This window comes from Phyllostomus discolor, chromosome 5, assembly GCF_004126475.2.
Source record: "Phyllostomus discolor isolate MPI-MPIP mPhyDis1 chromosome 5, mPhyDis1.pri.v3, whole genome shotgun sequence".
Classification (NCBI taxonomy): domain Eukaryota; kingdom Metazoa; phylum Chordata; class Mammalia; order Chiroptera; family Phyllostomidae; genus Phyllostomus; species Phyllostomus discolor.
In genome coordinates this window covers 69,901,132-70,045,310 of record NC_040907.2, presented here as the reverse complement: position 1 = coordinate 70,045,310, position 144,179 = coordinate 69,901,132, and the positions used below count along the sequence as shown (strand labels likewise).

At 35.3% G+C, this 144,179-nt stretch overlaps 1 protein-coding gene across 1 annotated transcript; it reads left to right on the top strand.

The window, feature by feature from the left end:
• Positions 1–36,726: 36,726 nt before the first annotated feature.
• On the top strand, positions 36,727–128,675 carry HFM1 (helicase for meiosis 1). Its single transcript, XM_028513628.2, has 38 exons — positions 36,727–36,797; positions 42,437–42,549; positions 43,818–44,130; positions 52,580–52,845; positions 53,151–53,189; positions 56,750–56,820; positions 57,289–57,421; positions 58,072–58,223; positions 59,092–59,169; positions 59,636–59,794; positions 61,383–61,583; positions 61,671–61,759; positions 69,726–69,769; positions 69,874–69,975; positions 70,363–70,508; positions 71,430–71,524; positions 72,987–73,120; positions 73,888–73,935; positions 76,726–76,806; positions 83,672–83,763; positions 85,156–85,262; positions 85,361–85,408; positions 88,471–88,568; positions 88,649–88,780; positions 91,292–91,377; positions 91,601–91,684; positions 91,811–91,968; positions 93,403–93,506; positions 93,984–94,130; positions 106,713–106,793; positions 107,036–107,148; positions 111,420–111,499; positions 114,454–114,557; positions 120,260–120,370; positions 121,762–121,852; positions 124,640–124,751; positions 124,849–125,003; positions 128,452–128,675. Exons 1-38 carry the CDS (start codon positions 36,727–36,729, stop codon positions 128,519–128,521), a joined length of 4,308 nt encoding a protein of 1,435 aa, XP_028369429.1. The 3' UTR covers positions 128,522–128,675.
• Positions 128,676–144,179: the final 15,504 nt, after the last annotated feature.

The window sequence follows — 144,179 nt, the reverse complement described above, 5'->3', positions numbered from 1 at the left end:
ACAGCTTTGTTTTAAGATTATTTGATGCTTATCAGAACCTCAGTGTCCTGAGGGCTTAATGGTTAAGGGAGTGGTCCTGCAAAGGAGAAGGAAACAGGTGAGCCAGGGCACTGGATGAGGCCAGTTTGAATCAAAAGGAAAGAAGGGAAAAAAGGTCATATTAAAGAAGTGAAGTTTCTACATGGTTCCACAAGAAAAAAGAAGATAAGGAAGACAGAGAAAGGGCAGAATGAGTTTGTAGAAGTTCTAAAGGGCCTTTGATGGGGTTTGGAAGCATGTTTGTTTAGCTTATAAAGGACTGCTGGCTGCGTTTAGAGCTGCGGTAGGGGCAAGGACCCTGAAATACTACCAGGTTCTGAGGTACCTTCTAAACTTTCTAATACTGGTTAAATTTGTTAGTAAGTACTCTAATTAAATAACTAAGATTATTATTATTGCTGAATGTATTGTATTATAGTCCAATTTCATGACAATAACAAGAGTTTAATGAGCATATGTTAATGTGCCAAGCATTGTGTTAAGTGCATTATCCATATCTGTAATCTTCTAGTAATAATAATAGCCTCTAATAACTCTGTGAGGCAATTGCTAATATGTCTAATGTATTTGTGGCTCATAGATTGGAACTATTTCAATAAGACTGGACTTTGTTTTGTGAATGCAGCCAGGTTAGTCTTAACTTTCCGTGTCCTTTTTATGAAGTAATGCAAACAAACAAATATATTATAAAATGGAAGTTTTATAGAAACAAATGCATTGCCCATGAACATTTGGTGCCACCTCTCTGGGCTCACAAAATGAAATGATCACGGAAAGCACCAAAGGTCAGGCAGTTTTAACCATGCTCACAAATATGGATGGAGGAAAATTCCAAGAACTCAGACAAGAGAACTTATAGTTCTGTGTTTTATAAAAGCAATACATGTCTCAGCCTTGCTATGCCTGTGAGGCTTGGTATAGAAAACTGTGCCTGACATATCTCATCTTTAATTCTTTCCTATGTACTTCCTTTCTAAATAAAGGACATGAGCTACTGCAGCAACAGTCATTTATATTCCATGAGTGCTTTTCGAAAAGAACAGAGCCTTTGTTTCCCTTGTTCATCCTGTGGTGGAGGTGCTAATGAGCAGGGAAATAACCTAAAGGCAAGTTGCATCTAAGAACCAGGAACAGGGATTTGAGGTCTTCGAATTAGCTACAGAATTAAAGCTCAGGCCTCAAATAATTACAAGTTTTATGAATGTAAAAGAAAAGAATATTATATTAAAAGTATTGATTTAAAAATTTTAATGTTTTATGAAAGTGAAAGGATTTTTATTTTATTTATTTTTATTTCTATGTTTTAATGATTTTTATTGTATTTTTCCATTACCATTTAGTTCCCTTATACCCACCTCCTCTCCACTATCACCACACTGTTGTCCATGTCCATGAGTCCTTCATCCTTTTTGCTTCATCCCTCCACCGCATACCTTCTTCCCCTTCTTAGCTGTCATCTTGTTCTCCATCTATGAGTCTGTCTGTATTTTGCCTGTTAGTTCAGTTTATTCATTAGATTCCACATGAGAGCAAAATCCTATGGTATTTATCTTTCTCTGACTGGCTTATTTCTCTTAGCATAATGTTTTCCAGGTCCATCCATACTATCACAAAGGGTAAAACTTTCTTCTTCTTCTTTTTTTTTTTACAGCTAAGTAGTATTCCATTGTGTCAATGTCCCATAGTTATTTTATCCATTCATCTACTGATTGACACTTGGGCTGCTTCCATATCTTGGCGATTGTAAATAATGCTGCAATGAACCTAGGGGTACATATGTGCTTTCAAATTAGTGTTTTAGGTTTTTTCAGGTATATTCCCTAAATGCAATAGCTGGATCAAGAGGCAGACTCCTTTTTCATTTTTTGAGGTATCTCCATACTACTTTCCACAGTGGCTGCACTAATCTGCATTCCCACCAGCAGTGCAAATGTGTTCCCCTTTCTCCATATCCTCACCAGAATTTGTTGTTTGTTGGTTTATTGATGATAACCATTCTGACAGGTATGAGGGGATATCCCATTGTGGTATGAATTTGCATTTCTCTGATGATTAGTGACGTTGGGCATCTTTTAATATGTCTATTGGCCATCTGTATGTACTCTTTAGAGAAGTATCTATTCAGGTCCTTTGATCATTTTTTTTAAATTTTATTATTTATTTTTTAGAGAGGAAAGGTAGGGAGAAAGAGAGAGAGAGAGACAGAGAGAAACATCAATGTGCGGTTGCCGAGGGTCATGGCCTGCAACCCAGGCATGTGCCCTGACTAGGAATCGAACCTGCAACGCTTTGGTTCGCAGCCCGCGCTCAATCCACTGAGCTACGCCAGCCAGGGCCTTGACCATTTTTTAATTGGATCGTTAGTTTTTTTTTTTTGGTGTTGAGCTCACAAGTTCCTTATAAATTTTGGATATTAACCCCTTCTCAGATGTATTGGCAAATATGTTCTCCCATTCTGTGGGTTGTCTTTTTATTTTGTTGATCTGTTCCTTTGCTGTACAAAACTTTTTAGTTTGATGTAGTACCATTTGTTTATTTTCTCTTTTGTTTCCCTTGCCTGGGGAAATACATTTGATAAAATATTGCTTTAAGCTATGTGAATTTGAGAATTTGCTGCCTATGTTTTCTTCCGTAATTTTTATGTTTTGTGGTCTAACATTTAAGTCTTTAATCTACTTCAAATTCATTCTTGTATGTGGTATAAGAAGGTGGTCTAGTTTCGTTTCGCTACATGTATCTGTTCAATTTTCCCAACACCCTTTATTGAATAGAATATCTTTAGCCCACTGTATGTGCTTGCTTTCTCTGTCAGATATTGATCGACTAAAAAGGTGTGAGTTTATTTCTGGGGTCTTTATTCTGTTCCATTGATCTGCATGTCTGTTTTTATGCCAGTACCATGCTGTTTCGATTACTGTGGCCTTCCAGTATAGTTTGATATTAGGTAGTATGATTCCTCCCACTTTGTTCATCTTTCTCAGGATTGCTATTGCTATGTGGGGCTTTTTGTGGTTCCATATAAATTTTTGAAATATTTGTTCTAGTTCTCTGAAATATATCATTGGAATCTTGATAGGAATTTGCAATGAATCTATAGATTGCTTTGAGTAGTATGGACATTTTAATGATGTTAATTCTTCTTATCCATGAACATTGTATGTGCTTCCATTTATTCATATCTTCTTCAAATTCTCTCTTCAGTGTCTTATAATTTTCTTAGCACAGATCTTTCACATCTTTGGTTAGGTTTATTCTTAGGTATTCTTTTTGAAGCAATTGTGAACGGCATTGTTTTCCTAATTTCCCTTTCTATTAGTTCATTACGAGCATATAAAAATGCAACTGATTTCTGGGAATTAATTTTGCATACTGGTACTTTACTGAATTCATCCATCAGTTCTAGTAGTTTCTTGGTGGCATCTTTGGGGTTCTCCATGTACAGAATCATGTCATCTGCAAATAAAGACAATTTTACTCCTTCCTTTCCAATTTGGATGCTCTTTATTTCTTCTTTTTGTCTGATTGCTATCGCTAGGACTTCCATTACTATGTTGAATAACAGGTAAAAGCAAACATCTCTGTCTTGTTCCCAATCTTAAGGGGAACACTTCTTGTTTTTGCCCATAGAGCCAAATGATGTTGGTAGTGGGTTTGTCATATATGGCCTTTATTATGTTTAAGTATGTTCCCTCTATTCCCACTTTGCTGAGAGTTTTTTTTTATCATAAATTGGTGCTGGATTTTATCAAATGCTTTTTCTGCATCTACTGATGTGATCAGGTGGTTTTTATCCTTCATTTTGTTTACATAGTGAATCATATTTATTGATTTGCAAATGTTAACAACCTTGCATTCCCAGAGTAAATCCCACTTGATCACAATGTATGATCTTTTAGATGCATTGCTATATTTGGTTTCTAATATTTTGTTGAGGATTTCAGCATTTATGTTCATCAGGGATATTGGCCTATAATTTTCATTTTTGTAGTGTCTTTATCTGGTCTTAGAATGAGGATAATGCTGGCTTCATAAAATGAACTTAGGAGCCTTCCTTCCTCTTGAATTTTTTGGAATAGTTTGAGAAAGTGTTAGTTCTTCTTGGAATGCTTGGTAAAATTCACCTGTGAAGCCATCCGGTCCAGAGCTTTTGTTATTTTGGAGTTTTTTGGTTATTGCTTCAATTTTATTAGGTGTAATCTGTCTATTCAGATTCTCTGATTCTTCCTGATTTAGTTTTGGAAGATTGAATGTTTCTAGGAATTTTCCATTTCATTCAAGCTATCCAGTTTGTTGGCATATGGTGGTTCATAATTTTTTTTTACAATCTTTTGTATTTCTTTGGTGTCAGTTATTATTTCTCCTCTTTCATTTCTGATACTATTTATTTGTATTCTCTCTTTTTTTCTTGATGAGTCTGGTTAAAGTTTTGTCAATCTTGTTTATCTTTTCAAAGAATCAGCTGTTGGATTCATTGATCTTTCTTAAAATCATTTTTAAGGCTCTATTTCATTTATTTCTGCTCTAATCTTTATTTCCTTCCTTCTATTCACTTTGGGCTTTGTTTGTTGTTCTTTTTCAAGTTCCTTTAAGTGTAAAGTTAGATTGCTTTTTTGAGCTTTTCTTTTTCCTTTCCTTTTCTTTCTCCCCCCCCCCCCTTTTTTTTTGAGATAAGCCTATATACTATGAATTTCCCTCTTAGGATTGCTTTCTGTGTCCTACAGGTTTTGGATTGTTGTGTTCCCATTTTCATTTGTTTCAAGGTATCATTTGATTTCTTCCTTGATCTCGTTTTTGACCCATTCATTGTTTAATAACATGTTATTTAGCCTGCATGTCTTTGTGTGTTTTCTTTGTTCTTCTTGTGATTTATTTCTAGTTTCATAGCATTGTGGTCAGAGAAGATGCTTGATATGATTACAATCTTCTTAAATTTATTGAGACTTGTCTTGTGTCCTAACATGAGGTCTATCCTAGAAAACATTCCATGTGTACTTGAAAAGTATGTATATTTTGCTGCTTTGGAGTGAAATGCTCTGAAGATATAAATTAAACCCATTTGATCTGTTGTGTTGTTTAAGGTTGCTGTCTCCTTGTTGATTTTCTGTCTGGAAGATCAATTAATTAAAGTCAAAGGGGTGTTAAAATCCCTGACTATGCCTGTATTTCTGTTGATCCTTCCCTTTACGTCCATCAAGATTTCATTTACGTATTTAGGTGCTCTTAGGTTGGCTGCATAAATGTTTACAAGGTTATATCCTCTTGTTGGACTGTTCCCTTTATCATATATATTGTCCTTCTTTATCTCTTATAATAGCCTTGGTTTTAAAATCTATTTTTTCAGATGTTAAGTACTGCTACCCCAGCTTTTTTTCTTTTCCATTTACCCGAAATATCTTTTTTCATCCCTTTACTTTTAGTCTGTGTGTATCTTTGATCAGATACACATGTCAGCCTTGGAAGCAGCATATATATGATCTTGTTTTCTTATCCATTCAGCTACCCTCTGTCTTTTGGTCAGAGCATTTAAGCCATTTACATTTAAGGGAATTATTGATAGGTACATATTTAGTGCCATTTTGTTGTTAGACTATTTTCTTCTGTTTTTTTTTCTTTCTCCTCCTCCTCCTCCTTCTTCTCATCCTTTTTCTTCCTTCTTCTTAAAGCAAGCCCTTTAACATTTGTTGCAGTTTTGGTTTGGTATTAACAAACTCCTTCAGCTGTTTCTTGTCAGGTAAGCTCCTTATTTCTCCTTCAATTTTTAAATGATAGCCTTGCTGGGTAAAGTAGCCCTGGTTGTAGGTCCTAGCTTTTCATCACCTTAAATATTTCATGCCACTCTCTTCTGGCCTGAAATATTTCTGTTGAGAACTCAGATGACAGTCTAATTGGTCCTCCCTTGTATGTAACTACCTGCTTTTTTCTTGTGGCTTTTACAATTCTCTCCTTGTCTGTAAACCTTGTAATTTTGAATATGATGTGTCTTGGAGTAGGCCTCTTTGAGTCCAACTTGTTTGGGACTCTCTGAGATCCTGGACTTATATGTCTTTTTCTGTCAATAGATTAGGGAAGTTTTCAGTCATTATTTCTTTAAATAGACTGTAAATCCTTGCTCACTCTTTTCTTCTTCTGGTATCCCATGATGTGGATATTGTTATGCTTCAGGTTGTCTGAAAGATTTCTTAAGCTCTCCTCATTTTTTAAATTCTTTTTTCTTCTTGCTACTTGCCTGGGTGTTTTTTTCTACCTAGTCTTCCAAATCACTGATTTGATCCTCTGCTTCATCTAACCTATTGTTTATTCCTTCTAGTGTATTATTTATTTCAGATATTGAATTTTTTATTGACTGGGCCTTTTTAATGGTGTCTATGTTTTTTTTTCATGCTGTTGAGTATCCTCATAATCATTACTCCAAACTCTCTATCTGATAAATTGCTTGTCTGCATTTCATCTAGCTCTTCTTTTGCAGAATTCTCTTACTCTTTCATTTGGAGCCTATTTCTTTGTCTTCCCATTTTGGCTCTTTGTGTTTGTTTCTAAGTATTAAGTAGATCTGCAAGACTAAGATGCACACTTAAGTCACACCCTGCCTGTGGCTGGCCCTGGGTAACCTGTTTGGAGCTATCAGTGATCACAGCTTGTGGTTCCCTCTGCTGGATCTGGTCTGTGCAGAAAGAACCAAGCTGTAAAACAAAGGCCTGCTTTTACCAGCACTGGGCCTGGGAGAGGATAAGCTAAAGTCTCAAAGCTCTCAGAGAGTCACCTCTGCCGAAGGATTTCTGGTTGGTTTAAAGGGTAGAATTCTTCCAGTTGTGCTACTCAGCAGCAGGGCTTAAGCACCACTGGATGGGGCAGAGTAATTTCTGTAGGTGGGGCTATTACTTTCCCTCAGGCTTGGATGTCACTTGGAGGGGAGTGGTCTGCCTGAGAAAGATGGCTTCTACAGTATGGGGAATGACTCAGCACAGGGAACTGGTGGATGTTCCTTCAGTTCTCTCCCCAGAGCCACCAGCCCCAAGTTCTCTTCACAAGTCTCTAGTCCACTTGGCCCTCCCTCTGCCAGAGTCCAGGGTGAGTGGTTGCAAATAGATTTTGTGCATTTGCTTTTTACGAGGTTTTCTGAGTTTCCAGCAGTCTCTCCTGATGCTTTTCACAGATGGATGTTATCTGGGTTCCTTTCCTTGTTTTGGTGTTAGGGAACTAAGCTTTGGGTTTATGCCTCATGCTTCTCAGGAGGAACACCCTGGTCACTGAAATATCCCTCCAGGACTTCAGCTGCCTTCTGTGGGAGCCTAGCCAGCCCTCTTGCATCTGCTCTGCACTTCCTACAAGTCTGGTTGTGGTGATGTGGCTTTTCCTATCTGTCCATGGGTTATAAAGCTTTCTTCCAACCAGTGTTCAGTTGGTTATACAGGTTGTATACAGGTTATACAGGTGTATATATATATACAAATATATATATTATATTTGTATATAATTTACTTGTAATTATAGTTTGGTCCTGGAGGGAGGTTAGTGTAGCTTCCAACTACTCCTCTGCCATCTTGAGTCTTGGGTTCACTTCTGATGATGACACTTTGAATTCTTGTCTATTCTTTACTTCATACCCTTTCTCCTGCTCTTCCTTAGTGAGGAGGGGTAAGTGGATACTGTGTGCCCTTCCCCAGTTTTGCCAAAATCCTGCTGTGCAGCTTGGTCCAGGGAAAGGCCCATGTGGCCATGCCCTCCACCAGTGGTGAAGCTGCCAAAGGATTTTTATGAAAGGCAAAGGGTCTTTTTTTTTTTTTTTCCATGAAAACTCCTCACTTCTTTTTTCCTAACGAAAGTCAACAAAGACAATGAGTGTTTTGCTGATGATAAACTACAACCATGTGGCTTGGAATGATGTGTGATAATGGGAATTAGACAGCTTATTTCAAATCATTACCGTTGCAAGATATTCTGAGAATTTTAAATGGGAATAGGAATAAATAGCATGTATGGTGGGAGAAAAAGATAAAATGGAGAGATAATGATTAAAATATATTAGTAGAAGTGAGAATAATCATTTTTAAATATCAAGAAAAGTCAATTTAATATTATTATAATGAAAATATTTCAGCCCTAAACAACACTTATTTGAACTTTGTTCTTTTTATTTATAGGACAATTAATGCCACAATTTCCTGTATTAAATTACTTTTAATAGGACTGGGCCACCTAGTGGTAAGGAGATCTGTCTATCACATGGGTACTGTAATTTACATTTGATGCTAAATGAGGATGGGGATTATTTTGACTTGATCCCTTATCTTTTTACAACAAGAAATGTCACACAAATATCACCTTTACCCCAGACAATAGTTTGTGAAAGCATATTGATTTTTTCTAATGTAGATAAAAGGAAGAAGTTTATCAGAGAGATTGAAAACCACACAAAGGAAATATCTAACTTGATAATAGGAAGAAAATTTTTAAATAATTACTTTTACATTTAAGAATCTGTTTCATGTGATTCAATTTCTTTGATCAAACTAAATGTTGGAGCATCTAATTGACTGCCTAATGGCTAAGAGTTAGTCCTAACAGACTTTTATTTGCATTCTTTACTTAACTAAAAATTACAATGTCAAATAATCAAAGTATATTAATTGTTAATTTAACAAATAGTTCTTAAGTGCTAGGGGTAGAAATATAACAAATTTATCTAGTAGTTCAAACTAACTGGGGAATAAACATGAAGTGGTTTTATTTTTCTCTAATCATTGCTTTTCCAACAGAATCTTAGACAAATGTATAACTTTCCAGTCACCTTCAGTTATTAAACAATTAAAACTCTCATTTTCTCTTAGCCCTGGCTGGATTGTGGCTCAAGAGAAAAGGACAGAGTAACACAAAATGATTTTTCACCATTCTCTCATCCATTCTCTACTCATCATTCTCTAGTCCTTCTTCCTCTTCAAACTCTTACGGATTTGAGGGTAGGAGGAAAGATGGGGGAAAAAAGGAACTCCAGTCTTTTTACTTAGTTGAACCCATTACTGAGCAAATTGCTGTGCATCACTGATTTTTTTTATTAATATTGACTGGGCATTTGTACCCTGTTTTGGCAGTTTCCAACTGCTGGTACTGGTGGGAGCACTCTGGGATTCTTGAAAGAACCACTTCCTTGACACCCTCAAGGATGGTGTTCCCCATTGTCTCTTGTTACTGAGGTCACTTCAACCAGCAGAATTCCCTTCAAAATGCACCAGCAAGATGACTAATACCCTCCTACTCTCCCATTTTTTGACCCATGGGTAAATCTTGTGTTCTTGTTATGTCTATTCTCTCAAACTCTTTCTCTATACCCCTCTCCAATTGTCTGTTTCTTGCTTATATAGTTGCAAGAAAATAAAAAAGACCATTGCCCAGGAAGGTGCTCACCTGGAGAATGAGATGCCAATCTCCCTGTATTATAAGCACCCCAGTGTCTACAAGTTAGAGAGTTTATAAGCTAATAACTCCAAAAGTTTGTCTGTGTGGTGTGTTCTGTTCATGGTTTGGAAGTGGAGCATGTTCTGAGAGAATTTCTAAGTCATAGTACAGGAAAAGAGAACCCAGATGGAATCTTGAGAATCCCTGGCTTGAGGAGATAGAGCTGAGAGCACAGGGAGACCAAAGCAGCTAGAGCTCACAGGAAAGAGTATCACAGAGAAAGGAGATACACAGAGTGAAAACTCCACAGATCTTCAGAAGGTCTTCTCAAGTACTCAGCTGATAAGCACAACCATGAAAGGAAAGAATCTTACCTTTGGCCAGGAAACGTGCCTTTGGCTGGGAAAGAACTACTGAAATTGATTAGAAGTAACAGGGCCAGGAGTAATGCTCATTCCCACCAGGCAGTAAAACCTCAAGGCTTATCGGGCACAAAGTAGAGTATATAAAAGTGACTTGCTTCAATAGTGGGAAATAATTAGCTCTAGGCTGGGCACTGCACTGCTTTCTTCTAAGAATCCTATCAACAAGACACAAAAGGATCAGCTTGTTTCTAAGTACCTTAACAAAGCCCAATAATGTTTGTAGAAATATAAAAATGTCTAGGACCTAACGAGTTAAAATTCACAATGTACCCACCCAATCAAAATACCAGCTATACTGAGAAACAGGAAAATATAACCACCAATGGGGAGAAAATTCATCAATTGAAAATGACTCAGAACTGACAAAGAGTTAAAAGGAGCAGACAAGAAGACTAAAATAACTATTATAATTAAATTCCATATCATCAAGAGAGACATTAAAGATATATAAAAACTCAAATATAACTGCCAGAGATGAAACAATAGCTGAGATAAAAACATACTAGATGGAATTAATAACATTAGATATGCAGAAGAAAAAATAGTGAACTTGAAGATATTAATAGGAACAATATAAAATGAAACAAAGAAAAAAGAATTAAAAAATAGACTGTCAATAAGTCTAATATACAGGTAAATTAAAAGGAAAAAGAGGAATGGATAAAAAATATTTGAAGCAATAATAGACAAAAATTTGATGACCGCCCCCCCCCCCCCCCCCCACTGCCGGAAAGCAAAAAAGCTCAATGAAACCAGAGCACAAGAAACAAAGAAAATTGCACAAAGAAACAACATCATATTCAAACTGTTCAACCTCAAAGAGGAAAATTATAAAAGCAGTCAAAGGGCAGAAAAGGACATCTCATGGACACAGGAACAAAGATAAAGATGACAGTAGATTTCTCACTAGAAATGATGCAAATGAAAAGATAATGGGGCAATATCTATACAGTACTGAAGGGGAAAGACTGTCAAACAGAATTTTATACCCAGTGAAAATATCTTTTAAAAACAAAAACAAACCACTTTTCAGACATACAAAACTGAAAGAATTCATTACCAGCAGAACTTCACTGCAAGAAATGTTAAAGGAAGTCTTTTCAATGGAAGGAAAATGACACCAGATGAGAAATATGAATCTGCACAGAAAAATAAAGGACAGCAGAAATGTTATTTATCCAGGAAAATAATATTTTTCTTCTTGCTATATATCTTTAAAATATATTTGACTGTTGGGCTATGTTTGGCTCCGTGATTCCTTTGAGTCAAGCTAGTTCATTTGTCAACTATTCTTGCAAAATATATACATATTTGACTGTTTACACAAAAATATTGTAGTGTAGTGACTAGAAAATATGTAGAATTAAAATGATGGCAAAAAGACTTTAAAAGGAGAAATGGATATATAATATTGTAATTTTATCATACTATATGTGAAATGGCAAACTATCACTTGAAAGTAGACTATGAGATGTTAAAACTGTATACTATAGACCTTAAAGCAACCTCTAAAATAAGCAGACAAAAGATAAAGCTAATTAGCTAACAAAATAGATAAATTATAATAATATAAAATGTTAAATTAATTCAAAAGAAGGCAGAAAAGGAGAAAAAGGGGACAAAAATAGATGGAAAAATAGAAAGCAATAATAAGATGATAAATTTAAACCTTATCACATAATAATTACATTGTAATATTTACTTGTAATGGCAAAAATCTTAAGTAATATAGATAATAATAGTTTTGTGAGGAAAAATTAAGGAAGTATTGAATTAAGCCAGGCGATTTAAGTGAGGGAAAAAAAAACAGGCAAGATTTTAGGTCAAAATAAACTGGGTTGATTTTAGACAAGGAGCTTTGGAACAAACATGGCAAAAGTTAGGAGTAAGAAAGCATCAAAATGGTGAAAGAAGAGGAAGAAGAAATGAGAGTTAACTTTTTTTCTAAAAAAGATAATTTGGGATAGGTAAGTTTAATTCCAAGTAGGAATAAATGAAGAATTACTACATCTCTAGGTCTTATAACCTACTATAAGGTTAAGTTAGGATAGTGGTTATCATTGATATGTAAGTCTTAGGAAGACATTTTAACTTGTTTTTCACTTTATTCTGGTTTTTATAACCTTGTTAGGCTGATTCATTTTATTTAATTATCAAGTTTATAAAATATTATCAAAATAAAGAGTATTAGAAAGTGTGATGTGACTTTTAGTTGGCTTTTTCCAAAGGATAATTTAATACTGGTGGACATAACTGGCTGGGTAACTTAAAATAAATTGTCACTGGTGGACAGTGAAAATGTATTACAAGGGATACAATTTTAAAAGTCTGAGGAAAAGTTAATTTATTGTTGCTTAACCTGGAAGCTTAGAAGGATTGACTGGATATTACATAATGGTTCAGGATTTTTTTGTCTTTGCATTTTCCTCCTAGTGTTTATCATCATTCTATATACATGTAAATATATATAATAAATAGTTTTTAATAATGTAATGATGAAATATGATGCATCAGTGTATCCTCTAGAAAGTGACAGGTTTCTCAAATACTTCAAAAATTTATGTGGAACCATAAATGACCCCGAGTAGCCTCAGTTATATTGAGAAAGAAGAACAAAGTAGGAGAGATCACAATGCCTGATATTAAACTATATTACAAGGCCACCATAATCAAAACAGCATGGTACTGGCATAAGAACAGACACATACATCAATGGAACAGAATAGAGAGCCCAGAAGTAAACCCATGTCTCTACAGTCAATTAATATTTGACAAAGGGGATAGGAGCATAAAATGGAGTAAAAAAATAGCCTCTTCAACAAATGGTGTTGGAAGATCTGGAAAGCTACATGCAAAAAAAAAAAAATGAAACTCAACCACCAACTTACACCATACACAAAAATAAACTAAAGATGGATAACAGACTTAAATATAAGTTGCAATACCATAAAAGTCCTAGAGGAGAACATAGGCAGGAAAATTTCAGGTAGTCCGTGCAGCAATATTTTCACTGATATATCCCCTAGAGGAAGGGAAATAAAGGAAAGAATAGACAAATGGGACTCTATGAAAATAAAAAGCTTCTGCATGGCTAAAGAAAACATAAGCAAAATGAAAAGGGAACCCCAACTGTATGGGAAAATATATTTGCCAGTGATACCTCAGACAAGGGTTTGATCTCCAAAGTATATAAGGAACTCACACAACTCCACTCCAGGAGGACAGACAACCCAATTAAAAAATGGGCAATGTAACTGAACAGGCACCTCTCCAAGGAGGACATACAGAGGGCCCAGAGGCATATGAAAGGATGCTCAGCATCATTAGCCATCAGAGAGATGCAAATTAAAACCACAATGAGATACCACAGAATGGCCATCATAAATCAACAAATAAGTGCTAGTAAGATTGTGGAGAAAAGGGAACCCCAGTGTATTTTGGGGGGAAATGCAGACTGGTGCAGCCCCCTTTTGACCTGGCAATTCCACTGAAACACCAGTCCAAAAGAACCTATGCACCCCAATGTTCATAGCAGCACAATTCACAATAGCCAAGTGTGGGAAACAGCCTAAGTGCTCATCAGTAAATGAGTGGATCAAAAAACTGTGGTACATTTACCCAGTGGAATACTATGCAGCAGAAAGAAGGAACTCCTACCCTTTGTGACAGCATGGATAGAAACAGAGAGCATTATGCTAAGTGCAATAAGCCAGGCAGTGAAAGACAAATACCATATAATCTCACTTATTAGTGGAACCTAATCAACAAAACAAACTAGCAAGCCAAATATAACCAGAGATATGTAAATAAAGAACAAACTGACAGTAACTGTGGGTGGGGGTTGGGGGGAGGGGATAATAGGGCAAAGAAGGGGAAGGGTCACCAAGGAACATGTATATAGGACCCATGGACAAAGACAACAAGGGGGAGGATTGAATGTGGGAGGTGGTGGTGGATAGGGCAGGGAAGAGTAATGGAGCAAAAATGGGGACAATTGCAACTGAGCAACAACAAAAAATATATAAAAAATAAAAAAGGAAAAAAAGCAAAGTGACAGGTTTCTCTTGTTCTTCATATCACATGTATCAGTAGAAAGTGCTATTTTAAAATACACATACCTTTATAAATATATTAAAACTCACGTTGTTTGTTTTTCACCTTTGATACTTCAGATATTTGATAATAATGACAATAATAATAACAATACTCACTTGCTGAAGCTTTACAATATAAGTTACTGGGCCAGGCACGATGTGCATAATCTCATTTCTTCACCAACACATTTTGAGGTGGGTATTTTTCTTTCATTTTATAGGTAAGGAAACAGAGGCACAGAGCTCTTGGACTCATCCAGGGGTACTCGGCTCCAACGCAGGTCTGAGTAATGCCAAAGTCCATGTACCTTGCCAGACTCTACACAGCTGCCCAGCACCTCTCTCCCAGTAAGAAATACAATGATGACTTTGAAGGTCCTATTTTAGAATTTAGTAAGTAAAAATATCAGACACTCACTAAGCATGATTATTCTGTGAGGGTTTGGGGGATTACTTTAACATGATAATTTTGTGGGTAGGAGGAATAACATTCTGATGTCCTGGAAAGGAAGCAATTACCATGGATATGTTAATCACTTACTGTGTGCAAAGCTTGGAAAACACTATTTTAAGTTACAGTTTCTCAATAGTATAACTTAGTCTGGTTAACCTTAATTTGTAAGAAACCAAAATTTATAAACTTTTAAATCACAAAGATTATGCATTTAAAAATATCTTGTATTGTACTGCTTAGGTGAAAAGTAAGCTGTAGTAAGGTTTCTGCTTGTTTTTCATTCACTTCCAATAAGAAAAAGGTTGAGGACTTATGAGAAAATTATTTAAAATCCCAAGATAGAACAAAGAGCACATCCAGAGAAAAGCTTGCTTTACACCTAAATCCAACAGCTTGTCAGAAGTGTGCGGAAATCTCAGCAGGCAAATGTGAACAGTTTTTGCCATAGCCAGCAGAACATAGGCTGAAACCCTGAGACATAAAACAATTTATCAAAGCAGGAACCATCCAGAGAGAGGAAAATAACCAGTACATCACTTAAGGCATTGGGTTTAAAATATTAAAGATGAAGCAATGCTTTAGAAAGGACTCCATGGCTATTGTTAAAATAGAATTTGCTCAGGGACTGCGGTTTAGTGTTCCAAACTAACTCATTCCCTGAAGCTGTTTTGGTCTATCTTCACTCTGCTGCTGTTCCAGGAGCTCTGATTAAAGGGCTACAGAATTACAGAAAACTATGGACCCTGTTTATTCCTCCTCACCCTTGAAGTTCTCTTTCCAGTGAGCATCATAGAATACTATAACCAGACAAAGATGAAAAAAATCCCCTTTTTCAGCATTAATGATGCCAGTTTTGGTGGTTTTTAATTTGCGTTAAATAAACTAGATAAGTGGTATCACAGAATTCTTAATTTTACTAAGTAATGATAGTAATTTACCAGCACATTATTATAAAACATTTAGTTGAGTTGTATGATCTACCATGTTTTTCTTCTATGTGGTATGGAAATTATGTTTACTCTCTTCCCTTAATAATGGTGTTTCATATTTATTTAGGGTTATAAAAATTATAAAGAAGACATGCATATTTTTCATACTGAAGAAGTTACTGTTTTCCACCAGGAATTAACAAACACATTTTTAGAAAGGCACTGTATTTTTCCCTCCATTGCTAATGAGTCTTGCATTGCAATATATGCTGTGGCTCTGGGTCTGGCCAGAAAATAGCAGACTTTTCAAAACTCAGGGTTCAGTTTCATTTTCAAAATGGTCCTCAGAATGTAAAATAAAAAATGGAGGTTTGGCTGCCTGCTGCCACGAAAACCAAACTTTGTGAGGCAGATGCTTGTGCAAATAGAAAGAGGTGGATTTTTTAAAAAAATATTTTATTTATTTTTGAGAGAGGTGAAGGGAGGGAGAAAGAGGGGGAGAGAAACATCAATTGGTTGTCTTTCATATATGCCCCAATCAGGGGCCGAACCTGCAACTGAGGCATCTGCCAGGACCAGGAATTGAACCAGTGACCTTTTGCTTTGCAGGGTGATGCCCAACCAACTGAGCCACATTGGTCAGGGCTAGAAAGGGGTTTTATTCAGATGCTGTGCAGCCTGAGAGAATGGCAGACTCCCATCTCAAAGACCGTCTCCTCTTTCTTCCATGGGAAAAGTCCAACCATGTCCTCAGCAAGGACTAGACAAAAGCCAGTGTCCAGAGTACCTGCTCCATTTTATAGTGCTGTCCTTTGGAGCCCACAGGGAGCTCCTAAGTAGTCTTAGTCCGTGAGTTCAGGAAGAGGAAATAAATAATTCCTAGCTATAAATTCACCTACCATGGGAGATCAATGCCTAATTTAAATTGATATTTACCAACATGTGCACTAAATATGGGTTAAAAGGGGTTACCATTTCCTTCCACTAGGAAACATTTTTTTCCAGGCAAATATATATGAATAGTATCCCTGAACAGGGTAGCAAATCAGTAATGACATAAATATTGCATTTAAGTGATTCTTCATGGAACTTCTGACTTGGGAGGAATTCCTTTCTCTGAATATTCCTGGGGAGCATGGGAAGGGAGACAGAAAAAAAACCAAAGACCTGGGCGGCTGGATCCCTGAGCCTGGGCAGTAGCTTCCACCTTAGCCTCAGGCAGCACCACTCTGTGTGCTGCTTGCTTCTTACTTTCAGCTTTTACACAGCATTATTTTTGAAAACAGATTAGCGTCATTTAAACAAAAGCTTGGAAACTAACTGTCTTAAAAACTTACTACTGTGTGCTCAACAAGAAGAATAAAATGTGAGAAATCTGGTCACTTTTGCCCTCATTCCCAATGAGGGGCAAAGCTCATTTGAAGTTGAATTTACAACTCAAACACTTACTCACTCCCAGTGCCCCCACATTGTTATCTATATCTGCACCCACTTTCATTTTCTTTCTACATATGAATCATACATGTTGTTTTTAAAAAATCAATATATACTAATTTCTACACAAACATTTTCAATGATATTTCTGTTTTACCAATATGTAGAGTCTGTAGGATTCTGCCACCAATTTCTCTGGAATTTTGAACTTAGTTCCTTTCTGAAAGTCAGTAGTCAAATTTACTACCCTTTCATTTCTCGCTTTGCTCATCTTTTAGAATTTTAAGATTGTTCAGTCATTTTATTTTTTGATCCTTCCCTCATACTTGCCATATACTTTCTTATTGATCAAAAGTGTATTATCTGAGATATAAACATATAGTTCAAATCAGTAATATATTTCCTTTCTACTAGTTTGAACAAAAGGATGTCAAATCATTTTTGCAAATTATTATCAACCCAGCATACCGATTGCTCCATGTTTAAAGCTAAAATTTAACATTTCATCCATGATAAGATTATTTGATTTCTTCTGACATTTTTGCCAAACTTTTTTGAAAAATATTTGATATTTCTTAAACTTTGACAATTTCAGTTATCTGTCATCAATCCTGAAATGACATATCAACCCTCTAAAAGAGTCAAGTGTCTAAGGGCATGGAATCTGGGCATCGAGGTGGCATTGAGGAAACTCAAGGGGCTGTTAGAGCAGAGCCAGATATTCTGTTATTCCCATCTGCTCAAATTTTGATGAGATTGGAAAATGTTTTAATAAGAAAATCCAGTGTTTTCAAGCCTCCTCTAAGGATATCCCTCCCCTGCTACTCTTCTCTTTTCTCCTCCTCTTTCCCCTTTTCCTTCTTCTTCCCACACCAACAGTTATCACTAGAGGTGTTTTGAGTTGTCCTGCCCTGAAGATATTTAATAAAAGCTTAATAGCATTTTGACTGAATTGGCTAAGACATAGTTGATTTAGTAAATGTAAAGAGGGTCAGTATAGAATGAAAATAAAAGACTTCCTACCTAAGCTCTGGAGAGGGTGGAGGCCAGGGAACCACACTCAAAGATGAGTCCAGACTACAGCAAGCAGTTTATCTAATGAAAACAGGATATTATTGGACAACTTTAAGTCAAGATGGCAGTGTAGGCTTACATGGCTCACCTCCTCACACAACCATATCAAAATTACAACTAAAATATAGAACAAGCATCACTCAGAACCATCAGAAATTGAGTTGAATGGAAATCTGACAACTATGGAATTAAAGAAATCACATCCAACCAGACTGAGCTGGCAAGCTGCTGCCACATCTGAGACTCCGTCAGCCTGACTAACACTGTTTGCTGCATCTTGGAGATCCCCAGAGACTCCACCCCGCCCAACTTACAGGCCCACGCAAACTGCTTTTCCATATGAATGGCTGGTCTTGGCTCATGCCTGACAACTTCCTAAATCCTATTGAACAAGCAACAGCTGGCCTCAGTGAGCCCCAGGCCTGGCACTAGCAGCAGCCAGCCTACATTCACAGCTTGGCTTCACCTGGGAACCTCCAAGCCCAGCAAACAGAGCAGCCATCTCAGATTGCTTTACAGCTCAGGCAGGGTGGCCCTGGGCAAAACACAGGTCAGGCTGATCTTGGCCTGCACCACCCAGAAAACCCCAGGACCAGTGTACCCAGTAGACAGCTACAGACCATGTTGGAGAATCATCACCCTGCCACTGCATAGCTGATCCTCCACAGAGGGTGGAGGTTGGTAGTAAGTGGTCACAGCCAATCCTTGCAGCTGACTGGCCTGGGTAAAACTTTCCCACTGATCTGCCAACAGCAATCAAGGCTCAACTACAAGAGGAGGGTCTACTCAGCCCACACAAAGGGCACACCTTGAGTACACAGCTTGGGTGATGGGGGAGGCTGTGCCACTGGACCCTACAGGATACCTACTATATTAGTCCACACTACCAAGACACAGAGTCAAAGAAGCTCTACCTAATATATTGAATAAACACAGGGAGCTGCAAAAATGAGGGGACAAAGAAACATGGCCCCAATGAAAGAAGAGATAAAAACTCCAGAAAAAGAACTAAACGAAATGGAGATAAGCAATTATCATATGCAGAGTTCAAAATACTGGTTATAAGGATGCTCAAGGAACTTAGTAAGAACCTTAACAGCATAAAACAGATCCAGTCAGAAATGAAGAATACACTAATAGAAATAAAGAACAATTTACAGGGAAACAACTTTAGAGTGGATGAAGCTAAAAATCAAATCAATGATTTGGAACATAAAGAAGAAAAAAACAACCAATCAGAACAACAAGAAGAAAAAAGAATCCAAAAACTGAGGATAGTATAAGAAGCCTCTGGGACAACTTTAAGTGTCCAATATTTGTATCATAGAATTGCCAGAAGAAGAGAAAGAGCAAGAAATTAGAAATCTAGTTGAAAAAATAATAAAACTTCCCTAATTTGGTGAAGGAAATAGGCATACAAGTTCAGGATGCACAGAGAGTCCTAAACAAGATGGATGCGAAAAGGCCCATGCCAAGACGTATTGTAATTAAAATGCCAAAGATTAAAGATAAAGAAAGAATCTTAAAATCATTAAGAGAAAAGCAGTTAGTTACCTATGGGGGAGTTTCCATAAGACTGTCAGCTGATTTCTCAAAAGAAACTTTGAAGGCTAGAAGGGATTGGCAAAAAATATTCAAAATCATGAAAAGCAGGGATTTTCAGCCAAGATTATTCTACCTGGCAAAGCTATTATTTAGAATGGAAGGGCAGATAAAGAGCTTCCTAGGCAAGAAAAAAAAAATCTAAGGAGTTCATCATCACCAAAGCATTATCATATGAAATGTTAAAGTAGCTTATTTAAGAAAGAAGATCACAACTATGAACAATAAAATGGCAATAAATACATATTTATTAATACATATCTATCAACAATTGAATCTAAAAAACAAACTAAAATAAGAACAGAGATAGGATCATGGATACAGAGAGTGTTTTGATGGTTGCTGGATGAGAGAGGGTGTGGTGGTATGGGTGAAGAGGTGAGGGTGCAAATAGATAGTCACAGAAAGGCCATGGGATGTGACTACACTATAGGAAATGGAGTATCTAAAGAACTTACAGGCATGACCCATGGACATCATGAACAATGGTGGGGGGATTGCCTGAGAGAGTAAAGGTGCTGGGTGGAGAGGGGCAAAGGGGAAAAATCAGGACAACTGTAATAGCATAATCAATAAAATATAATTAAAAAAGAAATAAGATATTTAAAAAATAGGCCTCCCTCATAGATAAGGGTAAAATTTTCTCCTTAAAATAAAGCAAGGTCAGAGGTCAGAATTCTTTAATCATGAAAGGCTATTTAAAAGAGAACTTTTCATTGAATATAGCATCAAACTATCTTATCTATATTTGGTGATATTGAGAAAAAAATGTTTTCCCAGTAGGAACTTTTGAAACTTGCTATATTGTCATTAAATGTTATTTTTTAAAACATCCATATATACACCTATCAGTATCCAAAATATAAAACAGTATTTTCAACAGAATTAGATCCTGACTTTTAGGAATTTAAATGTCAGAATTGGTATTATTGACTCAAACTAACAAGTAAATGTTAACAATATTTTCCTACACATAATGGGAATAAACAGCAAACTATTTATAGTTTGCATACATACAGTGACCAACTTTGAGTCTCTGTGGTCTGGAAATAAGCCATAATTTTCTGACTCACATTCTGGAGTTAAAACTTCTAGAGTGCCTCTTCACAGAGAATTAGCTGATATTTTTAAGATGAAAAGTTTTGAAAAATAGCTACATTTTCTACAACCTCAATTTCACATTTTTAAAGTATTTAATACTATAATATCCTATAGTAGACAAGAAAAGAAGACCAAGTAGAACATCATTTTTTTTCCTGAGAAACTCTTGAGAGGAACACATGAAAATTTGAACAAGGCATAGTTAGTCATTGGAAGTTGCTCTTGATTTTAGGAAATGCAGTGTCTATTATTTATAAAAATATAACTAACTTGTGAACATTCTTCCAATAGGAAAATAAATACAAAGCAAGTATCTTCATAAGAAGGAAAACACTTTCATAATCAGTGTGAGCTGATTAAATTTATAAGTCAAGCTGATTAAGTTATATGACCATAATCTAATCTTGTTAAACAGAAACAGAAGAGAGTATTCTAAATGAAAAGGAATGAACAACACACACACACAGCATGTTTAAGAACATCCACATAAGCTTTCAATTAATAAAAGTTTAGGGCTTTAGTTCTTTGACTTACTTTAGTGAATCTTAACTTTTAGAAATGGAGACTATTATTCTTATTTAAAACCAACAGAATAATGGAATTAAAAAATGAAGGCTGAAACTACAAATAATATGGTTTTGCTACAGATATCTCTCAGTAGAGAGTTCTATGAAATATATTTTAGAATAAAAGAGACTTGTTTAGATCATAAGTTTTAACAAGGAATGTACTTGCAAAAGGTCAGAAGTTGTAAATATATTGTGGGTGACATTAGTTTTACTGCTGTAATTTAGATTTACCAGTAATTGATTTGATTATGGCTTCCTTATATGAAAATTATATTATTTTTTCTGTTTCTATGAAACTATAGTAAAGAATTGATCAATTAAACATTAATTTACTTCTCTCTGTGCCAGGGACTGTATTGTGAATATGACACAACACATTCAAGAGACAGATATGTGAGTAAATCATAACAGCACAATACAGGGTGCTACAAGCTAGCACTGAAGGATGTTCAAGCATTATGGGAAAGAAAGGGTGGAAAGCCCCCTAATTCAGAGATATAGAGTAGAGGGAGGAATACGAAGGCAAAGTAGTGGAAGGCTTCCCAGAAGCAGTGAAGAATGTTAAAATGAACAGAATATTGAAGAGAAATTATTTACAGTTGAGATAATTTGGGGAGAAAAAGGCATGTAGCCAGAGGGTTCAATACATATAAGAGCTTGAGACCTTAGCTCTCACAGCAAGTATGAAGAGTAACAAGTGTTTAGTATGGCTTGGGTATGGAAGAATTATAGTGAGAAGTTGATGATTAATTTCACTTCATTCCTCATCTTCCACATCTACATTTATCAACAAGTCCCCTTGTTAATACCTCAAAAATATCTCTGGACTATGGCTAATATCTCTAATTTTGTCTTCACTCACCAGCTCAATCCAAGTCACTATCATCTCTGACCTGAACTATTGCAATAGCTTCCTTAACCAGTATTTCTGCTGCCATTTTTACTCCCACTAAGAACAGTCTTTTAAAAAAAAGCTCAGATGGAGTTACTCCTTACTATGGCTGTTTCATGTGGCTTCTGTGTACTGTTCATGCTTTTCTTAGCATTTATCCTGACTGTATTCTCATTAATTAATTTGTTAACTTCATTTTCAGTTTTCCTCTCTAGACTTTTAAGGAAAAGCTGTGTTTGTTTACATTCCCAGAAAACAAACAAACAGACAAATAAGGAATAAAGGAAGAAAAAGGAAAACAAAGGGAAAGAGATAAACAGAAAGCAGTATGATGACTAAATGTAATATGGTAGCCCAGGTGCAACCCTGGGACAGAAAATAAATAAAACAAGAACAAAAACAAAAAACTCTAAGGAAATCTGAACAAAATAATGAACTTTAGTTAATAAATAATGTATCGATACTGGTTTGTTAACTGTGAAGAATATACTAATGTAAAATGTTAATAACTAGGAAGAACTGGGTTCACAGTGTGGTATTTGCCATTATTCAGCAAATCTAAAAGTATTTTAAAATTAAAAATTTTTAAAAAGAGAATAGTGAAAAAGTAGGCAATATATAGCTGGAGAAATAGGTCGGGGTTAGTTAGGAAATTTTTCATTGTGAATACAAATGATGAAAATTCTACTCTCTACAAATTCATGTGACAAACAGCCATGGAGAACTTCAGCATTGCTTAGCTCATTCTGGGAATGGTGTTGATTAAGCTGTTCAATGATTCTTCAGCTTCCTGTTCTTACTTCATCCAGGTTCATCATTTATCAAATCCTTGCTGTTGGTATTAACTAGGTTAAGAGTCATCAGTGCTGGAGCCTCTTTCTTTCCACATCAAGATCTTCAATAGGAAAAAGTATATCCATGGAATTACTTTCTTTACATTCATTTTTATTTCATTTACCTGAAGCAGTAAGTAAAGCTAGAGTTGGCTGTATGATTCCAACTATATGACATTGTAGAAAAGGAGAAGCTATGGAGGCCATCAAAAGATCAGTGGATGTTGAGAGGAAAGTATGGAGAGGCAGAGAGATGTATAGGCAGAGCGCAGAGAATTTTTAGGGCAGTGAAGTTACTCTGTCTGGTACTATAACAATGAATATGTGTGATTTGTCCAAACAACATATACATTTGTCCAAACCCAGAATGCATACCCACCCAGAGTGAACCCTAAGATAAACTATGGCCTTTGGATGCTTAATAAAAAGTCATTGTCATGCTAATAAAGTTTGGAATATTTGTTGAAATAAGGGGCTTAAATAAGTTGTATTTTAGAAGACTCCAACACAAGGGTCTGCAAAATTTATCTTCAAGAATCAGATTGTCAATACAAGTGGTATCTTGGTACTCATAGTTAATTCATTCTGGAACTCATGACAAGTGCTGACACTGACAAGTACTGGATCATGAAGCATCTTCTCTTGCTGGGTGGTGTTGTGATTCATACAATTTCTAGCAAGTGCAATGATCCCTGAGTAAGCACCAAGTGCTGAAATATTTTTTCTTGTCAAAATGTGACAAGCACAGGGTTTGACAAATTCTGAAGCTGATAAGTATTGCGGTATGACTGTATTTTATAATTGTGTGCTCCATTAGTTTTTTAACACTATTGTAAAAAATGATCACAACCTCAGTGGCTTAAAATATCAGAAATTAATTTTCTCATAGTTCTGGAGGCCTGAAGTTCAAAATCAAGATGTCAGTGGGGCTGTGTTCCCCCCAGTGGGCAGATTCTGTTTTTTGTGTCTTTCAGCTTCTGGTGGCTCCACTCATTTCTTGCCTTTCTTGCCCTGTGGCCACATTACTGCAATCTCTTCCTCGATCCTAACATCACTTTCTCCTCTTTGTTTTCTTCTTGGTGTGGCTCTAACAAGAACACTTCTCATTGAATTTAGGGCCCACCTGGATAACCCAGGATGATCTCACCTCAAGATCCTTTATTTAATCACATCTGCAAAGATTCTGTTCTTCAAAAGGTGACGTATACAGGTTTCAAAGATTTGAGGTAGTCATATCTTTGGGAGGCTATCCTTCAACCCACTGCACAGGCCATATGGTCTTTTTCAAAACTATTCAGTTCTGGGGTTTTAGCACCAAAGCAGCCACAGACATACAAATGCATGAGTATGGCTGTGTTCCAATCACTGACCCTGATGGCAGTGTGAATAAAGAATTGGAAGGCATTAAATGAAGGCAGCTGAGTCAGGAGGAAATTATAATGGTTGGCAACAAGAATGAGGAGTTGGAACAAGAAAATGGCAACAGAAGTGAAGGAGAGAGGAAGGAATTGAAAGCTAGTGATTAAAATTAACAGGATTGAATGATAAATTATAGGAGAAGGATCATGAAAGTTCATTACAGAGGTGGAAGTCATTATTTCACCTAATAGGTTAATACTTTAGACTTTTTAAAAGAGCAACTTGAGATATTCATTATTTATTTATTATTTATTTATTTATTTATAGTTATTGATAGGAGTGAAAGAGAAAGAGAGGGAGAAAGGGAGAGAAATATTGATTCATTGTCCCACTTATTTATGTGTTTATTGGTTGCTTCTTGTATGTGCCCTGACTGAAGATTGGACCTGCAACCTAGGCATATCAGACAACACTCTCACCAACTGAGCTCCTCAGCCAGGGCCAACTACTATCATTACTTGGAAAAACATTACTTTTACCCAGGCAAGTTTATGTAACCTATACAGATGAGTAGTGAAAAATAGAAAGACTCAAAAATGTTAAGAGATTTTACTGTGCAGCCATAGCTACAGTGTATGGGACATTTTGAAGTCAGAAGAGACAATAGTTAGTCAGTTGGTTTATTTTTTAGAAGAAACAAAGCAGTGTTAGAGAGGATGTCCTTTCCCATAAAGCACCACAGTGTGTAAATAGTTCCTCCCATCATGAAAAGAGTGGTTGAGGTTATTAATTGTAATTACTATTTACACATCCATTTATAGTTTACAAAGTTCTGACATGATGTTATTTGACCCTCACAACACTTCTGAAATAGGGATGGCAGAAATTATTGTGCCTGGAGTAAACAGTTAAGTGACATTTCCAAGGTCACACAGACAGCAAATTCTGGTTTACTGGTTCAAAATTCCCTAAGTCTTGGGCTATTTCCTTTTCATTGTCTGTGAAGTTGGATCAGAGAGTTTTGACAGTGTGTGGCCCCTGTAGCCTGGGTGGTCGGCATGACCAAAAAGATAAATATGAAATTAATGAAGTTCTTACTAAGCAGCCAGGGTGGCCTTCCAGCTGTCCTTGGAGGGCAGATGGCCAAAGAGAAAGATGCAGCCTTGAGAACAAAAGCAAAACAAAACATGAGCAGGGATGATGAGAGAAACTCAATTTGGGGCTGTGTTATAAAAATTATAGAGCACAAAGAGGTAAAGCAGAGATGTCATGAATGTAATCCAAAGGAGTGCTAAACTCACCACTGTGCCAGTTACAGTTTCTTAGCCTCCTGAGTTCCAGTTAAGGAGAGTCTTCTGATTCAGCCAGTCTGGGTGAGGGTCATGAAGGACCACTTTCTACACCACAATATCTGATAGAGAATGTTCATCAAACAATTCAGAAGATGAAAGCAGCAGAAAACATCTAGAGAGGGTTTTGATGTTGGGATATCAAAACATTGGCCTATAATGACTTCTATTTTTAATAAACAGTAGAGGGAGTCTAGGCCTCATTTAGAAAATAACTTAATTTTTTTGACACTTGCCTGTGCACAGGACCAGGCCAGGCACTGGAAGTATAGCAGTGAAGAAAAAATTCAGACAGACTTAGTCCTTGTACTTACAGAGTTTACATTCTAGATGGGAGACTGATATCAAATAATTTTTATAACATTGTATACTTATTATTATTGTATAGTAGTATGTAGGTAAGTTTTAAGAAGAAGAAGAAGTACATAGAGGGTGTCGTAGCAGGGAGCAGATAACAGGGGAGCCTGGCTCAGGCTGGAGCTCAGGAAAAGATTCCCCTAAGGATGGCATATGATTTGGATTGACCAAGAAGAGGAGAAGAGGATTAAAAAAAAAGGCCTATTAGTATAATGTTAGTTAGCTACTTCAAAAAATATTTATTGAGAACCTACAATGTGCTATGTTCTGGGACAGGTCAGCAAAAACAAAATGGGTAAAACTCCTGCTGTCATGAAACTAATATCCCAATTCATAAAACAAAGAAAATTAAAATATAAATTAATAAATAAGAAATCATCTGATGATAACAGTATTGTATAATTTCAGTCCTCTCCAAGTCAATCTATCACTTTAATTCAATGCTAACCAAAATCCCAGCAGGAGTTTTTTTTTGTAGAATTTCACAAACCAATTCTAAAATTTATATGGAAACACATATAAAAAGAAGATTTTAAAGAAGAATAAAGTTTAAAAACTTTTATTACCAAATACCAAGACTTATTCTAAAGTAATAATTAAGACAGCGTGGTCTTATCATAATGATAAACAAATAGTCCAATGGAACAGAATAGAGTTAAGAAATAAACTCACACTTTGTAAATGGCAAAGGTGCCACTATAGTACAGTGGGGGAAAGGATGATCTTTTCAACAAATAGCCAGGTCATTTGAATATCCATACAGAAAATTAATACACAAAAATCAGTCCTTATGCAAACCAAAGTAATAATATTTCTAAAAGATAACACAGAAGAATATCTTTATGAACTTGGACTAAGCCATGATTTCTTAAACTATGCACTAGCCAACATGGGAAATATTAATATACTGAACATCATTAAAATTAAGAACTTCTGTTTATCAAGAGACACTGTTAAGTGGGTGAAAAGACAAGTCAGAGAATGGGAGAAAATATTTGCAACATATGTAGCTGACAAGAGACTCATGCCTGGAATATGTACAGAATGCCTATAAATCAGTAAAATAAAAGGGAGGAAGGGAGTGAAAAACTGGGCTGTGCATTTCACACATGCAAAAAAGAAGATTATATAAATGGCCGATAAACATGAAAAAATGCTCAGATTTCTTAGTCATAAGAGGAATATAAATTAACACCACAACGGGATGATAGTCACACCTATCAAAATAGTTAACATTAAAGAAATTAACAATATTGGCCCTGGCCATGTTGCTCAGTTGGCTGGAACATTGTTCTGCTATGTCAAGGTTGTGAGTTTGAACTCTGGTTACGGCACATACAAGAAGCAACAAATGAATGCATCAATAAGTGGAACAGCAAATCAGTGTTTTTCTCTCTGTAAATATATATATATATATATATATATATATAAAATTAATTAATTAACAATATCAAGAATTAGCTAGGATGTGGAGCTATTAAAGGGATTATAAACTGGTACAACCACTTCAAAACTGATTGGCAGTATCTGCTAAAACTGAACACGTGCATATTGTATAATCCAGATGTTCCACTCCTGGTTATATACCGAACAGAGATACATTCATAATTATACCAAGAGACATGTATAAAAATGTTCATAGCAACACTATTTGTAATAGCTCCAACATGCGAAAAACATGATGTCTAACTTAAGTCTGTTTGGGATGCTATAACAAAATACCATAGACTGGATGGCTAATAAACAACAATTTATTTCTCACAGATCTGGAGTCTAGGAAATCTAAATCAAGGTGCTGGCAAATTCTGTGTCTGAGCTGCTTCCTGATTCTATGTCCATCAACAAACGAATGCTTAAAGAAATTTGGCATATTCTTAAAATGGAATACTAGACAGTAATAAAACAACATATCTACTACATGCAACAACAAGGTTTAAACTCATAAACATTGAGCAAAAGAAGTGAGTCACATAAGAGTGTGTATTATATGATTTAATTTATATAAGTTTAGGTACAGGCCATACTAATCCATGGAAGTTACATTTACAGGAAGAGAATTATTTCAGTTTTGCATCAAGGAGTTGGTAATACAGGGTGTTCACTTTGATAGGGGCTTAAGACTTGGGAAAATTTAGCTTAAGGTAAATAGTCATAAATCTAGCAAGTAATGTGTATGTTAAGTTTTTGTTTCAGTAACTACAGATAAGGCCCATCCTGGTGCCTGGGATTCAGCAGTTGACCTCCTGGGTCATTGGCTGGAGATTACCTCATCTGGAGACATCTGTACCGGGAAGAAGCAAGCGACTACTCTTCCCCCTTGGAGGCAACTGTTGAATTTCAAAGGCTTTCGCTGATACCTTGTTTGCCCTCCCCCAAGCCCCTTATAAAAGATCTGGCTGGGAAAGAAAGGGCAAGATGGTTTGTTAGGGTGTGAACCCGACATCTTCTTGGACCGCCGGCCATCTGAATAAAGTGCCTATAAAAGATTCAATCACTGTCATTGCTTATTAGATTTGGTAGTGACAGGCAGCCCGAACACTGGTGTCTTTTCCGGTTACAACTTCATTAAAAAAAATGAAGGTGTGTACTTAGGACCTTTACACTTTTATATGTGTATGCATGTACGTATGTACGTATTGGGTTGGCCAAAAGGTTTGTTTCTTTCTTTAAGATAGCTCTAGTAGTGCTTAGTTATTTTTAACTTTATTTGAAACAATTTTGTTAGATTGAATTGTGATAGCTGCCATATCAGCCTGCACTTTAAAAAAAACTTATCAAAATTGGTGAATTTTGTGTAACCATTTTAATATTGAAGAGGAAAAAAAATAAATGACATTTTTGGCATATTCTGCTTCATTATTTCAAGAAAGGTAAAAACGCAACTGAAACAAAAAAAATATTTGTGCAGTGTGTGAAGGTGCTGTGACTGATTGAACATGTCAAAAGTGGTTTGCAAAGTTTTATGCTGAAAGATTTCTTGCTGGACAATGCTCCACAGTCAGACCAGTTGAAGTTGATAGGGATCAAATAGAGACATTAATTGAGAACAATCAGTGTTATACCATGCAGGACATAGCTGATATACTCAAAATACCCAAATCAATAAAGTTATTGTTGAAAATGAAAAATGTGTGTTTTATTTTACGGCAAAAAATGAAACAGATTTTTTAGCCAACCCAATATGTATGTATGTTATAGTTCAATTAAAATATTTACTTAAAGAAGAATTGAAACTGTCCTAATAATTTTCTCTCTTTAGTGAGAAAATATCGGTGATTATAATCTGAATGGCAACTTACTAAGAAAAATTAGTAGTAGAAATTATTAAATGTGGGAGGCTGCTCTGCGTGACATGGGCCCAGCTCCCACTCAGAGATGCACAGGATCTACACCCACGGATAGGTTCTCCTGTGGGGAATCAGGCCTGCAATATACTTAGGCCACTATGAGTCTTGCTTTTTGCTAAAACTCCCTCACTCTGAATTGAAGACATTAACTGCAAAGCAACTTCCTAAAAACCATGCTAAACCTTCCAAGGATGACTGTTACCAGTCCAACTACTTTTGCTTTTTCATTTGCAAATATCCCTCTTCTGTGAGGTAATTACCAGCATTGGCTCCTTTGTTTTCTGTATAAGGTAACCACCTAAAGTGAGCCTGTGCATAGCTAATGAGGACCTTCTTGTATTGTGCCCAGTAAGACAATAAAAGCTCATTGGAGTGAGGGCCAAGGCTTTTGTTCTCCTTGAGAGAAAAGCCATGCTGTCCCTTTTCCTCCACAGAATTTGTCTCACATTTCATCCAGGCTGGGGTCTGCATCAATTGACATTAAAAGTGTTTAAATTTATCTTTTGTGTGGTTTTGCTATTTTCACATAATTATTTTGATTTAGAAACCTCAATTAAAAGATATTTAGGTATAGCTGAGGAAAAATTACTTGGTGTCTTGGGGTAGGCTGTTATAGTGTAGTAATAAAGTTTCCTTGCTTTTCCCCACCCCCAAATCTCAGTGGCTTAAAATAACAAAAATTTACTTCTTGTTTTTATCATTCTAATTTGATGTTTGACCTGTGGCCTTTCACAGGATGTTTCAGGGACCCAGTCTCCTTCTATCTTCCAGCTTCACTTTCTTATGGACCTTGAGTTCTTCCTGGACCCGCTCCCTCTGGCCTGCCAAGGATCAAAAACAAAGAGTGTAAAGAAGGTACATTATCTTTTAACTGCCTTTGTTTAGCCCCAAGATGACACATCCCTTCTAACTGTAGACTAGGACTTATCATCCCTTGGTCTTATAAAGTACAATGGGACTGAGAAGTGTAGTCAGCTTCAGGCTGAAGAAAAGTTATAAAGTATAACAGTTATAAAGTATACTGCATTTAGATACTTACCACTTAAACAAATATATTAATCCCTACTTACACAGGGACTTTATAATAATGTCAGAAGAATTTGATAAGAATGTCTACTCCTAGTATACTTTATAAGGAAAAGTATGTACAATTTGTTACATAAATCTAAATATTGATATAACTACCATAGGGAATATATACTTGTGACCAGTCTCCATTTATTCCTTCTAAAGGAACTGGTATTAATTCTTAATTACAGGAAATAATTCTATTCCAGTGTGGAATACTGCTCTTAGTTCCAATGTTTTCATTCTGGGATATTTGCTTTTTACTTCAGGGTTTGTGTTATTATATCCTAGATTCTACTTATTTAGTTACACAAAGAACAGCCATTGAATATTGAATGTTTATCAACTGATTTCTATGGAAAGCTTATTCTCTTTGTAATTATACACTGTCTAGCTGTGACTGTGGGATGCTTTGGTTCTAGGTCTAATTGGAACATCCTGTCTGGCAGTCCCATTATACTCAACATTCTTGGCTTTGGAGAACCAAAGATACTTTAAATTCATGTTGGCTGGAACAGTTAATTTCTATCTGAAAAACAAACAGATCTCATAGAATACAGATACAAGTCTCTTCTGTATCACCATTAAACATAATCTGTAGCAGCTGGAACTCAAGGAATTACTTTCTAATCAATTTACGTCCTTTATTACCTTGGTTACATAGAAACTTACTAAATATTTCCCTAAAGAAAAATTATCCTTTGATTTTCATTCATTAATCATTTTGTTATTTAAGCATCTACTAAATGGATAAATAATAATGGACTATTGAACCCAGAATTGTGCATAACTCTTTAAATTTTTCTGTCCTAAGAATTCCATCATACCAGATTAGATTTCTTTTTTTTCCCTTTCCTCAAACATTAATTCTACAATTTACAGAATGGATCTTACCTTTTTTAAAAAAAAAATCTTAACTTTCCCCTAAGTCTGACAACAGCACAGCACATTCCTGGCTGTCACCCAGAGAAAAATAGTTTTGAAATGTCAACATTTCTTGGTTTTTGCTTATCTAGAACCATCTAGTACTAATTTTTCCATATCAGCTTTTCCTGATCAGAGGAAAGTTAGAAAGTAGAGAAAATTTTGTTTATGTTGAAGTTATGAGCCAGAACCCATGACATTAGTTGTATTGGCAGAAATCTGTCTTGTTCCTGTGTGGTAAACACCTATTATTTGTCTTTCAAGCTCTTCCATTCTTTCTGGGAACTGAATGTCCACACACACACCATTTCTTTGAAGTTAATGTACCTTATTCGTCCACAAGGTGCCCCAAATGGACCATAGACCTAAACTTAAGAGCTAAAACTGCAAAACTCTTAAAATAAAACATTGAAGAAAATCTTCATGATATTGGATTTGGCAATGACTTTATCAATATGACACCAAAAAGCACAGGTGACAAAAGAAAAATAGGTAAACTGGACTTAATCCCAATTAAGATACTTTGTGCATCAAAGGATACTATCAAGAAAGCAAAACAAACAAATAAACAAGAAAAACCCCTAAAAAACAAAAACCCCACTGAATGGGAGAAAATATTTTCAAATCAGGTGATCAATATCAAGAATATTAAAAAATTACAGTTCAATAATAAATAAGATAAATTAAAAAAATGGCAAAGGACTTGAACAGGCATTTCTCCAAAGAAGATATTCAAATCACCATTAGGAACATGAAAAGATCCTCAACATCATTAGTCATTCACTGTAAATTCCCTTTAGTCAAAAAATGTTCAAATCAAAACCACAAGATACTACTCACTTCACATCAACTAAGATAGCTGTAGTTTGTAAAAAATAGAAGATAACAAGTGTTGCCAAGGATGTAAAGAAATTGGAACCCTCTTGTGCTACCAGTGAGGATATAAAGTCACACAGTAGCTGTGGAAAATAGTTTGGTGGTTTTTCAGAAGATTAAACTTAGAGTTAATCATATGACCCAGCATTTACACTCTTAGGTATATATCTACAAAACTGAAAGCAAGGACTGCAGCAGAATAGGTATTTGTACACCAAAGTTTATAGCAGCATTAGTCACAATAGCCAAAAGACTGGAAACACTAATGTCCATCCACAGATGAATGGGCAAAATGTGGCATATATATTATAGGATATTCAGTCTTAGAAAGAATATTCTGATACTGCTACTAATCAATGAACTTTGAAAATATTACACTAACTGAAATTAGCTAGACACTAAAGGACAAAACAAATGTTGTATGATTCCATTTATGAGGAACCTAGGGTAGGCAAATTTGTAGAGAGGTAAATTAGAATAGAGGCATCACAGAATACAAGGGGCTCATCCCTTGGGGTGTTCCATTCACAAACCAGACATGGTTGTCTACAGCAGCAATTTTCAACTGGTGTGCCACAAGAATTTTTAAAACATGCTGTTTAGTCAGGAGCACTGACCTCTTTTTCCCTTAGATTGTCAAATAAAAAAATAACAGCCAACACAACTATAGCTGTCTGGTGTAAATGAATCAAAACTATACCTATTTTTTAGTCAGATAGGCAAAAACACATTTTTTGGTGTGCTATGGAATTTTAGTAATTAGTTTATGTGTGTCACAAGATGAAAAAGCTTAAAAATCATTGATCTACGGGGGTGGTTGTCTAGGTAGTTTTACTTATTTGCAACAAATTAAAAAGGTGATTCACATACAAAGCTCTATCTCCTGGAAGAGAGGCTTAGCCATCCTTGTTAACACTATTTGGTTAACTACATGCACTTTGCAACCTATTCTTTTGGGTTCAGTCCTTGTCATGTTCACCCTGTTTACAGCTGTGTCTGCAAAATTCTATGCTACATTTCAACATTTAGCAAAAATAGCATTTAGAAAGAACCACCCAGACTTGAGATCCTTGTCCTAACAGAGGTTGCCAGGATTAAGAGATTTATTTAATTTATGTGGTAATTTTATTTAATAGGCTACCCTTATACTGCCAGTGTTGTATTCAAGACTAATTATGAACTTTAGGAGAGCAAAAAAGAGAGACGTGGGGAGGGAGAATTTAGGGGATGCTGATCATGTAATGTTTGCAGCCCGGCTTGGCCAGGCTAGTGGGCCCCAGAGTGGGGAATAGGTGTGCTTCTCTGAACTCCCATGGGAGTGACACCTAGGAGTCTGAGGTTTCCTAGGGAAGGTGGGAACCGGGGCCCGGACCTTCTGCGGGGAGGTCAGAGGGGAGAACCGGACCTGGTGAGGAGATGGGGACAGGGCCAACCTTCCCAGCAGTAGTGGACCTTTAAGCCCACTCTAGACGGGCAGCAGACCGGACCAGTTAGTTGTAGCACCACCAGCTTCCGGCCGCAGGCTGGGTGTCCCCTCAGCACATTCTAGTCAGAAGCCCGGGAGGCTTGGGTTTCCGCTCACGTGGACTGGGCTTCCGGTCGCGTGGCCTGGTTGACAGTGGCCCGCCACAGAGCTAGCTGAGTGGCGCTTTTGGTGGCTCCCGGTGCCCTTGTGTTTATTTTCAGGTGTGTTTCCCAGAGTGTGTTTCACGTGTACTGTGGTCATTTAGTTTGACAGTGGTAGGAACTGAGTTCCTGTGACGGAAAAACTGGCCCTGAGCTCCAGTCTGGGCTACACACAGGGCCCAGAAGATCCTATCCTCGCGGCCATGAGCCTAGAATGGGCTTGCTTGGATGCAGGGTATTCCTCAGGAAATCCACAGGGATATTTTTTTCGTCACGCCCTGATTTCGTTTCCAGCTAGAGACTTCCCACCCCATGGGTGCCCCTGGGGAGGTTGTAGGGACCAGAGGCCCCGACTGTGTGGACCTCTCCCTGCCTGAGACTCAGAGACACGGGCACACAGAGGAGGGAAACTGCGGGGAGTAATTTGTTCCCATGTTTATTCTCTCTGTCCAAGTCCCAACCATCGAGTTCATTTGTGATGGTTGGTTTTTCCAGTGAATGTTGGTCCCGGCTTCTTCAGTGACTTACCGATTTCTGGCAAGTCAATATTTTATGAGGGTATTCATACTCTTGAAATAAGGAGTGTATTTCTGGGAGTAAAAATTGTAAATGATAGCTAACACGTGCACATTTTATATAGTAAGGATTATAAAATGTAAGACAGGTCTGAGTTGTCATTAAAATAATTAGATAAGGTGCTAATCATTATGTATGCACAGAAAGTTTCAGTATTTTATGAGTGATTGGAGCCAAAGCAAATATTTAAACCTAAAATAATTGTTGTAATATCATTTTATACCATGTGCTGAAATGAAAACTTTGTAAGAAAAAATAACCCAACATGGAAACTTAGAAAACCTGACTCTAAACCTAAAATTTCAATGAATTCAAAATCTAGCATCTCCTATGTAGAGAAATGTGCTAAGGTCCTTTCTAGGACCTGTGTTTTCCAAAAGATATGCATTTATATAGTGAAATTTCCCAATTCATAGTGTTTCAGAATCTACATGAATATTGAACTAGAAAAAAATTCGCATTTTAAAATTGAACCTTAAAGGTTTGAGGGTAAATTTTTAAGTTTCAGAGTTGATAGAAATTATTTTTATTTAAACTTATTTTTAGAAACTGGTCATTGCTAATGCATTTATTCCATAGTGAATTCCTATGAACCATTTACAGTGTGACAGGCACTGTTCTGGGTTATTGAAATACATTTGTGAGCAAAAAGTCCCTGCTCGATCTGGAGAAAGATAAGCAATAAAACATGTTCCCTATTTTTCAGACTATAAGATGCACTTTCTCCCCCAAGTTGGGGAGGAAAAGGGGGGTGCGTCTTATAGTCTGAATGTAGCTTACCTGGCTCACTGTTGGGGGGCGGGGTGCAGCAGTGGTGGAGTGGGGTCACAGGTTATTAAATATTTTACCACATTTTTTCTTCAAAAATTTTTCCTGTTTTCCTTCTCTAAAACCTAGGTGTGTCTTATAGTCCTAAAAATACGGTAATTCCAGTTATCAATTAGTGCTATAAAGAAAAATAATGCACACTGTGGGGATGGAGAAATTTAGATCAGGGTTTTTTTTAATGGGTGCATTAGAGCTAAAATAATGCATAATGTTTCCATTCTAGTCTGTTTCTATTTTACTATTTCTTTTTGTTGGTGACTAAGTGGTTAATGCATTGAGAAAAATGAAGAGAGTAATTAAGTTAAACAGGTGGAAGGGGAAAAACAACTAAAACAATGAAAAACCTTTCAACATAAAGTATACAGAAATGTAGCCCTCTTGGTAGCATTTTTTCAAGGACTGCATGTGGAAACATTCCTCCCTCCTCTACATACTCCCACATGTGTCTCATCCCACATCACAGAGGATTGAAACTTGGAGGGACATAATCTGATTTAGTAATATGGATTTCTCCACGAGATGGCGCTCATATAGTTTCTCTGATTTTAATTTCTAGATTAAGGAAAGATTTGCAATGTACTATCACAGAATAAATAGAATTGTGATTTATGTTTTATAATATGTGCATCTGGTTCATATTTTGTTATATAGAATTTTCTTCTGTGTTTCAGAACTTAGAAAAAATTGTGATGGAGTGTTCATGTGCAGGGGTAAGAGTTGCAATGTAAAGGAAGCAATATATGTGTGTAGAAATGTTTCTAATGTCTCCTATCAAATTTGAGGCTTTTTTGTGCCCTACATTTTCATCATATTCCAAGGAGCCAATGCTGAATATTTTTAGACTTTAGATAACGTCACTGAATGTAAAAATTATCTTTTAAAAAAGAACATAAACATTTGTATATGTTATGTAATGTGAATGTAAACATACATCTGTATGTTAAACTTGTAAATTTTTTTTATTTTGGAAAAATTCAAACATACATACATAGGCAGGGCATTATAATGAGCTCCACATACTATTACACAGCTTTATCAATTATCAAATGATTGCAGTCTTGTTTTGTCAATACCTCTGACTTCTCTGTCTATATTTTGAAGCAAGTAACTGCATATGTAAATAGTATATTGTTAGAGACACACACATTCACAATAAAATGCACTAAAAATAATGGTATGAACAAAGTTTATAAAAGCCCAAAAGGAGTGATTAATTCTGTCTTGGGTAAGAGGACAAATTCAGAGAAATTGTTGAAAGATAAATGACACTTGACCTATACTGTGAAGGATGGGTAGAAATTTGCCAGGTGGAGAATGAAATAAAACACATTTTAAGCATTGTGCAATATGAAGAGAGGGGTACAAGTGTGAAATCATGCATGAGTGGAGGACAGAGAATAATGTATTTGAGTATTGAGGTGCTTTGGAGAAAGTTCCAGAAGATATAGCTGAGAAGGTAGTCTGTGTTTATTCTGGGAAATTTATCATCATTTATGTAGAAACATTCTACATTTTTATAAATATAAACTGCTTTTTCTATTTTTTTTTTAGATTTATGAAAAAGTCCAGTTTTTAACATGTCGAAATCAAATGACTCCTTATTTTCTTTGGATAATTTGTTTTTTGAAAAACCAGATGAAGCTGAAAAGTAAGTCTGCCTTAAAGAATGATTACAGAGTATATTATTTTAGGCATTTTTTTAATTTTTAAGGGGTTTTAATTTTCTTCTGGTAAATATATAAGTTAAAAACAAGGGATAAACAGAATGATGTTTTAGGTGTATGTTTGATAAACATGGAACTTAAGTATAAGGAAGTGGCTAAAGTTTAACATCTTATATGTTATAATTTAAAAAATAGAGTCTTACCTATTTGGCTTTTATTTATTTGAATTTCTGTTCAAATTATTTTTGGCTAAGGTAAAGACTAGAAGAAATGGTGACACCTTTTAGAAACAGAAAGGGTAATATAAGAATGGAGAGTGGGGAGTCTGTTAAATTCTGGCTTTTATGGGTTTTCACATGTGTATTGCTCTCAATTCTAACACTTCTTTGTATTTTTTCTTTTGTATTACCCTTTCAAAATGAATTATTGAGTAAATTGCAGGCTTCATTTATTCTTTCATTCACTTAAATATTAATTCAGGTATTGGTTGAATGCTAAAAGGGATATAAAAAGGTTGAAGCAGACTTTTGCTTTAAAATACTCCTTAAAATCTACTTGAGGAAATTCAACACAAATATGTAAATTTCATTAATAAATAATGTGAGCATGTAATTTATCATTTATACCAAGACACTTTTAAGAGTGAAAGAGTTGCATCCAAGTGGGACAACAAGAAGTAATCAGGACTGGTCTGGGAAAATTGGAACATATGTTTGTCATTCTAACAATACAAAGTCAAAAAGACTGCAAGGCAAATGATAAGCATATACATATATGCTTATATATATATATACACACACACACATATACATATACATGCATATACACCTGTATATTCATGTAATGAAATTTCAGATTTGGAAGGAGACTTGGGCCAGAGTGATCAGGTCACACATTATAGTAGTGGTGGGATACTTGATGAGGCTTTGATAAAAAGAAGAAGGGGGCATTTGAAGGCAGAGTGTAACAGCAAAAGAAAAAGAGTGGAGATGGAATGATTCATAGTATTTTTAGGGGATAGTATATTGAGAAGTTTCCTGGAATAGAAGATGCATAGAGGGATAAAAAAGCAGGGGGATGTAAGATTAGAAAAGTAAGCTAAGGATAGAGGTTAAATGCCAGAATGAGGATCTTGGACATAACTCTGTATGTATTAAAAGCCATGGAATTGAGTCAACATTTATTGTATAATATGCCTAATTACACAAAGCACTGTGTTCAGTACTGTTAATATAAATGGAAATAGAAATAAGACCCTTAGTAAACAAGCAGCGTTGTTCCCTCTCGAACCCCTCCCCCTCATACAGCACCATAATGCAGCGATGGGGGTTGTTCCGCCCTAGTGAATACCTAAGGCTCTGCCCCTTACTACATAACAAGTGCACCAAGACAAAAAAAAGGGCCCAAATGAAAGAACAGACCAAAACTCCAGAAAAAATACAACTAAGTGACGAAGAGATAGCCAACCTATTAGATGCACAGTTCCAAACACTGGTAATCAGGATGCTCAGAGAATTGGTTGAGTATGATCACAAAATAGAAGAAAAAATGAAGGCTATGCTAAGTGAAATGGAGGAAAATGCACAGGGAACCAATAGTGATGGGAAGAAAACTGGGACTCAAATCAATGGAGTGGACCAGAAGGAAGAAAGAAATAACCAAACAGAAAACAATGAAGAAATAAGAATTCAAAAAATGAGGAGAGACTTAGGAACCTCCAGGACATCTTTAAACATTCCAACATCCGAATTATAAGGGTACCAGAAGGGGAACAGGAAGATCAAGAAGTTGAAACGTTATTTGAACAAATAATGAAGGAGAACTTCCCCAATCTGTCAAAGGAAATAGACTTCCAGGAAGTCTAGGAAGCTCAGAGAGTCCCAAAGAAGTTGGACCCAAGGAAGAACACACTAAGGCACATCATAATTACATTACCCGAGATTTAAATGAAGGAGAGAATCCTAGAAGCAGCAAGAGATAAGGCGACAATTACCAATGTAGGAGTTCCCATCAGACTGTCAGCTGATTTCTCAAAAGGGACTTTGCAGGCAAGAAGGGGCTGGAAAGAAATATTCCAAATTATGAAAGGCAAGGACCTACATCCAAGATTGCTCTATCCAACAAAGCTTTCATTTAGAATAGAAGGGCAGATCAAGTGCTTCTCAGATAAGATCAAGTTGAAAGAGTTCATCATCACCAAGCCCTTATTTTATGAAATGTTAAAGGGACTTATCTAAGAAAAATAAAATAAAAATATGAACAGTAAAATGACAACAAACTCACAATCAATAACCAATAAACTATCAATAACCAACCCTAAAAAAAACAAAAACAAAAATGAAATAAGCAAACAACTAGGATGGGAACAGAATCACAGAAGTGGGGATTGCAGGGGGAGTTATCAGTGGGGTAGGGGACGGGGGAATGGGGGAAAAGGTACAGGGAATAAGGAGCATAAATGGTAGGTAGAAGTTAGGGGGAGGTTAAGGATAGTATAGGAAATATAGAAGCCAAAGAACTTATATGTACAACCCATGTACATGAACTAAGGGAGGGGGAATGTGGATGTGAGGGGTGTGCAGGGAGGAGGAAGTAGAGGGGGGAAATGGGAAAACTGTAATAGCATAATCAATAAAATATACTTAAAAAAACAAGACTCTTAAGCATTTACAATCTAGAGGAGGTAGCAGATCTATTTATCTGCCTATCTATTATCAGCCATCTTTCTGTTATCACTATGAGGAGGACTGTGATAAATATGATAGGTTCAAATAATAAGGAGAGGGAAGGGAGAAGAAAATCTTCAAGAACCAGGGAGATTTCATGAAGGTAGAATTTGAGCTAGATTTTAAATTAATATATTCTTTAATGCCTAGGAAAGTGTGTGACACATAGTTCTCAGTAAATAATTTTTAAATGGGTTGAATGAATAAAACATTTGAACTTTTATAGGTAGATACGATGGTAGGGTCAGGTACAGGGGCAAGCTGAGTAAAGGAAATATTTTTGAGCAAAAATGAGGAGGGACAAAATGTATTATCTGTATACACATAGTTCACTTTAGTCTGGACTATAAGCTACATGTAGGAGAATTATGGTCTTGGGCTACTTGGAAGTTTGGCATTATTCAGATACCACTGAGGGATTTTGAATGGAATAATATGATGAAAAGCAATTCCAAAATTAATGTGATAGGAGTATGTAAATTATATTAGAGAAAGCCTGGAGGTGGTGAGGACAGTTGTTATCAACCAAATATAAGTTGACTGGAGCCTTGATTATGAGAGTGACAGTAGAAATACAAAAAAAAATGATGAATTCAAGAGAATTTATAAGGTGCAATAAGACCTGGTAGTGTCCATATTGTACTGGGTAAAAGATTATACTATGGTTTAGATTCTGAGTGGCTGGGGGAATGATGGCATCTCTGGAAAATAGGGAAATCATGAGGAAGATATGACTTTATGGGAAAGCTAAACTGTAGAGCTAGATGTGTGTTTTTTTGTATTTGTTAACATCTTTCTTGGATTTTCTGGAGTAGTCACTGTGCAAAAGAGTTAATATATTAGACCTACACTGTGATCCTTGGAAAGGCCTGCTTGCCAGACTGGCTTTTGGCTGGAGTCGAAGTTTCCCACCATTGAATGATAACAGAGTGGCTCACAGTTTATATAATACAGTTTATTCTGAACGTTTGCTTTGTTTCTGGGAATCTAGAATGTGTCAGAGAGGGAATGCCCAAGAGATTAGTCCCCAATTAAAACCCTGGTCATGGAGACTCTAGTGAACTTTCCTCATTGGTATCATTTAATGTGTACTCTCACAACGTGTTTCTGGGGGAATTAAGCACATCCTGGGTTATCACTGAGAGAGAACCTTTGGAAGCTTGTGCCTGGTTTCTCCAGAACTTCACCCCACAGTCAGGAGTTCTCTGTACCCATGAAACTGTGTCCAATTTCTTGGTTTTATTTTGTTCTTCAGATTCCACATATAAATGAAACTGGTATTTGTCTTTGTCTGACTTATTTCATTTAGTATAATACCCTCTAGGTCCATCCATGCTGTAGCAAGAGGTAAGATTTCATTCTTTTCAATGGACAACTGATATTCCATTATTTACATGTACCACAACTTTTTTATCTACTTGTCTCTTGATGGGTACTTCCATATGTTGGCTATTGTAAATGATGCTGCAAAAAACATGGGGGTGCATATATTCTTTAGAATTAGTGTTTTGGGTTTCTTTGGATATACATCCAGAAGTAAAATTACTGGGTCATAAAGCAGTTCCCCCTTTAATTTTTTAGGAAAACTATACTGTTTTCCACAGTGGCTGCACCAATCTGCATTCCACCAACAGTGCACTAGGGTTCCCTTTTCTCTATATTCTCCCCAACACTTGTTGTTTGTTGATTTATTGATGACAGCCATTCTGACAAGTGTGAGGTGGTATCTTATTGTTGTTTTGATTTGCAGCAAATGCTTTGGCCTTTTGTCAGACAATCAGACAAAGTCAGATAATGTGTTGTAGATTTTTGATTTGGAAAATGTAGCCATAGTAGCTATATGTTGGGTGCTATGAGATGCACAAAAGTAGAAGACTAAGCCTCTCATTTTTAAGAGTTTGAAATCCTAGATGAAGAGATACGAAATAAATCATAAAATTCTTGAGTCTTGGCATAGGAATTATATGTGGTACTTTTCTCAACTTCATTTCCTATCACCTAACACTTATCTTTTTGTTGTAATGAAAGTCAAGCCATCTGATTGGAAAGAAAACAGTAAAGCATGATCTGTTAAAAGGGTAACAGGTGAAAGATAAGGAGGTAGTTACCAGTGCCAACTGGATGGCAAAAATCTCATCAATTACTGTAAGTTTACAAAGTAATTGTGAGTTTCAGCTCTTTTCTTGGATTTTTTGTGGTTTTCAGATAGTTCTGGACCAAGAATATTTGAGTTAGAACATTGAATTGTAATAGTGCTTTAGGAATACTCAAGAATATTAGTATTGGTGTCATTGACACTGACGATCTGTGATTAATCATGAGGTATGTCAAAAGTAATTGTCACTTGTTAAGGTGCTAAAGTTTCAGAATGATTTACTACCTTTTTTCAAAATATTTATTTATTTTTTTTATTTTTTTTTTAGAGAGGGAAGGGAAGGAGAGAGAGAGAGACAGAGAGAGAGACAGACATCAATGTGCAGTTGCTGGGGGCCATGGCCTGCAACCCAGGCATGTGCCCTCACTGGGAATCAAACCTGCAATGCTTGGTTCACAGCCCGCGCTCAATCCACTGAGCTACACCAGCCAGGGCGATTTACTACTTTTTAAAAAATATTGGAACATATTTAAGATTCCTGTCAAAAGCATTTGAAGAAAAGGAGATGGAATTAAAGCCATTATTTAGGTAGCATTTTTCACAAAGCAATGTTATTAATCACACAGTAATGTCACAAGGAAAAAAAAATCAAGAACACTGGCATATAGGGATAAATTAAAGTTAATGCAGTAAGTTTATAAGATACTTACGAGTCTGTGATTGAGTGGTGTTTAATTGATAAATATATAGTTCCTGATATATCTTATTAACATGTATATTCAAATTTTTATATTTTATGTAGCTATCCAGAGAATGGAAAATCATTGGATTGGTTTCTCCCACCTGCTCCATTGGTTTCAGAAATTCCAGATACTCAGACATTAGAAGAAGAAATAGAAAATCATAAATCATTAGGTATATTATCACATATTTGTCGTGAAGCCAAATCTATGCAATGTAAAAAAATCTAGTAACACATTAAAATGTTAATTTCTTTTATTTTTAATGGTATAAAATGAAAGTTATGGACTTATTCGGAATAGTGCTCAGCAACTCTGAAATCTAGAACATTTTCCTTCTCTATATGTACATATGCATGCATATGATATGCATATAATACAACATATAACCATTTTATTGTTCTGTGAATTTTGTCTCCTCTTACCATTAAAACTATCACTGCTATTTAGTTTCATCTTGCTCTTTACCAAAGATAGAATTCTCTGGTTTAGGGAACCAGATTTCTGAAATATATTGAGTGAAAAAGACAAGATGCAGATGATCATATGTAGTTTGATACCATCATTTTATAAAGCTAAAAATCAAGCACATTCAAACAGTATATGTGATTTAATGTAATATTGTTGGCAAAATTTGGATTTTTAAATTGGGTGTTGGGTTCATGTATATACATTTTATTATTGAGCTTCATAATTTATATACCTAGAAATGCAGTTATATATTCTCTTTTATGTACCAAATAGTATACAGAATTTACTATGTGTGTGTGTGTGTATATATATATATATCATTGTGTTATGTGTGTGTGTGTGTTTGTATGGTAAAGCAAATTTAAGCCATAATAAGCTTCCTCCTCAGACTCTCAAAGGTGCTTGTATTAATAAAATCTCTTTAAAGAAACTTTTACAAATTTGTCACCTTGATAAAAGCATTTCTTTATCTTGATTTTAGAGGCAATATCAAAGTTAAAAGTATTGTATCATGTATTTTAATACTGAATTATATTCACTGACATTATATATGGCTGGTCATTGTATTTCTGTGTATAAATTATTTATATAAATTTTTAAATCTTTATAGTTACTTCTATAATTATAGAATTTATAGTAGATAAAATAAATATTACATGTATGATTATTTCTGTGGGTCAGAAATTAAGCCTATTTTATAATGTAGGTTTTGTATAATTTTCAAATTTAATTTAAATAATTCTTAATTTCTGAGAGCCTTTCAGTGATATAATAAACCATAAAGTGATAGTCACCTATATTTTAAAACCATGTATGATATTTCAGATTATCTTATTATTGTACTAATACTTTTCTTTTGGCTTTCATATTTATCTAGTAAACCCTTTTGAAAATTTTTATTAAATTTTTCATCGTTTTGAAAATTTGATTCCATGGAGAACATGTAGTAATTAATATATTCCATTTTTGTAGGTATGGAAAAGAGGCAAAAAATGTTAACGTCAAATTTAAAGATAACTAATGAAAGCACAAATTATATTTCAACAACACAAAAATTCCAATTTGCCTTTCCCTCTAATAATTATGGAGAAGGTGGTGTACATTGTGGAGGGACAGATAAAAATGGCTTATCACATGTTTCTGGCAAGCTGACATATGGTTCTTCTCAGAAATTCAAAAATCACTTTGGCACTGAGATAGCATGTGAGAAAAATATTCCAGATGATACAATATTAGTTAATTCTGCAGAAGAAGAAGGAGAGAGCACATCAGCCTTCCAAAAAAGGTAATTATTAAACGAAACAACATTCAGTGATAAAGTTGAATAGTTATATGTGTGTCCAAAAGTATGAAATATGATAAAATCTGAATGAGAAAAACACCAGTAACAAATAGAGTCTATTATATACCAGACATTCTGTTAACTTCGAGATTTTAGTCATAGGTTCTTACCTTAGGAGAGCTTATAATTTAGTGGGGGAAGGACTGATAGTAAATAACTAAAAATAATAGTATGATAATTATTTTTGATGAAGAATATGGTTAGAGCAGAGGTTCTCAAACTTTATGTTGTTATGACCCCTTTACACTTAAAAATTATTAAGCATTTTCAAAGAGTTTTTGTATATATGGGCTATTTTTAATATTTAAATATTAATCCTTAACCATATTAAAAATTAAAGCTGAAAGTTTGAAAAACACTCATTTACTAATTCATTTTAAAATAATAAACATACTTGTTAATCTAAACAATGTATTTTATTAAAAATAATTATTTTCCAAAACAAAAAATAATTTAGTGAGAAGAGTGGTGGTGTTTCATGTTTTTGCAAATGTTTTTAATTTCTAGCTTAATAGAAGATACTTGGATTCTCATATTTGCTTTTGTATTCAATCTGTTGTAATACCACACAACCTGGAGCCTCTGGAAAGCTCCATGTTAACTAGTGAGAGAATGGGTGAGAAAAAGGCAAATAATGCCTTAGTAGTATTATGAAAATAATTTTGATCTTACGAACTCCCTGAAATAGATTCGGCTATCCTTTGAGAACTGCTGTTTGAGCATATAACATGGGTACCTAATCTGCTTTGGACTGTCAGGGGATGCTTTCCTGAAGAAGTGGTATTTAAACTTCACTTTAAGGAGGAATAGAATGAAGTTAAGTGCAAATAAAGGAGAGTGTTCCAGGCAAAAGGAGTAGTGTGTGCAGAAGTCCTAAGGTAGTACAGAGCCTGGCCTATTCTTTAAAAATTTCCTTACTTTAAAGTAAGAGAGAAAGCTGAGAGGTTAGATATGGAGGGGCCAAGTCATTCAGAGTATTGTAGGTCAGGGTAAACATTTTATACTTTTCCTTAAGGCAGTGTTTCTTAAACTGTAACCCATGGATCTACTGCAAAAGAATCACCTGGAGTATTTATTAAAAATTTGAATTCTTGAGTACTACCTTGGCCTTACTGACTCACAGTCTATATGAAAGGTGGATGTCACCAAGGCATCTTAATTTTCAACACATTTTCTAGGGGATTGTTATATACACTAAAGTTTGGGAACCATTGGACAAGGTCTTGGTTTTAGGTAGGGCAGTAAAATTATATTTCTCTTTTTATTTAAAGCCTATCGTGACCCCAGTATGATGAATTGGAAAGGAGCTAGAATACATTCTGAAGGGCCACTTAGAAGGTTATTTTATTAGTCTAGGTAAGAGAATGGTAGCCTGACCTAGGATTGTGGTAGCAGGAATGAGAGAGTCCAGAATTATTTAGAGGACAGAATGCAACAGGACTTAAATGATTATTGGACATGAGATCCAACTTGTAGGTTCTGGTTTGAGCCAGAATGATTAAGAATGGTAGTGTCCATTCATAATACACAGAACTGTGAAGGAAGAACATGTTTGGGAAAGATGAGTATGGACTTGGACATTTGATCTTAGGTGTTAATAAATTATCCAAATAGACAATTGGATATGTGAATTTATGATTCAGAAGAGATCTAGTTGTTAGTTTTTGTTTTCTTTATGACGTAAGAGATGAGATCATCTGTGGAGCTTGAGGGGAAAAGTGGAGGTAATGAGCAAGTATGAAAAGAATGAAAAACAATTAGGGAGAATGGGAAAGCAATCTAATTAGAATAATGGTAGGATTGTTGGACACTGTAAAGGGCTCAATTGAGATTGATGTCTATGAATATTTTGAAACAGCTTTATTAAGATATAATTCACTTATAAAATTTACTGTTTTGAAGTGTACAATTCATGGTTTTTAAAATATTCAGAGTTTTACAGCCATCAGTACTATCTAATTTTAAACCATTGTAATGTCTCCCAATGAAACTCTATACTCATTAACAGTTACTCTCCATTCCTCTCCTCCCCCTATGCCTGGCAGTCACTAATCTTTCTGTTTCTATTGATAAAGCTATTCTATACATTTCATATAAGTAGAATAATAAAAAATATCTGACTTTTTGTGTTTGGCTTCATTCACTTGGCATAACATTTTCAAAATTCATTTTTTGTTGTGTATCATTACTTTATTCCTTTTACAGCCAAATAATATTCCATTGAATGGATATACCACATTTGTTTTTCCATCTATCAGTTGATGGACATTTGGGTTGTTACCACTTTTTGGCTACTATGAATAATGCTGCTATGAACATTCATGTACAAGTTTTTGTGTGAATATATGTTTTAATTGTTTTAGGTTTATACTTAGAAGTGGAATTGCTGGGCCATATGGTAACTCTGTATTTATAACCTTTTTTGAGAAACTGCCAAATTGTTTACCAGAGTATCTGCAGTACTTTAAAATTCCATTAGCAATATATGAAGGTTTCAGTTCCTCCACATCCTGGTTAGCCTTTGTTATTGTCTTTTTTACTATAGTGAATATGAAATGGTATCTTACTGTGGTTTTGATTTGCATTTCCCTAATGACTAATTATGTTGGGCATCTTGGAATGTAATTATTGGCTATTTGTATATGTTCTTTGGAGTGATGTATATTTACATCCTTTGCCTATTTTTTAATTGGGTTATTTGTCCCTTCATTATTGTGTTTCAAGAGTTTTTTATATATTCTGGGTAAAATTCCCTTATCAGGTATATGATTTGCAAATATTTTCTAACATTCTGAGAGTTGTTTTTCACTTTTTTGATGGCATCCTTAGCAGTACAAAAGTTTTAATTTTGGTGAAGCCCAATTTACCTAAATTTTTTGTTGTTTTGCTTAGGCTTTTGAAGTCATATCCAAGAATCCATTACCTAATCCAGGGTTGTGAAGAGTTACTCCTCTATTTTCTTCTAAGAGTTCTATAGTTTTAGCTCTTACATTTAGGTCTCTGATCCATTTTGAGTTAATTTTTTTTGTATATGTGGTACAATGTAAGAGTCCAACTTCATGCTTTTGCATATAGATATCCAGTTGTTCCAGCATCATTTGTTGAAAAAACTATTTTTTCCCCATTGAATGTAATGGCACTGTCATTGGCAGTCAGTTGACCATGAATATAAGGTTTTCTGATGCAACCAATTCTCTGATTCTCCAATACTAGTGGGTGACCAATAATTAAATTTTCACACTAACTCCAGAGTTAGTTAGTGTCAGACCCCACAGATTAAGGTTTTAGTCCCACAAGACTGTGCCACTTTATATCCCAGCCACAGATAGGGTGCCAAGTTACTCACAATTCTGCCTTGCAGATTACAAATTTGGGGATTTCCCAATGACCCCATATTAGGTTCAATAATTTTCTAGAATGACTCACAGAACTCAGGAAAAACACTTTATTTACTTTTTCCAGTTCATTATAAAAGATACAATTTAGGAGCAGCCAAATGGATGCATACGCAAGGTATGGAGAGGGAGGGTACACAGAGCTTCCTTGCCCTTTCTGAGTGTGTTACACTCTCAGGACCTTGATGTGTTCATCAGTCCAGAAACTCTCAGAAACCCCTGTTATTTATGGGTTTTTTATTCATGGAGGTTTCATTACATAGGTATGATTGATTAAATTATTGGCCACTGGTGATTGAACTCCAGCCTCTCCCCCTTCTTAGATGTCAGTGGTGGGGCTGAAAGTCTCAAACCTGTAATCAAGGTTTTGTCTTTGTGGCATCAGCCCCCATCCTGAAACTATCTAGGGGCCCTACAAGAGTAACTTCATTAGCACAAATTCAGGTATGATTGAAAAGGGCTTGTTATGAATAATGAAAGATTCTTCTGTCACTCCTATAACACAGGAAATTCCAAAGGTTTTAGGAACTCTATGCCAAGAACTAGAAACAAAGACCAAATTTATATTCCTTATTATACCACATAAAGGCTTATTTCTGGACTCTTAAATCCATACCATTGATCAATGTCCTTATGCCTGGCATATGATATATCCCACACTGTCATATCCCACAGGTCTTGATTGCTGTAGCTTTGTAGTAAGGTTTCAAATTGGGAAGTGTGAGCCCTCCAGCTTTGTTCCTTTATTCAAGATTGTTTTTGACTAGTCTAGGTTCTTTGCATTTTCATATGAATTTTAGGATAAGTGGATCAATTTCTGCAAAGAAGCTAGCTGGGATTTTGATAGATATTGTATTGAATCTGAAGATAAACTTGAGGAATATTATTATCTTAATAACAGTAAATTTTCAAATCTGTGAATATGGGATATCTTTCCATTTATTTGTTTTCTTTATTTTTTTCAATGATGTTTTATGGTTTAAGTGGACCGCTCTTATACTTATTTTGTTACATTTATTCCTAAGTATTTTATTTTTTGACGCTTTTATAAATGGGATTTAAAAATTATTTTTTAGATCAACCATTGTAAGTATATAGAAATACAACTGATTTTATATATTGATCTTGTATCTGCAATTTTGCTGATGACCCTGCATTTTAATATTATTCATCTACCTAATAGTTGTGCCTTTCCTAGTAGTGTCTCCACTGCTTGGTTGAATTTTTTTTTTAAATGTAGATTCATCTAGGATTGAGATTTTGCAAGATAAGTATTATAAAAAGGACAAAGGGAAGCAGAACTGAGAATATTATTTGAGAGTTGAAAAGATAGGTTATGAATTCTAAGTTGATTAATGGTGGATGAGAAGGAGAAGGGGAAGATGTTTTTGGAGAAAACAAAGAGGTTAATTACAGTAAGTTTTTCTTTAACTTCATTGGTTCCTTGAGCAAACAGGCTAAAAGGATAGAAGATTATAGTCAGAAAAATGATATATCAAAATGATTGATTGGACAGGAGGAGCAATTCTGGATAATAACAGTGTCTAAGGCAGGCATGTCAAACTCATTTTCACAGGGGGCCACATCAGCCTCACGGTTGCCTTCAAAGGGCCAAATGTAATTTTAGGACTGTATAAATGTAATTACCCCTTAACAGTTAAGTGAGAGTTCAGTGCTACCACTAGGTAGAAACAAGGTGCCAGGCTGGATAAAATAAGGTGGAGGGCCAGATTTGGCCTGAGGGACTTGTGTTTGCCTCCGGTGGTCTAAGGTGAGAGAGTAGGTGACTCAGATTGTGGGAGGCAGAAAGCCACTAGAGATGAATGCCTGAGAAACTGATAGGGTAGAATTTTGAGTGGGTTGTCTGTATGAATGTTGAAGTGACCCAGATGATGGCAGAATTTGGAATTGAGAGGAAAAGATTCTAAAGTGACCAGAGGTTGATATATGATATATGCCATGTGTAGAGTTACAAGGTGATGTCGCTAGACAGGACAGATAACTTTTGTGAAAGAATAAAAAAGTAATGATGTAGATTTGGGGAGAAGAAGAAGACACAGATCCACCCCCAAGCACACTGGATGTAGGAAAATTAGTAGTTTCCACTTGAGTTTTTTTTTTTTAAGATTTTCTTTATTTATTTCTAGAGAGGGAAGGGAGGGAGAAAGAGAGAGAGAGAGAGAAACATTAATGTGCGGTTGCTGGGGATCATGGCCTGCAACCTAGGCATGTGCCCTGACTGGGAACCGAACCTGCGACACTTTGGTTCACAGCCCGAGCTCAATCCACTGAGCTACGCCAGCCAGCCACTTGAGTTTTTTAAGGAGCAAAAGTTTTGCATGGCAAAGCAATATTTTATTACAACCAGGGATTAATATAACAATGAATGAAGAAGTCGAGGACATAGGAGAAATTGTGGAGTAGAAATTCCAAAGGAAGAATATGAGATTCAGAGAATTTAGGTACCTAGCATGTGGATAAAATTTTAGTAGTTTGGAAAACTTATTTCAGACTCTAACATCACACATCTAGAAAGTGGAGGAGCTGTTGGTTTATACTCAGGTTTGTCTGATTCCAAAGTCTCTGCTTTTAACATATATCACAACATATGGTGAGGAGTCATCCTATGGCATAAGTGTTTTCTTTTCCCTCAATACCATTTCATGATGGCATTCTACTACTAATATATTATCTAAGACTAACCCTCTGTTTTTGAATGTTATATCTTCAAAGATAAACTGCTGGCATTGGAGGATGCAATCATACAGTTTGTTCTAAAATACATTTATTTCTTTCTGTTTTTTTCAAAGACTGGTTCTTATGTGAGACATGTTATTAAAATTTATAGTAAATCACCTCCACTTCCAGCTCCTCTTCCTCCCTCCCTTCCTAAGGCCCCAGAATCTTCACACATCTGCTGTGCCAAACAAGACTCAAAGTAGACACAGTTGGCTCTGACCAGTGTGGCTCCAATTGATTGGGCATTGTCTTGAAAAGTGAAAGGTCAGCCCAGTTTGATTCTCAGTCAGGGCACATGCCTAGGTTGTGAGTTCCATTCCCAGTCAGGGAATGTATGAGAGGCAACTGATGTATATTTCTGTCTCACATTAATGTTTCCCCCCCGCTCTTTCTCCTCCCTTCCCCTCTCTCTAAAAACAAACAAACAAACAATTTTAAATAAATTATATGTTGTGATGTTCTTTTTTTAAAATAATCTCTCTTTTTTAAGATTTTTTAAATTTATTTTTGGAGAGGGAAGGGAGAGAGAAAAAGAGAAAGAGAAACATCAATGTACGGTTGCTGGGGGACGTAGCCTGCAACCCAGGCATGTGCCCTGACTGGGAATCGAACCTGCGATGCTTTGGGTCGCAGCCCGAGCTTAATCCACTGAGCTATGCCAGCCAGGGCAAATAATTTTTTTAAAAAGTGGACATGGTTGTAAGAAACTGTGAGCAACACTTTAAAATTATATTTACATTATGACCCAGAATCACTACTTTCTAGGGAGGTGTTCTAAAAAAGATTTATGGATGCAGATGTTCCCTTCAGCACAATGATGGGAGTGAAAAATGGAAAATTGTCCATGTTCCACAGCAGGGGTTCTTAAAAAATTCTGATGTGCATCCATAGAAAAATGGGAAGACAGAAGCAGTGTTCACCCCTGGGGAAATCAGGTTCCAGAATCATTCTTGCCAACATCCACAAGTGCATATACATGTATGTGCACACTGGTACTTACACATGCCCAAACAGGTGTATGTGCACACATTTCAACATACACACATGTGCACAGGAACACAAGCAAACACATGTACACAGAGAGAAAAGTGTCTAGAGTAGACACTTTTCCATGAGCAAGGGTGAGGGTAAAGTATGGAATATATTTGGAAACAACAAGCATTCCAGTTTGGTTGAAATGACTAGAAAAGTGAACACTACCTGTTAGGGCACTCCTGAATGGAAGGACTTTGTTGTTTAATTCTTAATTTCTTTAGAATTCACTATTCTACCCTAATCAATCATTATTTCCTTGTAATAGACAACTTTAAAGGTAAAAACTAAATAAAATACTTTTAAAAGATTAATAAAAAATTAATTTAGAAACTATTCTATATTTTAATAGTATTTGTGTGGGTGTCATTCCTTATGGCAAGGATCCGCAACCTTCCTCCTCCTGTCTAAGGACACTGTTCACATTACCACCTGAGCTTGCCTCCTCCCTCCCTACTCCCACCCCCACGTCCATGGAAAAATTGCCTTCCATGAAACCAGCACCTGGTGCCAAAAAGGTTGGGGACCACTGAAATTCTGTAAAACTGATACCTGCAGTCATTCCTATTATAAGGTGTGAATGCTGTATTAAGCACCTTAATGGTTATTTCACCCCTTAGGACTGTTGTGAGCAAATTGTCTTTAGATTAGTTTAATATGATAAATTGTAATTATAAAGATGGCTTTCCTGTATTTTCCAGAACTTTGTAAAGAAGTATTTCTTACACTAAAATGATTACTGAATAGTTTTTGGTAAGTGGGTGCTGGTTACTGACAAGATGTCTCAGTATCTGTCCACATGGGCATCTCTATGGGATTGCTTGAGTGTTCTCATGGTATACTAGTGGCTGGCTCCTCTCAGAGTGAGTGATACAAGAGATCATGTGGAAGAGACAATGTCTTTTATGACCTAGCCTTGGTAATCACACACTTGTACTTCCACAGTACGCTACTAATCACATAGGTTAGTACTGATTTGAGACTAAAGAAAGGTGTGAATACCAGGAGACCAGGATCATTGGGGCTATCTCAGAAGCTGGCTACCACAAATAGATTTATCTGAGTTTTAGGAAAGTGAAAAGTGGTAAATTTAACAAGTCTTATCTTAGGATAATGATTCGTGTTTGTGTTTGAATAAACCATAACCTACAGGTATTTTTAAAGGGACCAATTTTATGCTAGTTTTTCACATGCAAACATGTTTTTTCCTTTTCTTTTTTTTGTAGATTATTTAAAATATCCGACAATATGCATAGGAGTGCTTATTCTAATGACATTGCAAACTTGGATTCTCATGTTGTCCCAGGAGAAATTGTCCAAACAGAAATGAACAAAGGGACATCATGGAAGTGTAGCAATAGTAAGCAGAAACCTCAATATTCAGATATTAACATGTTTACAGCAAGTGATGCTTTTCCTGCTTCTGAAATTAGAGAAGGTGTATTGAAAGTACCATCTTTTTCAGTTGTGTCCCAGCCTCATGAAGTTGAAGGTAATTCTTTGCTTTTTCCCTTGGTTTATAAAAGTGTATAAAAGTATCTAGTCTGTGTTTCTTAGCATAAGGAGTAGTATAAAAATATAGTAAACTTGAATAGGTTATTTATGTGCAATTTCTGCATTTCTAATTATATTGCATTATATTGCATTATACCTTATTATATTGCATTATACCTTAAACTGTGATACAAATATTTAACTGTGCTGTCAATGAAAAGTTATGCAAACTTTATCTAAACAGTTTTTATGGAAAAGTTTTAAAATACCATATAAGTATGTAGGGTTTTGTTTTTTTTTTAGGAGTAACAGAAAATGATTTGAAGGCTATCACAGAAATCCGTATCCTTCAAATTAAATTATTTTACTACAGAAGCTTTTATTTAAAATCATAATTATTAAATACTTTGTTTCATTATCTCTGTTTATTTTGGTTAACAAGAAAAAGAGAGAAAAGTGAATATTTGGGGTCATGTAAGAGACTCAGTGTGTGTGTGATAGTGCTACTCAAATAGTGGTCTGCAGTCTGGTGCGAGTTTATAAGCTGTTTATTTCCAGTCTGTCACAAGATAAATACACAAATGAGTTTATATTACTGGCTGGTCTCTGAGCATATTTACTTATAAGTCGATACAATTTCTTATACTTTGGGAAGAAAAACATATTGGAATAGACATAGGGAAGGGAAATGAATGAGAATGAGGCATACTGTGGACTGGGACATTTTTACAAATCTAGTATTTTTGAAAACCTAATTTGCAGTTTATACCTATAATCTAATTCACATATTTTGAGTATATACATGTGTTCTGGAGGTAATATCCTCTTAGCTTCTTTGATACCCTGTGTTATGTCTATAATAGTGTACTTATTCTATTTTATTAGAATTCATTAGTTGTCTTATGACTATTTCCCTGTGACCTATGGACTCCATGAAGGCAAGAACCATGCCTTATTTATCTTCATATCTCAAAATACACTGAAAACCAGATTAAGGAACAAAAATGTTTTTGGAAAAGTATATCCATGAGCAAGGGTGAGGGTAAAATATGGAATATATTTGGAAACAACAAGCATTCCAGTTTGGTTGAAATGAAAGTTATGATTAAATGGGTAGTAGGAAATAATGTTGGACAGTTATCTGAGGATCAGATCCTTTAACACCATGAATACCACACTCAAGAAGTTTTGTGTTTAGTTTTAATAAATTTATTAAGCAATGAGGAGAAACCATGCACAGAATTTTTTGAGCAGGTCAATATATCATCAAAATTGTGCTTTAGAATGATAGAATTAGTGACTCAAAAGCTAGGGAAAGCCACTTAGAACTGACAAAAAGTTATGATCTAGTTGGCAAAACAAAGTGAATTCCAGATATTGGGCAGTTGAGCTAGAAAAATCCAGGGAAAAGTGATTCCAATCCTGGCTACTCCACAGACTGAGATAATTCTGAATTTTGGTTAGAAAATACTTGCCTGATCCCTCATGAAGAGTTGTGTCCAATGCAGATAACTGAATTGCATTAGAATGGTGGGAGGGGACAATAAAAGTGTTATATGTGACAGTGTAATAACTTCTGACATAGTCATCCTTTAGTGCTCCTGTTCAGCACGTGGTCTTAATCCTGCTGCACTTCCTTCTCTGTGGTGATCAAAGTAGGGTGGAAACAGAGAAAATGTAAACACTTAAAATTAATTTCATTATCTGCATAATGGGAAATCCTTCTTATCCTTTACTGGAACTTGCCATACTATGACAGTAACTTTTGAAGAGTTTTAAAGATCTTTGTTCTGTATTAGCACAGCTGAAGCGATTCTATTGTTTAGGTTTCTTTATGGATTAAGACTGTTGCCTACTTTTGTGTCCATTGTGTTGTCCAAAAAGTTCATTTACTGTCAAACTCACAGAACTGCTACCCTTCATATTTTCTAAGTGTATATTTAAATTAAAATGGAAGGCTGAATGCTATTGATGATAATTTGAGTTTGGGGATATAACTTATTTTCTGCTTCTTTTCTAATGTTTTACTATATTTGAATCTTCAGGACAATAGAAGTTTGGTCAGCTTGATGCTGCCACAGTAATCTTGTCATTTTCAGTTCTGAAGACATCTTCTCACCTGTAATAACATATAATTACAGTGACATTGCTGAGAGTTTGCTAAACGAAAGGAAAAATTTGATATCAAGTGTTGATGGTGATGATAAATGACTTTAGTAGCAGAGTTTGCTCATGAGTAAAAAATTGATTCTGTATCTACTCTGGATTAGAGATTCATTTTTGTGAGTGTAAACTGATGAGGAACTACCTAATGAGAGAAAATCCAGCATGATGGCCCACATGTGGGCTTGTTACAAATAAATATTTTATAGGAAGAGACATATTTTGGAGGAAAAATGAGATTCCTTTCAAAGCTGATGGATTGACACACTGAAAATTACATTTTGTTTTGGCACAAATATTCTGACATTCTGCAGAACTGAAAGTAAAATGAAAATTTGTAAATTGACTTAATAAATGCAAACATATTAATTGGGTGCTTACTGTGCCAGGCACTGTTCAGGTATTTTGGATATGTCAGTTAAAAAAACAGACAGTGAATCATTGTCTTTGAAGAGTTAACATTCTTGGGAGACAGGATAACAACTGTAAGTCTATAAATAAATCATATAGTATTTTAGAAGATAATGAGTAATAGGGAGAAAGAAAAAAGTGGAGCAGAGTAAAGGTGATTAGCATGGGAATGCTGGGATCAGGGACTTAGGATAAGAATTATATAATTAGTGTAGCTCTTTTTGAGAAGGTGAGGTATAAGTAAGCAATTGAAGGAAGTGAAAGACCCAAGGAAATATGAAAGGAAGAACAGTTTGAACAACAATTTGGCTGATGTTTTTGAGGAACAGAAAAGAATTCCATATAGGTAGAGGAGATGGGTTAGTCAGGAGTAGTAGGACATGAGGTCAGAACACAAAGGTGGAGGTGAAGGTGAGGAGGCAACATCTGTAGGGCCTTGTAGCTATATATTTTGAGAGAAATGGGGGATTTGATCAGAGAAGTAATATGTTCTCATTTAACTTTTAATAGGAACATTTATCACAATCCAGCAATTTTTGTATATCTTCACAAAAATATAAATGCTTAAATAAGTGTAGTATTTGTATTCTGATTAGCAGCTAGAACCTCAGGCAGCAGCTGAAAGAGTATGCAGTTATATTCCTCCCAAGGGAGAAACTCGAGATGGGCCTCTCCCCTCTGTGCTGAGCCTGGATGTGTACCTGTGGGGGTGCATGTGGGAAGGGGTGTGTTCCTGTGCCCATGTGAAAACTGATCTTTGCTGTAGTCCTGTGGAACTCATGAATGCAAGCCCTATGGCTTACAGAGCTGGGTGTTTGGGAGGCCTTGTCCTTTAGGTGGGAAGCCTTAAAAGTTTAGTCACTACATGTGTAGTTTAAAACCTTTGCTCTTCAGGAAAAAGGTGGGAGTTGGGGGTTCCTTCCCAATTGTATGGTGGTATGCTGGGGGTGGAATTTATGGTGAGAGTTGTCCTAGCCTTTCCTACCTATTTCGATGTCATTTTCTCATTTGTCCATTGTATAGGAGTCACTCAACTAGAAGTTTCAGGATTTCTCTCAGAGGAAATTGTTCTGTGTGTAGCTGTAATCATACTTATTGCTTGTAAGTGTGTATTTGGTGGATCTGTGAGAGGAGGGAAATTCAGGAGCATCCTATGTTGTCCTCTTGGTCCCTTCCTCTATCTGTTAATTCCTTTCTTATGATATCAAAATTGCAAGTATTAAAACTTCACCATTAAATATTGGCAGTCAATTTTAATTTAATTTTAAAATTAAAAGTAACCAATTTTTAAAATTCCAAAATATTTGACTCCTTAATGTTATACTAAGCGGCAAAATTTAGAGGTATTTTCAAAGAATTCCCATATTTCAACTATATACAGTCCAAAGCCTTTGATGATGTAAGTATTTTATTATGATTATTTACTTTTCTGCTTTTTCTTGCTAGATTGTTTGCTCTTGAAGGGTAGGGACTAGATCACATTCACTTTATATCCCCAGTGCCACACTCAGTGACTGGTACATTATAGCAGCTCAAAAAATGTTTACTGAATGAATGCATGTGATTTTCATAGGTGGGTTGGTTTGTATTTATTAGACTTATAAAAATTTCTCTGGAAGCTAAAGAAGTGATTTTCTTCCAGATCTAGCATATTTACTTTTACAAAACAAGATAGCAAATTTTAATAGTGTTTTTTTTTTTTAAGGAGGTGGATCTAGAGCAAGGTCATAATTTTAATTAGTTTAGAGATAAAAATGTTTAAGCTGTTTATTATTCCAGAGTCTTTATAAGGCATATTTTGTAACAAACTGAAAATGTGAATGAAAAATTCTCTATATTACGCAATTCATTAAATTTTATATTTTAGCTTCTTTACACAGATAGGAATTTTGTGATTTGTGCTCCAACTGGTTCTGGGAAAACGGTATTGTTTGAACTTGCTGTAACAAGATTGTTAATGGAAGTCCCATTGCCATGGTCAAATATTAAAATTGTTTACAGTAAGTATTTATATATTTTAAGAGTAATAATTGTAATAATGAAAAAACATTGAGGCTAAAGTAAGAAATAAATTCAATTCATCAGACTTATTACTTGGTTTTCCATACTTTTTTCATAAAGACAGTCCACATTTGGTCTTACCTGTTACATTAAGTTCAAAACACATTTGCTCAGTTATAAATACAAAGTAATACTTGAATTGAGAATTTGGCCCTAACAGGCCTATTTTTAAAAGGACAGGCAAGATGAACAAATAAAATCAAACATTTTATAGTTCTCGAAATTCCCACAGGAACCCTTCTTTCTTAGGTATATATATTTTTAAATTTTTCATCAAAGTAATTTATGCACATGGTTAAAAAATCAATGGTCACAAAAGGGATTATAATGAAAAATAATCTCTTGCTCTACTTCTGTTCACCCTTAGTTACAATTAGCTGAGCAATCACTTCTTTTTCTGTTTTTAGTTCTGTTTGGTGATTACCTTTATAACTCTGAATAATATGCTTCTACTGTTAATTTTTAATTTATAAATATTAGGCAGTACCTAGATAGGTATTTTTATCTTAACTTTATTAACCAGTGTTTTTATGCAAATAATTTTTACAATTTCACTGGCATTCAAAATAAATATCTTATATTGTTATAGTGGCACCAATAAAAGCCCTGTGTAGTCAGCGTTTTGATGACTGGAAAGAAAAATTTGGACCAATAGGATTGAAGTGTAAAGAACTCACTGGAGATACACTAATGGATGACCTATTTGAGATTCAGCATGCCCATATTATTATGACAACTCCAGTAGGTGTTATTTATACTTTATTATTTTCATGGTTTATTAGAAAATAGCTATTTCTCTTCACCAAGAAAAAATGTTAAAATAAAATACAAAGTAGAAAAATATATTTACAGTGTAATAAAACAAACAAAAGGTAAGTATTCAGGATATATAAGGAATACTACAAATTAATAAGAAAATGACAAACAACCAAATAGGAAAAATAGACAAAAGATATGAATAGGCAATTTGTTATTGTAGATAATTTGTAATCATACTTGTTCCTTGTATTCTTCTATCTAAGTATTATGTGTTGCAGAGGAAGGATCTTGATAGAGCTTAAAAGAGGTAATAAGACTATAATTTTGAACATTTTTGGTTAAAAATAAATGGAAGTTCAATTTTTTTAAACACTTGAAAGGCTGTCAAAACCTAAACAAATTTTTATTTATTTATTATTATTATTTTAAATTTCATTTTAATTGTTCAAGTACAGTTTTCTGTCTTTTACTCCCCTCCCAGGAACCCTATACAAAATTTTAAAATCTTTTTCACAATACTTTTAAGATGTTAATTAAAATATAGCCCATCAGCCCTGGCTGGCGTAGCTCAGTGGATTGAGTGTGGGCTGCAAGCCAAAGCATCACAGGTTCGACTCCCAGTCAGGGCACATTCCTGGGTTGCAGGCCATGGCCCCCAGCAATTGCACATTGATGTTTCTCTCTCTTTCTCTTTCTCCCTCCCTTCCCTCTTTAAAAATAAATAAATAAAATCTTAAAAAATATATATATAGCCCATCATTTGTAACACATAAGTTTAAAAATTTTATTGATATCCTAATAATATTTATTACAATTCCTTATGTTAAACCACTTGTACTTTTTTCCCTAGGAGAAATGGGATAGCATGACTAGGAAATGGAGAGACAACTCTTTGGTCCAACTGGTTCGACTGTTTCTCATTGATGAGGTAGTGAACATATTATTCACTTTCAGAAATAAACATAAAAAGATGAGTAGAATGGATAGAAAGAAAAGCAAGACATTTCAACCAAACTATATGTTTGTTTTATCCCTTCAACTGGAAAATGCTTATTTTTCTAAGGATGAGCATTAATGTTCTTGCAAATTGTAATTGATTAGATAGATTTATTTATTTCTTTTAAAAATTATCTTTTTAAAAAGATTTTATTTATTTATTTTTAGAGAGAGGGAAAGGGAGGGAGAAAGAGAGGGAGAGAAACATGAATGTGTGGTTGCCTCTCACATGCCCCCTACTGGGGACCTGGCCCACAATCTAGGCATGTGCCCTGACTGGGAATCAAATCAGGGACCCTTTGGTTCCCAGGCCAGTGCTCAATCTGCTGAGCCATACCAACCAGGGAAGATTTTTTTATTTTTACAGCTAATGGTGTTTTTCTTGACTTTTTTCTTAGGTACATGTTGTAAAAGATGAAAATCGTGGACCAACTCTTGAGGTTGTAGTTAGCAGAATGAAAACTGTGCAATCTTTATCTCATACTTTAGAAAATACCAGTTCTGTTATTCCAATGAGATTTGTAGCTGTGTCTGCAACAATTCCAAATGCTGAGGATGTAAGTTGAGATTTTAGACTGAAATTTTTTATGACTAGTGAAATATTTAGTCATTTTAGTCTTAGAAAAAACTGAGGGTTTTTGTTGTTGTTGTTAGTCTCCTAACCAATTTAATAGAAAGTATGTTGTAGAAAGTAATGTTTAGATTTTGTAGGGAAGGCAGTATTAAGACCATAAAATTTGAGTGATTATTTCTAATAAAACATTTTTTGGTGCAAGCCTGTTGTTTACTAGTATCTAAAAGTCTTAGTTTCATATACCTTGTAATAACATGACTCTTAATATGTTATGGTAATTGGAACCAACTGACTCTAGTTGTATAGCAGAGTATGGTGGAGAGTAAAAATAATTGTTTAGTTCATTACCATCCACTTTCCCCAATTCTGTGTGCCTAGCATTGTGGTAAGCACTAATGACAGATGCAAAAGTAAAAACATATAGACCCTGTTTTTGAGGATAATCTCATGACTAATGGGGTACATAGACACGAAAATAAATAATTACATGCAGTTTTATACTTTCTGTAATGTATATATGTCCTACATTTTTCTTCATTTGTTTTCAAATTTGAAAATGTTATGTTTCCTCTCTGCTTTCTCACTATTTACTTCTCGACCTACTATATGACTTTTTCTTCCTGCTACTACTTAGTAATTGTTTTCACAAATAGCTGCTATATTGTCTAATCCAATGGAAAACTTGGCTATTATCTTTAATTTGACACAATTTAGTCATTTTTGTTCTTAAAAATGACAACTTTTGTTTATATTCAAGACTGATAGAGAACATTTTAAAGTATATATAAACAATAAAAACCCAAGTTCTCTTTCTCAATTTTTCTCTAAATTAAGGTCTTTATCATTGGCCTGCTGCCACTCTCAAACTGTACATTCTTATCTCTAATCATGATAGCATTGAAAATGTTTCAGTAATTTTTCCTGTGCAACTAGAAACTCATTAATCCACCTTCCAGTCAAAGCAATGGTCAGGTTCATAGAAGGGCATGAAGCCTGATTACTAAGCAGACTATATGAAGATAAGGATTGCTCACCACACAGTTCCAACTAGTGACTCTAGCACTGAGTCTGACATGTGCTTTTGGCACTGCCATCTCTCAAGTATTTATTTGCTTTTCATTTAAAACTTGTCAACCCTTACCAGTCTAAGCCAACCTTTGCTTTGCTACTCTTCAGCCAGCATTTAAGACAACACAGTAGTATCAACCATATCTAGACATAGTTCTGAAAAAGCAAAGAAGTTACAGTGATAGTGAGAAATTCAATTTCTCTGCCAAAATCAATTTAATTTTACTTTGGAGTCTTAATAAGGAAAAGGAAACAAAATAATAATAATTAATTGGAAGTTTACCATGGTAAAAAGTGTATATAATCTTGAAATACTGCTGTTGGTAATACAATGTTTACCAATATATCAATAGAACAGTGTCAATGAACTACCATGTGATATTGCAAAAGACTATATTTAAATATTTTATGCTTCTACTTTACTATGGTCTATAATTGGGTTATTTTTAGTCATAATACTTTATTAGAAAAAAACTCAATGTATACATTTCTATTATTTAAAGATTGCAGAATGGCTTTCAAATGGTGAAAGACCTGCTGTATGTCTGAAAATGGATGAGAGACATAGACCAGTGAAACTTCAGAAAGTGGTCCTTGGATTTCCCTGCTGTAGTAACCAAACTGAATTCAAGTTTGATTTATCCCTCAACTACAAAATCGCCAATGTTATACAAACATATTCTGATCAGAAACCCACACTTGTGGTATGAATTTTGGTTGCTTATTTTTTTAGTGTAATGCCCAGCTTTTAATATGGATTTTTAATACAAAATTTATTCATTCATTTTTAGTTTTGTGCAACAAGGAAAGGTGTGCAACAGGCTGCTTCTGTTCTTGTGAAAAATGCTAAATTTATTATGACTGTGGAACAGAAACAGAGGTATATTTTTTCATTTTTTTTTCTTGGAGGTAGAAAGACTTTTAGGGATCAGCTAGATGAGATGAGAAAACTGGGTTAATTTTATAACCTTTTCAAGTTTCTTGACCCTCTACCTTAGTTTCCTCATCTGTAAAATAAGCATAATAGTAATTTGGAGGATTGAGTGAGATAATAAATCTTAGGGCAACTATGATCCTGTCTTTTTTATTTCACAGCTAGATTTCTTGACAGGGTATTCATATTGAGGTTTTCATCTTTTTTTATCCACATTCAATCCAGCATCTGTTGTAATCTTTCACCAAAGGGGATCTTGCTAATTCATCTCTTAGGAGCCTCTAGCACATTTGACCACTCCCACTTTATTTAAAAACTCTGGACTCTGTGCTCCCATGATCATTATCTACCCACTTTTCCTACATTGCCGGTGGCTGATTCTTAGTTCCTCTTTCACCTCTCTACCCAACTCTCAACATTATAACTTAAAAATTTTTTTTAAATATTTTTATTGATTATGCTATTACAGTTGTCCCATTCCCACCCGTCATTCCCCTCCACCCTGCACACCCTCTCCCACCCACATTCCCCACCTTTAGTTCATGTCCATGTGTCATAAGTTCTTTAGCTTCTATATTTCCCATATTATTTTTGCCCTCCCCCTGTCTATTTTCTACCTACCACCTATGCTATTTATTCTCTTTACCTTTTCCCCCATTCTCCTCCTCCCACTCCCCCACTGATAACCCTACACATGATCTCCATTTCTGTGGTTCTGTTCCTGTTCTAGTTGTTTACTTAGTTTCTTTTTGTTTTTGTTTTAGGTATGGTTGTTAATAATTGTGAGTTTGCTGTCATTTTAATGTACATGGCTTTTATCTTCTTTTTCTTAGATAAGTCCCTTTAACATTTCACATAATAAGGGCTTGGTGATGATGTACTCCTTCAACTTGACCTTATCTGAGAAGCACTTTATCTGCCCTTCTATTCTAAATGAAAGCTTTGCTGGATAGAGAAATCTGGGATGTAGGTCCTTGCCTTTAATGACTTGGAATACTTCTTTCCAGCCCCTTCTTGCCTGCAAGGTCTCTTTTGAGAAATCAGCTGACAGTCTGATGGGAACTCCTTTGTAGGTTACTGTGTCCTTATCTCTTGCTCCTTCTAGGATTCTCTCCTTCATTTTTACCTTGTAATGTAATTTACCTTGCTAATGTAATTATGATGTGCCTTGGTGTGTTCCTCTTTGGGTCCAACTTCTTTGGGACTCTCTGAGCTTCCTGGGATTCCTGGAAGTCTATTTCCTTTGACAGATTGGGGAAGTTCTCCTTTATTATTTGTTCAAATAACTTTTCCACTTGTTCTTTCTCTGCTCTTTCTAGTACCCCTATAATTCAGATGTTGGAATGTTTAAAGATGTCCTGGAGGTTCCTAAGCCTCTCCTCAATGTTTCGAATTCTTGTTTCTTCATTCTTTTCTGATTGTATGTTTTTTTCTTCCTTCTGGTCCACTCCATTGATTTGAGTCCCAGTTTTCTTCCCATCATTATTGGTTCCCTGTGCATTTTTCTTCATTTCACTTAGTGTAGCCTTCATTTTTTCATCTAATTTGTGACAAAATTCAACCAATTCTGTGAGCATCCTGATCACCAGTGCTTTGAACTGTGCATCTGATAAGTTGGCTATGTCTTTGTTGCTTAGTTGCTTTGAGCCGTTCTTCCATTTGGGCCATTGTTTTTTTGTTTTGTTTTGTTTTTGTTTTGTCTTGACACGCCTGTTACCTAGCGAGGCTCAGAGCCTTAGGTGTTCACCAGGGCAGGGCAACCCAGTCTCTGGGTTGTGACGCTGTATGGGGGGGCGGCGTCCAAGAGGGAACAATGGTGCTTGCTCTGCTTTCAGTCAGATTTCAGTCCCTTCAGCTGCTTCCCCCAAGTAAACTGGGTCTTTCTGGTGCTAATTCCCATGTGGGTGGGCTTGTGCATGTTCTAGGACCCTGTGGGTCTCTCCAACGAACTCTCCCCTGAGGCTCTCCCTGTACCTCAACCCCCACAGGTGTTTTCAATCAGTGCCCCAGGCTCTATTTCCCGGTGCTGGGATCCTGTGCTGAGCAGTCTGTCTCACTCCCTAGTTTTGCCCAGTTTATCTGTGCACAAATGTGGGGCTTCCTGGTCAGCCAACCTCCTTGCTCGCAGTGCCTCACTTCACAATTGCCACCTTGCTGGGTGTGCCCATTGCCACCCCGCACCCGGGGTCTGCCAGCCGCCACCTGTGCACCCAGGGTCCACCCGCTGCACTCTTGTGCTCGGGATGCCTTTCAGGCCGGTGCCACCAATTTTTTTGCCACGATCCCTCTCTACCCTGCCACCAACTCCACCCCTCCTACCAATCTAGATGAATGTGTCTGTTTTAACTCCTTTGTTGTCCCACTTCCATATAGTTCAATTTTCTGTCAGTTCTGGTTGTTATTTTGTGTCTAAATTGTTATTGTCCTTATTTTGGTTGCGTGAGGAGGTACAGTGTGTCTACCTACACCTCCATCTTGGCTGGAAGTCAACATTTTAACTTTTAAAATGTTAACATCCTAGCTCTGACCAATGTGGCTCAGTTGGTTGAGTGTCTTCCCACAATGCAAAAGGTCACTGGTTCAATTCCCTGTCAGGGCACATGCCTTGGTTGTAGGTTTGGTTCTCGGTTGGGATGTATATGAGAGGCGACCAATCAATGTTTCTCTCCCCCTCTTTCTTTCACCCTTCCCCTCTCTAAAAAAATAAATAAAATCTTTAAAAAATAAATAAAAATAATATAATTTAAAGATGTTAACATTCTAGGGGTTCTATCCAATGTTTATTCTTCTAATTCCACACAACTAGGTATTTGTATCTATCACATGGGTTCAGAGTATATACGTACACACATTTATGTATACCTGTGAATTCCTAGATTTTTAACTCCAACCCAGACCTCCATCCTGAGCTCCATGTCTACAGTCTACCTGCCTAACTGACATCTCTAATTGTACATCTATAGGCATCTCAAACTCAATATGTCCAAAACAGAACCTTGGTTCTTTCTCTGAAACCAGCCTTTCCTTCAGTGTTCCCCATCTTAATTACCCATCATCTACCTAGTTATTTACAGTAGAAATCTATCATTGACTTCTTCCTCACTTTCCTTCCCATAGGCAGTCAATTACTAAGTCCTATTTATTCTTACTTCTAAATATATGTCAATTATTTTGTCTCCATTAGCACCTGCCACCTCCCTAGTTCAAGTCACTATTAATCTCTTGCCTTTTATCTGTTGGCCACACACACACACTCTTTCTACTTTAGTCTATTATCTACATAGCAGAGTGATTGTTTGAAATGAGAAATCTACGTATATCAGTGTCCTGCTTAAAACTTTCTAATAGTTTCTTATTCTCTTCAGGATAAAATCCTAAATCCTTAATATAGCCTGCATTACCCTGTGTAATGTGGTGTCTGGCTAATAATTCTCCAGACTCCTCATGACCATGCTCCCTCATTACTCACTATACTCAAGCTATATTGGACTCTCTGTTCTATAAATGCACCAAACTGAAAGCCCTATACAGACAGGGCTTTCCTACATTGTTTTCTTTGCCTCAAATGTTTTTTTTGTTGTTGTCGTTGTTGTTGTTGTTTGTTTGCTTTTTACCTAACTCTTACTCATCCTTAAAATTTTACCTTTAATGTCAGTTTCTCAGGAAGTGTTCAATGATTTTCAGTTTCCCTTTATTTACTTTGTATAGATACTTGTACTTTTTATTTTATAGCACTTGCTATAGTTGTTTAATTGTTATTTTAATATCTGTTCTATTCATTGGGTTATAAACTTATTGAGGAAAGGAGGACTTATGATCATCATATGATCATAAGTTCTCACCAGAGTGCCAGCAAATGGTTACTACTTAATTAATATTAGCATATTGCTATAATTAATAACAACTCTTGGGACTCAATAAACATGTTTAGTTGTAGGCCTCAGACTAAAATTGGATTGGATGATTAAATGTATATATGAGCAAATATTGATTTTCTAACTAATTTTGTATAGGGGGGATGTGCTTTACTGCACTTTGGACTAGTCTATCCTGTGGCCCCCACCTCTGGTCACTTTGTCAACCAAAGATATTTATCAAGCCTAGAAGACATCTCTGTACGTTTCTGACATTCTTTGTCCTTCTATTCATTAAAAAGATGGTTCTCTGACTATCTTGTCTAATACAGAATTACCTATGTAGCCATTTATTCATACTCTATATACTGTTTTCATAATTTACTTCCACGTGAAGGGTTTAATTTGATCCCCTTAGTTACTGCCACATGAAAAAAATCTTTAGGATTTGAAGCATGTAGAGTAGTGCTTTTATTACAAATATCAGTCAAGCATGATTAAGCATAAGATACAGTAAAGCACCAGAGAGAGTGAGAGAAACCAACAAATTGCTCACAGCCAAAAAGTAGATGGCATATGAGAGGCAGACAGAAAGGGAAAAAGTGAAATTAGTGCTACCTGCATAATAATACCATAGATTTCTTTCTATCCCCCTCTTTGTTTTATACTCCAAAGAATATTTATCAAATATCACAGCCAGTCTTTACTAGGAACAATAAACAGTTGAAGAGAATCTCATTTATATGTTCTGCTTTTGCTTCATTCCCTGAGAAAAGCATTAGTGAAATGGAATGGAACACCATTTTGAGTTGGGATCAAGTAGGAAGAGAGACTACTGCTTATGTCAGTTCCCATTTAACTAGTCACATTCTAGCAACTCCCACAAGGCTTCTTTTTGTCCATCAAGCCCCACATTTTATTACAAAGGTTTCCAAATCTGTCTAATGTGCCCCACATTTTTGGGCTCTGGCCTCTTTAGGGTTTTATTAAACATTTTTTATCTTGTATTGTGCATTTAAATAATAAAATATTTCTCTGTATTAAAATATGTGGTTAACTTCAGGAAGCTAATTGGTAGTTTATTCATTGTGAGAATGTCTCCTGAGCCTTTAGTTTTAGTCAGAATACTCTTTGGCTATTTGTGGTCACAGATCAAACATATTGGAAGAATGTATGCATCAATTAGGTCATTTTGCTGGTAAAAACCTTATCTGTAATGAAGTCATAATTGATAGTTTTTATACCAGCTACACTTGGTTTTATAACATTCTTGATTATCAATTTTCTCAATGTTTTTAACAAAAATAGAGGCTCAAAAACAAGTTTACCAGTTCATTATAAAACTAGTAATAGAGTAAAGGAAAAACTGTAATTTTTAGAAAAGTATAGGTATAAAGTAAATAGGCTATAAGTAGCTATGAGTTTGGAACCTTCTGTTTGTTGTGTGAGTTAAGCCAGTTGATCAAGTTGGGCTATGTGATGTTTAGTCAGAAACAGATGTAGCTGTTAAATGAGACTTATTTTCTTGCTCATAAATTAACTTTTAAATCAGTTTAAAAAACTTACAGAATTCTTGTGCGATGTTGGCATCATTCACAGAGATAACTATATGGCCCCCCAAGGTAAATATTTAATAAGTAATTAGCATTTTTTAGCTAAACCTATTTATGTGAGGAACTGAAATAGGTAACATATAAGTACCCTTAAAACTAATATCCATCCCTGGCTGGTGTGGCTCTGTGGATTGAGCACAGGCCTGTGAACCAAAGGGTGGCTGGTTCGATTCCCAGTCAGGGCACATGCCTGGATTGCTGACCAGGCCAGGTCCCCAGTGGGGAGCATGCAAGAAGAAACCATATACTGATGTTTCTCTCCCTCTCTCCCTTCCCCTCTGTCTAAAAATAAATAAATAAAATCTTTTAAAAACCACAAAACTAATATCCATTCCATCCTTTCCCTATTATCCTGTTCTCTGCTGCAGACAAATTAGTTAATTTTGTTCCAGATAATGTTTTTTTTCACACAGAAACATGAGTCATAATTCCTTTTCTCATTCTTACTCTTTCCTAGTTGTTTAAGGATAGTTTCTCTCTCCTTCAATTCCCTTCTTCCTTCACTCTTTGCCCTTTTTTCTTTATCCTAATTTTTTAATTCCTGTTTTTTTCAGGAATAAAATGCTGGTATTAGAAACAGCATGAAGTTAAAGACCCAGATTTGAATGGCAGTGCTGCCACTTTACTGGCCATGTACTACTGTAATACACTTTACTAGTGTATTGGGCATATCACTTCACTTCTCTCAGCTTCAGTTGCTTAATCAGGGTTGGATACATGGGAATCACCTGTCTATCTCACCACATTAATGTGAGAATCAGATAAGACAGTATATCTAAGACACCTAACAGTGTGTCACACATAGTTTGTACTTAATACTAACATGCCCTTTTCCTTCTCCTCTGTTTATTACATTATGAATCCTTTTAAAAAGTTGTGAATGTTATATTTAAAAATGCCTGCTAGTATCATATCTGCAACAAGGAAATAGAAAACCACAAATTTGGAAGTTCTTAGACATAATTAAGAACCAACCCTACCAACCTAAAAAGTCTTCAAAAGTACCCAGAATTCCTTTTCAAATTGTCAAGAAAATCTCTTCCTTTTCTAACTTAGTTTAAGTGCCATATCTCAGACCACAATAAACCACTATTTCATATTTCCATCTTTTTTATTTACTTACTAGTTTTACAGTAGAGGTTTAAAAGTTGTTATTCCTGTAAGTATTTTTCAGGCAGATTATAGGAGTAGGCTTATATTTTGACCCATGAACATAATCACCATTTATAATGTTTTCTCCTGTGGAAAGTGGGTGTTTCAAATTCCTTATTTAAAAGTGAACTTTCCTCTGGCTGTAATAGCTCAGTGGATTGAGTGCAGGCTGCGAACCAAAGTGTCGCAGGTTCGATTCCCAGTCAGGGTACATGCCTGGGTTGCAGGCCATGACCTCCAGCAACCACACATTGATGTTTCTCTCTCTCTCTCTTTCTCCCTCCATTCCCTCTCTAAAAATAAATAAATAAAATCTTTTAAAAAAAAAGTGAACTTTCACTGTTACAGCTGATAAATCAGGGACTTCTTTTTTTTTTTTTTAAGTTTGTATCATTTTACCTACCTCTCTGAATTTTCTCCCACTTCCCAGCCCCTGGAAACCACTTTTTTATTCTATTTGTATGAGTTCAACTTTCTTTTTCTTTTTGTAATTCCACATGTAAGTGATACCATGCAGTATTTGTGTCCTCTTTTTGACCAATTTCACTTAGCATAATGCCCTCCAGGTTCATCCATGTTGTTGCAAAAAGCAGAATTTCCTTCTTTTCTAAGGCTGAATAATATTCCATGTCATGTATATGTATCACATGTTCTTTATCCATTCATCTGTCAGTGGACACTTAGGGTTGTTTCCATACTCAGCTATTGTGAAATAATGCTGCAATGAATATAGGGGTACAGATACCTCTGAGATACTGATTGTGCATCATTTGGATATAACCCAGAAGTGGGATTGCTGGGTCTATTTGTAAGTTTTAGAGGAAACTCCATGCTGTATTACATACTGGTTGTACCAGTTTATATTCCCACCAACAATGCACAGGGCTCCCTTTTCTCCACATCTTCGCCAGCACTTATTATCTTACCTATTTGATAATAGCCACTCTAACAGGTATGAGGTGTAATCTAATTATGGTTTTGGTTTGCATTTCCCTGATGATTAGTGATGTTGAGCACCTTTTCATGTATTTTGGCCATTTGTTTGTCTTTTTTTTAAATTTCTATTCAGGTCCTTTGCCCATTTTTAAATTAGGTTATTTTATTTTTTTTGCTAAGTTGGAAAATTAGGGACTTTTGAGTATGAAGATTAGATTTTTCTCTACTTCTTAAAGATGGTTTTCAAATAAAGATAGTATGAAAATATTTTTATATCTTTAAGATTCAAAATAATAAGCTAAGAGGTTTTTGATATTCATGGGAATAACTCAATAATTTTATGGTATTTTTAAATAGGTTACAGAAGTATACGTATTCCTTAAGAGATTCAAAACTGAGAGGTAGGTTTAGAGGTAACTGTTGAATAGTATTTCAGCTATAGTTAAAAAGTGTCAATTGCTGATGAAATATTAACAGTATATAACATGACATATTTCCATTGTAGATTTCTTAATACATGGCGTTGCTTATCATCATGCTGGTATGGAGCTGTCAGATAGAAAAGTAGTTGAAGGAGCTTTTACTGTTGGAGATCTACCAGCTCTTTGTAAGTAAAATATATTTTTGTGGGTATTATAAGATATTTTGGAAAATTATTTTCAAGGGAATAAAAGAAAACACTCAAGCATTGACTTGTTTATGCTTTTTCAAGTCCAATGTTATATAAGTGTTCCTGCATATACATGCTATAGTAAACTTGTTGCCATTTTAGTTCTTTATCATGTTATCGAGCATAGTGCAACTTAAACAAAAAATAAGAATTTAATAATTTCAAAAGATGCATAATTTTATATTGTAATGTTTTCTTCATTTTAAATAAATTCCCTATACAAGATTCTATTTTGTTTATAAAAATATATCTTTTATAAGAAAATGTCTACCTGAAGCATTAAAATTATATGTCTTCAAAGTAACATTCCTTAATCTGATGCAGTTACTACCAGTACTTTAGCTATGGGAGTAAATTTGCCTGCTCACTTAGTAATTATAAAATCTACAATGCATTATGCTGGAGGGATGTTTGAAGAGTACAGTGAAACAGATGTTCTACAAATGATTGGGAGAGCTGGCCGACCTCAAGTAAGTCACAGTATTTTACTTTTTGTAACATTTTAAAGACAAAGTAAAAAGCAAAAATCTTTTGTGTGTGTATTTTTTGTTAAACAAAAGATTAAGTTTTCATGTTTGGATTAGGTTTAAAAATAAATGTCACTGAGAAAATCTGCTTTAATGAAAGAATAGGAGTAAAACAAGTCTCACCAAAAAAGACACTCCCTCCAGTCAGTGGTTGGTTGCTGAATGTTTGGGTTTATGAATATGTATACTGTTAAAGGTTTTCTTGGTTTTGAGGGGGTTTTTTTTGTTTTGTTTTGTTTTTTTATTCTGACTGGAGATACTTTGGCATTTTTGTGTGGGACAGTTTTTCATTGTGTAGGACTGTCATGCACTGCAGAATATGTAGCATCCCTGGATCCTAGCACAAAATGCCATTAGTGGCCCCCAGGTATTGTGACAATAAAAAGTCAACTCATACACATAACAAAACATCCTACTCTGACAAATACTTGAGTAAAGAAGTCATTCATATAGGTTCTAAGGAAACATTTAGGAAGAATATCTTTTCTAAGAATGTCAAAATATTGTTTTAAACAAATCTATAATTTTTGTAGGATAAAGTAGGTTATATGTAAACTACATCAAATATTATAACTTCTATACAGTTACCCAAGATTGTTTTGATTTCACCACTGCCAAAAGTATGTTACAGTGAAACCAAAGTGGTGTTTTTACATCTATACTCTTGGAAGATTTTTAAATTAAATTTTCAATTAACATTCAAATTCAGAAGCATTTTTAAGGCCTTTTTGACCTGTTATTTAAGACAGGGGACTGTTTAATATAAAATCAAAGTCTTGAGCATTGAAGAGGACTGGTATCAGCATGTGCTCATGTTTACTAAATTTCTCTCTTTGTGTGTATGTGTATCTTTTCCCCCCCCAGTTTGACACTACAGCTACTGCAGTTATTATGACTCGGTTAAGTACAAAAGAGAAGTATATTCAGATGTTAGCTTGTAGTGACACTGTAGAAAGCAGGTAATACCAAAAATGTTCCAAAAAACATATTGTTAATGTAGCCTATGATATGTATTAAAAGGAAATTTGGTAGGGGCTTTTCTAAGGCTATGTGTTTAAAACTTGTCTGTAATCTTAATTAGAAAGTTTGTGTCTTTTTAGAAATTTAGAAATTTCTTTTAGAAAGAAATTTAATAGTTAAAAAACAATATGATATTTTTATTCAGCATTGTTTCTTAGCATGCAGTAGCATGTGTCCTTGTTATAAAAGTACAAATTAGTCATAAGAAGAGGAATATAATTTTCACAGCTCTTTATATCTTAACATTTTGTTTAATATATAGAGACAGGCAAGCTGAGACCTTTTAGTTAAGTATTTGATTGTAATAGTCTTGGAGGAAATAGGATATAATTAATTCCCTATCGCTCCACCTTTTTAAAAAGATTTTTATTTATTTTTTAAATTTATTTTTAATTATAGTTGCTATACAATATACCATATTATATTAGTTTCAGGTGTACAACAGTAATTTAGCATTTATGTGCCTTACCAAGTGATTACCACAGTAAGTCTAGTAATCATCTATCACTGTACATAGTTATTACCATGTTATTGACTCCATTCCCTATGCTATACATTATATCCCTATGACTTATTGTATTACTGGAAATTTGTACTTCTTAATTCCCTTCCCCCTTTCTGTCCAACCCCCCACCTCCACCCAGCTGGCAACCATTAATTTGTTCTCTGTATCTGTGAGTTTCTTTTTGTTTCATTTTGTTTGTCTTATCTTTTGATTCTACATATAAGTGAAATAGTAAAATATTTGTTTTTCTCCGTTTGACTTACGTCACTTAGTGTACTGCTCTCTAGATCCATCTATGTTGTTGCAAACAGCAAGGTTTCATTCTATATGGCTGAGTAGTATTCCATTCTATATGTGTTGTACCACATTTTCTTTATCCATTTAATCTATGGACGGACACCTAGGTTGCTTCCATATCTTGGCTATTATAAACATAGAGGTGCACATATATTTTCAAATTAGAGATTTTGTTTACTTCAGATAAATACCCAGAAGTGGAATTTGTGGATCATATGGTAGTGAGGAGTTTTCACATTGTTTTCCATAGTGGCTGCACTAATTTACAATTCCACGAATAGTGTACAAGTGTTCCCTTTTCTCCATATCCCTGTCAACATTTGTTATTTGTTGTCATTCCCCACTTCTTTTTAAAGCAATAATGTTTTCTAGACTCATAGAATGGAGAGAGATCTGTATTATTTTTAAAAGTTGAACTGACATAATGGTTTTCTCTTATATTTTTGAAAATTAGTTTACCTTAATGAATTATTAAAGTAGCAATGAGTATATTATTCAATTATATTATTGAATTATTTTAAATATCATTGAAGTTTAAAACAGTAAGACCTATTGCATTAAAATACCTATTACTAATGCAAAGATTTTTTTCCCATTAGTTTGCACAGACATCTTATTGAGCATTTAAATGCAGAAATAGTATTGCATACCATCACAGATGTAAATATTGCTTTGGAATGGATACGATCAACTTTGCTTTATATCAGAGCCCTGAAAAATCCATCTCATTATGGTTTGTTATTTTATTTAGAAAAGTCATAATTTTTTAAAGCCAGTTGGAACTAAACTTACTTTTATAGGTCACAAAATAGATTATAGAAACTGATAGATAACAGAAACAAAAGCAACAATAATCATAAATACATTTAGAGGCAAGAATAGACAAAAGTGAGACATCTTAATTATTTCACATCTAGTCTGTGAAATCAGCACCACTAAAAATAGGTGTTTTGGGAAAAAATTAACTCAAATTAAAAATAACAAAAATGCCTAAAGTTATTTAAAATAATTTTTAAAAATTCTTGAATTTTATTTGAACTGGTGTTGAAATCAAAGTATATAGTACTACTGTTTCTGCTGGAATTTTCATTCTGCTTCTAAAACTAACACATACCTAGTTTTGTTGCTTCTAGAGGGTTCTTTCATGTGGTACAGATTATAAAATAAACATAATTGAGATTGCTATATATCAAATTAAAACTCGACTTGTTGCAATACCATTCTAATGGACACAGGTTCAAAATATTCAGATTTCTAAGGAAAAATAGTATATAGAGTATTCCTGGTATCTGTTATACAATTAAATAAGGAAAGGATAAGCCATTTGGTATTGGAAAAATTTCAACACAGTGGTTATTTTCTGTAGATGTTTAAGCCTTGCTTTAACCCATAAACTATTTTTTATTTAATATTTAGTTAGACTAACTAGAGTATAAACTGAGCCTATAAAGATGAATTCAGTTCTATTTTATTTTTCATAAATTTTTATAACTTATACAGGTTTTGCATCTGGTTTGAACAAAGATGGAATTGAAGCAAAATTACAAGGTTAGATGTACTTCTTAAAAAAACTATATTCTATTCATTTTAATGAAAAAGGTCAGGTATTATGAAAGTGAGAATGCTCTTTGTAAATTATTTTTACTATTTTTTTCTCATGAATTATTTTTTTAAAGTAACCTGTTGTTCAAAGAAAAAAATACATGAACTACTTTTTTTTCACACCAAAATAAAGCTTGGCGTATACACTTTTTTTCTGAATTAATCTATTTATTAATTCTATCAGAATATTTTCCTTTGTATAATATGTTAACCTTGTTTATTTGTTTTTATTTTAAAAATGACTCTGGTCTTTGAAAATATTACATATAGACACAACTCTTTATTTTTCTTTTCTAGTTTATTTTTTATTGAAATATAAGCCTAGCTTGGTTATGGGCTTCTTATCCTAATTTGTACTAATGATGTGCTCCTATTAAATACCAGCTTTATTTTTCAGTTTGTCACTCAGTATTTCATTAACTATCTTTTAAAATAACAAAAGATTGTTGAGAATTTATTAGTATTAAAAATGGCTACCTCTTCTTTGTATTGTGACTCTCTTCCAGTAAAAGAAAAAAATGCTAGATCTACTAAAACTATTTAGTCAATTTTAATTTATTCTCTACTTGGATACACACATATGGCAAATAAAAATGCAGAAATAAGGATGAAACAGTAAAATTGCATCGCTTTAAGCATAAGTATATTGTTGAAAGATGTGATAAGCAATAGCATAAATTTATAACACTGCTGTTGAGAAACACCTATAAAATAGTTGTATTATCCTCTCTTTAATGGCCAATTTTGTAATTGAGTTTTTAAAGCATATATTGATCATTGTGATAAAATACACACAAGAAACCAGACTGTCCCAAGAGATATCTTGCTATGTTCTGATAACTATAATGATTTAACTTTTGTTAAATTGGCAGAATCACAATTTATATTTGCCTTATCACTAGTCATTATAGGGTAGCTAAGTTTTGCCTCTAAATAATAGACCAATTTATTATATAGTTGAACTGAATATAATATTTTAGTGTCCTTGGAGGCCTGCCTTAAATCTCTTAGAAAGGATCCTTAGTGTAGAACATGCTTCCTTGCTCAATATCCTCCAGTAGCTCCCCATCACTTTTAGAATAAAATCCAAACTTTCACCAGAGCCCACAAAGTCCTAGTTGGTATCTCCCTGCATATTTCATTGACTTCATCTTTTGTCACTTTCCTCTTTTTTATTCTATTCTCTTTCCCAGTCCAGTTGGCTCTCTTGGCTGTTATAGTCATGTATATATAGCCATGTCTTATATACATGAAGCTTGTTTCCGCTTCAGGCTTTTGTACTATCCGTTCCTTATTCTTGGAATTCTTCTCACAAATTTTACATGGCCTGCACCTTCATTTCATTCAGGTCTTTGTTCAAATATCAGCTTCTCACAGAGGCTCTCCTGGACTACTTTATTTAAACCAACCTTTACAGAGAGGAAGGCAAAATGATTTCTATATTGGTAATGGTATTTTCATGTTTCTTGGGAAAGCTGATGTATTTATGTATGTTGAAATTTAGGATGACTGTATCATTTATATCAGAAATTACATAGCTTTATGTCAGAAATACACATAAACTTTAGTTAAAAACTAAAAAACCATCATTCTCTAGGTCCTTTCTCAGCTTTATTTTCCTTCATAGTACTTTTCAGTACCTGAAACTATATTATTTATATTTATGTATTGATTGCTTTATTCAATAGAAAGCTCTGAAGGAAACTTGTCTCTTACTACTATAAACCTAAAGCGTAGAATAATGCTCATCATATAATAGACATTCTTCTTTGGCTGATTAATTTACCGAATGTTAAGTTAATAGTGGGTAATAAAAAATTAGCAAAAACTTCAAAAGCCCTACTTAACAAAACAATTAAAACTATCAAGCTGCCTAAGCAATGTTCTTAAACCAAAGTATTTCCTAAAGGACCTTGCCTTCTCCAGGCTATGTTTTTGTGAGTTGCTACTCTACTTCAGTTTGAACAGGTTGTGGTAATCCCACCCTGCTGTGAACTGTTTCCATAGCATGGGACAGAGAGAGCACTCAAACCAGCAGGCTACACTAATTGCTCTGATCCCCGTCAGTCAGAGAGTGACTTGCATTGCTTCCTTTTCAGAGGTTCCTTCCAAGCAGTAAATAGTGGCATTTCCAGATGTGCTGCTGTAAGAACCAAAAGCATCAGCTAAAATAGTCATAAGTGGTTGCTTCAAAAGAGTGGCAAACCCAGAAAAGGGGAAAGACTGGTGTTTTTTAGAACAATTCTTTTAGAACTATTTGACTCTATACTTTGTGTGTATATATCTTTGATAAAAGTGAAAAAAAAAGGAAATCACTCTTATTGAAAGTCATATAACAAAGTGGTTACTTAGACCTAGAGAAAGTTACTTAGCCTCTAGTGTTTAGTTTCCTGACTTGTACATGAAGTAATATTAATACTGCCTATCTTATTGTGTTATTTTGAGGATTAAATGAGGTAATAAAATATTATTTTAAAAGCTTGAAGTTATAAATGCTATTTTATTGCTTACTGAGTGTTGTTTTTATTATTTGTATTATTGTTACTGTTAGAAAATATTTTTAGCATATCACTCAGCTTTTATTTAAATGAGCTTTTTTCTTACTGCTTAAATAGGAATTACAGTTCTTTCCACTAAAGTACAGAAACATAACTTTAGCATATTTAAAAATAAATTCTATTTTGTGCTGCTTTCTTATTTTACTAAAATAAAAATGTGTTTTCTACAATTGGACAGAATTATGTCTAAAGAATCTGAACGATTTATCATCTCTGGACTTGATAACAATGGATGAAGGTGTTAATTTCAAACCAACTGGTAATTTTTCCATCATTACTACTAAATTTAACAATTGTTTAACTTAATACTAAATAAGAAATTTTGTTGTATTAAATTTAGATGATGGTAAAGTTAAATTGTGATCTCATTCTCAACAGGGAATCATCATTAACATGATAAACTTATATAAGAATCCTATTTATAAAATTATAGAGCTTCTTTTTAAAATACAATATATTTATTTATTTTATTTACCAATTTTTATTATTTTTATTTTTAATTGTTGTTCAAGTACAGTTGTCTCCATTCCCCCCCACAGAATACTGCCCCCCCATCCATCCCCACCTCCCACCCTCAATACTACCCTCCCCTTTGGCTTTGTCCATGTATCCTTTATACATGTTCCTTGATGACCCTTCCCCTTTTCCCCCCTTTATCCCTCTCCCCTCACCTCTGGTTGCAGTCAATTTGTTCTTTATTTACATGTATCTGGTTATATTTTGCTTGCTTATTTATTTTGTTGATTAGGTTCCACTTATAGGTGAGATCATATGGTGTTTGTCTTTCACCACCTGGCTTATTTCACTTAGTACAATGCTCTCCAGATCCATCCATGCTGTTGCAAAGGATAGAAGCTCCTTCTTTCTTTCTTCTGCGTAGTATTCTATTGTGTTTTTGATCCATTCATTTACTAATGGGCACTTAGGTTGCTTCCCATACTTGGCTATTGTAAATAATGCTGCTATGAGCATTGCGGTGTGTGGGTTCTTTTGAACTGGTGTTTCAGGATTCTTAGGGTATAATCCCAGCAGTGGAATTGCCGGGTTAAAAGGCATTTCCATTTTCAGTTTTCTGAAGAAATTCCAAACTGTTTTCCACAGTTGCTGCATCAATCTGCATTCCCACCAACAATGTAGTAGGGTTCCCTTTTCTCTGCCACCTTGCCAGCACTTATTGTTTGTTGATTTGTTTATGGTGGCCATTCTGATCAGTGTGAAGTGGTATCTCATTGTGGTTTTAATTTGCATCTCTCTGATGGTTGCCTCTAGGCCCTCTGTATATCCTCCTTGGAGAAGTGTCTGTTCAGGTTGTTTGCCCATTTTTTAATTGGGTTGTTTGTCTTCCTGGAATGGAATCATGTGAGTTCTTTATATATTTTGGAGATCAAGCCCTTGTCTGAAATATCATTGGCAAATATATTTTCCCATAAAGTAGGTTCCCTTTTCACTTTGCTGATGTTTTCTTTAGCCATGCAGAAGCTTTTTATTTTGATGAAGTCCCATTTGTTTATTTTTTCCTTTATGTCCCTTGCTCTAGAGGACATATCAACTCAAAAATGCTCAAATTCATGGAGTTTGAAAGCATGCTGTTAAACAATGAATGGGTTAATAATGAGATGAAGGAAGAAATTAAAAAGTTCCTGGAAACAAATGAAAATGAACACACAACAGTCCAAAACTTATGGGACACAGCAAAAGCAGTCCTGAGAAGGAATTTCATAGCAATACAGGCCTACCTAAAAAATATAGAAACATTTTAGATAAACAGCCTAATCCTACATCTACAAGAGCTGGAAGAACAACAAAAAAGCCCAGGGTGAGTAGAAGGAAGGAAATAACCAACATCAGAGTAGAATTAAACAATGTAGAATCTAAAAGAACAGTTCAAGGATCAATAAATCTAGGAGCTGGTTCTCTGAAAAGATAAACAAAATCAACAAACCCTTAAGCAGACTCATCAAGATAAAAAAGAGAGGACCCAAATAAACACAGAAATGAAAGAGCAGAGATTACAACTGACACCACAGAAATACAAAGGATTGTAAGAAATTACTACAAACAACTATATGACAAGAAATTTGAAAACCTGGGTGAAATGGACAAATTTCTAGAAAACTATAATCTTCCAAAACTGGATGAAGAAGAAACAGAAAGCCTGAACAGACTAATAACAGCTGGTGAAATTGAAGCAGAAATCAAAAAACTCCCAGCACACAACAGTCTTGGACTGAATGGTTTCACAGGAGAATTTTACAAAACATTTAAGGAAGAGCTAACCCCTGTCCTTCACAGACTATTCCCAAAAAAATCCAAGAAGAGGGAAGACTCTCAAACTCTTTTTATGAAGCCAGCATCATCCTTATCTCAAAACCAGATAGACTCAACATTCTAATAATATTTTAGTTTTCTTAACTAAAGGCCAATATTGCTAATGAAAGCTGATGAACATAGACACTAAAATCCTCAACAAAATATTGGCAAACCAGACCCAGGAATACATTAAAAGGATCATACACCATAATCAAGTGGGATTCATCCCAGATATGCAAGGATGGTACAATATTCACAAATCAATAAATGTAATACATCACATAAAAGGAAAGACAAAAGTCACATGATCATATCAATAGATGTATAAAAAGCACTTGATAAGGTACAGCACCCATTTATGATAAAAAACACTCAGCAAAGTGGGAGTAGAGGGAGCATAGCTTAATGTAGTAAAGGCCATATATGAGAGACCTACAACCAACATCATACTCAATAGGCAAAACTAGAGCTTCTTTTTGACAGGCATAGACTTTGTCTTCACTGATTCTGGTGACTTTTAGCAGATGAGTAAAATGCTCAAATCTTTGGGTTGTTTCAAACCTGTAATAATTTGTAGGTATCCTTTCACCAGTTCTAAATTATTCAAACATTGATTATCTGGATGGTTACTTATGCTCCCTCTTTTATTCTACTTAGAGTATAATAGAAGAGAGAAACAATGTTTTAATAGTTTTTAGCACTCATGATTAGAAGTTTTTTGGAGTATAATATTGACTTCATTATTCTAGAAATTTAACATAAAATACAAATATAGCTGAACATAGCTGAATTCTCAGAGGAATACAATTCTGTATAGATGCCTTTTTACCCAATCCTCCTCTGGGCCTAGGTTGGCCATGTATTTTTGCCTTGAAAGTATCTATTATGCAATGCTGATTCTTTGGACATTTTGTCCTTTGTGTTTATACTCAGCAGTCTCTTATTACACCCTACATACCCTACATGATCCAGCTACTTTAAAAAAAACCCACAACATGTTTTGTTTTAACTATGTATGTGTAGTTTTATGAGGAATTTAACATACCTTTTTAACCATGTTGGTATTTTTATTAGGATTATTATTTAGGTTAGTGTTCTTTTTAGAAGAAGGTTCTATGGATTTTTAGTTTTTTGCTTCAATAATTTTTTTCATAAGCCCTGTTATATTTAGTGTGCAGTTTTACAGAATTCAAGAATTTATAGGAATACACATACCATATATTTACAGGAAATAAATATGTATGTAAAATACAAGAACAGTATATATTTGTTTTAGGCTAAGAATTTTTATTAGGTTTGAGTTGCAGTATTCTTATTATCAATCAGTTTGTTATATTTTCTAATTTCCAGTGTGATTTCTTTTTTTATCTATGGATTTTTTTTGCAACTGTAATTCTTAATTTTGTATGTATGATGATTTTTTAAGTTATCTTTTCTAGCTTTTTGTTTTTCTTATTGTTCTTATTATTTGATATAGTTGCTTTGTGATCAGATAACATTTTCTGTAGGATTGCAGTCTTTTGAAATTTGTTGAGATTTGGTTTATGGTCCACTTTGTGATCAGTTTTTATAAATATTTTGTGTGTGTTTATCCCTTTGGTTTTAAGCCCTCTTCTAGATAAATATCTTATTAGTTCTTTGATGATTTATAAAAGATACTTTCTGCATTTCATTTAGCTATTTTAGTTGCATTTCAGCAGGAGGGTTGATTCATAATTACTTAGCCTGCCATTAATGTAGATGGAAGTCCTTACATAGTATTTCTAATTAACTCTTTTTTATGATTTCTTATCCCTATATATTACTAATAATTTCTTTTATCTTTCAGTATTTACTTTTTGTATTTAAATTCTTAGCCTCTGTGTTTTAATTCTGCTTCATATAGTTTTTGCTTTTTAAATTTGTCATATGTACAAAAAAAGTAGATAAAATTTTTTGTATGTTTATGTTCTTGTTGAGATTTTTAGTTATTCTGCCTGGTAATGTGTACAAGAGAAGGGCTCAAAAGGCCAGGTGTTATTAGTTTGTGTGAATTTAAGAAGGACTAATATTCTGTAAATGGTATGTAACTGTAAGAGGCTTGAAAAGTTAATAAACTGTGTTGCAGATGGAACCTCTGTAGGAGGGAGGGACAGAAGGAAGGAAAGAAAGAGGAATTTGCAGTGCTAAATGCATTTGGCAAAGCTGGTAGGGAATCTTTAAGTTAAAATTGCCCATCAGAGGAGTCCTTTATCTTACAGACCTAGCCTAATGTTCCTTCCATGCTCAGTCCTTGGTTTGGTGTGTCTTTGAGAAGTGCGATCTTGATGTGAACATGGTGATGCATTCAGAACATAGTAGCTATGGCCATCAGTCAGAGATACTTCTTGTAGTAGTAGATGTGAGAAGTGCATTCTCATGGCCTCTACCTTCACCCCAACCCCCAACTAGATAACTTTTACTTTGAAATATCCTGAATTTGCTACTATAAGTATATTCATCATTCAATAGCTATATTGATAAGTTGCCTCATTATTTCTTCCCTTCATTTGCATATCTTTTAAAATTCTTTTCATTCCTTCTCTCTTGACTAAAAAGCAGCAAGTATCAAGTTCTTTACCAAAACCTTTCATTTTGTCTAGCAGGGAGATAGCTTATATTAATCTATAAACACTTAAGATAAGAATAACATCTTTAAATATACCCTAAAGTTTAATGTATTAGTTCCCTTGATAACCACATTCTTGATATCTCACACACCGCACTCAGAAGCTCCATTTTATGAACCACTGAATTACTCACATTTTGGCTGAATGTATTCACCAGCCTTCTAATTGAGAAAGTGGCTTTTAAGCTAGCCTTGCTAGTTCTTTATTTCTGATTCTTAGTTCTGTCTTCTGTACCATGGAATTATCTAAGTTTGATAGACTGTCAAATTCTTTCCTTCAGCAAAACCTGTAGTACATACATAAATGTTAGCCCTTTCCTTCAGAAGCAAGCAGTATGCCATTTTCTTCTTCCCACCCATTTTCTGCTTCACAAGACCTGAAATTCTTTCTAATGTTTTTGACAACTTGTAATTGAAACCAGTAACCTGTTAAATGAATTTCATTTACTTACCCCCACTTTACTCATACCCCTACCCAACCCAATGTTCTGTTTCTAAAACAATTTGTATTCCAATTCCAATTTACTTAAAATATTGCTAAAGAATTTTAAGTCATTCTCTTATTTTACAAATCAAATCCAAAATGTAAACTCCTTTAATAGCATTTCAAGGCTCTTTCAGGGCCTCTGTAGTCTATCATTCATCATGTTTTGTTAATAGAAGTAGGCAACACTGAATGTTAGACACTGTACTAAATACTTTAGATGTGTTATTGCATTTAATCTTTACAATAAACATATGAGATATGTGTTTCTGTTATTCTCACCTTACATTAAGAAGCTGGTAAAGTAACCTGCATATGGTCAAGCCTATGTTTATCAAGCCATATCTCTCATAATGATAGTCTTTTTAACTTTTATTCTTTTGATAAGCAAGTCTTGATTTTTCCTGAGGTCATAGTGGTTTTATTTTCTTTCTACCAAGACATATCAGTTACTTTTAAATCCTCCTCAAGACCCATTACTAGGCCATCCCACACTGACCATTCTCTTAGGTTTAATTTCCTCTGTATTTAAGTTGGTATATGTAAAAATATTATCATTAACTGGACTTTGTTCTATAGTCCAGTTATTTTGCATCTGGTTATCTCCCTAGCCAACCTATAAGTTCAAAGACTCTGTCTTCTAGATTTTCTGATGTGTCTTTTGTCCCTGATGTCATTGTGAGCACAGAATAGATGTTAAAGAAAAGCTTGTTAATCCCAATTAAAAAGTGGGCAAAAAACTTGAAAAAAGACACTTCTCCAAGGAGGACATACCTTGGCCCAGAGACATATGAAAAGATGCTCAGCATAACTAGCCATCAGAGAAATGCAAATTAAAACCACAATGAGATATCACTTCACACTGGTGAGAACAGTCATCATAAAAAAATCAATAAACAAGTGTTGGAAAGGGTGTGGAGAAAAGGGAACCCTAGTGCACAGTTGGTGGGAACACAGACTAGTTCAGCCACTATAGAAAACAATATGGAATTTTCTCAGAAAACTAAAAATGGAACTGCCTTTTGACCCAGCAGTTCCGCTGCTGGAACTATACCCTAAAAATCCTGAAACACCAATCCAAAAGAATCTATGCACCCCAATGTTCATAGCAGCACAATTTATAATAGCCAAGTGCTGGAAGCAACCTAAGTGCCCATCACTAAATGAATGGATCAAAAAACTGGTACATTTACAAAATGGAATACTACACAGCAGAAAGAAGGAGCTCCTTCCCTTTGTGACAGCATGGATGGAACTGGAGACCATTATGCTAAATGAAATTAGCCAGGCAGTGAGGGACAAATACCATATAATCTCACCTTTAAGTGGAACCTAATCAACAAAACAAACAAGTATGCAAAATATAACCAGAGACATTGAGATTAAGAACAATCTGGCAGTAGCCAGAGGGGAGGTGGGAGGGGATAATAGGGTGCAGGAGGGAGGAAAGGTTTTCAGGAACAACTATAAAGGACACATGGACAAAACCAAGGGGAGATGGAAGCTGGGGAGGGGGGGAGGTGGGGATGGCTGGGGTGGGGAAAAGGGGGGGGTAAATGCAGACAACTGTACTTGAATAATAATAAAGTAATTTTTTTAAAAAAGAAAACTATGTTAAACTCATGAAGAAGCAAGTTGTTTCAGCGGATGAGATGAATGTTTATTTTCCATCTTTTCCCACAGAGACAGGAAGGTTGATGGCTTGGTATTATATTACATTTGAAACAGTGAAGAAATTTTGTACAATCAGCGGAAAAGAAACTTTATTGGATTTGGTAAATTAATCTTCACCAGAAAATAATTACATAATGATATAGTATAGAATAATATTGGGGAAACAACTAATTTGTATATCTCATGTAATTTAAGAATGAATGAGCAGAAAAGAAGGCATTTCTTATAGTGCTTATGTCTTCTTCCTCCTTATATACATCTGATCATGCAATATGCAATAGTATTACTCCTTAGAATATATTTTCAGTTGTATCTCTCTATGAGGTTATATAGATATGCAAAGTAGGACTGGCAACTACCTTTCAACTTACAAGAAAATGCCAATTACCTTGGTAGTGGCTACCAAGTATAATATGTTGAGAAATGATGTGGCACGATATATTAGGAAAGTGCCATGAGTGACGGACAATGAGGGACACATGTGCCACATACTTGCAATTCTTCCCTAAGCCTTTTGCAACAGAATAATAATAACAGAAATAGAATGGCATTGGTGACACACCAGAAAAAAATAACTGACTGTGAAGAAAATGAAAGTTAAAACAAAAACAGGTTATACTAAGATAATGAACGATGGTGGTAACTTTGCAGCTACAGCAGTGAATAGAACCATAGTCATGTTATTGGTACCTGGTAACTGTATTGGTGCTTTTTCCCTTTACTGGGGACATAACTGTGAGACAAGGTATTTATATTTATTCTTAAATTTAAGCCATTCATTTTTATTTAAAATATCTAAGTAGACTATTTTGGTAAGATTATTATACCAAAAATTGCACAAAATTGGTGAAAAGTAGGCTTTTTTACCTATTAAATTGTATTTAACTAAGAAGAAACCAAGAGTAGAAAAATCCCTAATGTTAACAGTAATGCATCTGATTCTGAGTTCAGTACACGTGTAAGAGAATTAGAATAGGTATTAGCTTCATTTTACAGAGAAATTAGAGCAGAGAGTGCTTTGCTCAAAGTCATCTGGCAGAACTGTAATATTTAAAGCACTCTTTCCCTTACAAAGTTAGCCTCAATAGAGATAATGATTTGCAAACCATAGAGAGGTGAATAATAACGTAATAGTATTAATAGTGATGGTATCAGGAGCTAGATTTACTGAGGGCTTACTATGTAGTAGATACTAGGATGAATATTTTAAATTTTATCTAGTTAATCTTTGCAGTCTTGGTTCCAGTGTCTAGCATAATGTCTGGCATATAACAAGTGTTTGTAAATATTTGTTAGTAAATGAATGAGTGAGTAAATGAATGAATCCTCAAAGAAGCAAAATGTATAAAGCAAATTTTTGACTCTAAATGTCAAATGATAAAATTGCGTTGTTCTAAGGAAACATGAAAAATAAATAAATGCAGAGGAAGTGAATGAGAGGAAAGGAGTAAAGAATGGACATAATTAAATGGACAAATGCTGAAATTTTATAGGTCACAATGATAGCCAGCTGCAAGGAATTTCTAGATGTACAATTAAGGATAAATGAAAAGAAAACTCTGAATAATTTGAACAAAAATCCAAGTCAAACAACTATCAGGTACAGAAATTAAATATATTTTAAATAATTTTAAAAGGTTTTATTTAGTTAAAGTAACTAATAATAATAAAAGTTTTCTCTTGTGGTTTTATTTACAGATTTCCTATGGAAGGAAGAATTAAAACAAGAGAAATGAAAGTAAATTGGTAAAGATAATTCAGTTTGTAATGTCTTAAAATACTGACTACCTATTCATGATTCATATTTACGAAGGTTTTTTAATAGTTTTAAAACTCATTCAAAATTTTTTCTTCATATAAAAAAATAACATAATTGTATAAAAGTGAGTCTGAATGTAGATGTGAAATTAATTTCTGAAAGTTCAGACTTTAATTCAAATAGATGATTTGTGAATTTTTTTAAACCAACAAACAATAAGAGAGTGTTCTGTTGAGTCAATGTAAATGGTAGAAAGAAGATATGTTTTTCATCAGGAGATTTCAAGTTAGCTTGAATGAGAACCATGCATATAAAAATAATTGACAGTCTGAAAACACATGTACTAAATATCTGTTGAATGATAGTGGCATTCTGAGAGACAAAAAATAGTAAAAGCAAAAGCATGGGTTATAGAATGCGTATATGACAGTGGGATGAATATTGGGCCACGAATGGGAAGTTTATATAAAGGCACAGTAATTGGAAGAGTAAACAGGTTACATTGTAACTTGTAGTGACTTTGACCAGGTTTGCAATCACAAACGCAACGATAAGTTGTGCCAAGTTCTCAGTGTTCTCAGTATCTAGATCTTAGTGTTAAACCTTTTGATTTAGATAATGCAATTTCAGGTAAAATGATTGTTTTATGTTTTCAATTAAACCAGTTAGCCAAAGAATTTTTTTCCCTCCCTAGATAGAGGAGGTCACTTCATCTCTGGGATACTTCCTGACATCTCATTGACTTTTATCTCCCAAGTGCCTTGATGTCTCAGAAACAAACTTCTTACTGTTGTATATAACTCATCAGGCCAACCTATAGGTTGGACAGCAGAAGTTAATGTTCTGCTTCTTAGCTATATTTCTCTAGAAATTCCAGCTCCTTAAAGATCATTATAAGCCTAATCATTTTGTTTTACAAGTGAAGTAAGTGATTCCAGAGGAGTTGCGACTTGCGCAACATTATGCTGCTATATTGGGGACTGAGCTAGAACTAGAACCTAGATCTATTGGATTCAATGTGTGTTTGTTTGTTTGTTTTTCTGATATGTTCTGTTGAATCAACTATTGAGTCAAATCAGTGTTTTCCCACATGCATTTTCTTGAGAACTCCCCTCCCCATTTGCAATTTTAATACTTTCATTTATTTTGCCTTAAATTGGGTCATACATCCTTCTGGATTTATACATGTCATAATTTTGTTTTCCATTATTATTTCCCACCTTTATGCATATATTTGGCTAGGGAGGGAGAATGTGTGTGGAGTCTTTGTTAATCCAGAATGTAGTCTTTTGGTGGGTGATGTTAGCTGATATTTACCACCTTTATGTCTCCCTCATATCCCTGTTACTTTGCTGGATTTCAGATGTTAATCCTTTTAACCTAACATTTTTAGCCTTGAAGTTCCTGCCCCTTAGTTTAAGGCTTTTTTTTTCATAACTTTAATTCCAGGTCTTTTGCCTTCAGCACTAGCTGGTTTTCTTTGACTTGTAGGATATATTTCCGAATCAGTGACTTCTTTTTTTATTCATTAGTTTCTTGTTTTATATTATATAAGTAAGGCATGGATTCATTTTTAAAAAATCAAAAGTAAAATTTATAGAGCAAAAACTAAGGTTACTCTTGATCCTCTGTATTTCTTCCCTGGAAATAATAATATCAGTAGTTTGATGTGAATTTTTTCTATTTATTTCCTTTTAGTTTATGTTAGTACATACAGGTATGCTAATAAACATATGTAATGTCTACTACGTAAGCAAGTTCATACTGTAATTATTGCTCTGAGGATATATCATGATTTTTCTGCATTATTACATACACATATCAACCTCATTTAATTCTAATAGCAATATATTTTAATAGCAATGCTTTCTACAGTATGAATATATTGTAATTTGTATTGATGAAGAATTAGATGGTTTATAATTTTTTGCTAGTTAAATGGTGCTGAAATGATCCTTCTTGTATTTATACCACATTTTTCAAGGATTTCTGGGTGAAAGGGTAAAAACATGAAAAGATTTAATGTATAATGCCAAATTGCCTTTGAAAAAGTTTGTCTAATAGTTTCTATCCACAATGCAAAAAGTGACTATTTTCATACATCCTCCCAGTACTTGTTTTGTATTTTTGAACTTTTGCTAATCTAAAGAGTAAAGAGTTATATTTTAAAACTAGAGGGGAATATACATAATTGGGTTTATACAGAATGGAATATAACTTTTATCCAGTTTTAACTATGCTTATTACTCACAGGCACTTAATAAATATTTGTTGATTATACAGATTATATGGTCTTTCTATAATACTTACATATAATGAAACCCAAGGACAGAACTGTATTACAAGAGAATATGACAAAAATTTTAGATGTGCTGAGGTTTTAAGAATAGTCTAGTAGGCTCTTTCTGGAGCACACCTACTGCTTTACTGGATGTGAAATTTCTTTTAAATTCTAAGGGTCCCCATAAGACTTGCAACCAGGGGAGCAGCAGGTAGCAGCAGCTTGTTCTGGACTAGTGCCCTGAATGTGTCCTCAAGGCTCCCTTTTCTCTGACATTTCAGTGAGCTAACTGCAGCCCTGCCTTAACTCACATCTTTCCTATAATGTTTTTAGAGAGTGAAAGCAGTCCTGCCTAGGCTCTCTCCTGTTGCTTATCCTATCCTTAGCCTTTCTTTTGTTTCACTATTTCCTGCTTTAATAAACATACTCTCAAAGTTTTTAAAAAAAGTCTGAGAGTGCCCTGTAAGCACAGGAAATGTATCAATCTAGAGATTATAATGAAAGTCTTGAAAAGAAATAAAATTTATGAGCGAAAGAGAGGTGAATAAAGAAGAGTAGAGAAATGAGAACTGGACTTCTGGAGATTGGGAAAAGGAAGTAAAAAATGACTTGCAACAATAATGATATAAGATACAGAATCATGTAGTTAGTGTCAAAGAAATCGAGGCAGAGAGGAATTTTAAGAAGAGAAACTTCAATCAGTGATGTCAAATAATATTTAGATAATAATTTTTAAAAGAAAATAATGAAATTTCTTTTTTCCACCAGTCTTATTCAGGCTCAGTTAGGATGCATTCCCATACAAGACTTTGCTTTGACACAAGATACTGCGAAGATCTTCAGAAGTGGCTCACGGATTACAAGATGTATGTTACAGGATTAATGTATTTTGGTATTTTTTTAGTAAACCTAGTATACTAGATTTAATATTGGATACTTTTTTTAGGGCTGTCAGAGTTTGTGGCTCTTCAAGAAAAGAAGTTTGCTGTACTATTGAACAGTTTGATTTTAACGAAATGTTTTAGATGTAAACTTTGGGAAAATTCTCTGCACGTGTCCAAACAGCTGGAAAAAATTGGTAGGTACTGAACATGGGCAGGCAATTTGTCAATGTCTGCAATTTATTTTGTATTTTACTGTTAGGAAACATAATTCTGTGATGATTATAGACCTGTAAGGAAGCACCATCTTAGCAGGACTAAATGAGGTGCTGTACTTAACTGATTTCAAATGATTCCATTTGAAATTAATTGGGAATTAATTTCAATAAGAATTAATGCTCTTATTTTAATTTGTTTTCAAACCAAGAGTGAAATTTTGTTTTAGTACCTAGGTAACTGAGTGTTGCTCTCCCACTTTTATGACTATTTTGTTTTGATCTCAATGACAAGGTACAGAGCTAATAGTCCTAGTCATTTTTAATTTATTACAGAAAATCATGCCACTTATTTATATCTTAACTTTGTTTTTTTAATAACAGGATGATATTAGTACTGATCTTCGCAGAGATTCTGCAGGAAAAAAATTATGCCTGCTTCCTGCCTATTGGGGTCTAGTTCAGGTTATGAACTGAAAATCTCTAGAGTGTGCCATTTATAAAGACTGAGAAATGACTAAAGCACTCTGGAGTTTTCCAGTTTGGTGTCTTTGGCTTTATGACCCTCCTCCTCTTTAGATAGAACTTGAGAGTTGTTATCCCATGACTGACAGTCTTGTTAATTTTACAATTTTATATGCATCTTGGAGATATTAAAAAATCACTTAAGGGGTCATTAGAGATTGTTTTCTTATTCCTTAGTTTCTAAGGAATACTAAACCTTTATTCTAAGGCTTAGAACAAAGATCTACTTTTTATTTTCTTGAAGTTTGAAATTAGTTGGTGGAAGAATGCTGACCAGTCCTGGGAGCTGGAGTGAAGGTGGGGTCTGGCTGGTGAAAGTAAGGTCAGGTTGGAGGAGAGATTCCTGATGTAAAGGGTCATCTTCCTACCGAAGTCCTGGCAAACCACATGCCATACACATCCCACAAAGACAAGAGTTCTGAATTGTGAAGGAGCTTCCATACAACATTAGGAAATAGCAATTTACAGAAAAAATTAAAATTAGATTAAATGGTCACTAATAAAAGTTTCATTTTACTTGAAAAAGCCAGTTTTTCTGACTGACGTTAGAGTATTGACAATCTAGGTATCTGTACCTTCCAAATTATTGAACACTGTTTCCCACATTTAGTCATAGAAAACTGAGATAATCCAAACAAAAAGGCAAATCTAGGTTCTCATAGAGCATCAAGAAAGAAATAAAGAATATATGTTGATTTTTAACCATGATTATAAACTAAAAAAATTCAGGAGACGTTTTGAGAGAAAATGGAAATGAACATTAAAGAAGTATGAATGCTAGGAGTTGTGTTTTAAGAAACAACAAAACAAAAAAAACCTAGCAAAATATAACCAAAGACACTGAAATAGGGGATAGTCTAACAGTGACCAGAGGGGAGAGAAGAGGGAATTTCAGGGGGGAATGGGTAGGGTTTACAGGAACAAATTTGGAGGACACATGGACAAAAACTAGGGGTGGGGGGTAATGGGGGGGAAGGGTGGAGGGTTGGGTGGGTAGGCTGGAATGGGAGTAGGGGGAAGAAAACTGTACTTGAACAATGATTAAAATAAAAAAAAACTGAGAAAAAAAATTATGTTGGATGTATACCAGGGGCTACTTATCCACTCATTAAAAGGAATAAAGTATATTGACTTAAAAAAAAAAAGAATTAGTAAGAGAAATTCCCAAGAAAGAATAAGGATATGAATTAGGAAATAGGAGTGCCATACCATCACCAGCAATATATGTGCCTTAGACAGAGTGTTAATATTTTGGTATTTTATGACAATATCTTCTCTTTGAGGATTTTTTAAATTTCATTCACGAGTGTAAGAATTTTAAATTTTAGTTTTTTAAAATATAAAAAAGGTCAAAAGATAGATGTGAACTTGAGATATTTAAGTAACAAAATTAAAGTAGTATGACTGGACAATATTCAGCAAAAGGAGAATGGTAGGAAATTAGATGGGAGAGGTAGGTTGTGGTCAAATCGTGTAGGTAAGGGAGTTTGGCCATAGTAAGGAAATTGTCTAAATTCAGTCCTTTCAGTGGAAAAGCATTGGAAATTTTAGGCTGAAGAGAAAAATTATCTGATTTAGGCACAGACAGAGAACTCCAAGAAGTGCTCAGAATGCCATACCTTCATAAAGCAACATTCTCATTCCTGAATCATGTTGCCTTTTTCAAATATGAGTATAATAATAGATGTCTCTTGGTACTTGTTCTATGGATAACATATGATAAAACTAAGGACCGAGTTGCCATGTAAACCAAAGAGTTCCTCTTTCTTTTGTAAAGCAAGCAAATACAAATAACTGCATAATGTCACAGCCCAACTAACCTAACTGAAAACATTTAAAAAAAAATCTTAAAAAAATTAGTTATTAGCCTGGGTCGGTAATTTTTTTACTAATACAGTTAAATACTTAAGTGTAGTTTTAGTTTAAAATGCGTTGTTTAAAAACTGCTATTTGATTAATTTTCCACAGGTATAACATTGTCAAATGCAATGGTTAACGCAGGTTTGACTTCCTTTAAAAAAATAGAAGAAACAGATGCAAGAGAACTTGAACTGGTATTTAATGTTCACTTATTCCTAATGTTACTTGTATTTTATGTGAATTCTAAAGCTTAACTTTTATAACTTTATTTCAGTGAAAATTTATTTTCCTTCTCATAGTCATATTAACCTAAGGCTTTAAGTAATAAGCCTTATTAAAAATATTGACTATAAAAAGTATTTTATTAAAAGAATTTTTAGTGTTGTGGTAAGAATATAATGATATAAATGTTTTTAGATTTTAAATAGACATCCTCCCTTTGGAACTCAGATAAAAGAAACAGTGATGTATCTTCCAAAATATGAACTTGAAGTAGAGCAGGTAAATAATTTGTTTTTAGATACTTTGATTGTCTTTTCAGGAATAATGTTACCCATAGCTGATTTGGAGCTGAGTATGAGCAGTAAAGTTATTTTTAACACTCTTTATGCCTATCCTCTTTTAAAGATTGCAAGATATAGTGATACTGTGGCGGAAATACTAGTGACCATTATATTAAGAAACTTTGAACAGCTACAAACTAAAAGAACAGCACCAGACTCTCACTATGTTACCTTAATCATAGGTGATGCAGATAATCAACTGGTTTTTAAGCACAAAATTATGTAAGTGTAACAATTTCTATTTGATTTTATTTCTAAACATATATAATAAAAGAAAATTTCCACTGAGGTGAAAAAGCAATACAATCACAGTGATCAATTAAATTACATTATCCTTACACTGCAGTGGGGTAATTTCTCTGTCTAGTAAAGAAGATATTACCATTGGGTCTGTTGTTTTAGATTATTATATTTAGTAATATAATGAATAAACTATAAAATCTATTACCATGGTTTGAAACAAGTGAATAGATGGCCTTTAGGAATAGTTATATAGTCCACTGTTGCTGAACTTGTTACTTCTCTCCTGTCATCCCTGACCTTACCACTCACCACAAAATATATCTTCTATTTCCAAATTTAAATCTAACAAACTACTATAGTTCCATTGTAGGAGCCAGCCAACCAGATCTAATATATAAAGGAGGTACTTCCCATATACCTAATTCTCTAGCATGCCATTATATAATTTTTACCTGAGATTTTTTTTTCTAATGCTATTGTTTTCTCCAAGATGTCAGAAAACTCTAATAAGGATATCAGTTATAGCAAATATTTTTTGAACACTTAATAGGTTTCAGGTATTTAATTGTTTAATCTTATGGAAGACAAGTGCTATTATTATTATTACATTTTGTAGAGGAAGAAATAGGGACCAAGAGAGTTTAAACAGTTCGTGCACGGTCAAATGGGTAGTTTAAACTCTAGATTTGAACCCAAGCATTCTGACTCCACAGCTTATGCTTCTCCAATCATATTACTGTATATAGTTGTAAATTCAGAAATGGCAGTGACTCTGAAATGGGAGTCTCCTAATTGTTGCCAGTATACTGGAAGATACCTTCCTTAAAATGTCCCATGCAAGGTCCCTAAAGGGACTTCAGTGACTGATAGGATATCCCTTTCACTGATAATTACTCTCCTGCAACTAGTCATGGCTCACTTACAGAGAATATGTCATTGTACAAATCTTTATTTTCTGTGACAATGAAATCTAATGGCAGCCTCAATTATATGAGACTAAAATAAGCTCAATTGCAAAACTGGTTTTTGTTTGTGATGTTATTAGATACAAATTATTTTATGTGAATTTTAAACATAAAGATATTGATGCTGCTCTCACAAAGTCATGTAATTTATGTATAGCTATTTTAAAGTGATAATGATTTAGAGGGAAGTTCATGGGCTATTGATAGCAAATATATATTCAAGCAGGCCTGATTCCAAATGCAACTTGGAATCATCTGTACTTAAGAAAATTAAGGTCATGGTAGTTCTAATGACACTCCATTTCCTCTTCTAAGAATCTGGGGAAAGTAACTTTCAAGACTTCAGTTTACTACCAGACTGGATGTACCTTAGGATCAATTAGCTCTTGAAAATCAATATATTATTTAATTTAGTGTTTAGATCATTAATTAAATTACTTTTTTTCAGAGATTCTGTTTTGCTAAAAGCTGGAAGTTGGGCTAAAAAGATTGATGTTAAGAGAGCTCTTAAATCTGAAGAACTTAGCATAAATCTAATTAGTTCTGAATATGGTAAGTTCATTGAAGTAATGAAGATATGAATGTTAAGAATATGATATCATTTAAATTATTATGATATCATTAAAATTATTTACTTTATGCTGAAACAAAACAATATATGCAAATGATGTATAAAATAATTGATTTAAATAATATGTATCATTTTAAAGGAAATTTCATGTAAATTTATATATGTAAAAGATAGCATGGACTAAGATAGCAAAATTAAAATTTTATCTGTTTATTTACACATATTTTATTTTCCAAGATAAATATCAATTATCGTGGGAACATTGATTTTTATTTTTATTCTGATACATAAACTTCTATTTTTAAACTTTTTCCTGTGCATTTTTATTTCCTAGGCTTATCAGTTCTTTTAGTTTAAAAGCTACAAAAATACAAGAGATATAAAAACAAATAGATGGTCTCATATATGGATTTCTATTATTTAAATAAGCACTTATATGCTTTTTTTCCTTTTTCCAGTTGGACTTGATATTCAGAAGAAATTCACAGTCTTTTACTTAGGACCCAAGAGGTTCGGAAATGAAATAATTATGCAAAAAAAATCAGAAACAGAGATTTCCCATTCTAAACATTCAGATAGATCTACTGTAGCAGAACCCAATAAAGGTAAGTAGCTATTATATTCCTGTTTTGCATTAAAGCAAAGATATGGCTGCAGAAGAGTGTGTGTGTAGATTAGTGATTGCCAGGGAGCAGGGATAGGAAAAAATAAGGGGCCACTACTAATAGGTTATGTGATTTCTTTTTGTGGTGATGACAATGTTCTAGAATTAAAGTGTGGTGATAGTTGCACAGCCTTGAGAATATACTAAAACACACTGAATTCTATACTTTAAAGGGATGGATTTTATGGTATGAATTGTGTTTCAATTTAAAAATCAATTATATTATTATATACCTGCCTAAAAGAAGAAAGATATAAATCATAATTTTAAAACTACCATTTAAAATTGTGTCAGAAATCTCAAATATCTAGTAATACAGCAGTAAAAAGATATTCAAAACCACTACATGAAAACTAAAAATCATTATAGCAGAGAAACTAAGGAAAATATAATAAATTGAGTGATATGCCATTGGGTCTTCTTTAATAAGAAGATAAAAAATATGAACAATAAAGTGGCAATAAATATGAACAATAAAGTGGAAATACATTATTTATAATAAATAAATATAAATAGATTTGATTCTAAAATCAAAACAAAACAAAATAAACCAGCAGAACAGAAACAGAATCATAGATATAGAGAATGTTTTGATAGTTGCCAGATGAGAGGGGGTTTGGGGGGGATGGGTGAAAAAGGTGAAGTGATTAAGAAGTACGAATTGATAGTTACAGAACAGTCATGGGGTGTAAAGTACAGCATAGGGAATAGGGTAGACAAAGAATATTATATGCATGACCCATGGATGTGAACAACAGCGTGGGATTGCCTGAGGGAGTAGGTGGGACTGGGTAGAGGGGGACAAAGGGGAAAAAAATGGGACAAATGTTAATACCATAAACAATAAAGTATAATATAAAAAATTTAAAAATTCTTATGATGTTCAAAAGAAGATTCACTATTATAAAGATGTTAATTCTCCCCAAATTAATCTTCAGCTTTAACCCAATACCAGCAGGGTTGTTTTTTTTTTTTGAAACAATATACCGATTATAAAATTTACATAAAAATTCAAAAGAACAAGAATAGTAAAGATAGACTTGAAGAAGAAAACATAACTGGGCAACTTACTTAACTAGATAGCAGGACTTGTTATTAAATAATAGATATTGAGAGAGTGTGATATGGGCAAAGAATAGATATGTTAACCAGTAGAATAGGTTAGAATCTAGAAGTAGATTCCATAATGAAAATTGTGTCTTGACCCTGACCTCAGACTCTACACAAAAGTTATTTACAAATATATGGCTGATTTAAATGTGGAAGGAAAACAAAACCTTTAGAAATGAAAATGGATCTTCAAGATTTTGGAGTATGTTGATTTTGTAAACTGACCACAAAAAGTGCTGATTATAAAACCATTTGATGCATTTGACCATGTTAAAAGTAAGAACATCTGTTTATTGAAAGATACCATTAAGAGAGAGAAAGGCAACCACAGAATGTGAGAAAAAAATTGCACTACATATACCTGGCTGTTATGGGCTGAATTGTGTCCTCCCAAAATCTGTATGGTGAAGTCCTAACCTCCACTACCTCAGAATTTGACCTTATTTGAATTTAGAGTCTTTAAAGAGATAATTAAGTTAAAATGAAGAATTAGGGTAGGCCCTAATCCAATATGAAATTAAGACACAAACACAGAAGGAAGACCATGTGAAGACACAGGGGAGGTAACTATCTGTAAACCAAGGAAAGAGGCCTCAGGAGAAACCAACTCTGTTGACACCTGGATCTTGGAATTGTAGCTCACAGACTTCGAAGAAATTTCTGTTATTTGAGCCACTTTATCTGTGGTACTTTGTTATGGCAGCCTTAGCAAACTAATACACTAGCAAAGAACTATTATATATAACATATAAAAAACTCCTATGTATGTTTGAAAAAGAGAAGTTATTAGGAAAATGGGCACCAAGATTAAATAGACCCTTCAAAATGGAGGCTATCCAAATAATCAAGAACATATGAATGGGTATTTACTAAAAATTAATATATAGGAAGAAGGTTTGATTTTGGGTGTGGGCACACAATGCAATATACAGATGATGAATCATAGAACTGTACATTTGAAACCTATACACTTTTATTAACCAATGTCATCCCATTATGTTTAATTAAAAAGAAAAACATTAATGAGATATCATTTTATAAACACCAAAAGAACTTAAATGGAAAAGAAAATACCAGACCTGACTGGTGTGGCTCAGTGGGTTGAGCATTGTCCTTCAAACCAAAAGGTTGCAGGTTCTATTTCCAGTCAGGGCATGTGCCTAGGTTGTGGGCCAGGTACCCCATTGGGGGCATGAGATAAGCAACTGATTAGTGATTCTCTTGCACATCGATGTTTCTATCCCTCTTTCTCCCTCCCTTCTCCTCTCTCTAACAAAAATAAAGAAAATAAAACCAAATATTGATGAGGCTGTGCTTCAGCCATTACTCTCAAGCATTAATCTGAGTGGAAATTGTTGCAACTACTTTGGAAAGCCAGCAATATTCACTAAAGCTTAACATAAACATATTCTGTGAGCCACAAATTCCCCTTCTAGGTATATGCCCAACAGAAGTGTATATGTGTGCTCACTAAAAGACATATATTGGAATTTTCATACTACAGCTATCATATTAGCCCTAAACTAGAAACCAGCCAAGTGCTTATCAGTAGTTCAGTGGACAAATAAGTTGTGTTATACGGACCTGACAGAATTCTATAGGGTTGGCAAACTTTGCCTTAAAGGCCAGATAGTAAGTATTTTAGGCTTGTAGGCCATATGGTCTCCTTTGCAAGTACACACAGCTCTATCTCTGTAATTCGAATGCAACCATAGACAATGTATAGATGACTGGGCTTAGCTGTGTTCCAATAAGACTTTATTTACAAAAAGGTGGCTGGTCTATGGACCACAGTTTGCAAACTCCTGCTATAGAGTAGTGAGAATAAATGACCTGCGACTGTACACAACTTTATGAATGTATTTCTCTAACATAATGCTCAGCAAAAGAAGCCAGACACAGAAAGGATAATACTGTATTATTCCATTTATATAAGTTGTAAAAATAGGTAATAATCATGAATGGGTTGAATTGTGTCCCCCCCAAAAACATGCATTGACCTTCAAATTCTTGGTTCCTGTGAATGTGAATTTATTTGCGAATAGGATCTTTGCAGATATAATCAGGTTAAAATGCAGATCCACTTTAATCCCATATGACTGGTGGTATTAGAAGAAGAGAAAAGATTCATAGTAACAGAGAGAAAAATTCCATATGAAGATACAGACACAGAGAGAAGTAGCATGCAAAGAGAGAGGCAGAGTTTGGAGCTGCCACAAGCTAAGGAACTTCTGGAGCTATCAGAAGCTGGAAGAAACAAGGCAGGATCCTCTTTGAGAGGGTAGCAAGTGAGTGTGTTGTGCCAACAGCTTAATTTCAGACTTCTAGTATCCAGAACCATAACAGAATAAATTTATACATTTTTTAAATCACCCAGTTTATGGTACTTTGTTATTGGCAGTCCTGGAAAAACAATATACTAATCTATGCTATTAGAAGTTAGGATAAGGGATATTCTTGGCAGAGGTGACAGAAAGAGGGCATAAGATTGGCTTTTAGGGGTACTAATAATTCTCTGTTGCACAATCTAGGTGTTGGTTACATGGGCATGTTCAGTATGTAAGAATTCACTGTTCTGTGCATTTACTACGTATGTACTTTATTTATATATACTTAAATAAAAAGTTGCACAAAAGGGAAACATTAGCTTTTTATATATAGTTAAATTAAAAGTTATGCAAAAAGAATTTGAGTTAGAAATGTAGGTTCTGATCTTGGCTCTGATATGTACTGTCTGCTGTGATCTATGCAAATTACAATTTCTCTGATCTTTAGTTTCCAAATCTGTAAAATGAGGAAAACAGTGTCTCTTAGCAACATTGAACACCAATGATCAGTTTTTAAAAAGTGTCATTAAAGTACCTGCTTAAATGTTTGTGTTTAATAAGCAAATGAAGAAATGTTTCCATGACACTATTCTTCCCTGACTTGCCGCCTTTTTCAAAGGCTACTTTTTTCATATTTTCCTTACTCTTCTTTCTTTCTCTGATTTCTAAATGTTGGAGTTACCTAAGAGAGTCTTAGGCCTCCCTTTTTTCTGTGTACATTATTTTCCTAGGTGATGTTATCTGTATTTAAGACTTTAAATGCCACTGATACATAAAGAGGTCTACTGAACATCTCTATTTGGGCATTTCTTAGGCAGTACAATTTTTCAGTCTGATCTTGTGATCTTCTCTCCCTTTCTCCATTCTGCATCTTCTGTACCTATTTCTCTCCCAGTCTTTAGTTCATTTAGTGGTCCTACCACCTGTCCATCCACCAAGTTGCTCAAGACTGTAACCTGAGAATCATTCTTGATTATTTCCTTTCTCTTATTCCATTTCCGATATGTCAGCATGTCCTGTCATTGTCCCCTAAATATATCTTGAAAGTGGTACCTTGTAGGTTTTCAGTAAGTATCTATGAATGATATTGGAGGAATACCTACTTAGATGGGATTAAAAAGCAAATGAAAAAGGTATATGTGAAAATGTTTTGTAAATTAATGAATTGTTTTCTAAATGTTACCATTATTGATAGTATACCATCTTTTAGAAGGAATTACTTTCCTTTTTCCTTTTTTTATCAAAAAAGGGGGAAAGCTCATGGTGTATATGTTTAGAAATAAAAAAGAAAGTAGGGTTTCTTCCTAGCTTTCAGTGATCCCCCTTTTCTTAGAACTTACTACAACATCACAGAAGTAACTTATGTTTGCCTTATTTATACTACATTTTCCTCAGATCTCCATTCTGGTCACTATTTTCCCAACAACAAAAATATCAGGAACCAAAATGACCTTTTAATCAGCCTCAAAATCAAATTCCCAGAAGGATGGAAATACCTCAGTTTAAGAAGACAACTTAGAGCCCTGGCTGGTGTAGCTCAGTGGATTGAGCACGGGCCTGAGAACCAAAGGGTTGTCTGTTTGATCCCCAGTCAGGGCACATACCTGGGTTGCAGGCCAGGTCCCCAGTAGGAATTGCATGAGAGGCAACCACACATTGATGTTTCTCTCCTTCTCTCCTTCCCTTCTCCTCTCTCTAAAAATAAATAAAATCTTTTTTTAAAAATTGAAAGACATAATTAAAAAAAAAGAAGACAACGTAGAATTATGACTGCACTAAGATAATATAAACTCAGAACTATAAGATAGCCATATTTTTCCAGGTATGGAAAGGATCCTAGATAGGTGGATGGTGGACAAGAAGAGTAAAGCAGACATACAGAAAGAAGCAAAGGGGAGAATGCTACAGCCAGAGTTCTGATGACTTTCCACTTCTTGCTTTCAGTCCCTCCTGATGCTTAGCTGCATTACTACCTTTGGATTCTGTGAGATATCTCTGTTCATGTAATGCATTTCAAAACCCTGCTTACCACTTGTTCTTAAAAATACCTTGAATAGTTTCTGTTACTTGCAACTATAGAAAAAAGTTGGGACGTTTATTATACTTCCTACTAGCATGAGCCTTTTATAAAGGTCAAAATTCCCCACATATTTAGCACAACACTGTGGAAAACAGATAAAAGATACTTCTTCTCAGACAACTGTTTTATTACATATGTGCACAGACACTTAAAATACACAATCATTGCAAATCTTATGAACATCCTGATGGTACAGTTCGGTTCTTATCTGCCAGTTAATATATCCGGAAATAAAGATACACAGTTATGCCTCTAAGTATAACATACGTACACAATCTGCATTACCTTTCTCAGTAACTGACACAATGAAGGGGTCAGATTTACTCTCCTAAGGCTGTGAAAACAAAATTTAGGCTTTCTCAAAACCAAATTTTAGTTTTTCTGACTTCTTGTTAGACCATGCTATTAAGTGATACAAACTGATATTTAGTTCAGAGAATATAGTTGCTAGATGGTTATTTCCAAATGTGTTTGCAAGTTCAATAAATATTTTAATATAATATATTGTCAAATTATAGGACTATCTATAAAACAAAAGCATGTACCTAAGTGTACATAATATAATTGTTATTTGTATGTTTTCTATAACTCTTTGAAAATGTTCTGTCAGCAGTAGTTTCTCATATATAGTAATAGTACAAGAGATAAGTTGTTTTTAGACTTTAGAAAAAATATTTCTGCTTTTTTAAAGATATGGCAACGCAAAAAATACTTTTTAGTTGCAAAAAAATTTAATATTTTTTCAGGCCAGTTCTTAATATGGAACAGTAGACATTTAACCTTCTTATCCTTTAAATGCATTCTCAATAAGAAGTATGGGCTTTGTTTAATTTGAAGAAAATTGATTTGACATTAATAGATTCATTTGCACTTTCTGTGCCAGCCAGAGTATGAAAATTTAATGTACTCAAAGAATGCAAGGATAAAACCAGTGCTCAAGCACTTTGGAAGTGTGCATATTTAAATGCTAGTCAAAAGGAAGTCTGCTTTTCTTTATATTCTTTAGTGTATATGTGCATTAAATTGAAAAATCAAGAACTCCAATTCATCAGTGTGATCCTTTTTTGATAAATAAAAAACAAAATTTTTGTATATTTCACAAAAAAATAAAAGAAGATGCTCTCATTTAAAAAGTAAAATCGTAATGTGCATAAATTTATGATTAACATAAATCAGGAACTGCAAAAATCTAAGTAAAACTCTTTTAGCAATATTAACTCCAGTAGCTTGTGCACAGAGCAAATTATTTAAATTTAAAATTAGGATGTGAGGCTAACTGTGTCTGGCTAGTTTCAGTTTTTTTCCTGAATTTTTTTAAGCAACTGACCCTTGCTCCAGCAGCAATTAATTGACACCCGTAAAGTAATTTTAAATATTTCTTTTAAGTATATTCCTAGGTGACAATGTGAATTTATTTTACTTTAAGTGTTTGGAACTGGGGGCTTTAAAAACATACTTTAATTATATGTAAATTAATATAATATGTGATAAACCATGAAAATGTATGAATTTCAGATTATGATAGTGATGGAATATGGAATCCCTTTACAATACACCTGAGAGTACAGCTTAGGTCAATTATTTCTGAGAAACTTATTTTTCCAATTATAAACTTCTGTAAGCTTATATTTGTTAATAAGACAAATTCAGACAATTCGAGGAACTTAGGGAGTAGGGTCAGAGCAGAGAGTTCATATTTCCTAAGTGCCATTTCTAACAAAATTATAGTAAAAAGATTTTTTCATTTAGGTAATATCCATATACTAGTATTTTATTACAATACTTGTATACAGCCTTAATTCCTGATAAGACTTGTTCATTTTTCCTTGAAGTTTTGGGGAGTTCCCAGAATCTATAAAATTAGAACCCCAGATCCTACTTAGTTTTCACCCTTGGGAACAAACGCGTGTAATCATTGTATGCCATCTTGTGGTAAAGTTTAGAGATGCAGCTGTTAGAAGTCTTTGGATTAAGGAACAAAGCAATTCCTTATCCCTGTAAAACAACAAGCAAGGCATTTCCTCCTTGTCTTCCCAACCCCAAAACAGTAGGTTCTTTTCCTAAATAAATGAAATATATTACCTGTGGAGAACTAAGGCAGCAGTATAACTAGGGAGACAGGATGGTTGAAAGATCAGGCTCTGGAATTAGACCTCTTGAATTAGAATTTCAAATTTGCTATTTATTATCTGCATAGTTTTGTGTGTATTACTAACCTCCATATGAATTAATTTTCTCCTATGTGAAATAGGGCTAGAATAGGACTGACTTAAACAACCACAGATGAAGAGACATTTGAAGAAAATCTGGATCATATGAAAGAAAGCCCCAAATAAGCAAACAGAAATTGAATGAAAGAGCAACAGGGTATTTCAGGAATGTAATAAAATGTAACATAAACTAATTAGTAATGTCAGAGAAATTAAAGATTAAATTGCAACCATAAAACAGAATAGGATGCCATGAAAACAAGCAATAACTAGACCAAGTAAAAGGAAATAAAAGCTATGATTGAAAAAAATAGCTTAGCTAGAGGGCCAGAACATAAAGTCATTACAATCTAAATGAAATCAAAGCAACAAGGAGACATAAAATAAAAGACAAAGGGGGGCAGTCTAGGAGTCTGATAGCTAACTAAGAAGTTTTCCATAAAAGGAGAAAAAACAAACCAGAAGACATAATTTGTAAAATTTTGTACACTTGAAACATAAGTCTGCACATCAAAAAGACAGTGCCAGTTAGGATAAATGACAGAAGATATACAAAGGAGGCATAATTACAATATTTCAGAACTCATGGCTAAAGAAAAAAATCATAAATGTTTCCAAGAAACAAAAACTAAAGTTGTGTTAGTTTTTGTATGAGCAACACTGGATGCTAGAAGACAATGGACTTAAAAAACCAGGGGAAATGATTCTGAACCCCATGTTCTGTACCCAGCCAAACTTTTAAGTCTGAAAGTGACGTAAAGATATCTTAATACATTCAAGGATTCAGAAAGTTTAACTGTCACACATTCTTTCTTAGGCAGTTTAGGGATGAACACAATAAAACAAAACAGTCAACCAGGAAAGGAAAAGTCAAAGAATCCAGGAATAGTGGGTTCAGTCCAGGAGTTGAATGAAAGGAAATTCCAGGGAGACACCTATAAAACAGGCCTAGATTGTGTTAGAAGGAGGACAGGGAACTCAAGGAAGGTGATATCTATGAAGGGAGAATAAATGGGTGAAGTGTTTCCATATATTTGTCCTTTTGAAATAGTGAATGAATTTAAGGTAGGTATTGCTGGACTAAAAGGACGGCAATGCAACTTAAGGGACAACAGTATGCTGCTCAAGAAAGAAAAGCACTCCCCTTGATTGTCCGTAAAATATATTTTTTACCTTCTATATATCTCTCAAATCAGTCTATTCCTTTTGACTCTACTTCTCCCTCCACCTAGACTGAGTTACTTTCACTTTCTTGTATAAACAACTGCAGTAGCTTCTAACTAGTTTTCTCCTATTTATTTATCTTTCAATTACAGTTTACATTCAATATTATTCTGTATTAGTTTCAGATGTACAGTAGAGTGGTTAAACAATTACATACTTTACAGAGTGGTCCTTCCAATACTTCCACTACCCACCTGGCCCCCACGCAGTTATTACAATATTAGTGACTGTATTCTCTATGTTGTAATTCACATTTCTGTGACTATTCTGTAACTACCAATTTGTACTTCTTAATCTCTTCACCCTTTTCAACTAGCCCACCAACCTATCTCCCATCTGTCAGCTGTCAGTCTGTTCTTTGTACTATCAATCTGTTTCTATTTTATTTGTTTATTTTGTTCTTTAGATTTCACATATAAGTTAACTAGTTTTCTTGCATCCACTCTGACCCCTTTCAAATCCATTTTCCTTAGTATACTCCATAGATTGATTTTTTAAAATGCAAATTCATTCAATTATGTCCCTTCTTTTGTTAAAACACTTCAGTGGCTCCCCATAGCTTTTACAATAAAAGATCCAAACCATTAGCAGGTTCCATACTGTCACGTGGTCAGTCAGTCTGTATGTAGCAGTGGGGTAGCTAACCTCCACAGAACTGGCTATTTAAGAACACAAGAGACCCAAATGGATTTAGATAGTTTATTACTTGCACAGACAGCAAAACAAGACCAGTGTGGTATCCACTGCTTGCTGGAGGGGCCAGATGATGCGAATGGTGGGTTACTTTGTTTTTGAGGAATCAACTCCAGGTTGTAGCTAGCTGTTTCATAGCCTGCAGCCCTACCTGGAAGGGGCAAGGTGAAAAGTCCTATACCTTACTGGAACCAGGGGGCAAATGAGAAACTTGTGGCAGCCACATGCAAGATAGGGAGCCTCCTGGAGGATAAAGAGGCAGATGAGAAATTGCCTTTAACTTCTCACAAGACTGCCTATCCTGACATGTCCCAAGGAGAATCACAAGGCATTCTGTAAGTAGTTGAGGCTTCCCTACATGGCTTGTGTGGAGACATGCAATGGCCAGAGTGCCCTACAAACATAGGCCAGCCTTTCTACCACTACCGCCTCATCTTGTACACTCAGTTGTTGAACATCAACCACACTGACGTTTCAGTTTCTCAGTGCTTTCTCTTGTCATAGAGCCCTTGGGTATGCTACTCCCTCTGCCTGGAACACTTTTCTACCTCTTTTCCTTGTTAACCCCAACTCTTACTCCTCAGCCCAGTTGTCACTTCCTAGGGAACTGTGTTATCAAATAGCAGTGTACCTCTCTTTTATAGCACTCAAAACAAGTTTAATTTTATAATTACAGTAGAATCTTTAATTCATGTAATAGTAGAGATTAATTTATCACTTAATTTTAAAGTGCTTACACATACTTAATTGTATCTTTTTATCTCTGTGAGGTAAACAAAACAGGTATTATTTTTAATCTCTGTTTTTCACAGACAAGAGCCCATGTTAAGAACTTGTGTTTTCTTACTCTAGTTTAGGGTGCTCTATACTTTTCCACTGTGGTATTCCTGTAAATACATTAAATATAAGACAGCATACAGGAAGCAGAGAGGGACAAAGAATATGCCATAGCAGCTCAAAGGATAGAGAAGTCGCTTCCAGATGGGGTGATTAGGATAGATCTCCATAAATTCTGATAGACAAGGAAGTGCAAGTCTTTGAAGACAAGAGGTAATATCAAGGGTACGATCATAGAAAGGCTTGAGACTGAATAATGGCAAGTGAATGTGTTTTGGTGGATGTAAGGTTAGTACAGGTGCTGGAAAGGAAGGCTAGAATTATATTATGGAGGACCTTCAATAAAGAATTAATTTCGTTGGCAGCAGGAAGTAGCTAATGTTTCTAAGTGGACAAATGATCTGATCAGAGTTGAACTTGATGTAGATTAATGAAATAACAGAACATAGAATAAATTGTAGCATTGTGGGACTAGATTAAAGGAAATAGGGTAACTAAATGAGAGATGAGATTATGATCTGGGCAAAACTTTGCAAGCCATGGCCCACCTTGTAAAGTGTTAATGTCAAAACTTTTCATCCAGGGATGCTGGAAGCACACCTGGATCTGAGGAAAGTTAGGTATTGGAAAGCACAGCACTGGCAGAACTGTGAGTCATCTCAGGGAGTTGAGAGGAGCTTATCTGAGGATTTCAGCTTGAGCTGGGTTATTCATAGGAGCATTTAGAGAAAGCAGAGGTGAGTTCTGGATTGGGTGCTCTCAGAAAATGGAGTATTGGATATTTTGGTATATTTTATCTTGGAGATGGGAAGATGAAATAGTAGTCATTTGTGTTAGCCAGAAGAGGGAGACGTTTAGTTACTTTTCTGGTTCTTGAGTGTCCTTATCTCTAGTTTCGGAATTGTACAGTAGTCTTATCTCTGTCTTCTATAGTCACAGTGGCCTTATCTGTCTATTGTTTATATTATTCCAAACTTGTTTATGTTCAGCTGGGAACACTGTTGTTCAGCTGTTAGCTTCCATTTGCCAGGAAAATTACTTAATCAGTACCAAATACATTGATCTGCTTAGCCCTCAAGGTGTCTAGCCAGTTGCCTCATATGGTGAGCAGGTCATCCATTTAACCCAGGGTGCTATACATACACAGTATTATCCTTGTCTAGATGTGCCATGCTTTAAGAAAGGTTGATGGAGCAGAGATACTGAAAATGAAGAGTAAAAGACCAAGAAAGGTTAAAGGTTTCAAAGCTTTTCACTGTCTACATTTCTAGTCATTTAAAATCCATGCTTCAGCAAAAATAAACTAATTTCCGTTTCTACCATCTGTCATGTGCTGCCTTTGGATATTATGCCCTTAGCCTGGAACATTATCCCCTGATCCCCTTCTCACGTATACATCCTGTCTGTCCTTCCAGGACCAGTTCATATGTTTCTCCTTCCTCCTTGATACTAGTGAGAGCTAAGATCAAAGAGCCTATTTAAAATATAATTAATGAATAAATTACATATTCAGATATTTTAATTCTAGCTTTGGGGATCAAGTTGGAAGCAATCTCTCCTTTCTATGAATTTATACAGCAAATGCATTATACCCCTAAGATACTAATTTCTAACATTTATTAAATATGTAGTACTCTGTCTCCTAGCAGCTATCAATGACACCATCAAAATGCCATGAAGTTTGCATCTTTCCTAGCTCTTGTGGCTTAAGTATAAAGCAGCAAAAAACTTTCAAAACTCCACCCTTATTCTTACCTCATTCGGGACAAGAAGTACAAGTTACTGTGTCAGGGGTGCTAACAAAAGCTTATAGGTGGCTCAGTGTTCCTTGTGGAAACCTGAGTTGGGGCCAACAATGGGACAGGGACTAACTTATCAGAACTATCTTTTAAAAAATTACATATTAAGTGGGTTAATATTGGAGGAAATGTGAAAATCATAATCTTCTTTTACTGGCTGAAAGAAAAAAGATGATATAAATTAATTATATTTAAGTATAATAATAAATGTGGTAAAAATAGATCTATCTTATATTAATTTAGGAATGACTACTCGCAAAAAACCTGGAAACCGAGACTGCAACCATCACTGTAAAAATAAACAGACGTGTGGACATGACTGCTGTAAGTTATATAAAACAAGTGTATCTCAGGTTTTAAAAATTGGAAGGTCTTTGATAAATAATAATTATATTCTAAATATCTATGTGTGATATTTATATTATGTAGCTTATAACAAATAATTTTCTTTCTTTTGTGAGAAACATGAAAAAAGTAAATATTAGATTAGAAATTTTAAAGAAATTTGGTTTTGTATGAACAATAGCTAAAGTATAACCTAAAGAATCTAGAATTTCTTTTCATAGGTAAAACTGGAGTGGCACAGAAATCAGAAATGAAAGGGCCAACAATTTCTTCATATTTATCGGATTTAAGAAACAGAAATGCTTCATCTCTTCCTCCAGTTAAACGTCTCAAGGTTAGTTTTAATAATATTTATCCCTTGTTCTGTAATTAAATGTATGTGAATATTCCTTTGTTGGGTCTCAATTAGGTAGACATCAACAGTGTACTTTAGGTCTTGACTAGGAATATGACCATTAGGTATGATAGTGTTTCTAAAGGAAAAGGTGTTATAGTTCTTTTTTTAAAATATATTTTATTGATATGCTATTACAGTTGTCCCATTTCCCCGTCTTCATTCCCCTTCACATCCTCTCCCACCCACATTCCCCCTGCTTTAGCTCATGTCCATGTGTCATAAGTTCTTTAGCTTCTACATTTCCCATACTATTCTTACCCTCCCCCTGTCTATCTTCTACCTACCATCTATGCTACTTACTCTCTGTACCTTTTCTCCCTCTCTCCTCCTCCCACTCCCCTGTTGCTAACCCTTCATGTGATCTCAATTTCTGTGGTTCTGTTCCTGTTCTACTTGTTTGCTTAGTTTGTCTTGGTTTTGTTTTAGGTGTGGTTGTTAATAATTGTGAGTTTGTTGTCATTTTACTATACATTTTTTTATCTTCTTTTCTTAGATATGTCTCTTTAACATTTCATAAAATAAGGGCTTGGTGATGATGAACTCCTTTAACTTGACCTTATCTGAGAAGCACTTTATCTGCTCTTCCATTCCAAATGAAAGCTTTGCTGGATAGAGCAATCTGGGTTGCAGGTCCTTGCCTTTCATGACTTGGAATACTTCTTTCCAGCCCCTTCTTGCCTGTAAGGTCTGTTTTGAGAAATCAGCTGACAGTCTGATGGGAACTCCTTTGTAGGTTACTGTCTCCTTATCTCTTGCTGCCTCTAGGATTCTCTCCTTCATTTTTACCTCGGCTAATGTAATTATGATGTGCCTTGGTGTGTTCCTCCTTGGGTCCAACTTCTTTGGGACTCTCTGAGCTTCCTGGGATTCCTGGAAGTCTATTTCCTTTGACAGATTGGGGAAGTTCTCCTTCATTATTTGTTCAAATAACTTTTCAACTTCTTGCTCTTCCTCTTCTCCTCCGGGTACCCCTATAATTCAGATGTTGGAACATTTAAAGATGTCCTGGAGGTTCCTAAGTCTCTCCTCATTTTTTTGAATTCTTATTTCTTCATTCTGTTCTGGTTGAATATTTCTTTCTTCCTTCTGGTCCACACTGTTGATTTGAGTCCCAGTTTCCTTCCTTTCACTGTTGGTTCCCTGTACCTTTTTTTTTTATTTCACTTAGTGTAGCCTTCATTTTTTCATCTAACTTGTGACCAAATTCAGCCAATTCTGTGATCATCCTGATTACCGGTGTTTTGAACTGTACATCTGATAGGTTGGCTATCTCTTGGTTGCTTAATTATATTTGCTGTGGAGCTTTGATATGTTCTTTTGTTTGGGCCATTTTGTGTGTGTGTGTTGTCGTGACTGTTTTGTAGTGAGGGGCAGAGCCTTAGGTGTTCACCAGGGTGGGCAACCCAGTCTCTGGGTTGTGATGCTGTATGTGGGGGTGGGGTCCAAGAGGAAACAGTGGCACTTGCTCTGCTCTCTGTAGGATTTCAGTCCCTTCCACCACTTCCCCCAAGCAATCTGGGCCCTTCTGGTGCTGATTCCTAGGTGAGTGGGCTTATGTATATTCTAGGACCCTGTGGGTCTTTCCAACGAACTCTCCTGTGAGGATGGGAGTCTCTCCCACTGCCTCAACCTCCTCGGGTGTTTTGAATCAGTGATTGAGGATTTATTTTCCCACGCTTGGACCCTGGGTTGCCTGGTCTGTCTCGCTCCCCAGTTTTGCCTGGTTTATCTGTGTATGAATGTGGGACCACCCGGTCAGCCAGCCACCTTGCATGCAGTGCCTCACTTCACAGTTGCCACTTCACTGGGTCTGCCCATTGCCACCCGCACCCAGGGTCTGCCCATTGCCGTCTTGTGCTCCTGGAGTGCCTTGCATACCTGTTGCCACCGCTTTTTATGCTGAGACCCCTCTCCCTTCTCTGCTCGCCATTCGTACTGGTCTGGATGAATGTGTCTATTTTAACTCCTTGGTTGTCTGACTTCTATACAGTTTCATTTGCTGTCAGTTCTGGTTGTTATTTTGTTTCTAAATTGTTGTTGTCCTTATTTTGGTTGTGGGAGGAGGCACAGTGTGTCTACCTATGCCTCCATCTTGGCCGGAAGAAAAAATGTTATAGTTCTTAATAATCAATCTGTAAATCCACTTTTGGGACATTTTTACAGCCACTTCCCTCATTTGCTTCCCCCTCCCCCCGCCCCAGAAAAGGGAAATAAAGAGGGATATGTAGCTTGACTTGGTTCAGCAACTGAAACTAGACACTCTTGCCCTTCCCTGGCTCCATCTGTGCTGTCCTGGGCTGGGAAGTCTGAAGTTGATTTTGATTCATGTACCTAGATAAGTACTGAGCAAGAGCCTCCCTTCCAAGTAATAAAGAAATGGGAGTTCCTAGTCTTTGATAAGGCTAGTCATGACAGACTTAGCCTAAGCCTAATTCATCGTATCCAGGGCAAAATAGTGGATCAGGCCACAGAACAAAGCCAAAAAAATGGCAGAATGGCAATTTCTTTTCTAGGGCTTATATAAGAATGAAGAGTCTAAGTCATGAGGCTAAAATAAGGGGAATATTGGAAAACGAAGAAATGTGCAGTTTAAAATGACTACCATCTGAGATAATTTTTAGCAATTCAAGCTTTTGCTTTTTTCCTTTCTTCCATATTTATCTTATATTAGTTTTTTTCTTTTTGTACTCATTGAGCACCAAGAATATGCCAAGCACTATAATAGGTGCTAAGATACAGTGATGAATAAGACAGTTTTAGTCCCAGTTCTCATAGAGCTTATAATTGAGTGAAAGATACAAAAAAGTAAATAAGCTTTTTCAGTATAGTGTGATAAGTGATTCTGTGGCAGAAGTGTAAGATAACTTGAACTTGGATAGAAAGTATACTCACTCCACATTTGGTAGGCCAGGAAAGGACTCCTAATAAACATGACCAAGACCTAAAGGATATATAGGCATAAGCCAAGTATGAAGAACTGGGCAGAGGTGGGTTGAATGGTGGTAGAGAGGGATAGAGAAGTATTTCATAATAGAGAATATACAGTATTCCAGAGCTGAGAAAGAGATAGATATCTCTTTCATTAAAAAACTGAAGCAATACAGTATGTCTGGACTTTGATTACAAGTAGGGGGTATGGTGGTGGAGAGAGATGAAGCTAGAAAAGTAAGTGGAAGCTAGATCATGAACATCTATGTGATATTTTAAGGATTTTGACTTTATTCTGGAAGTATTGGGAAGTCACTGAAGGGCTTTAATCAGTGACATAATCACAGTTGCATTAATAAAGTTCATTATGTATGTAATGTAGAGAATGGATACAGGGCTGTCCAACCCATGGCCTGTGGGCCACATGCGGCCCAGGATGGCTATGAATGTGGTCCAACACAAAATTGTAAATTTACTTAAAATTTTTCTTTTTGCTCATCAGTTTTTGTTAGTGTTTGTGCATTTAATGTGTGGCCCAAGACAATTCCTTCTTCCAGTGTGGCCCAGAGACACCAAAAGGTTGGACACCCTTGGCAGAGGATGATACAAAAGGAACACAATGAAACATTAGAAGGGGTTTTGCAATAATGCAGGCAAGTTGATGGCCTAGTCTAGTGTAGCAGTAGAGAGAAGTTTAAAAATATTTTCCATAGATAGAATCAACTAGCTTAGTATTTATGAGGGGTGACTTAGAAGGAGTAGTTAAAGACCATGCCTAGCTTTTGGGCTTAAGCATCTGGGGAAAAAGTAGGGCCTCACTCAGGTAGGAACTCTAAAGGAAAAGCAAGCTTGGTGGTGTTGAGACAAGCTAAGTTCTATTTGGGAAATACTGAACTAGAGGCCTGGTTCTGTATGAGGTGTCTGACTAAAGTTGTTTCACAGACAGCTATATGTAACTTTGAAAATCAGGAGAGATAGCTATTCTAGAAATACAGATTTGAGAGTCATTCCCATGTGGATGATCATTGAAGCTATGGGAGGAGATGAAATCTTTGATTAAGAATGTATAGAGTGAGAAGAAGACCTGTTAAAGAACCTTGAAGAATATCTACATTTAAGAAGCGCCTAAGAAGGAAACTTGAGTTGAGAACTATCTTGAGTTTCTCATAATTCTTTGGCTTTTGGACTTTATATACCAGCAGGAATTTTGCTGTTTGACATATTTATTAAAAGGTATTGATGTAAAATTGGTAGCTGAACTTGTATTTTTTCATTAATAGATGCAAATGAGTAAATCTCAAAGTATGGACCTCAAGGATTTCTGTTTTACTCCAAAAGCTTCTCCTTCTAATATATCAAGGTACAGTTATAATGTTAATATCTGTGGTAAAATATTCATCATAAACTCTCTGTTCCTCCAAATAGTCATTTATTCAGAGAAAGATGGTTACTAGCTACCTTCAAATCACAGTAATCATTTAGTTCCATAATGAAGTAATGACATCATAATAGTGTTGTTATCTTTTATACCCTAAACTTACTTAGAACTCTATGGTTATAGAATACTTTGAATAATACTTTATTGAATAATCTCTGCCTTGGGAAACTACCCATCCTATATGTCATTCCATCAGGCTCCCTCTGCCTTCTAAACTTAACAGGTGACAAGAATATACTTTAAAAAGAGAATTCATGTTGGTGTACAAAGTCTAGTCCTTTCCATTTAGGGGCCTACTCTATTTTAATAATATCTCAGATTTATAAAATATGTTATAATGAAAACTTTTTACATTTATATATTATATCTTTGCCCTTAACAATAAAGGGCTCATAAAATGGGGTATTTTATCCCATTTTATAGATAAAATAACTGAAGCTCATATTCATAGTGAATAAGCAAAAGGTCATATATGATAAATCAGTTCTTTACCTATAATATGATGGCTAGAAGACAATCATATGTGTCATTTCCTTTCCAGATAAGGGCATTTTATATGCAGGGATGACATTTAACTACCTAATTCATTCAGAAAAGCCACTGACAAATCAGAACATATGCCAGCACTACTTCAAGAGATCCTAGCTTTTGTTTATCTAATAGCAAGTAGCATTGGCAATAGATTTTTGAAGCTATACACAGATAGCAGGTATCTATGTGTTGGGGATATATAAAGATGACTAAGTGTTGCTTTCAATAAACACCTGTATTTTTACCCTTCACTATTCAGGCTTGTATAATTTATCATAAAAGTATTGAGTGAATGAACCATACTTCTTTTCATTTATATGAATAAGTAATTTTCAGGACTTCCGGCCAAGATGGAGGTGTAGGTAGACACACTGCATCCTCACACAACCAAAAGAAGGACAACAAATTTAAAAACAGAAAACAACCAGAACTGACAGAAAATCAAACTGTATGGAAGTCCGACAACCAAGGAGTTAAAGAAGAAACATTCATCCAGACCTGTAGGAGGGGCAGAGATAGGCAGCCAGGTGGAGAAGACTCATAGCAAAGCAGCAGCTGGTGGACCTGGAGAGGTGGCAGAAATGCAAACTAGGCAGTCCCACAGTCGCACGCAGATAAATTGGGAGGAACATCTGGGGAGCAAGACAGACCACACAACCCAGGGTTTCAGTTCAGGGAAATAAAGCCTCAAACCTCTGATTAAAAATGCCCATGGGGGTTGAGGCAGCAGCAGGAGAAACTCCCAGCCCCACAGGAGTTGTTGCAGAGACCCACAGGGCCCTAGAATGTACCCAAACCCACCCACCTGGGAATCAGCACCAGAAGGGCTCAATTTGCTTGTGGATAGTGGGGAAGTGACTGAAAACCATCAGAGAGCGAAGCAAGTGCCATTGTTCCTTCTTAAACCCCTTCCCGACAAAGAGCGTCACAACAAAGCAACATGGGTTACCCCACCCTCATGAACACCTAAGGCTCTACCCCTCACTACATAATAGGCACATCAAGACAAAAAAAGAAAAATGACCCAAATGGAAGAACAGATCAAAGCTCCAGAAAAAATATGACTAAGCAACAAAGATAGCCAACCTATCAGATGCACAGTTCAAAACACCGGTAATAGGATGATCACAGAATTGGCTGAATTTGGTCGCAAATTAGATGAAAAAATGAAGGCTATGCTAAGTGAAATTAAAAAAAATGTACAGGGAACCAACAGTGAAAGGAAGGAAACTGGGACTCAAATCAACAGTGTGGACCAGAAGGAAGAAAGAAATATTCAACCAGAACAGAATGAAGAAATAAGAATTCAAAAAAATGAGGAGAGACTTAGGAACCTCCAGGACATCTTTAAACTTTCCAACATCGGAATCATAAGGGTACCCGGAGGAGAAGAGGAAGAGCAAGAAGTTGAAAAGTTATTTGAACAAATAATGAAGGAGAACTTCCCCAATCTGTCAAAGGAAATAGACTTCCAGGAATCCCAGGAAGCTCAGAGAGTCCCAAAGAAGTTGGACCCAAGGAGGAACACTCCAAGGCACATCATAATTACATTACCCAAGATTAAAGATAAGGAGAGAACCTTAAGAGCAGCAAGAGAAAAAAAGAGAGTTACCTACAAAAGAGTTCCTATCAGACTGTCAGCTGATTTCTCAAAAGAGATCTTACAGGCAAGAAGGGGCTGGAAAGAAGTATTCCATGTTATGAAAGGCAAGGACCTACATCCAAGATTGCTTTATCCAGCAAAGCTTTCATTTAGAATGGAAGGGCAGATAAAGTACTTCTCAGATAAGGTCAAGTTAAAGGAGTTCATCATCACCAAGCCCTTATTATGTGAAATGTTAAAGGGATTTATCTAAGAAAAAGATCAACACTATGAACAGTAAAATGACCACAATAGTCACAGTTATTAACAACCAAACCTAAAACAAAAACAAAAACTAAGCAAACAAGTAGAATAGGAACAGAATCACAGAAATGGAGATCACATGGAGGTTTATCAGTGGGGGAGTGAGTGGGGAGAGGGGGGGAAAAGGTAGAGAATAAGTAGCATAAATGGTAGGTAGAAGATAGACAGGGGGAGGTTAAGAATAGTATAGGAGCCAAAGAACTTATGTAGGAGCCAAAGAACTTATATGTACAACCCATGGACATGAACTAAAGCAAGGGGAATGTGTGGGAGGGGGTATGCAGGGTAGAGGGGAATAAACGGGGGAAATGGGACAACTGTAATAGCAGAATTGATAAAACATTAAAAAATAAAAAATACATGAATAAGTAATTTTCAAAGTCAAATTAATTTTATTATTTTCTTTAAAATTTTCATGGTTCTGTTTATCTTTTCAAAGGTCAGAATACTTAAACATACCTCAATTATCTATCATGGAGGAGAGGAATCAGCATGAAATCTGTGCGAATGCTCACCCAGAAATATCTGAATATCAAGACCAAGGTAAATTATCATTAATATTGACGTGAGAGAAAACATGGTATATCAGTATTTTAGATTGACAAAGAATGTGTTTGAAAAATCAACATCTGAAATCATGTTTAAAATTTGGCAAGATTTTTCTCTTGAGTTATTGAACCAATTTCAAATTCTTTGGATCTGTTATTTCAGATGGTCTTACCATGTCTGTCAGATTTTTAAAAAACAATACATAGTGTTGACTTTTAATTTAAAGATAAATTAAAGGCAAAGTTGAGGAAAAGTTGAGATAAGGCATCTCTGGGTACAAAAGGCATTAAAATGATGAACTATTATTTTTACATATCTTTAGAATTATTTAAAATAATTTTATGTTTATAAGATTAGTCCAATTTTACAAAATAGTTGTGTGACCTTGGGAAAATTATTTAAGTTCTTTGGGCCATATCTTAAAATTAAGAGATTAAGTAGGGTGACCTTTAATATCTCTAAAGCCTATGATTCTTGTAATTTCTATGACATCAAATAAGAATATAACCTAGTTTGTAGGATATAGCTGTTATGTAATCTAGGTTTGTTTTTTATCTGTATCTGTAATTAAATTAATGAAATAATAGTACATATAAGTTTTTGAACCTTGTGCCTCATTCATCATAGTCTGGATCCTGCCATTAACAACATCATTTCTAAGGGCCACATTATTAACCAGTCTGTTAAAATGTGTGAGAAATAATCTGGGCCATAGAGCTGTTTGTTCAAGTTCCTATATGTAGAAATGGCAAGCTTGGGGTTTTCTGAAAATAATTTCATGTGTGTAGACTTGACATCTATTGCTATGATTTCCTTCAAGCTATTTATGCTTCTTCTAGCCATAATTCAGGATCTTAGGTAGGCAAGGGCTAGAGTACCCACCACTTCTTATGACACTGTGGTAGCCATTAGGCCCAATATAAGATCAAGAAAAGTCCTGTAATCTCCCTTAGAGTATCAGAGCATTTATCCAACTTGTCCAAAGCCTGAATGTCATTACAACATGCATAGAAGACACAAGATTGTCAACCTTCATTTTTTATCTCCCTTCAACCCACAGCCCTCTGACTGTCTTCTTGTACTGCTGGCTCCACCCTGCCCCTCTCCATACCAGAGTTTATCCTTCCCTCTACTTATTTCATATTGTTTTTACAGAGTATTTCTACTTGTATTTCTTTTCTACCCACTACTGCAAATCCAATTTACATTATGATACAAAAGTCTCATCATGATACTTTAACCCCCAGTGATACCCGTTTCCCTGCTTTGCTTAATGAGCCCCCTTTTTTTTGAAAGAAGGATCTGTATAGTATATTCTAGCTCTGCCATTTAGTAGTTGGGTAACATTTCATAGTATACTTACCAAATTTGTCTGGATACCCTCATCTGGTTATATTTTAGGAATCTTGGGATTAAATTAGATAATGTATATAAAACTCTTAGCATAGTATTTGGTACTATTAGTAGTAGTAATTTAGTAATTGTGTATATCATACTTTTCACAATTATTAGTTTTTGGTGACAAAACACACTATAAATGTATACAAATACTGCTCTTAAGAATGTTTTTGAAAAAAAAATAGCAAGTTTTATTATCTGTGTTCCAATCTCAAGAAGGGATGAGAAAATATCAGAAATTAAGAAAAAGCATGTTGAATCATAAAATTTTAGTTGTAAGTTACCTTTGTGCAATTTCTCATTTTACAGTGAAAGAATCCAAAACTTGGAGAGATTAAATGACCTGCCCAAAATCATATATCTTCAATAGCAGAGCCAGAATAGAGTCCATATCTCTTGATTCCCAGGCCAATGCCATTTCAATAAAATGAAATTGACTTTTGGTTACCAGTTGAGAATTGAAAGTTAACCAATAGTATATGACCTCTCAACTTTTCACCCCACAGCTATATATTTCTGTCTCTGTGCTCATCCTAAACTTTCTATTTGTCTCAAAAGAAGAATGATCTTCTTTTCAAGGTTTATCTCTCCATCTGTGATCTTAATCTTTCTAACTCTGTCTCCCCTGGGTCTTTGGAGACCATTTATCCCTCTCCTTTTTCCCACTTTTTTTCAAGCTCTCTCCACTGTTGTCTGTTTTTCTTCAGCATATAAATATGCTCAAGTCTCTTTCTTCTTCAGCTCCATGTTCCCATCTTACTAGGTATGGCCTTTTTGATTGTAAGGGACAGAAATTCTACTCAAAGTGACTTAGCACAAAAAAGGAAACTGTCTCATGTAAACTGAAAAGTTCAGACAGGTATCTCACTTTGATCTTGCTAGATTCAGGTGGCATTCAAATGATCTCATCATTCCTCTGGTTTTCTCTCATTTTTTAAAAAAGATATCCTGGTTACTAATTGGCTTTATTTTTTAAACAGGATTTCTTGCACAGCAGTGATTTCTCAAATCACATTTTTCCAATTTAATAGCTTCAGTAGAAAAATACAGCCTTTCCTGTTAGCTTTGGCAGGCCAAAGTTCATTCTGCTTGGCCTTATTTGAGTCTTGTATTTATTTTTTAAGCAATCTCTGTACCCTGAAGACTGGGTTGTGTGCTTTACCCATGTAGCCCTGGGGAAGCCAGGATACCATGAATGACATCCTCACCAGGATCATCTGGAATGTTGGATACAGTTTCCTCTTAGCACAAGGAAGATACTCTTACTTAAAAAGAAGGGAAAGCATACCAAGCAGACAAAAAACAGAATCACTAGTCTTTATACCCACTATCTTTGTCTTTCCCATCGAAGCAAAAATTCTTGAAAGAGCAATTGATACTGTGCTCCCTTTCTTACCTGCCTATCACTCTTTGTACACATTTAGTGACTTCCTAAGTGCTGAATTCAGTAAACTCTTTTCAACTTTTATTTTCTTTGAGTTTTGTAGTATTTGACACATTTGTTGTTTTTTTTCCATTTGGAAATCACTTCTTTGGTTTCAATTAAGCCACTCAATTGGGTTTCCTACTACTTCAGGAACTGGTTGGGCTCTTCTTCCTGTTGATATTGCAGTAGGACTCTATTTTTGCTTCTTTATTCTTCTCACTTTATAAACTTTTCTTAGGCAATGTCACCTAAGCCCATGTAGTCAATTACTAACTGTATTTGGGTGATTTCTAAATCTGTACTCCCATCTAGATCTTTCTATCACCTGACCCATCTACACACAATCACCTTTCTGGGCATATCCACCTAAGAAATCGTGTGTCAGCATCTGAACTCTTTTTTTCCATTTTTCTTTATCCCTCATGCTCCTTTTCTTTTTTTCTTGGGTGAGTGAAAGAACCCTCTTCTTTTCCAAGCTGCTAAAGGCAGAAAGGAATCAGCCTAAATATCTTACCTCACATGTAATTAATCACCAAGTCCTATGTATTTTACTACCTAAATATCTCTATATCTATTCTTTCCTCTCTATTTCTTCTGTCAATACTCTTATCTTAGGCATTCATTGTCTCTCACTTATTACAGAGGCTTTCTTACTTTTTCCTTTGCTTCCAGTCTCATCCTCTAGTCCGTAAATATTCTGAGTAATCTAACAGGCATACCTGGTCATGGAAGCCCCTTGCTAAAATCTTTTCAATGGTTATTCATTGCCTGTAAGAAAAATAAAGTAAATTCCTTAACATGCCAAACAAACTTCAACACAATTTTGCTCTTAACTGTCTGCACAGTCTCAATAGGCCCTGTCTTTTCCTTCTACTTTGTGTTCCAGAAATCATGAAAATGTGCACCTCTCCGAACATTCTCTCCTCTGTCATACTGCTTTGCCTTTCACATGCTGTTCTTGCTTCATGGAATATCTTGACTTTCCTTCTTGCCCTGCTCCACAATCACACATTTCTATCAAGCTGAAATTCCAATGTTACCATTTCCCCCCATTACATCTGAAAGATATTTATTCTGACTTCCATTGTAGGTTTAGGTCCTGTTCCCTTTGAATTCCCTTTGCACTTTGTACATACTTCTAGCTTTAGTACATATTATTGTATATTGTGGTTGTATATCAATGTGCAAAAGTAGAATTATGTGAACAGAGGTTGTAGGTGCAACTGAAGGATAAAGTAGGATTTGGATGGGTGAAGAAGAGGATAGAAAATATTTGCAGTGGAGGAAATTTAGCAGTGATTGAAGCAAACTTATACTGGCTTGTGAAAGATTTTTATTAAATTTTGGGGAATCTTTCAACTATTATTAAAAGTTTAATTATGTAAACTTTCAATTCAATAAAATATTAAAGCAAAGGCTATAAATATTCAAAATGAATCATTTCCTATTCTACTAAATTTTATTATCTGTGTTCTTGAGATTATTTGCATCTATATTTGTATCCACATAGTAGAAACACTGGACAGTGAGGAACAGTTATGCATTTCTTCTCAACTTTGTACCCAGTGATGTCATATTGATAGTTTAAAATCAACCACAGTGGAAGTATTTATAATGTGGAAATCAGCAAACACTACAAATTAAGGCTTGATTATTGTTTTATTTATTGTTTAGACTTAAGAAGATGATGAAGAAAATGTTAATAGTACAGATTAAGTTTAACAGTGTATTGTGTCTGTAGCCATTATATTGTGAATAGCACACAAAAACTGAAAACTATTACCTAATTCTGCAAAGAAGTTGCCTAAGTGAGTAGATGAATGGGTGAAGTCCCAACATATGCCTTTGTTATTTAACTTTCATCCTACTTGTTAAGGTCAACAAAAATATCAAATAACATTCATGTGAGAACTATATTTATTTGAGGGTTGCAGCCATAGGTTGACTATAGATGTAAGAGTTTGGTAAAATTCAATGAAAACATTCAGTGAGAACCAATTAGATATATAGAATTTACAATAAAGCATGCTATATATTTTATTATTTGTAAATTATGTGCTGCATACCATTTATTTATAATAAATACATAAAATATATATATATTAAACATATGTTTATATATGCATACTTTTTTGGAGAAGCAGTTATTAAATATTTATTAGCACACTGCCATGAAAAACTGCACAAGAGAAGGCAGTCAGTCCTCATAACAATCTTATCTCGTAGGTACTATTGTCATTACATTTCACAGAGGAGAAAACTAGGCTCAGAGAGTTTAAATTTCTTGTCTACGATCATACAACTAGTAGATGAGAGGTAGAATTTTTACCCACATAATCTGGCTCTAAGCCCAAGCTTTAAGCAATGTATAAACAGTAAGGATTTTTTAGCAGGAGAGAAATTAAGATATATTTTGGACAAATATACTTCAGAAAATACCCAAAATTAACTTGTAGGGAAAAGAGCTGAGGGAGGAAGACCATGTTCCAAACTAAGAAAGAAAATGCATTCAGTCTAAAAGAATCCATTGAAAATTATAAATTAGGCCAATTATCAGTATATGTAATTCAGTAAATAGAATTAGTTTAACACAGTATTCAACAATGTTTGACCCAGTACTTTTGAAGACTGCTACTTAAGACCTCTGTTTAGTCATTGAAAGATGTGTTTGATTTTTCAATAGATACTAATGATTATGGTTTATAAAGTACCTATACTCTTTTATACATACACATGACAGATTTTTCTGGATGGACTTATTCTACAACTTTAAACAAGAAAGCCCCTCAAACAATGCTGTTTAACAGAAATCTTAATGCATCTGGAAGCCACAATTTCACAGATGTGGATAAAAACAACTCTACGTTTTCAGAAGTTTTGAATGTGAACTTTGAATTGGGAAATGAAGTTTGGGATGATTTTGATGATGAAAACTTGGTAGAAGCTACTAACTTTTCAGCTGATAATAAGACAAAAACATCAGGTAAAACTGTATGTTGGCATGAAATAATTTCATGAGAAATTCTTTGAATATTTTTCAGTTCAGCTTCTGGGACTAATTTTTCTTGTCCTTTTTTATCTGCTTACTTAATTAGCTTTGTTTTTTTAAGATTATAATTGTTAGCAAAACTGAAAATTGACCATTCCACAGATAGCATTTCCTCCTCTTAAGGACAGAGGTCAAGGTTATGCCATGACTATAGTATAGCAAATGGGCTTTTTCTATTCTATTGCTCCTCTATATTTTTAAAGACTGTATTCAAATTCAGATTTTTTATTCAGTTTTCCCTCATAAAACATTATCCAGCTCTGCGTTCCAAGATCACACATGGCCTGTTAATGTTTGTGAAAGACAAAAGTACTTCCCCTTTAAAAGTATTCATCTGCTAGCAAAAATATAACAGATGACTTTTATTTCTAGTAGAAATATTAACTTTTCAGGTATAAATAAATAGGAAAGGATTAGTTTCTCCTGTATTGGATATTGTACTTAAATCATATGCAATCCAAAAATAATGGGACTTAGTTCTTTGAGTTACTGGCAGATTTACTCTAGTTCACTAAAACAGAGAAGTAAAACTCTTGGTAATGTATGACATGACAATGAGATGGAGATATTCTCTCCCATGACAGCTGCAAGAGGGAAGTCATTCCCTCAGAATTATAGTTGCCTCTGAATGTATCCATGCCAGTCTTCTTTTAAAAAAAAATCTTTGTAAAGGAAGCAATTAGAAGTTGAAATATTATTTCAGGTTCCTAAGAATTACCTAAAGAGCTAATACTCCTTCCAAAAGGAATAGGATTTGACTACCTTCACAAAATAGGCCTGAAAATTTTCCAACATGGGGGTCAAGACTCACAGTTTCCTATATTTCTGGACAACTTTGGTCCCTACCTCAATATTAAAAGTCATTATATACTGCAAGTTAAGAGGCAATTTTTACTGGTCCTTTGAGGTAGCCTAATCCTATTAGGGTATAGCTTTGACATAGGGGAAATCAATCACAGTAAATGGTCCCCCATGGTAGAGAACACTTTTAATGAACTTAATTACATGTAGACCATTGAAAACATTGAATGAACTTTAACTTGATAATTTATATGAATTAAAAATAACTAAATACATAATACTGATTTGGGGACTTTGAATGTAATGACTAATAAGCTAACGTACATGTTTTGTGGTTTTACTCTCTTAGCTTTGCTCCCTTATTTCTCTATGCAAATTAAATTTGACTATTGAGAAGAATTATTCATTCCTTCTATAACCAGGTTATAACTGTTGGAGAGAGTGAGACCTTTTAGAACTTGTGAAAAGCTCCATTTAGCTTTTTTTTCTGGCATTTAATTTCAAAATGTTATCTCTTTATATAGGATTTGGAAACACTTTGAGTTCAAGTACCAGGGGAAGTAATCTATCCTTCCAACAGTCAAAGAGCAAATTCCAAAGAGAAATGTCAAACAGGCAAGTTTTAGAACTTGGGTTTGGAAAACAACTCTATACAAGTTTTTACAACTTTATATTCTCCTGACATGTAATTGGAGGTGGACATCAAGTCTTAAAATGTCGAGGAAGCTGTAAGGTATTAGCCAGACTAAACTCACTTAATCTTAGAGCTGTGTTTTTCAAAGTGCTGTTGTCAGACCACCTGCCTCAGAATCACATAGGAAATTATATTAAAAATACACATTCCCAGCCCCACACTAAACTTACTGAATCATGGTCTCTGGGGCTGGAGCCTAGGAACCTTCATTTTACACAAGACTTGAAAGCTGAATAGAAGTTCAATAAGGTATTCCAAGTAGAAGCCTGTGTAAAGGAGATAAGGCTTTAAAAGGCATCCCATGCTCAAGGGTCAGTAAAGTGTGGTCTGTGTGGCCACAGCAGTAAGGCTGAGATTGCTGAGGTCCAATTGTGAGGAGCATTAAATAACATCTTTAGACACCTATACCGTATCCAGTAGGTCACAGACTCAAACTGACTTCAGGACTTGGTGGGCCAAAGCCAACTATAGAGTATGCCAGGTAAAGAGAGAAACCACCACTCAGCTCTAATAAGTTGTTGCTGTGCAGGAAATGAGTGTCTGATGTTGTCAAATATTCTAATTTAAAAAAATAAAAGCTAGGAATCTAAAATCTTATGTGACATCTCATGACTTTTAAATTTTGATAACTGATTTTTAAAAATGTGACAATCTATAGGACCCTGCCCCAGAAATAGTAGTAGTAGTAGTAGTAATAGTAATAATGTCTGTAGGCTGGATGTAGCCTCAGGACCTCTAGTTTTTACCTCCATAGTAGGTATCGAGGAGTTATCTAAATTGTTAAGCACAGGATAAACGATATGATCAGAAAAAAAACATTCTAGTGATTTGTGGAATGATATGTAGTGATATTTAGAATGAATTACAGAGGGTGGGGCCAGAGGCATGGTGGCCAATTTGAGAAAGGCAACTTATAAGGAGGCCTAAACTGGGGCAGAGGTGATGAAAACCGAGAGACAGAGTTGGATATTTTTAAACATTTCATAGATAACACAGATTGGATTTAGCAATTGATGGGATATGGTAGTTGAGGAAGAGGGAAGAATAAATGGCAAGTGGGTAAATGGAAGTATTATCTGAGAATATAGAATATGTAGACATTTAGAAGAGAAAACAATTTTAGAAATGTTCAACTTGATATATTTTTACAAAAATGCAAAATACATTTGGATATTGGACTTGAGTAGAAATCAAGGGAGAGAAATTATAGCCACAGCCAAAATTTTTCCAAAGAGAGTAATGCTAGCAACTTTTTATTCAAGGTCCAGTTTACTTAAGGATCATTTATTTCTCCTTTGTTAAAAAATATTAAATATGTGGCATGTTTTGGTATGTTTGCTGTTATTTAGTCATTTTACTGATCTTCGACATCAAAGAATTATAGATTTTAGAGAATCCCATCCAACACCATTGGCAGGTAATCATGCCATCTCTGCCCAGACAACTCCAGCGAACAGGAGCACAAGCACTCCCAAGTGCTGGTTCCATATTTGGATCTCTTACGCCATCCAATAGCTTTTTAAAATATGAGTTTGCCTAAAATTTCTTTTTATTATTTCCACTTGTTGGTTCTAACTCTGAGTCATACAGTTAGAAACATCACAGTGGAACAAAGCTGCAGATCTACAGAAGCCAAAATTGGTAGGAAGTAGGACAATAATGAGGCACATGAACAGTTTTGTGCACCACACCTTTAGAAAACTACAGGTAATTTGGGAAGAGTTTAAACATGACCAACAGGAGATTAGTGGATTTAGCAAGGAGTCCTATCTGGAAGTCCCTAAGGAACTACGCCAGAAGTTGTTGCTAGGAAGCAAGCCAGTGCGACCCAAGGATGTAGTTGGAAAGGAGACATGTATTTCCTTGTGCACCCTTTTTACTATTTTAATTCCTTGCCATTAATCAAAGACAAAAAATATTTAATCTTATCAGTATATGTGATTCCCTGTTTTCCTACCACTGCTGTTATTCCTTGTATGTCTGTCACATTTTAACCCATAATGTCAGTTTAAACTGCCAACTCCTCAGAGAGGCAGTGATAACCACCATTTTAAAGTGGGTTTGTACCTCCACAAGTGGGTTATTTCCTGTAATATTCCTCAGTTAATATTCCTACCTGTCACTTTAGGATCTATAATTATGTATATTTGTTGTTTACATATTGCCTGCTCTTCTACTAGAATATAACTCCCTGAGGGTTTATTTACCACTTTATACCCAGATCTTAGTACAATATCTGACACAGAGAAGAGAATAATAAATATTTTTAATGAATGAATTTAATACAGAAGATTAAAGGTGAATCTGGTATAAAGTTATGCATAGGAAAATAACTAGAGATGTCTGTCTACACTGAGATCAGAATAGGGAAAGGAAATTAAAAGTGGGATTTAGAAAAGATTTACAGACTGCTAGATGAAAGACAATTAAGTATAAGATCCATTTTTAAAGAAAACTGTTAAATGATTATTTCTGTAGGCCCTTAAAAATAGTATTGTTATCTAATTTCAAATATGTAAGTTATTGTTTTGTCCAAAGGAAAGGAAGATATAATGAGTTCTCCATGAATCTAACAGACAGAGCATCAGTTTTATGGTAACAAGTATAAACTTTAATCCTATTTCCCAAAGAATCATTGTTGATCTAAATTAGAATGGTATGTTTATCTTATTTGTCACATTTTACAAATAATTGATCTTAATTTTTAGTTTTGTTTCATCACATACGGAGCCACATATTTATTTATCAAATTCTACTATGTCCAAGTTTGGTGCATCCTCCATGATAAAATTGCCTCAACAAGATGAAAATACAAATATTGTAAGAAGCACTTTTTGTTTGTTTGTGAGTTTTTAAAATTCTGCTTGAATAGTTGAACTTTTAATGATGGCTTTTTTTTTTTAACCTCAAAATATAGGTCCATTTACAAAAAGGAAAAGAACAAAGTCTGTCACCAGAGATTGAAAGACTGTGCTTTCCTCACTCTAAAAAAAGTTCAAATTCTTCAAATTTTTTCAGAGAAGTAGATTTCTTTACTAGAAACAGTGAATGTGAAAACCAAATTGATTTCAGGTAAGAATTCTTTAAAGACATTTCAAGAAATATCAATAAAATATTTTTTTCACAGAGAAATTCAGCATTCTTTTCCATTGGTTATTTTAAAGACAGAATCTAAACATTGTATTTACTTAAACATGTTGAAATTTTAGACCTCTGGTGAACTAGCTTCCTTATGATAATTTATAATATCAAATATCTCAATTTTTGAGAATATATATGTTTGATCTTATTAAATAATACATTATATCATGATAAACTCTTTTACTGGTATGAATGCAGTATGTTGATAATACGAAGTATAGTCATTTAAGAAATCCAAATGAGGAAAAAAAATAGTTCCCATCAAGATGGCAGCCTAGGTAAATGCAGTACTTGCATCCTCCCACAACCACTGCAAAATTACAACTAAACCACAGAACAACCATCATTCAGAAATGCCTGAAATTTAGCTGAACAGAAGTCCTACAACTAAGGATATACAAAAGAAGCCACAGAGGGACTGGTAGAAGGGGTGGAGATGCAGTACAGGCCTGTCCCACACCCATGTGTGGCAGACAAAAGTCAGGAGAGATATCTCCACTGCAGAAAGCCCCCCAGAGGAGCAAGGGGTCCCAGCCCCACACCAGGCTCCCCAGACTAGGGTTCCAACACTAGGAAAAGAAGTACGCATAACTTCTGGCTGTGAAAAACAGCAGAGATTGTGGAAGGGACTGCTGGGGTCCCTTCCTCTTAAAGGACCTACATTGAGACTTACTCAGACTCACTCCCTCTGAGTTCCAGGGCTGAGGCAGCAGCTCAAAAGGTAGCAGGGACATATGGGGAGGAACTGCAGTGTCTGACATCAGGGTGAGAGCTGGAGGGGCAGCTTTCTCTCAGACAGAAGTGCTAGCAGAGATCATTGTTCTGTTCCTGAGCCTTTCTCCCACAGAGCTGGCAGGTGGGTACCATATCTGCGTTTCCATCACCCTGGCTCACACTGTTCTCCCAGCCCTGGTATTTCTTGGGACCCTGCCCCATACAACTTGTGGGCTTACCCAAGCCTTTCCCATTCAAATGGCTTGTCTTGGCTCATGCTTCAGACTTTCCTAAAATCTTTCAACTAATTAGCATCTGGCCTCAGCATACCCTCTACATCTTGCTAAGTGGCCCCAGGCCTGGCACTAGTGGCAGCTGGTCTTGGTTTACAGCTTGGCCTCTTCTGAGCACCACCAACCCCAATACAAATAGCAGTCATCTGCAGTTCACTTTATAGCTCATGCCACATGGTCCCGAGCGGAACACAGATGGTGACTGACCTTGTCTTGCACTTCCCAGGAGGCCCCAGAGCCAGCACATCCAGCAGACAGCTCCATACCACATCCAAGAACAAACCCAACAACCTCCACAAGTGACACACTCAAGAGGTAGACTAAGTGGGCACCACAGGCCCACTGAAATAAGTCCTGCCCATGGGGTGGGCCCCTGCGTAGCTGATCCTCTATGGTGGCTGCAGCCAGTCCTTGTAGACAATTAACCTGGGTGGGTCAATTGACTTGCCAACAGCTATCAAGGTCCAACTACAACTGGAGGCTGCACAAGCCCATACAGGGCAGGGGTGTACCTAGAGTAACCAGGGAGGCTATGCCACTCGACCCTACAGAACATTTACTACCTAAATGTTCCACTCTACCAAGCCTGGGAGATGTAGCAGCACTATCTAATACATAGAAACAAATACAGGGAGACTACCAAAATGAGGAGACAAAGAAATATGTTGCAAATGAGAGAACAGATCAAAACTCCAGAAAAAGTGCTAAACAAAATGGAGACAAGCAATCTACTAGATGCAGAGTTCAAAACAATGGTTATAAGAATGCTAAATTAGCTTAGGGAAAGAGTTGAACTTATAATTTTAATAAAGAGATAGGAAACATCAAAGAGCCAGTCAGAAATGAAGAATACATTAACTGATGTGAAGAATACATTACAAGGAATCAGTGATAGAATCATGAAACAGAGAATCAAGTCAGAGATTTGGAAAATAAGGGAGCAGAAAACACCCAGTTGGAATAGTAAAAAGAAAAAGAATTCCCTCAAATGTGGATAATATAAGGAGTCCTGGGAATACTTCAAGTGTACCAACATTCACATCAAGGGGGTGCTGGAAGGAGAAGAGAAAGAGCAGAAAATTGAAAACCTATTTGAAAAAATAATGTCAGAAAACTTCCTTAAGCTGGTGAAGGAAATAGACATACAAGTCCAAGCAGCACAGAGCATCCCAAACAAGATGAACCCAACAAGGCCCACTCCAAGACACATCATAATTAAAATGCCAAAGGTGAAAGACAAAGAATTTTTTTAAAAAAATCATTTCATTGTTGTTCAAGTACAGTTGTCTGCATTTACCACCCCCCCAATTCCCCCCTCCCCAGCCATCCCTACCTCAAGACAAAGAATCTTAAAAGCAGCAAGAGAAAAGCAGTTACCTACAAGGGAGCTCCTTTAAGATTGTCAACTGATTTCTCAACAGCAACTTTGCAGGCCAGAAGGATTGGCAGGAAATATTCAAAATAATGAGAAGCAAGGACCTGCAACCAAGATTACCCAGCAAAGCTGTTTTAGAATCAAAGAACATACAGTTTCCCAGACAAGAAAACAATAGAAAGAGTTCACCACCACCAAACCAGAATTACATGAAATATTGAAGGGCTTCTTTAAGAAGAAAAAAAGGATAAAAATATAAACAATAAAATGGCAATAAATACATATCTTTCAACAATTGAACCTAAAAGTCAAACAAGCAGAACAGAAACAGACTCACAGACACAGAGAACATTTTGATGGTTGCCAGATGGGAGGGGTGTTAGGGGAATGGGTGAAAAAGGTGAAGGAATTAAGAAGTACAAATTGGTAGTTATAGAATAATGATGAGGATGTAAAGTACAACATAGGGAATAAAGTAAATAATACTGTAATAACTAAAACAAAATAAGAAATCTAAATATCAATAATATTGTAAAAACTAAAATACATAAATAAGAAATCCAAATGAGATCATTTAATATTTCAAAAATTCACATTGTATTTTAGCCAAGTAGTTCTTTTATAACTCTACATGTTCAATGAGGGGAAAAAGTTAGATTAAGTCTAATAAATGCCCAAACTATGGGTCATTTTTATGAGTAACTCTGTAGCAGCTCCCCCACCCCCCACCTCTTGAATAGTCAAAGTTTTTAAATGACATTGCTTTCCAATATAATTAGAGAAATACCTAAGAGATTTGGTCCCTACCCTATAGTTTATGAAGTCTAATTTTCTGCAACAGACTTTCCACAAGGTTATATATATTGAAGTTCATTTGCTATATTAATGTCTTAGCACTCTTCAAGTTTACCCACTTCATATATATTACATTCTTTATTGTGTATTTTTAAATAAACTGTGATACAATAATATTTTTACATTTGCTTTTGTCTCCCAGTAGGTATCATCCTGATGATGAAGCTGATGAAATGAAGTCTTTTCTGGGAATATTTGATGGTATTTTCTAAAAACAAAACCAACATGTTCCTAATGTTAATGAAACAAAGTATAAAGACACCTAATTACAAAGCACACTTTTTATTTTTAAAAATAGATAATAATTGTCCAGGTTTATTTCTGTTGTATTTGATCAGTTTTGTTGATATTTTCACAGCAAAATATCTGGACTAATCTAACTTTGTGAAAAGCACTTTTACAACGGCTTTGTTTCAATAAGCAGATAATTAAATTATACATAGAAATTATTATTTTGTTAATTGGATTTTTGGATTTTGATAAGAACTAATTTAAAATTTTATTTTTTCTTAATGAAGGCATTTCTTCTTAGAAAGAAGGATAAAGCAAATTAATGCTACTCAGTGAATCTATGTATTGTATGAATTGTTCTCCAGTATTGTTTTGTCTCACTAAAGATTTTTAAGACTCCAGTGGCCATCTGAACCTGTCGTTTTATAACTTCAAGCAATAAATGAAACATTAGTCAATATAGATTATTGTCTTCTTTTAGTCTGATTTTCAATTAGTGAATTCATAAAACTTTGTTATGTTGGCTCTTACTATAGCAAAAGTTACTCACGTTATTTTCCAATAAATTGTATCTCAACTTTATTTATTGATAGGTAGTAGATAGACACACTAAGCAATATTTATTATCTAATTTATTTATAGCTACAGTGTGAAGTTGAAATCCAATTAAGAAATTTTAGAAATATTAGAAATTTTCTTTAAGCATAAAAACTTTAGAGGCAAGAGAAGAGAAACTTCCAGATGAGATTGTTATTGTTATTATTAGTTAACATTTATGAGGCGTCACATGTACTAAACATAGAGAAAAACTTAGAACTAAGAGACCTTATCTCTGTGTTGAAAAATAAGGGCAACCAGTTCCTTTATTTTAGTCGCCTTTACAATTGTTATGTTTCTGCATCTGAATCAATCATGCTACAACCTTTAAAGGTTATTAAACACCATTAAAATGAAAAATCGGTGTACTACAATCTGCTCATCTTGCATACATAGATTTTGACACTAAAGAAATACCAATTTAATTCAACAAGACTTAGTGTGATCTGCTAAGTGAAAGCACTGTGCGTGGTACTACAAAGGATGCAAATGATGAAAGCACTGTTTTTGCTCTCATAGAGGTTACTTTACATTTGGTAGAAAAAGTAAGACATATAATAAAGCAATAATAAAATATATCATAAACATCAGAAAAGTGGTTCTCAAGCTGCAGGGTGTGCTAGAATCATCTAGAGGGCTTGTTTGAAAATAGATTGCTGGGTACACACCCAGAGTTTCTGACTTAATAGGTCTGGAGAGAGACCTGAGATTTGCATTTCTAACAAGTGTCCGGGTGTGCTGATACTACTGATCCAGGGATCACATTTAGGGAGCGTTGGCAGTAGAGGTTCGAAATGCTGTGGGAGTTCATAGGAGAGAGAATGTAATCCTGCCCATGGGGTCAGGAAAGCCTTTATAGAGAAGCTAAAATTTGGGGTGAGATGAATAAGAAAGATTCTGATGGACAAATATATGAGAGAAGTACATTCTAAATAGAGGGAACAGCTTGAGCAAAGCTCCAGGGGAGAAAAGCTGTCCATTTGGGCAATGATTAATAGGTCATTTTAAACACAGGTTAATGTTGTAGGAGATCTTTGAAATGTACCTTAAGGCCAGGTTGTGAAGGACTTACTAAAAAAAACAAAAAACAAACAAACAGAAAACACTGAGCATTATAGCAGAGTAATGTTTCCCAAACTTGCCTGATCATAAACATACGGATAAAATACTAAATATACAGATTCCCAGACCACACCTCAGAGTTACTGATTCAGAAATTCTAGGTAGAGGGAACTGACAATTCTGTAAGTTTTAGCCAACACTCCAGGTCATTATGATCAGACCAATTTTGGAAACACTTGAGTAGATAACAGGTTCATTTCCTAAGTAATCAAAATAAATGATTTGACAGTGTTTTGTACTAGACATATTTTACTTTGTGCAAGTGTTTACCTGGGAAATTATGTGTATGTTAAATATATGTAACTCAAAACCCTGTTTCATACTGATGAATATCACCTTAAAGTGATATTCTTTTGATGAGGTAAATAATAACCTTGAGGTTTCCTATTTTGTAACTTAAGTTTTAAATATATTGGGTTTATTTATTCATATAAAATGAACTGTACAACAGAGCTTTTTACAAAAATATCAGTTGGGTTAAATTTTTCAAAAGTCTTTTTCAATTAAAAAGGTCCTTAATAGGCTCTATTTTTCTCAAGTGTAATGTTAGCATAATGGGACCTACCTCGTAGGTATGAAGTGAGAATTTAATAAGCCACTGCATAGGAAGCTCTTAATTTAGGGACTGATGCATTCTGTGTGCTCCATAAATGGTAGTACTAAAAAAAGTGTTTTTAAATGCACTTTAAATAAGCCATTAGTGGTGAAATAATACAATATTTATTCATCATATTTGAGTTGCAGTAAGTTTCACAGGACTTGACAAATGAACTCTTGACTTTCCACAGATGTATCATCCCTGGAAAAATGTTTAGTCTAGACCTCCCTCCTACATACACTTCTCATGCTTTCAGGTAGATGCCCTCATCCCTGTCTTCTCCTCCCCAATATTCTTAGTTGGTTTATGGTCAGAACACACAGATCTGTTTTAATATTACCTTAAATAAGTGCAATTAGAAAATGAATCCTCTGCAAATTCTATTATATTCTGAAACCAAATAGAAATGATTGCTCAATTATTCACTCTTAGGTTTTGAAACAATTTGTTCCCTAGTACAGTCAGGCAGAGGGTCCCTTTTCCATGACCCCATCAAGCACAGTAGGGAACACTCTTCTAGGACCCATAGCTTACAAGTTACATGGATAACCTTTACCCAAGGCATCCGAGATAATAATTGGTGTCAGTATGTAAGAACCTTTACTTTTGTGAGAATAAGAAGGCACCAGTGAAGAGGAAGTTAGGGCAAAGAGGAGTAAACTAATCTAAGCTTAGATTTAAACTAAGTAACAATTAGTAACAATTGTTAAGCAAGCGAACAATTTCAGTTTCAGTTTTGGTTAGTGGAACAAACAAAACAAACAGGAAAACCCTGGCACTTCTTGTCCTTTAGCATTTCAACTCCTGGCTGAGAAAAGTCCTTGCTAACCAAAGTCTGATTCAAATACCAGTAGCATGGGAACTCCTGGGAGCCGATTAGGTCCCAGGCCTCGCTCTAGACCTTCTGAGGCAGAATCCACATTTTAATAAGATTCCCAGGTGATTATGTGTACATTGCAGTATGAGTAGCCCTTGTTTACAGTGGAAAGGAAAGGAAAGGAAAGGAAAGGAAAGGGAAAGGGAAAGGAAAGGAAAGGAAAGGAAAGGGGAAAGGGAAAGGGAAAGGAAGCAATATAAGAATTTTAAGAGAATCCATTCCAGAAGACAAGTGTAAGAGTAATGATGATTACATAGTTTTCTGCACATATATTTCCCTTTATAAATGTAGTGTGGTGATACAGCTCTTGTTTAATTGCATTTCTGTAGAGGCTGTTTTTGTCACCAACTGTGTAAATTATCTTTATAATTCTCATGCATCAACTGGTTTTTTAAAAATATAGCTCGAGAGGCACTTATATGCTCTATAGAGTTTTGTTTTAATTAGCATAATAAAAGCAGATGATTCAAAAAAGCAGTCCTTGGGGATGGCTGGGTTTGGGGGGAGTAAAGGGGATTAATGCAGACAACTGTACTTGAACAACAATAACATAATTTGTTTTTTTAAAAAGAGCAGTCTTTGTCTTGCTTATTTTCACATTGCAATTTGGAAACCTTTCCCTGAACTAACATATACCTTAAAAATCCCTACATACTTCAGCAAAAAAAAAAGTCAGATGCCATAGTATTCTGAAAGATTGAGAAAAATGTGCATAAACCAGTACTCACACATATATTGTATAGTTTTTTTTAAATAAAAAAGAATTAAAATTCAGCTGACATTAGTATTTTGCCTGAAGTACTTCCTTATGACAGTAGATGGCTTCAGTCCTTTGGATACTACACAAGCAAAAAAGTCATCTCTTTTTCTTTTTTCTGTATCAATCAGTTTGAAAACTTAAACCTTTTATCACTTAGAAATTTAATGAGTTATTTTAAAGCAAAAAATTCTTCTGCAATATTTTTCTCATTTCAAGTTTATTAAAATTTATCAGTACAAATTATTCAGGCTGCAGATTATCAAAATATTAACTCAGTGGAGGCAACCCCCCAAAACGAAAAGAGAACAGAATAAAGGAGATTCATCTGCAAGTCAGGTAGATGCTCAAATGGTATTCTCTCCTTTAAAAAAAAAAAAAACTTCTGAGCATATACTACCAGTACTATCTAACATTACTGAATACTACTATGTGCTGGATCTTGTCCTAAGTCCTATAGACAGCATATTTAGTTTAATTCTTCTGACAACCCTGTGAGGTAAATTCTCGTATTGTGTATGTACTTTAAACACAAGGAAGCTAAATAAATTGCCAAAGGGCACAAAGCTTGAAATTCGTGTGATTCAAGAATCCTTTGCATAACCACTATACCATTCTGCCTAGAAATGGATGAAATACAGACTACATCTAGTCATTAAAGTCCATGCTTTTTTTATCTTTAGAGTTTTTCTCTTGGAAAACTTAAGGCAGGTTGTAAGAGGGCTCTTAGCTAGAACACAACCTAAAGATTCAGTCTCCAGAGTAATTGCTAGAGAAGCAGGACTGCTGCGACCTTCTGCCTAGATTACCTGCTCAATTACCTGCTCATCGTGCTAGGCCTTTCCCCTTTGCAGATCACCTGTAACCTTAGTTGGTTGCTTGTTTTGGTTTTCATGCATAAGATTCTATATTTTTTTAAATTGATTTTAGAGAAAGAGAAGAAAGGGGAAGAAAGAGAGAGAAATGCCAATTTGTTGTTCCACTCATTTAGGTATTCATTGGTTGACTCTCATTTGTCCCCTGCTGGGGACTGAACCCACAACTTTGTATCAGGATGGTGCTCTAAGCAACTGAGCTGCTCTAACCAGCTGAGCTACAAGTTACCCAGCTAGGTGCTCAAGCTCCAATACTTTAATGTGTTTTTTCTAACTAGCCTCTGAGTCCCTGAAGACTTTATCTTTCCTAGATCAATGACTTCATTCTGAAACTATTTTAGAGAGAGAAAGAGAAAGAGGGAAGAGAGAGAGAGACCTGTTTTCAACAAAATACTCTTTGTTAGGGCAATTGGCTTTGTCTGTGAGCACTGTGTTACAGAGTTTCTCTGCTGCTATCAGTGAAAACTAGTCTGAATGAGAGAGAAGAAACATAGTTATTTCTGACCTTTTCTGGGATCATAATACTTCAGTAATATCTGCTTGTCATATGGCTCTTATCTTTCCTTTTTTTTTTTTTTTTGCCCATAATATATGGTTATATGTGATCTTTTTCATACCTCTCATCTAGGAATATATTGTTTTGGAGAAAAGTTTGAAAGTTAAACACAAATCATTACTGAGAGTACTTGATATCATAAAAATATGACTGAACAAAGTTACTTTTGAAGTTCTATTTTTATCTTAAATTAAATTTAAAGAAAGGAAAGGGATTAGCAGTTATTATTAGATTTTTATGTTAAAAATTATTAACTTTCAATATATAAATTTCAGGTTTTTCCCAATAGGCTTTATTACTTCCTCTGATTGTCTTTTCATTTTCCTGTGCTGTCCATCATCCGTTTCCTATCCTTTTGGGATTTTCTTCAATTTCTGTTTGCATTACAATGCCATATTTCTTTTCTTTTAAATGATTTTAATTTCATTTTTAATATATAGTGAGAACACACTGTAATAAGTTCATTTCACCACTTTTCACTTTTGAAATAACTTTGTCTTTTGAAATGTTTGCCTCCTAAAATAAGCCAAGCATTATTTAGAGTCTTCATAAAAAGAAATATTGTCTTTTCTCTGAATTTTCTTTATCCATAGAAAAGAAATTCTTTTACCCACTTTTTAAAAGTAGAGGTGTTTAGTAAAATAGAATCTCCAATGTAATATTTATTTCTCCATTTGAATAGTATTTCCATTGACAAACTTATGTAAAGTAATTTATGGCTGTATGTCCTTTTGGTGGAAGAAAGATCATTTTTTCTTTTTCTTCACAATAAAAGGGCTTTATTGGATTTTTCTGATAATAGAAGTAGCATGTGCTTATTCACAATTCCTATACTATAAAAATACTTCAGCAGTTATATGCAATAGACTAGTATCCATTGTAACATAGACCTGAAAAACAATACTGCCCTGGTCAGTGTGGCTTGGTTAGAGTGTCACCATACACCAAATGGTTAGGGGTTCAATTCCCAGTGAGGGTACATACCTTTAGGTTGTGGGTTTGATCTCTGGTTGGGGTGCATATGGGAGGCAGACAAGAGATGTTTTCCTCTCTCCCTTCCTCTCTCTCTCTCTAAAAATTTAGTAAATATATTTTTAAAATAAATAAGAAGTGAATAACAAAGTACTAAATGAAAACATATAGAACCAGGATATAATACTAAATGAATTTAAAATACCTGTACAAAAGGAAAAAATACATTTTATAAAAATACATATAAACTAAAAGGTTTATGTTAAGTGAATATTAAAATAGTTCTTGCGAGGGAATTGAAGTGATCTAAGTGGGAAATGGAGTTAAAAGAGAAGAAAAGAACTTTCAGATAACACAGAATTGTATGGAGAAGTTAAAGTCACCCTGAGTCTTGTTATTTGGTGATAATCATAGCAAATTATGGAACATAGCCATTCAGATAAACACACACACATACATACATGCACCCCTTTACAGCAGTATTATCATCTGTTTTTTATATTTACTTTAACAATACAATATAAACATTGATACACATCATTTTTATGTAGCACATGTTGATATCATAACATATTTAATGACCCCCATAATGGTGCATATTTAAATTATTTCCAGTTTATAACTAATGTTGCAATGAGCATTCTTATACATGCATCTTTATATGCTTTTAGCTACAAATGTACATTTAAATTATTAAAACAAATTGTCCATTTGCCCTCCATAAATACCATTTCTACGTTCTCATATGAAACTTTCTGATTCCTACAAGGTTCTAAAATTTAAAACACTTGTAAAACACATCAGCCAACAACAAAAAATTAGCTTTAATTCCAGGCATCCGAGTGTCCAGCTCTCAGCAATAGAGTGAATTTACTTACAGAATGTGCCATATTCGGGGAGAGATTGAAGACTACCAAACATGGTGCAACAATCACGCACAACAGTTTAGCACTGTCTTCACCTGATCTAAACAGCAGGGACTGAGGGAAGTACAGTGGAAAAAGCAGAAAAAGATGCATCTAACACTTCTCCTTCCAGTTACACATATTCACTTTAATACATCAACTTTTTGTGGCTATATATGCATTAGAATCCTGAAATTTAAAAAAAAAGTGCCTTTAATTCCTAAGAGTGGGGCCTGTGTCCTAAGTAATTAAGTTTTCTGTTTTTTTACTTCATTTCTAAACTGCCTTTTAAAAAAAGATATTATTTATTTATTTTTAGAGAGAGGAGAAGGGAGACAGAAAGAGAAAAGAGAAACATCAATGTGTGGTTGCCCCTCACATGTCCCCTACTGGGGACCTGGCCTGCAACCCAGGCATGTGCCCTGACTGGGAATTGAACTGGCTACCCTTTGGTTCTCAGGTTGGTGCTCAATTCACCAAGCCACATCAGCCAGAGCCTAAAGTGCCCTTTAATTTTCATAGAAGTTTCTGACTTCACTGGCAACTTTATGCCCCAAATAGCTAAATGAGTTCCCAAACATAGCTGCCAAATCAGACAGCAGGTCCAATGCTGCAGCTCCAGCCTGGTGGGCGGTGGAGCTGAGCTGCACAGCCAGTCAGAACTTGGGCTCTGTCTAAACCCAGGCCCTTGGGCTAGTCATTGAGCTCCTCTGTCTCCATTTTCTCAACTATTACATGTAGATAAGGGTTTCCACTTGGCTGTAGTATCTCCTTTATCTAGAACAAATATTTCTTCAAATATTTGTTCATGGGTCAACTCAAGGCAACAATTAGGAGTTAATGGATGTGAAATGTTGGGAACCCAGTGAATATTCATGAAGTGGTAACTATTATCAATATTAAGACATAATATGGGGTTATGGTTGAAGAAGAGAAGCAGAGAGCAAAACATAATCCTGATGGCAGGTGAGAGTCTGAAGCTGCGTGCTGGGGCCAGGGTGAGTCTAAAATGTGAGAATATTGACAGGTTAGAAGAAGAGAGGGAGTTGCTTCGAATTAGGCTCAGCCTTCAGGGTTACCAATAGCCTCTCTGAATGGAAAATACCCGTGAGGCTTTTAACAGTGTGTAAATGTGAATGATCAACTCATCAAGGTAAAGTCCTTAAGCTTTTTCTACCCAATATCATTGCTATACCCCAAGCCACACTGCAGAAAGAATTGCTAAAATGCATGTTTTCCTAATGCTACTATGTGGCAGGAATTTAAGTTGGTAATCTCTTTTCAAAGCATATCTTTATTAAAAAGGAATTATTCAAAGCCATCTGAGTGGTAATTACTATATAAAGGCTAATTGACCTAATTAATCTAAGGTGGGTCAAAGCCTCCATAGTACCCAGAAAAGAACATTTTCAAATGAGAAAAAAAGAAAAAGAAACTCCAAAAGGAATTTCTTTAAGTGAACATCCTTAAATTTAGTTGAGTATGATTTATTTCTTGCACACAGATATTATATTGCTGCATATTATAGTGCTGGAGTGGCTGAGCTTGGATAAAAAGAGATAGAAAGACTAATTCTCTGAGGATACTGAGGAATATTCTGTTCATTACTCAGGGGAAGGCACTATATAAATTACATTATAACAATACTGCCTTTCTGATAACGTAGCACTGAAAGAAGAATTCAACATGACAAGAAGTCGAATTTACTATCATACTGTTTTGATTCTCTTGGTGATGTGATAAAGTGCATGCTGATACCTGCTTTTGTTTGATTAACTTCAGCTTCTCTGAATGCCAGCTTGTCCCATTTGAACTATTGACTGCAAAATATAAACCAGGAAAGATAATAGCTGGGCCCTATGATTGAGGAAAGAAGTATACTCTACATCTGTGGGAGACAAAATAAGGCCCCAAAGATGTCCACATGTTAATTCCCAAATTTGTTAATATGTCACATTACATGGCAAAAGGGACTTTGCAGATAATAAACTAGGGATCTTGAAGTGGGGAGATTATACTGGATTATTCAGGTGGGCCTGATGTACTCACAAGCATAAGTGAAGGGTGAAGGAGGCAAGGAGTCAGAAAAAGAGATGTGAGAAGGGAAGCAAAAATCAGAGAGAAGGGGACAGATGTGAAGATGCCACACTGCTAGCTTTTTTTTTAATCCTCACCCAAAGATATGCTTATTGATTTGAGAGAGTGGGAGGGAGAGGTTGAAGAGAGAGAGAGAGAGAGAGAGAGAGAGAGGAGAGACATCAGTGTGAGAGAGAAACATCTATCAGTTGCCCCCAGTACATGTCTCGACCAGGGATCGAACCTGCAACCTAGGTATGTGCCCTGACCAAGGATTGAACCCACAACCTTTTGGTATGTTGGATGATGCTCCAGCCAAGTGAGTCACTGGCCAGGGCTGTACTGCTATCTTTGAATATGGAGAAAGGGGCCCCAAATCAAGGAGTATAGGCAGCTGCTGAAAGCTGGACAAAGCAAGGCAATAGATTCCACCCCCTAGAACCTCCGGCAGGACTGTAGCTTGGATTTTAAAATCAAGCAACCCATTCACACTGATTTCTGGATATATGACCTCCGGAATTCTGAGATAATAAAGTGTTGTTTTAAACCACTAAATGTGTGGCAATTTGTTATAGCAGGAATAGAAAGTAATGCACCACCTTTGGGCTCACACCACAGAGCTACACTGATGTCCTTTTCGTTGTACTGAAATGAGTTTCCCAAACTGTGCCTGTAATCCAAACTGAGCTCTGACCACAAATCAGGGAGGCACTGTGGCAGGAGCTCTTGCTTTGCATCTTAGTAGTCAGAAACTCACTTTGCTATTTCTTTTCAGGTCTTTTGAGAAATCGAGTGCTAGGTTTCCTAAGTATCGGAAGAAACCGATTTCACCAGTGAATTCCCCCTCCCAGATTTTTAAAACCCAAAGACATTTTCTAAAAAGATATTTACAGTGACAAACAAAGTCTTTAATCAATTTGTTCTCTGTTCTGTGCTCAAAATTAAACAAAAGAAAAGCACTTGGAGGATGAGGAGAATGTTCCCAAAGCCTTTAGAAAGTGGTTAATTTTCTTCACAGGGAGTCATGAGCTCTGGGTATGTGTTTGGACTAACTAACAGGGTAGGCTGGGCTTGGGGCAACTGACCAAAATCTCACATGAGACCGAGGAGATGAATAATGGTGATATTAACAGCCACTGTGCTAAGGAGCACTTTTGTCACATTAAGAAACATGTGCATTATCCTTTAATCCCATCCTTACTACCCGTATTTTCAATTAAGGAAAGTAAAGCTTAAGAAATGGCCCCCTTCCCACCATCAGCTGTATCAGACTTGCTGTAGGTTTGACTCTCCCCAAGCCTGGGCTGTTCACCGCTACTCTGTGTCCCTTCTCCGTGTCCTTACAGCTGCAACTGGGAAAGTGTTCTGTGCGACAGAGTCGTGGCAGGTTTGTGGTTTTCTCGATGCTCTAAGTGGAGTACCCCAGCAAGGCCCTGTGGGTATAGGAAGGGCTTACTTAGAGGAAACATATATGAGCACCAAACAAAATCTCTTTTTAATTATTATCATTTTTTCAATTACAGTTTACATTCAGTGTTACATTAAGCAAAATCCTATTGCCCAATGCAGTGCGAGAGTGGGCAGATGGCACTGCAGCCTCGGCTTTCTCAGAAGCGCAGTAGTTCTCGTGGGCCCAAGGGAAAAGCCAGCCAGCTGATGTCACGACAGTGGCTCCATTAGAAGTGAGGCAAGCCACAAGAATGAGTAGGTGCACCTTTGGGTTCTGACCACTGGAATGGACCCACTGAGAAAGAAAAGGTAGTGGAATAAATGAGACCAGCTAGGCTGGATAGCAAGATTTTTCATCAGCATGTTTGAAGGTGAACGGGATGGCACACACCCACGGTCTTGGAGTCACTTGAGCATTTGAGGAAAACTAACACTCAGAACTAGGTAAAACGTGTTAAAGGAAATAGAAATTCAGAGTGGAAAGAGTTCTGAGAAAGGAAAAGACCCCCCTCAGCTTGAAAATAATGATGCTCAGGTGACATGTAACCACAGTGGGGACTCTCCACTCTTGTTTACTACCTTGTTTTTTCTGAGTGAGAAGAGTGTTCATCAGAGTTGACTGCAAAGGGTGGAACAAATATCGATCAGAAGGAACAGGAGCGCCAACTGTTCTAAGATTCCATGTCTGAGTCTTTGCATCCCAAGGGAAGGTAATGTAATATATTGACTGAGAAAACAGTATGGAAGTCAGATAGACCTAGAGGCTACTTGGTCTCCTAGAAAGTTACTTAACAGCTCTGAAGTTCCATTTTGCATCTCTAAAATTGGGACAGTAGCATTACCTCTTCAGGCTGGGCTGAGAAGTCGACGTAAAGCACTCTAGCACAGAACCTGGCACGTGGTCAGTAATGCACAGTAGCTATTCAGTTTATCATTATTGTTTTTATAGGCTAAATAGTTGGAATGACATCAGAAATCCTTAAGAAATTGTGAAGAAAAAAATAACAAAATAGTCAATAAAATAGAACTAATTATATTAAACATAGTCTTACCAGCTCCCAAAGTAAACAGTGATCTCTAAAAACCATGCAGTTTCAGTACAAATAAGTCATACCAGCCCAAATGCATTTCCCTTTTTCTAGGGAGCTCTTGTGAGAGAGTCAGCAGAATTTTATAGACAAAGAGAGCTGTGATTTCAGCATGACTAAGAACCTCATGCTATCCCTGTGAAAGAACCGTGGCTGATTTTTATAGGTAAGAGGATTGTTAGCTTGTTGAATAATTTGAACAATGCTAGTTAAGAACTATTATAAATCCACAGGAAGGTGGCCAGGAGGAATAACTTAGAGATTGGTCCCTCAGCCCTAAATTGTCCAACATTCTCATCTAATGCGTTTTATGCTAACATCTGTGGCATGGTGATCAGTGAAAGGATGCCGAGTCACAAAATAAGGGTTCAAAAAAAATCTCATGTGGCTGAAACAACAAACCAAATTAAACAATACAAAATATGCCCACAAAAATTCTAGTCTTTTTTTTTTTTTACCTAAGTCCAACACCAAGCTCTATAAGCAGAGTATGGGGCACATGTCTTAGCAGCTTGTATTTTTTTAAAGGTTTTATTAAAGAGCAAAGGCAGTGTAATTCAACCACGTGGCTCTGCTTCCATCCCTGGAGATGTTTGAGCAGCGAAGACAACCACCTGACAGGACTTCACTGAAGGGGTCCCACTGCAGACGGAGTCGATGCTGTGTGACCACTGAGACTGTAGGACTGTTCGTTTGTCAGAGCCTGGTGAGTTGTCTCACAACTGAAACGTGGCCTGCAGATCTAAGAGGTGGTTCAGCAGGGTTCACTGTGAGGAAGGCAGGTAAAAAAGATGCATCCTAAAGGAGAGAACGAAAGGCTAGCAGTGAGACCTTCCCTTTGCCCATCAGAAAAGGAGTGGAGACATGGTGCCTGCTGAATGCGGCAGGCAGCTGGGCCCTAACTCATGCTGGTATCCTTCCACTGCTTAGGTGGGGCTTGAGGCCGATGGACACATCTCCACATTGCCTGGAGGCTGGTTTGGGGTGTGAGTAGGGAAGAGGTAGGCAGGGCTACCTAGACAGCTCCATCTCCACTTGAGTGACCATCTATCTGCTTGCAATAGAGTTGAGATGAATTTTCTCTTTCCTCCACTATTGTAAGTTGAGACTGGTTTACATTTCAGTGTGAGCTGCATTTGACAAGGTATAGTATATGGTTGATGGTGAACCACTTCTCTCATCCCCCACTAAGGGGCCCTTCTTAAAATTTAATGTGCGTAAGCATTACTTGGGGATCCCATGAAAGTGCAGATCCTGATTCAGTAGGTCTGAGCTGGAGCCTGAGATTCTGCATATAAGATCTCAGGTGATGATGATGGTGACCCCAAACCCACAGTGTGAAAAGTAAGGAAGTAACAGGTTTAAAATTGCAACAGAATGAATATGGGTTAGTGGTTACTCACTAGAATCACCAAAACACTGACATCTGGGCCTGTAAAACTAAGAAGGTTTGTAATTTATATATACATACACAAATTACAAAACTTTTTAGGTACCACTATTTATGTATGAATTGTTATAAATGTACATATATAATTAAACATAAAAATAACTTGAGGGAGCAAATTTCCATTTAATTTATACATATGAGGTCTCTCCAGAAAGTGTCCACCCCATGTACTATGAAAAAATAGAGACATGTATTGAAGAAGATACAAGATATAAGATACATTGTACATAGGATAATGACACCTCAGTCCCCTTCAAACGAGGCGCCTTGGGACCTCACACAGTTTTCCCAGTTGCAATCAGCTGCCTCGGCATATTTTCCTGAATCTCATCAACAGTCTGAAATCTCTTTCCTTTCAAAGGTGATTTTAGTTTTGGGAAAAGCCAGAAGTCACAGGGCACCAAATCTGGGCTGTAAGGAGGCTGAGTCACCTGGGTGATTTGATGTTTCACCAAAAACTCTGCACAAGACATGATGTACAAATGGGCATGTTGTCATGATAAAGCTGTCAATCACCAGTTGCCCATAGCTGTGGCCTTCTGAATCATCCAAATAGTTTCCATGGAGGAATGTTCAAGCTTAACGCAAAACTTGATGCAGATTTGTTGCTACATTTACTCAGTCATTTTGAATGTGACAGCCACACAGTACACATGCTCACTCAATGGTGTCTACCACCCCCACTGACTAGTACAGTGAAGTCATCATTGTTCACGTGTGTGCATTCCAGTCCACTCTCCTTGGCTGCCAGGTTACATCTATGTCCTGAAATCACTCTTGTTATATTTGTCATATTAATTATTATATTATATTAATAATATATAAAATACAAATGTCAGAGAAGCTCTGAAATCGCTCTCTGCTATCATTGTAAATACACTCAGTAAATTAGTATCTAATCTATGATTTAAAAAAAATAAGTCATTCCAAATATGAAAACTTTTGTAGTATTAGACAGTGGTTCATGTATACTGTATATTAAAAAATAAATCAGTTATACACCTATGCCCATTAGGAATGATTACTACCAAAAGAAACAGAAAAGAAGTGTTGGTGAGAGTGCGGTAAAACTGGGGCCCACACGCACTGTGGGTGGGAATGTGAAATGGCGCAGCCATTATAGAAAACGCTATGGCTGTCGTTCAAAAACTTAAAAACAGAACTATTGTATGGTATAACAATTACACTTCTTGGTACATATGCAAAAGATTCAAAGCAGAATCACAGAGAAATATTTGTGTACCTGTGTTTATAACAGTATTATTCACAATAGCCAAAAGGTAGAAATAAACTGGGTGTCTATCGATGGATGAATGAATAAAGAAATGTGGTACACACACATTCATACACACTTATTCAGCCTTAAAAAGAAAGGAAATTATTATGCATGCTGCAACATGGATGAAACTTGAGGACATCATGCTGGGTGAAACAAACCGGTCACTAAAGGACAAATACTGTATGGTTGCACTTATATGAGGTCCCTGGAGGAGTCAAATTCACAGAGACAGACAGTGGGGTGGTGGGTGCCAGGGGCCGGGGGTAGGATGAAGAGCTGCTGTTTAATGGCCTCGAGTTTCAGTGATGCAAGATGAAAATAATGCTGCTGAACTGTACACTTAAAAACGGTTAAGATGGTACATTTTATGTTCTATACATTTTATCACAATTTTTTAAAAAGTAAACCAATGTGAAATTTTAACTATACCAAGAGCAACTTTGTACAGGAAGATGGAATCTATTACTTTGAGATACTTTGTATTTAGTATGTTTTAAAATTTTGATACCCACATTGTGAGATGCACCATTCAGATACCATTGCTATTTTTAAAATGAAAGGCACCGGGTCTCAGAGAGATGAGACCAGATTCCAGGACTCCTGGCCCAAGGGCTGGTGTGACTTCTCCCTGGCCACGCTTTGCTCCTAGTGGCTGGGTTTTGAGGGGTGTGTGTGTGCAATTTCAGTTATCTATATTAATATTGTGCTTGAATTTTTTGAAGTTATAAACATCTCGGACAGATTGATGCGGTAGGGATGCTTGTCTCTTTGCCAAGCTGGTGACAATTTAATGATGGTGTCGTCAACCGGCGTCTTCGATGACCGCGCACGTTGATCAGATCAGACGGCGCAGTCGTCTCCACCAGCCAGTCGCACGCACCACGGAAGCGGAGCTCCGGGAGCGGCTCTCACTCCGACGGACACAACAGGTCATTGTCACCAAATCAGCAGCGCGGTGCTTTAAAAACGAACGGCCCTGCTTCCCATCATTATTTTTCATGAGTGCCTCAGGTCTGTCCTCGTACCTAACAGCAGAGA

Coding starts and splice junctions, on each gene's coding strand:
- HFM1 (XM_028513628.2), top strand. CDS start 36,727: ATGTCGAAATCAAATGACTCCTTATTTTCTTTGGATAATTTGTTTTTT. Junction 73,936..76,725: donor AATTGAAGCAAAATTACAAG/GTTAGATGTACT, acceptor ACAATTGGACAG/AATTATGTCTAAAGAATCTG. Junction 124,752..124,848: donor AAGATGAAAATACAAATATT/GTAAGAAGCACT, acceptor CTCAAAATATAG/GTCCATTTACAAAAAGGAAA.